The sequence below is a fragment of the Dipteris shenzhenensis genome, chromosome 2 (genome assembly GCF_047967505.1).
Source record: "Dipteris shenzhenensis isolate YYH24624 ecotype China chromosome 2, Dip_SZ_1.0, whole genome shotgun sequence".
Lineage (NCBI taxonomy): Eukaryota > Viridiplantae > Streptophyta > Polypodiopsida > Gleicheniales > Dipteridaceae > Dipteris > Dipteris shenzhenensis.
Window position 1 is genome coordinate 22648316 of NC_141597.1, and position 144179 is coordinate 22792494.

The window sequence follows — 144179 nt, forward strand, 5'->3', positions numbered from 1 at the left end:
CAAGGAATCTTGCCACCTCATCCTACTTTCCCCATTATTTAACTTGCATTCTTGGACCTTCTATACCTCCCCTACATGGGCCTATCCTACATGGAGGGAATAATCCAATATAATATCCATCTCCACCTATTTTATGTAACTTCTCCCATAGACTCTGGGCCATATCTCACTAAATGCAATCTAGGTGGAGGGGTGGCACATGGAGGAGCCATGCCACCTTACATTTTATAATATTACTACCATGATTATGTACATCACACCTTATGGGTCCTCTTATGTGGAAGGGTGGCACTTGGTCATGCCCTGCCACCTTAACCCTGGGCCCTATCACACCATATTTTATTATACTATTGCCACACATACAAACACACACTCATATTTATGCCTTTTTCGTTAGACAAATTTATCCATAACACCACCTAGCTAGTACTTTGATTTCCCCTTCCCTTCCTTTTAAATAAAGCATGGCCCTCTTCCCTTGATGTTTCCATCTTTACATTCCTCCTCCCATCATGTACATGCTTCTCTTTCTCCTCTCCCTTTCCCCTTGTGCCATAGTCTCCCTCTTCATTCCCTCCCCTTCTAATCCCTTTTCCCCACCCATGACAACATCTTGTACTGATCCGTGCAGTATCACAAGCTCCCTGTGCACTAGTTGCATTGAAATGCTCCACAACTTTGTTCATTGACTCAGATGTTATCTCTGATTTTAGACTTTTGAATTTTGGATGTTGTATAATAGAGTCCAACATTTTTTTTGTAAACACTTCACCCATAGCACCATAGTGTTCATCATGGATAGACATGAGTTCTGAAACACTCCTACCAGTGACCACTTTTCTTGGATATTTCATCCATTGGATGCAATTTCCTCTTATGTAGTCTTGGACCCATTGGAGTATCCTTCATGAATGATAATTTTTTCTCTAAACTTCTTAATCTCATCCTTCAGAGCTGCCTTTTGCATCTGTAAGTGAATTGCATTTATAGTGCTCTCTCCCAATTGAGTATCTAATGTTTGAACCTTTACCTGTAATTCTTGATTTTTCTTCTCTATGCCATCATATGCAGACATTTGAACACTTGTAGCTTGCATAGATGATACCAAATGTTGATTCCAAGCCTCCAACATTGCGATCTTTTTGTCTCTTTCATTAAGCAAATATTGATATTGGCTGTGAAGGCTACTTGCTCCATTACCAATCAACCTTCGACAATATCCTAACAAACCATTCTCACCCTTACATAGAAACTTTATTAAGCTGGTCAATCCATGGAATTGAGGAGTCTGACAAGTTTGTGGATCTACTGGATATATTCCCCCTTCTAACCACAAATACATATGTTCTTTTCTTGATTTCAAAGAACTACTAAATCATTTCACTTGCTAAGGAGGATTCATTTCTCTTTAAAAATGGTGCATTCTCTGCATCTATTTGAAAATGGACATCCACCTTTTTTTAATTCCGAGTGGCTTGCATGATTTCATGCACTTTCCACCTAATATAATATAACATTGACATTAATAAATAATATACAAACATGATATGTTTCAGGAAAGTATCAAACCAAGCAAAAATGAAAACCCTAATTGCATGCAAAATCTAACAATTGAAATCTATAAATTCAAAAAAAACATTTACTTATCATCAAACACTATTAAACTATGTGAATGAACAATACCTCACAGGAATCTTTGAAGAAAACACGTGATCAAACTTGTCCTCCTCAATGGTCCCTCTAATCCAGGATGTTCAAATTGATGGATTTTTCTCCAATACTAATTATATCCTTCCAAACAACACCAAATCTATTTCTAACCATCTTCTGTAAAAAAACTCAATAGTAAGAGTGTATCTTTTAAAACAAAAAAATATTTCTTCCTCTTTAAATCATGTATTAAAAGAAAATAACAAAATTACCAAAACAAACTACAAATTAACTGCTTCTTCAAAGTTGCATCATAAAATCTTATTATTTTCATTGTCTTGCATTGTTCTAAAGGTTTTCTCACTTGAATCTCCATGCAAGTTGCTCTGATAGACCCTGATTTGAGTTGAAAACCAAAAACGTTCTAAAACTACATGAATGAACAGTACCTGATTCTTGGAGCAAGATTCTTTAAAAGAAAAATGTGATCAAACTTGTCCCTCCCAGTGGTCCCAAATGTGTTCCAGAATTGATGAGGTTGATGGTTCTTTCTTCAAAACAAATTATATACTCCCAAACATCTCAAAATCTATTTCAAGCAATATTCTGTAGAAAACCATTGATAGTAAGAGTGAAAAAGACTCATTTCTCATGGAATTTCTTACTAAAAAAATAAATTTTTCAATGTTTTCAAACCATGAAATAAAACAAAACAACACAACTACACAAAATGAACTACGAACTAACTATCTCTTCAAAGTTACACCATTAACAAACAAATCTCATCATAATCACTGTGTTGCATTGTTCCAAAGATTATCTCACCTAAACCTCCATACAAGGTGTCTGGATGGACCCCAAACCTTCACAAATGGTTCAAAATCATGCACCCTTAGAGATTGCAGCAGGGAGAGTAACTAGTATTGAGAGATGGGCAAAAGAAAGATTGATTCTCATGCATCAGCAACTGCAATGCTTGAAAGTCAATCTTCTTTGATCCTTTCTCTAAGAATATCATCCAGTAGGTCCTTCTAAGCTCCAAACACCTTGCATCATTCATGGCTCACTCAGAACATTGATTACCTTGTCTTCCTGAATGAAATGATTTCAAATCATGGGAGAATCTCATATGAGAGAGGAAGTGGCAAGATTTGAAGGAGAGGTGCCCAAAATAGAGAAAGAAGAAGGTAGGTTGAATCTCATTCAAAAATCTTGAATGTTTTGAAAGAATGAGAGTGAAATGGGAGGGAAATACATGTAGAGAAGAGAAGTGATGAGATTTTGGCATGAGAGTCCATCCCATGAGAGGGAGAATAGAGAAAGAAGCTTCCCGCTCAAGAGCCAGCAGAAAATTTGAAAGAATGAGAGTGAAATGGGAGGGAAATGCAAGTAGAGAAGAGAAGTGACAAGATTTTAGCATGAGAGTCCATCCCATGAGAGGGAGAACAGAAGAAGAAGCTTCCCGCTCAAGAGCTAGTAGGAAATTTGAAAAGAGGGCTGGAGCAAAGAAAAATTCAAAATGGTGCTCAGAAATGAGGGGGAAGCAAGAGGAATGAGAGAGAATAAAAGGAGTGTGGTAGTTGGATGGGAGGATTTGGTTTCAGGTCAAATCATTCAAGTTTGGTTGAGAAACTAGGTTTCTCAATTTGGCTATAGTTAAAAAACGTGATGGGAGAGTTGAGGCAGCAAGTGGGTGCTCCACGTCATTGTTTGGGCGATTGAATAAAGAAATAGTGAAGTCAGGCCACTTCCAATTTTTCTATCACCCTCCACCAGCCAATATCCTATTGGGTTTTATTCACCTTATCCTTCCATGTCACCAGCCCAAGGGCTCCCTTATAGGGCCCTTTTTTAGTCCAAATTTTTTGTAATGACACAAGCATGTGCATATGTGTATGTGTGTATATCTATGTGCATGTAGAGGTTTTTTAATCTACATATGCATACACATGTGAGCGTGTGACTACACATGTATCTCGAGTCTCTAGGCAAGTATGAGTGTGTCTCTATGCTTTGGAGGGCCTAAAAATCTCCCTTATTCTTCTTCCTTGCTTAGTTTTTGCTGGAAAGCAATAGGAGGAGTAGCCATTGAAGCTCAACCATCGTTGGCTCCACCTCACTTTCATTAAGCATATCAAATCTTTGTAGGCCTCCCTTACATCATCCCTTTGACTTTCTCCCCTCAAACTCCTTCTTATGATCTCTTGCTTGCCTTGTCGACATTGTAGAGTGCATGTATAGCCCTTTTCCTATTTTCCTACATAAGGATCTTGAAATGCATGGCAAAAGGCAAGGCATGCCATGCACAAGGGCATAAATTGGGATGGCTACCCAAATGATTTTGTTGTCAAGTCCTACTATGATACAAAGACAAGGTATTGATCACAAGAAGCTATCTCCAATTCTATGACATGGAGTGGAATCCAAAAGAAAAATTATTACAATACATCAACAAGGATTGTAGTTGCTTCCATCACATCTGTATCATAATATATGGAAGATTTTAAGGTCAATGGAATGCACAAAGAGTATACTCTTGGAAATAAAAGCAAGACATTGCAAATCTTCGTATCATCCAAAAAACAACTCTCCTCTTAGGAGCCTATTCCCAATTAGAATGAATCGCATTCAAAATTAATGTGTCAGGGTGATGCTTTCGAGGAGGACCTACATGCAACACTTAAAACTTCGGAGTAGGATTATCATACATATTGGATAAGATCCTTTAAAAATATGAAATTTCTAGACAATAAGCATTGAAAGGGACTTAGACATCATGTTGAAAGGTATTTAGAAATCACCTAGAACTAGACGACTACAAGGTATGAGAGTGCCTCAATCTCTAATCTACCATCTCAAATCAGTAATACCAATTGAAACTTCAAAGAAATGGTTAATGATTCAAAAATTTGCGCATGCAAGCTTGAATGAACCTACTAATTATTTCAAGTCACTTTGAATCAAGAATGATCCCAATTCCTATCTACCTTTAAGAAGCTTCATGGTCGTTGGGTTCTTTTGCCATTTTTGCTTCCATGCCTTTCTCTGTACTCATTCCAAAATATTAGATGTAAAAATTTTGAAATAGGTGCCTTTGATATGATTGAACTTTGAGAATACATATAAATGTAAATTTTTAAATAAGTGTTCTAATATGTTTCATAATTCTTGCACCTAAGCCCATGAGTTTTTGTGTGATCATTGCATTCTATCTCATAGTATCTCTATATCGATTTGAAGTACTATGATAGTTTTATTTTTTTTCATAGCTTGACAGTGCTAAAAGGAGATATCAAGCACTTTCTATCAAGGATTTGTCCCTATTTCATTGTTAAAAGGAGATATCAAGCACTTTTTGTCGAGGTCTTGTCCCTATTCCATTGTTGAAAGTATATAAAGGATATGTTTGTAAAGATTGAAATGTGAATGAAGTCATGAATAAAGAGGTTAATTTATATCTACCTTATCTTCTATTTTATTTCTTAAGGAAGAGAATAGAGTTGCCATGTGGCAGGAGGAGTTGGAGTGGAGGGGGAATTGGGAGATGTACCAATTTGACACTAGGTAGGAGAGCAAGTAGAAGTGGAGAGGGGGCTAGGTGAGTTGCACATTAAATTTTTGTAGGTGTCACAAAGTGAAATAGTGCCTCAATTTTTGTATCATGTCTGGCAGTAATTATTTCCATCTTTCCCTTTGCTATGTGAAATGTAAGTTTGCAAATCTTGCAAAAATTTGAAATTGATGATACAAGAGATAATAAGAAAAAGCTCAATGAAGGGTATGATGTCTTTGCTATGATTGGATGCCTAGTTTGGTGGTGGCTACTATTTCTCTACATATTGCCTCCAAAATTTTGCAAGTGGGTTGCAGAATGTGTTGCTTTATATTCACAAGTTAAAGTGGAATTTTCTACCTTTGAATTAGGCGATTATGTTTATCTCAATGTAGTTTTCCAAGAATTGTGGCTTGAGTTGATGTTATGCTAGAGATGCATAAACTATGGTTGACATGCTTGAGATGATGCTAGAGGGTTCAGAAAGAAAACACCTCAAACTCTCTATAACCAATCTACTGATGTATAAATTAACTAAAAAGCATAAAAATGTCGAGAATAGTAAATATAGCCAATTGTGCCCTCTCTCTCTCTCTCTCTCTCTCTCTCTCTCTCTCTCTCTCTCTCTCTCTCTCTATATATATATATATATATATATATATATATTACACACACACACACACACACATGCACGCATGCACATAGACAGATGGAGAGAGTTGTGTATGCAATGATAATGAATAACCAAGATCCAACTTGAAATTTTCATTGAAATATTGAGAGTTCATAAATAAAACTTGAGAACTTTAGTTCTTGAAACTGAACACATTCTAAGATGACACCTTCAGACTCTGAGAAGTGGGTCTCTAACTTGTCATGGATGAGTCATGCTACTCGTACGCTATAAACAAATTTGGCACCTTAATCCATGGGGTTCTCCATTATTTCAATCAATAAGGTATATTCTAACCCCATGGCTGCTTAGGGTGATTACCCTTATATGTTAAGGTCATCATATTGATTTTGCTTCATTTTCTAACAACCTTGCTTATGGCCAAAGCAAGGGAAGAATGTGTGTGTGTGTGTGTGTGTGTGTGTGTGTGTGTGTGTGTGTGTGTGTGTGTGTGTGTGTGTGTGTGTGTGTGCACACGCATGCACGCTCATGTTTCTAGTAAAGCTCGTTTGTACTAAAACGTAACCAATAGTCATAAGAGGTAGCACTACCATATGACTAAGCAATCTGCATGTACGATACTAAGGACCATGACATGTGATCTTCATGGAGGAGCACACATGGTATGGAGTCGTAACCACTACCGCCTTACTACACTCCATCTTTGGTGCTCGTTGTTGTCAGGTTTCCTACTCCATGCAATAGAACAGTGGCGGGTAGATATGTAAGAAGACTCAAAGAAAAGCCTCGAGCTTTGAGAGTATGCAGTGCAATAGTCTACTCATTTTATAACTTCAAAGTTATGGTATGGGCTATTGACCTCTGTAGCATCACTTGTTGTATAAGCTGAAGGCTACAACGCTTATTTCATTAATTTTGGACCTGTCAATGTACAAATTCATGTTAGATACTTTTGGACTAGTTTTTGGATAAAATTTAAGAAAAACCCCACTCTTCAAAACAAAGATGAAAACATAAAAACATGTAATTTTTTAGAGATTTTAAAGGAAACCAAATCAAAATTATAAAATTTAATGTGACATAGATAAGTTACACCAAAAGATAAGAAGCAGTTGTAAACTCTCATAATATTTATAATGGTGTTAACAAACACATTTAAAAGTTACAATAAGCAAACTCTCATAATATATATAATGGTGTTAACAAACACCTTCAGAGTAGTTACAACAAGTCTCTCACTGGAGGGCGAATATTAGCTACAATAAGAAAACTCTCATAATATATATAATGATGTTAACAAACACCTTCAAAGTAGTTACAAGAAGCCTCTCACTAGAAGGCATTAATAATTGCCATTTCTATCCGAGATTCAACCCATTCCTCTGCTGAGACCATCTCATCACATGATCAATGTAGTTAAAACTACAGAAGAGAAATAAGGAATTATAAAATTTTCCTGGATAGCACTATCTCGATTCCGTATAGCTTGCACTTCATTCGGTGGAAATCTCCCATAACGAGTGCTACGAGAAGTAATCTCACTTAGAAAGTCTGTTAGCTCTCTCCTACACTCCTCCTACATGAAAGTAATCTATTTATTTTGCTAGTAGACCTAGCTTTTTTTTCTCTCTCCTCCTTCTCTAGGCACTTCTGAAGATCAAACTGCTCCTTTTCCTCTTGGGTTAATGGAGCTTGTTGTCTCTTTCTTTATTCTCTGTTCGCCTCGTTCTTGGTGATCTAATCCATGAGAGAGGACTCTGTGTGTGTGTGTGTGTGTGTGTGTACACAATGTGTACAAAAGAAAGCGATGAGGAGGGTTGGGAATTTCCCAACCCTCCACATCGCTTTCTTTTGTACACTCCCTCTCCCTCTCCCTCCACATCTAACTCTCTCTTTCCTTCATGATTGTCTTATATTGAATGAAACATGTCCTACATTGAACAAAACCTTTTTTATATTGAACGAAACCTATACGCAAGAACATGAGAGAGAGAGAGAGAGCAGCATCACACACACACACACAAAAACACACAGAGAGTTAGAGGAAGAGAGAGTAGCATGACACATACACTGTGAGAGAGAGAGAGAGACCTTTCTCTTCCATTGTCGCTTGGAAACTCAACAGTGGCAAGGCATGGAAACTCGACAGCAGCAGTGTGGAAACTCGACAACAGTGGGGCATGGAAACTCGAGCAGCAGTGGCATGAGTCTCTCCAAGAAAGCAAACCAAGGAAGATAGGATTAAAGCAAACTCATGACCGTTGGGGGAGATATGGTGACTTTTGGCACTACTTTCAAGGCGATACATTTCACATGTGCGATTGTTAAATACAATTTAATATTCGCAAAAAATGAGGTGCACATACTATTTATATCCAACAACTCGCCATGAAGGTTGTTGTCTACGCTTCACACCTTGTAGAATAAGCATCACAATATGTATTTAAAATGTAAAAATGTATATATTTTTCTTTTTAAAATCATCTATTTTAAAAAAAAGAGATTAAAGTAGTTTTTATGTTATTTTTCAAATTAGTGCTATTTTTATTTAAATAAAAAAATGTTTAAATTTTATTTTTAAAAATCATCTTTAAAAAAAAAAGAAAATAAGAGTTTAAGGTAGCTTTTATGTTATTTAAGTTAGTGAAGTTTTTATTTAAATGTCAAAAAGTATATATTTTCCCAATTTTATAATATGTTCAAACCTCTAGGAGGACAAGTGGAGGGTTGGCACAAGGAATCTTGCCACCTCACTCTATCAACTAACCATATGAAATATCCAGTTTCTTACCTATCAAATCCTTCTAAAGAGAGTAATTTTCTTGAATTCCCCCAAGCGGTAAATCCCCTGTTTGAAAATGTCTTCATGGTATTGACTTCTTTTTGCTTGAAGCAGACTCCCCTTCCTTCTATTTTCCCTTCTTTGCCTCACCATGTCCATTCTTAGGCTCTCTTTCCCTGGTCCTTTTTAGTGGCATCACTTCTAGCTCTTCTAAATATAGTGGTGACACTGTAGGCTGCTTTTCATCCATCTTCTGCTTCCCTTTCCTCTAGCATAGCACAACATCCCCCTCAGCAAAGTGTCTTTCCCATCCCTTGCGAGTCTTAGCATCCAAGCGGGCCTTTTGTCGATTCTTTTGGACCTCTGTTTGGTGTAGTGCAAGGCGTCGGGTTTCATCTAACTTCTCAAGTTGTACCAATCTAGCCTCTACATGTTCATCTTCTGTCATCCTCTATTCTTGTGCCAATCTCAAAGCTGGAATCTCTATCTCTAGTGGTAAAACAGCCTCAGTACCATACACCAACTCAAAAGGAGTGTGCCCCACAAGGGACCTTACCATTCTAGCCCTCTCATGGGCTCCCCTTTGCACCTCTTTATTAATGCCTAGGCCTAGTAATAAACCTATACCCAAGCCCTCAAAGCCTCACTAATTGCAAGTGATGTCAAGCCCTCTTGGTTTCCCTCCTTATACCGTGTTCATGGTATTATAGTTGACGTAACATTCTCTTCCCCTTAAGAAATGTTTACGTCCTCAAAAACAAAATTGAGAAACCTGCTCTGGGGACTGCTTACCCTTTCCCATGTTGAACTCTCTTCAGATCTATCTTTCCACTTAACCAACCATTCTTGCCATATAGTATGTCGTGTTCTTTTTTCTTGTTTATCTAGAATTCTTTCTGGTTCATGTGGTAAAGATGCAGGTTCAATGAGTTCCATTAGGATTTCATTTCCAATGAGATTATCATCATCTCCCAATTTTCGTTTAGCCTACTAAAATGAAAAACTGGATGTACTCTACATCACTCAGGTAAGGCTAATTTGTAAGTGAGTTCTCCAATCCTCTTAAGTATTGTGAATGGTCCACAATATCTAGGAGACAACTTTGGACATTTTCCTATCTTTAGAGATTCTGAAGATTTAGGTATCTTGAGATAGACTTTCTCATTTAATTCAAACTCCAACTTTTTGTGGTGGGGGTTTGCATAACTTCGTGCTCTATTCTTTGAAAAAAAAGAAAAACTTCATGCTCTATCCTGAGCTCTTCTTATGCTATCTTTAGCTAGCTTAAGTATTTGATTCGTATCTTCAAGAAAGTCCTTGGCTACTTGAACCTTCTCTTTTTCGAGTCCTGCTATCATTAGGGCTCTTGGTTGAAATCCATACATCATCATGAATGGACTAAAACCTGTAACTGAATTTTTGGCACTGTTATATGCAAATTCTAATATGGGAAAATATCGATCCCGATTAGTTTGCCGTTTACTTACATATGCTCGAAGCATATTTTCAATGATCTGATTCTCTTTCAGTTTGACCATCACTCTGTGGATGATCCATAGTGCTCATATTCAATGAAGTTTCTAACCTCTTAAACACAACCCTCTAAAAATGGCTATTAAATTTGCTATCCCAATCACTAACAATACTGGCGGCTGGTAGCCCATATAGTCTATAGATATGCTCCACAAATAGCCTAGCTAATTCTGGAGTTTTAACATCTTCATTGATAGGAATAAAATGAGCCATCTTAGTCAACCAATCCACAATTACCCACATTGAGTTGTGCCCCCTCTATGTCCTAGGCAATCTTGAAATGAAATCCATGGAGATGCTTTCCCATTTGCCAGATGGAATCTCCAATAGGTGTAGGAGACCTTCCTACCTTAAGGCATTCAACCTTATTGACTTGGCATTTTTGGCACTTCAATACATAATCTTGGACGTCCTTACCTATTCTAGGCCAAAAGAATTGTCTTTTCAGAAGCACATATGTCTTCTGAATTCCCGGGTGTCTAGCACTCGGACTATCATGACATTCAAAAAGAATTTAGCACCTAACATCATTATTATCCGAGACACATACTCTACCCTTGTAGAGTAGGTAGCCATCTTTAATAGTATATTTTTTCCACTTGAGTCCTTTATCACCAACTTGTGGTGTGTCACCATTTCCATGAGACTCCTTAGTGAAAGCCTCTCAATTAGTTGGATCCCTATTTCTAATTTCTTTCCATATTTCAAAGAAGTGAGGATCAAAGTCACATTTCCCCTTTAAGGACTCTAGGAAATCATTTTGAAATTGAGTAAAACTCAATTCATTAACAATTGGAATTCCACTAAGAGAGTCTGCTACCACATTGAACTTCCCTTTTCTATATGTCAATTGTATATCAAACTCTTGCATTAACTCAGCCCATCTAGCTTTTCTACCTTTAAGCTCTGGCTGATTACAAATCCACTTAATGCTCTCCTGATCAAAGATGATCTCAAATTTTGCATGATAAAAGTAGTGCCTCCACTTTTTTAAAGCATAGACTATAGCATATAGTTCCTTCTCATATGCTGAGTAATTTTGTTGGGCAGGATCTAACTTTTTGCTTTCAAAATCCATGCCCCAACAGCAAAATCACTGGCATTTGTCTCAACCATGAATCGTTCATTGGGATCTACTACTTTTAAGACAGGAGTTGCTACTATAGCTACTTTTAATTTTTCAAAACTTCTCTTTTGAGATTCACCCCATATGAAGGTGCTTCCCTTTCCCTTAAATTGGTCCGTTATTAGAACAACAATCTTAGCGTAATCCTGGATGAATCTCCTATAGAATCCTGACAAACCTAAGAATATCTATAATTCTTCTAGATTTGTAGGATGTGGCCATTCCAATATGGCCCTTACTTTGTTAGGGTCAATACAAACCCCTTCTTGGGATATTATATGTCCCAAGTATTTCACTTCTTTTGCAAAGAATTCACATTTGGATTCTTTAGCAAAGAGTGAATTATCTCTAAGTAGCTAGAACACTTTTTGTAAATGTTCCAAATGCTTTTTCCTGGTTTTACTATAAATAAGGATATCATCTAAAATACTATAGCAAATTTTCCTAGATATGGCCTTAATACAATATTCATAAGAGTCATGAAAGTTTCTAGAGCATTTGTTAATCCAAATGGCATTACTTTAAACTAATAATGCCCATACCTAGTACGAAATGATGTCTTAGGCACATCCTCTTCCCTAATTCGTACTTGGTGATATCATGATCTTAAATCAATTTTAGTAAAGTATTTTGCCCCTTGCAATTGATCAAAGATCTCATCTATGTGAGGCATAGGATACTTATTTTTTATGGTGATTTTATTTAGTGCTCGGTAATCTATCCATAAATGCATAATACCTTCTTTTTTCTTTACCAATAAAACTGGTGCAGACCAAGGTGAGCTACATGGTTGGATTTGGCCCTTCCTAAGATATTCCATTAATTGTCTTTCGACCTCACGTTCCTCTGTTTGACTAAGCCTATATGGGGGTTTTGCAAACAGGAGTAGATCCAAGAATTAAATCTATTTTATGATCTACTTCTCTCTCAGGAGGTAAACCATCAGGTAAATCAGACAGAAAAACATCTTTAAATTCAAACATTAAATCATTGAAAGAAGATTTACACTTTTTAACATTATCAAAAATAATATTACTTTTTTCCGATGCAGAGAGATAAAATCACCAATAAAAGTAAGTTCACAGAGATATACCTCGCATTCTTCTTGGTGTAGTAGAAGTTCTAATTCCATCAAACAAATAAGAGGAGAGTTAGGCACATCATGTTCTCCTTGAATCTGGAAGACTCTACCCCCTTTTTTAAACATATTGGAGTTATTAAGATAACTTCGTTGTAAGCTATGCCCAAGACTATACAGCCATTCTTGACCAAGCACTACAACTATTCAGTTGAGATGCATGATTTGGAAATCCAAGGCATCCTAATAACCTTGAATATCCACCTCTACACCATGTATCATGGTGTCCCAAACTTTTTTATCACTGCCCTTTGCTAAAGAGACCACATATTTATGGGCACTGGGACTCTTAGGCAATTTTAATTTCTTAACTAACGACTAGTTCAAGAAATTATGTGTTGCACTATCATCAACTATCACTCTTACTCTTTGCCCCTTCATTTTTCCATGCATCCTCATTAAATCATGAGGACAAAAGGTGGGTTGCCACATTGTCGATGATAGACAGCACATGTGGGTGCTATCCTCATGATAGACCTCTATCATAGTGTACTTTTTAGTACCATTAAGTGGCAACACTTGCGCCGCATGTACTTGTTTTTGTGGAGGTCTATTTGGGGCTTTAGCTCCTGCTTGTTTTATTTTTAGGATAGTTCCAAGCAGCATGGTCTTTGCCCAAACATTTGAAGCAAAGATTTTCTTGCCTAGCCCTTTCATAATCCTCTTTCTTCAAGAGAGGATAATTTTGTGTTTGAGGTTTCTTAGGTGGTACCTGGGAAACCTCCTTAAAGTGCTCCTTCCTTTTCAAATTGGGAAATTTGTTGAACTTTGGGACAAAACTTGTTTGTTCTGAAGTTCTAACTTTAAATTTCCCCGTCGTATCATCATATATTTGGGCATACTTAATGGTTTCCTCAAACGTTTTAGGAGAATTTCTTTTGACCTAAACCTTATAAGTGTCTTTGAGACCTCTCACGAAACCCCTTATCTTTTGGAATTCATCAATTCCCTTCAGCTTAAGGACTGCCTCCCTATAGTTCGCTATGTACTGGACTAGAGTGTTTTTACCCATAGTGCAATTGTCCCAAGCCTCCCACACTCTTTCTAATTCATTTTTCAGTAAAAACTCTTTTCGGAAGGCTTGTTCAAACTCAGTCCAATACCTAGGAATTCTAGCAGTTTCCTTGAGGCTCATCCACCATTTATAGGCTAAATTTCCAAGGGAAAGACGCTTCCACGACTTGACTTTTAGGAGGATTAGTCCTGAGTCAATGGAAGTCTTGCCACTTTTGCGAGAACGTATTAATCGCATCTTTATTACGCTCCTTTTCTTTCCCATTGAAAATTGGCGGTTTCAAGTCCTTAAGGATGTTAGAGGTGGACTTCTCAACTTGATTAGGAGGAATTGGTGATTTTTCAGTAATAGTTACAGATTGAGAATCGACTAACTTAGTTATAGCTTCAGCTAGGGTTTTTAATGTATCTATATTTTGTGTTCGATTTTCACGTTTAGTGAATTCCGTATATGGAATTCCATAATCACCGTAGTCTATGTCCTCCATTTCCACATTATCCTTTGAGTTTCAATTTGTACCTCCTCATGTGTTTCTTCTCCAACTTTCACTTTTCCTTTTCTAGCCCTTTCCTCGGCCTTCCTAATCATTTTGTCTCTTTCTGGAGTTGTCATTTTAAAAAAATACGTACTTTCCAAAAATTATAAAGAAAAGAGCTTTATTTTAGAGAGAAAAATGTGATGCCCACTTCCCTGGTATTTGTTTGAGGTGTTGGATTCGTCTTAGAAGTCGTCTCGCTTTCTTTGATTCACAGACTCGCCTTTCAATCCAGCTCTTTCACTTCCTTTGATCTCGAACTCCTCAACATGTTCTTTATTTCTCTTGTTTGAGTTTGGTGAGGCTTAAAATATTAGAAGAGCTATGAGTCTTTTTGAAGTCCTTGGTGGTGAGAAAAAGGGACTTAAGAGAGTAAGAAGGGTGATAAAAGAGTAATGACGTGGCTTTTTTTGAAAAAGTTAAAACTTTGTGGCTACGTGGCCTTTCATAACCAATGTTTTCAAATACATACAAGTCACCTTGCCTCAGAACTTCATCTCCTCTTTATACCAACAAGTCATTCTGATCACGGATGATGTTTTGAATTGGTTCATAAAGATAAGCCAAGAGTAGATGATGTTGAGAAAGAATCTAAGATTGTGCTAAACCTAGTGCACACAAGATCAGCAGAAGAACTAAGGAGGCTCAAAGCACACTAAATAAAACATGAGAGGGAGATAGCAAATCTATATCTCTTGCAATGTGTGTACTCAACAATACATGATAGGCTTCTTATATAGAGAGAGATTTTAGAATAGTCAAACCATGTGGGATCCTCTCATCCACATCTCTCCTTGTGGATATCCACAATCCACATCTCCACATCATGTAGTCCACATCCTAGGGTGGCTACTTTAATTCTTTCCTATACCATACCTTAGCCCTTTAATCTATGTGCTCATGGCACCATAACTCTCAACATCTCCCCTTGGTGCCATGATCCTTTGGCTACTACAAGGTGGTCAGATGTGAGCTACAAATCCATCACTTTCCCTTAGTGCATGCATTGCTACTTAAGGTGGTCCAGTGTGGTTTATATGTCGATACCTCCCCTGGGTGCTTTCATAGCTACTCTCAGGTGGTCAGGTTTGATTTACAAAATATAGGCAAGATTGGCAAGGTTTTTTTTTTTCTCAATACATGTTGTTCCTATCATTCTGCTCATGGCTTGATGACGATGGCGTTTGCTTCTTTGCTTGGTGTAGCTTCATGCATGATGCTTTGTTCTTCCATGTGCCTTGATGCTTTATGTGTGGATGCCATGCTTCATGCTATGGTCATCTCATGCACTTGTGCTTTTGGCATGCTTATGACAATGATGTGTGCATTCATGCTTTGATTTGTCGCAAAGGTCCTACCAATTGATTTCTTTCAATATTGGCAGTGTCTAATTGCTAACAATGATTCTAACTTGACAAGTGCATAGAGCTAGAAAAGACAATCACTTTTCCTTTTTGGAGCGTGTGCAAATTCTTCTTGGATTAGAAGTTATGGCTTGTCAGTTTCTGTGAAGAAGAGGGGCAATCGCTGATGTGGCAGAGGCAGTTCACATGCAACTTGCACGAATGTGCTTGGGTGGCACTATGTGCTAGCTTACCACGTGTCACTTTGTAGACTAACCCAAGTGTAGTTGACTAATCCAACCTTATGTGAGTTAACTGAACCATACTCTTAACTAAGATTTAAGATAATCAACTATGGTAAATCTCAATCCTTCCACGTGTCAACTTGCAGACCACTCCTCGGGTAGTGGTGACCCTAGAGGATAAGGTAAGTTTAGTGGAGCGCCACATGTAGTCTCCTAAGGGTGTGAACCTTGGAGATGCAGAGAAGAAATGAAGATGGCACGTTTCGTGGATGCGCGTATGGACAGGCTGGAGGGGATGAGCTTGCTATCGACCGTGAGGATCTTTGGAGCTGTGGAGGCTTTTCAAGACTGCACGCATGTCTTCGATCATTTGAGCCGCATTGCTGGAGTTTTGGGCACTGCTATGCATGCAAAATGGGTAAGCTATCCAACTGGAGTTTCAGCTACCGGGGTGATGGTTCCACCAGCAATTTCGTTGAGGGAGGTGCAATAGAGGCTTCAGGGCATTGAGTTGGTTACAAGAGTTACAGCCCGTGGATGTAGCAGTAGGAGAAGGTCAGGCTGCAGATGGCTTTGGAAGCTTGTTGGAGAGGTGCAAGCACGGAGCACCCAATCTTTGTCTGTTAAAGCGCTGTGAGCATCTGCAAGCAATCGTTGCCCAGGAGGAGCCTTGGCTCGTAAACGTAGTGTGAGGTTTGGCCCGTTTGTGCTTCTAGTTGGCTATCGTTGTAGGTGCCACCACACAGAGATGGAGCATGGTGTTGCAGGAGCGTTGATTTCGTCGATGGAGCTTTGTGAGGCTGCGCACTGTAGACTTGGAGTTGTTTGGAGCAAAGGCTTGTTGCAAAGCCTTTGTGAGTCGGCATTCGGAGGTGCCAATCATTGGAGGACCATCGTGAAGCGTCGAAGTGGCTACGGATAATAGATGGGAAACTCTTTGGAATTGCACATCTCGTAGTCATGTGCTGCACATCTCTCTATAGCCTCGACCTATCTGGAAATAGATTGACCGAGGGGTTTCCTTCAGAGCTTGGTAAGCTCAATAAATTGCAAAAGCTTTACTGGGTCGATGGAGAGCATAGCCAGGTTGCATGGCTCGTAGTGCACTGGCAATGGAGAGAAGAAGTGCAATGAATGGAATTCCCTCAAGAAGATGGATTTCTCTCACTCTCTCTCAATGAATTCTATCTCACAAGAACTCTCGAGATCTAAAACTAATCTTACATTCTGAAACTAATCTAAGAATGGAAGCAATCCTAGTGAACTACTAATGAGCTAAACTAGGAGAGCTAAACCTACGCTCTAATACCATGAGAAAGAATGTAAGATCGTGCTAAGCCTAGTGCACACAAGATCAGCAGAATAACTAAGGAGGCTCAAAGCACACTAAATAAGACATGAGAGGGAGATAGCAAATCTATATCTCTTGCAATGTGTGTACTCAACAATACATGATAGGCTTCTTATATAGAGAGAACCTTTAGAATAGTCAAACCATGTGGGATCCTCTCATCCACATCTCTCCTTGTGGATATCCTCAATCCACATCTCCACATCATGTAGTCCACATCCTAGGGTGGCTACTTTAATTCTTTCCTATACCATACCTTAGCCCTTTAATCTATGTGCTCATGGCACCACAACTCTCAACAGATGTTACTCCAGAAGCAACGGTCTGGGTAAAGAAGCCGAAAGACAATACTTTGATGTGATGCCGATTGCGATACCAATTACATGTGAATGTCTATCTTCATGTCGCGATTCCGTGAAAAGGGTCTAGCTAGTCACCAAAAGCTACCTTAACTTTGCAATTAGCCTTAGAATCCCTCTGCTCATGTCCAAACCTCAGAATGGAATCCCAAATAAAACTATCGCTATGTAGACCCGCGTCGTGAAATTTTCATCAAACCTTCATAAGCGTATGGGATTTCATCATCAATCTCTGCTAGCCCCTTGCAGACAACTGACACTTATATTAGCGTTACGGGTCTCCAAATCCTTTCTGTTAGCTACTCAGGCACCCGTCACCATTTGCAATTCCATACACCTCTACACGCATTTATTACGGTAGAACTGACAGAAGAATTTCCTCAGCCCCTGCTCCTTCTATGCTCTTTGCATTCTAGTTGCCAAAATAGTGTATCAACGATGGTAGAGCAAGGATTCTTGTCAGATCGTCACTGTTAATGAAAACAACGAGACAAGGCTCTGATACCAGTGTTACACAAGCTGAATAAGAGGGCTCTATTCTCTTTACCATCCAGTCTTGGATTCGTACATGAGCTCCTTTCTCTCACTGTCTTCTATGAGATCTTAACCTCCTTCCTTTTCTGAGCTCCCTCTAGAATCCTCCCCTGAACCCAACACTTGACAAATGGCTTCTTCCATTAGTGCCATGTGTCCCACAAGGGACCTTACCATTCTAGCCCTCTCATGGGCTCCCCTTTGCACCTCTTCGTTGATGCCTAGGCCTAGTAATAAACCTAGACTCAAGCCCTTGAAGCCTTACTAATTGCAAGTGTTGTCAAGCCCTCTTGGTTTCCCGCCTTATACGGTAGTCACAGTATTATAGTTGACGTAACATAAGGGCAACTAATACAATGCATATGTCCAAGGGAACGCACCTCTAGATCTAAAAATTACTCCACTGATCTCTCAATCAAGCCCATGAATCTCTCAATCACACCTAATAGAACCTTCAACCACCTAACTGGTCACACTAACCACCATGTGGTGACACACAACCTCACACAAACCTTGTACCCCTTGGTACACCCCATTACATCAATTTGTCCATCATACCCCCCACAAATCGATGACCTCACCCCAACAGTAGTACACGGGAAGCTTCATGGCTTGTTCACACCTAGTAACAACACTCATGACCCCAATCTGTGACTAACTCTAGTTATGGCTCTTGGTTTACAACTAGGAGAATGGACAATGACTATGCATGGAAAATTCCCATGGGTCTAACAAGGTAATAACTCAAACATAAGACTAACAATCATTTGAGGGAGACATCCCAGGGCAGAGAACCCTTATTGATCACACACACAAAACAATTTAGAAGATATATGGGTCATCACCCTTATCAAGATTGACTTGGGTGGTGAAAGCAGTGAGAGCTTTAACATCCTTTGGTACTTCTTCTTCTTTTTTTGAAATTAGCTGAAAATTTCTTCTTTGCATAGCACTCTTTTTTAAAGTGTCCAGACTATCCACAAAAGTTGCACTTCATCTTGCTCTTGCTAGTAGATCCCTTGAAGTTTCCTTTGACCAAATATGCTCCATTTTCTTTGTGGTCATTCCTCTGTTTAATATTCCTTTCCTCTTCCAAGAGGGATGCCTCTATTTCCATCAAATTGATCTCTGGTAGATTAGTGAAGGTAGTTACGATTGTGCCATATTCATTAGGTAGACTTTTAAGCAAGGTAGCGATTACAATCTCATCATCAAGATTAAACTTGATGCTAGCTAGCTGAATCAATATGCTTTTCATGGAGTTTAAATGAGAAGAGATTGATTCTCCTCTATCCAACTTTAGATCAAAGAACTTAATGAGCAAACTACACTTGGAACACTGTGCTCCAAAGACAATCTCAAGAAAACTCCATGCAGCATGTGCAGTGTCATAACCATCAATGTGATGAATATAGAAACCACTCAATCCAATTGTAATTATAGCTAATGCCTTTTCATCCGTAGGTACCCATAAAGCCTCTCCTTTCCTAGTAGTTGGCTTCTTCTCTTTCCCCTTAGCAATATTCCAGATCCTCTTCTTCATGAGACTAAACTTGAGTTTGGTTTGCCATGTGTAAAATCCCTCTGTCTCAAACTTATCTTTGTTTTAGAGGCCACAGGGAAAGTCTTACCAATACTGGCAGTGCCAAATCCCTTTAAAATTCTTCAAAATGAACCATCACCATATAGATGCATATTGTAAGCAACAAAATCTGAAAAGCCAAGGTCCTTTGCATAATGATAATAGTGAGGGACTTGTTTTTTGTCTTGAAGCCTAGTTACTTTCCTATTGACATATTTTGGAGCTCTCTTCTTCTTGATTTTCCTAACACATGGAGTATTGCTAGAACCACAAGAAGGGATTTTTAACATCCACCTTCCATGAATTCAAATGCCAAATCTCAATCTCAGTCAAAATACTGAAAATTTTCCAGTCAAGTCAAAAGCCATATGCCTTTGTTGACTTAGTCAAACACGAAGACCAAGAAACTCTCAAAACTGATTTTAGAAACAAGCAGAGAGTGGAGGGCAAAATTCGAATTGATCAAAGAAGCTCCAAAAGGGCTTTCATAGTGAAATGAAAGGTCTTTTACCAATGAAGATCCAGTAGGAAGCCTGGGCGAAATGCTACGTCACACCACCCAGGGTAGCAATAGCAAGTTGCGCTATTTTCTCCTCAGGAAAACTAGTTTTTCACTCAGTTCTCCCTACCTAGTAAACCAAATGAGCTGAGACTTCAATAGCAGACTCCTCATAGGGTCGCCCAACTCCAGCTAAGAGCAATTAGAGAAATTTGATGCGTTGAGGAAGAACTCGCAGAAACTTCGTCGAGCGAACATCTTGTCGGCACGGATAGAAGACGCGACCATTTCAAAAATTTTATGTCACCTCCATTTCTTTAATTCTATGACATGGCTCCCTTCTAATCAAACCTAAATTCTGTTCATAAATTTACAGCCATGCCCCAGCCAAGGCTTCATAGCACATAAAGGAAATGATTGTAACAGCAGGGCACACAAGGATCAAAGCATGAGAGATGATAATTCCACTTGAAATGTCAATAATGGGAAAGCGCTACGAAACAGTTAGGCCTCATCAGAAGCAACGAATGCAGCTTAAATAATGTCTAGTGCAGCTTCAAATATCTACAATTACGTTCAAAACTTGCAAAGAGGTTAGCTTTACAAATCAGCTGCACTCGCAGAATACAGGGAAACTCAGGAATTAACATCCAAATGCTGTCCAAAACAGCCATGACTATGTCCAGACTGCGCATGAATATGTCTGGTATACTCAAAACATTTCTTGATGAAAGTACGACTTGGCCTTATCATAAGCTCTTCCAGTAGCATGTTTTAGAAACATACTTTGTAGCTGCAAACAACAGAACTGAATGTTTACCTTTTTTTTTTAATGCATGGCATAGCTAGATGATTAGGTGCAGATACAATAGTATGCAAATTACAGAGGCTTCCCAATCCTCCTCACAAGAATAATGTTAAACAATCTTTGATTTCAAAGTGACAAAACAAGATAGTTAGGAGCATCCTCAGAACTCTGATAGTGCCAACTATCCTAGCAACATTGACAAATTCAGCTAACGTTGAGTTGCAAGCTTGCAAAACAGCTATCAATGGGGACTGGAAGCATTCTGTTAAAATCCGTGTGAGCAATTTTACCGTAGAGTAACATAACAATGCAGATCTCCCTTAATTCTTCTTAGGAATGCGAAAAAATCACAGGAAATAAATGCAATCAGCAGTTGAACAAAGATACAAATGGCTAACAAACACTCACCATCGTGAGGTTCTGCTCAATACCAAGGCCAACTCATGAGTTCGCTTGATATGCTCACCCTGTTCATGTAAGGTGAGCAACGTTTTTGTGGCATCCACTCTGATGTTTTTGGCAACGTTGATACAGTTTTGCACGCTCTGACAGATGCTCACCATCGTGAGGTTCAGAGTGTTTTCGGCAACGTTGACACAATTGTGCACGCTCTTGGTGGTCTCCTCAGTTCTTGAACACTCTTGTATTTCAAGTCTTGTTTTTGAAATTGACTATCATCGTATTGAATACCAGGAGCAGTCCCATAGGAGCCCTTGCATTGTGTCTCTCCTTCACCCCTTAGAAGCTGATTCCAGGCATGAGAGTTGGGCTTGACGCTTCCCTTCCCCTCACTCGATTTGAATGTGTTTTTCTTGAGCCTTTGAGCCTGGTTGTGGCTTCCCTGGGGTCTGGTGGGCCAGCCACGTCCCCAGATGCACCAGCCCGCTCTCTAAACTGAGACATGCTGAATCCCTCCTGCGATGAAGAACCTGTGGCTTCGATTCATCATCAAACAAGTTGGCCCGAATCTAGCTTCGGTTTCATAGGAGGAGCCAAGGGACAATCATCATCAAAAAGATTTCAAGCAGTGACTCCTGGTTGCTTCACAAGACTTTCATCATCAAAAGGATTTGAAGCATCAAAGGCTGGCTGTGTCAGGGGAGCAGAAGAATATATCTGAGGCTTTGACGGGAGCGGTGCATCCAGGGGGTACATTCTTGGAATGTGAGGGGAGGGGATGAGAGTCATCGTGGAAAGGATTGAAGGAGGAGCCATCGTAGTCGGAATAGATAGGGAGGGGGGGAGGGAGGGTGAGGATATGGAGGGTGAACAAAAGAGAGAGGAAGTCGTTTCCATATGAAGAAACAATGATGATGGAAACGAAAGGGCGCTGGAAATGGTTTGACATTCGAAGGACTTTCTTGGCATTAAAAGAATTAGAATTCATATTTTAAATTATGACACTTGGCTCAACGAGAGGCCAGATTTTCATGTCATCCCACAATGCAACCTGCCTAAAAATTTGCCTATGCAGGGGAATTTTGAGACTGAACAAACTGACAGGCTAGTTGACTCAGAAGCAACCTTTCACATGATCAGTCATCAAGAATGGAATGGTTTTCACAGATTCATAGACACTTTTGAATTCCAAAGATATATATTGCAGATAGTCCATGGTAATTGTAATCATGAGGTCTTCTGGGAGAAGCCCCACTGATCATAAGATTACTGAAGTTGTTAAACGGATTGCCTCTTGCATTTCTTCAAGTGTTCCAGAACCTTTTTGCAAATTCTTATTTTTCCTGTTAATCTGCTGTTGAAATTGCTGGCCTTTGCCTAAATTTGAAGCTTGAAGAGATTCTCTTCCAAAAGAAATCTTCCCTTTGGAAGTTGTATTGCTCTCTCCCTCAAGCCTTGAGAACAGTTAAGCTGAACTCTGACTAGGTCAAGACGGTAAATTATGCACGCAATGATAATTGTCTCAAGGCTTTGCTGCCTTTTGAAAAGCTCATAGAGCTATTTTTTAAGGCTACTGCCCTTGCATTGTCTGCCTTGTGAGTTCTGTTGTAGCAACATCGTTGTTGCATTTAGGTTGCCACACTCTGCTCCAAGATCTCCACCATGTTTGCAACCAGTAAGCTCTGCAACTATGGCAGCAGCTGGAAACCAACAGCACACAACTATGGCCACAAACATTGCAAAAGGCGTAAAACTGTGGGGGATGGAAAGGAAGAGATGAAGCAGCTTCCATAGCAGGATCACTATGCAATATGCCCTTTCCCTTGAACAAAATGAAGCTCTGAGGAACCCTATTGCACAGTCTACCCCCGGCCTTTACATTAGGGATATGCCCATTTTTTCCTGTTCATATACATCCTGCTCTATGTGCACACATGTGCAATTTACCTCCCTAACAGTACCACCACTCCATGCTTATAATCTCCAGCTGGCCTTTGGATTGTCACTATCTTACCGTCATCATGCAACCATCAAGCGTCTTTGATACTCAGCTCTGCTGAACGTTAATGTGATTTTATCAGTGCCCAAAAACTAATACCCCTTGCCCTCATCTAGCAGTCCCTGTAGTACTGAGTCCCAATATGGGCACATATCCTTCGCGCTCCACTTGCAAATCTAATCTTTTTATCTTTGAAGAGACTTTTTGTCTCCTACAACAAAACCTTGGACCTTGTTTGTAACCTAAACAATAGCCTCCTCACGTCTTAGACATGCTTGCATGCTTTCTCATCTATTCTCAAAATTGGGCACAATCCTGTTGGGATTATGCAGCCAATGAAAACATCAAAGGTTCTATACTGAATTTGAGGTGATTTTCTCAGGGTCCAAATAAGTAATACCCCTTGCCCTGTTCTGGCTGTGCCTGTAGCACTAAGTCCAAGTATGGCACATACCCTTCCTTCTTCACTTGCAAATCTAATCTTTTTATCTTTGCATGGATATCATTGCTTTGTGCAAGGCTTCTGTCTCCTACAACAAAATCTTGCACCTTGTTCTTAACCTCAACAACAGCCTTCCCTGGCTTCTTAGACACAGCAGCACGCTTTTTCATTTCTTGTACCTTGTTTACGTCTTCCCACATGCCAGCATCAGCATAAAGGTTGGCCATGAGTACATAACCAGAAGCATCTCTTGGGTCCAACATGACAATATTGTCAAAGCATCGCTTTGCTAGACCCACATTGCAATGTATTCTGCATTGACTTAGCAGAGACATCCAAGCCACAACATTAGGCTCACCTAACATACCCTGCAGCAAGTCTACTGCCTCTTTCAAGCATCCTGTACGGCCAAGTAGATCAATTATACAGTTATAATGCTCACGATTTGGTATAACACCAAAGTCTTTTTCCATAGAATAAAAGTGATGGCAGCCTTCATTCACAAGCCCCAAGTGACAACAAGCAGAAAGAAGACAGAGAAATGTAACATCGTTGGGTTTAAAGCCTTCATGTTGCATGTCCTTGAAACACTGCAGCACCAGCTCGTAATTATTGTGCTGAGCATATCCTGCAAGCATTGCACTCCATGTCACCACACTTCGCTTTTCCATTTTCTCGAACACCCTGTGAGCATCCTGCAGGCTCCCACATTTGGCATACATGTCAACGAGGGTGTTCCCAACAGATAATATCGATTCGAATCCACTTTCTATAATGTGAGCATGAATCAGCTTGGCCTGATAAAGGGAACCCATGTTGGAACATGCTTTCATAGCGCAAAAACAGGTGACCTCATTTGGGCTCATGCCAACCTTTTGCATTTGCTGGAAAAGTTGCAGAGCATCCTGGCCATGCCCATGTTGTGCATATCCCGCAATCATTGCACTCCATGTTACCACATTTCGCTTAGGCAATTTGTCAAACCACTGACGTGCATCATGAAGGCTCCCACATTTGCCGTACATGTCAATAAGACTGTTTCCAACACAGAGATCGAGCTCAAAGCCACTTTCAATAATGTGGGCATGAATCAATCTTCCACGATCTAAGCTCGAGCATGCCTTCAGGATGCAGACAAATGTAACACAGTCAGGCTGCAAGCCCTCTTGTTGCATTCGCTTAAACAGTTGATGAGCCTTATCACAATGCCCATGCTCAGCATATCCTCCTATCATTGCACTCCATGTTGCAAGACTTCGATTTGGCAGTTTGTCAAATAGGCTCTGTGCATCACCCAAGCTCCAACACTTGGCACATTTTTCATTCACTCCAAAAACATTGTCTACTATCTGAGAAATCCCCAGCCCACCTTCATCTGAGTCTGCTATGCTAGAGCATACTTTCAGTATACCAAGGAAAGTAACTTCATCTGGCTGCAGGCCATCTTCTTGCATTCTTTTGAGAAGTTCCACAGCCCTTTCACCTTGCCCATGCTGAGAATATCCTGCAATCATAGCATTCCATGTAACTACATCTCTCCGTGACAATCTGTCGAATACTGCACGTGCATTTTCAAGGCTCCTACATTTGGCGTACATGTCGATGAGGATATTTCCAACATGAATAACCAAATCCAAACTGCTTTCAATGATATGGGCATGAATCAGCTTGCCTTCATCTACAGCTGCCATGCTGGCACAGGCCTTCAGGGCTGCAACAAAAGTGTGTGCATCTGGTTTTACCATTGATTGTTGTTGCATTAAGTGATACAATTTAATAGCCCGCTCACTTTGGCCGAGCTTATCATGTGCCGAGATGATTGCACTCCATGTAAACACATCTGGTTTACGCAGTTTGCTAAAGACGTTATTTGCATCCAACAAACTCCCACATAAAGCAAACATGCGGATGAGGTGGCTCCCCAAAAAAGCATTTGATTCTAATCCACATCTCATGATCATGCAATGCACTTCCCTGCCTACTTGCAGGTCCTTCTTGATGATGCACACCTGTAGAAGAGGATAGAAGATATTGGTCGAGAGGGGGAGTCCTTGCCGTTCCATAAGATAAACAGCCTGAAGGGCCTCAATGAGCTGGCCCTTCCCACACCATTGTTTGAACTCCATGAAAATGTCACAAGAGGCATCATTCTCCACCACCCTGCATGCTTCACGAAAAAAAACGTTTTACAGCAATGAGCTAAAGGCCCATTATCAGCTGAATAGCAAGTTTTGAACAGGCACTGCAACACCATCTGGCCCCTCGTTTGTTGCAGATTCAATTAAAATAGGCTGTTTTGCAGAAATTATGTGCTGGTTCAGCTTCACTAAAAGGCCTAAAACGGGTAGAGAAAGCAGGGCCAATTTCTTTTCGGGGTTCTAGGCAAAACCATACCTTCCGCAGTTGCGCTAATCGTGGCAAGCTGCGTTGTGTGTTGGCTCCGGTCAGAGATTTCACAACGCTTGAAATTTGCGAAGCCCAGAGACCGAATACCTTTGTTACAGACAGTTCTCGTGGTGCAAAAAGATACAGTCGGCATTTGATTGCGGGGCGCAACGAAAAGGTTCTGTGGGAGCTGGAAAGTCCGCTTTTGACAAGCAATGATGAAAAAACTCTCCACGTTTGATGTAAGGTAACCTGCACTAAAATCGTTCGTTGGCCAGGTGGTACGGTAAGGGTATACATCTTCCGCGGCTTGAAGGAAGCGAGCTTCTTCCAAATGACGAAGCTTCGTTAGCCAAAAAGCCAGGAATCCATTAGATGTGCAAATCAAAGCTTGAGCAATGCACAATTACTCATGATAACTCTGAGTCTGAGCCATGAATCACGAACTGCGAGCTTTGTGAGATGATTAAATAAACATCAAATGGATGAAACTTCAAATGGATGACATCAAAAATGGTTCACGAAGAATTTTTACTCAAAAATGAAAAATTGTTTACTCAAGAATGACGCTGCTACCATCGATGACATCAAAAATGGTTCAAAAAGAATTTTTACTCAAAAATGAAAATTTGTTCATAAAATTTTTTACTCAAGAATGACGCTCCTACCATCGATGACATCAAAAATGGTTCACAAAGAATTTTTACTCAAAAATGAAAATTTGTTCATAAAATTTTTTACTCAAGAATGACGCTCCTACCATCCATGTGATGTTTGTGAACAAATCTTTAACGATGAACAAAGAAAAAAAGAAGCAATGGCACGTGGCAGCTTGGAGGCCAAGAGAATGCCACGTGTCCAAATTTTGAGCATGTTCTTGCAAATGTTTCAGTGGCAAGCCCGCAATATTTATATGGAGACCAATCTTCTAATAAAAACTTACTCTTGGTACATAAGGCTTCTCCATCCACCAACAATTTGACTTTGACTTCTTAGGGAACATTTTGGGGACAGCATGAGACTCTAGCCGTGATGCCGATTCCTAATCTCTTTGATCCTATTGCAGACTTTGATAACATTTGGGATCAAACGATTGTTATGTCCTAGAATAAATATTATGCCAAATGCAAAAACTCCAAACATACTTTTTAATATATAATCGTCCATACCTACTCACAACAATTGATAATCACGAGTCACAATCGTTGCTCTATGGTCAGTGGCATAGGTGAAGATTCACCTCATATTTGCTCCACCCACTCCCAAATGAGTAGGTTCAGCACATCCTCTTCATATCCATTCCATTTATTCCCAAATGGATAGGTTCACATGATATCACCCACAAATCCGCTATCCTCCATATGGACCCTCAAAATTAGTAATTGGAGGGGAAACTAGCTTAGATCGCTTCACATATAGGGTCTTCATTGAAGCCCCAAAAGAGGATATTGAGGTTGGAAGTATTTCAATGAAGACCATCAAAGTTTCCTTGTCTAATTATTGGAGGGGAAACCAACTTTGATTGCTTCACATATAGGGTCTTCATTGAAGCCCCAAAAGAGGATATTGAGGTTGGAAGTATTTCAATGAAGACCATCAAAGTTTCTTTATCTAATTATAGATCATCGTGGTTTCCCATGAAAGACTCATGCATCCAAAGCACAATCTCCACTAAGATTACTGTTAGATATCAATGCTCCACTCTCGTGTAACTACGCGGGAACCAGCTAACTCTACTTGTAAGCCCCCCATATGAGGAGAAGCATTTGAGTAGCTCGGTTATCCGGTAGGTCCTAGTTTGGACACCAGATGGGGGCCATGTGTGGCCTGATGGCTGGACGGCTTCAGATAGAGTTGGCACACCGCCAACTAGGCTACATGCAAGTGTGGGAAGGAATCCCTTGATTGACCACACTGAGGGTAGACGGAGCATTTCCTGGGGCAGCCCACTCTCGGGTTGCGGGGCCCATTTGGAGCCTCAAATGATCCCGGATGGCTTTGGGCCGAACAGATATCCTAGGTCAGTTGCTCTATTTTGCACACCGGTTCTATCGTATGGTCGGTGGCCTATTTTGGGACCGACCCCCAGTCGATCGTTTTGGGCGGACTGGGTCAGTCACCCAATTGAGCCTAACTGACTATGACTGGTGGCTATATAAGAGCAAGCCCGTGAAGCCCATTTCATCACTGGCTACAGCAACCCTGATTGCTTAGCATTCAGCCTCCGCCTTCTACTGTTTCCAGGACGCCATCGAAGCTTCTTTCATAGGAGCGCACGGTTGGGAGGCAGTGCCATCTATTGTATCAGTTCTACAGTACTCAAATTTTTGATTCTCCATACTATCTTGTTTTCTCTCTTGCGTACGAGATCGTGTTATCTGTTGAGCACAGACGTTGTATTATTTTCTTACATGGTATCAGAGCCTGGACTCTAGCAAGAAGATTTGGTAGTGTGTTTCTGTTTGCGAGCAGATTGTGAGAGATGGCCCAACCCGCAAGACTCCGAATCCCACCGTTCGGCGAAAGTGAAAAGTTGGACGGCTCTAACTATCCACTCTGGAAGTTCAAGATGAAGACCATCCTAAGCACATACGAGCTTTGGGACACTGCTACTGGGGTGGACGTGAGGCCGGTTGCGAGACCGGATCCAGCCAATGCAGGGCAACAGATAGTACCAACTACGGATGAGATTCTAGTGTGGACAAGAAGAAATGCAAATGCACTGTGTTCTATTGTCTGCAGTGTTAGTGATTCCGTCATGGCGTTAATTCAACATGTCACCACAGCGGAGGAGGCATGGACGGTCTTGAAAAATCAGTACGAGACCACGAATCACACGCGGATTCAGAATCTAGAGACTCAACTCGCGAATGAGAAGTTATATGAGAAGTTCATCACCAGGGTAAAGAATCTGCGCGATCAGATGACTGCGATTGGCATCACCATCACCAGCGAGAATCTAGCACGAAGGTGCATACGGATTCTCCCACCAAAGTACGACGGTCTTGTTACGGCGCTGAATATGCAGAACAGAAATCCGCCCCTCAACTTTGAGGATTTTAGCGCGATGCTTCTGGAGGAGGAGATGCATCAAAAGACGAGGACTAGAGAAGATTCGGCTTTCTAGACCGGATCAAAGAAAGGTAAGGGTAAAGACTCTGGTAACCCATCTTCTTCTAATGATAAAAAGAGAAAGAAGAAGATCAAGTGCTTCTATTGCAACAAGGCATGGCACAAGCAGAATGAGTGCTGAAAGAAGATTGCAAATGAGAAGAACGGAGTAAAGAAAGAGTCCAGCAACAGCACATAGGCAGCACCTATAGAGCTGTTCGTAGCAATTGAGGAGATTTGCACGAAGGTAGTTCATGTACCTGCGGATGAACCTTGGATCATTAACAGTGGTGCATCGCGCCACATGACCAGTCAGAAGGATTGGTATACCTCTCTACAGCCAGTAGGGAATGACATCCTGGTAGCGTCGGCAATGATGCAAAATGTCCAGCCAAAGGAAAAGGTACGATTGCTCTCAAGTTAGATGGAGTTGTAAAACAGTTGTCCGATGTTCTTTATGTGCCAGATATCAAGAGGAACTTGTTGTTCGTTTCTACGATCACGGATCGGGACCTCAAAGTTCAATTCGATAAGAATGGTGCACAGATCCTGGATCTTCAAGAAAAGGTCATTGGTAAAGGTACACGGCGCAACAACATTTACGAACTCTCAGCTTTTAGTGCTCGAGCGGATGTGAAGAACACTAAGCTATGGCATGAGAGGTTTGGTCATCTAAAGCTTAGTTCTTTGAAGGAGATGCATAAAAGTGGAATGATTGCAGACCTACCAGAAATTTCAAATCTGCCCAATGTATGTGAAGCTTGCATGATGGGCAAGCAGCATGGGCAAGCAGCATCGGCAGCCCTTTCCTAAAGAGGCCAGCAGGGCAAAGGCTCCTCTAGAGCTCGTTCACACGGACCTCTGCGGAAAGATGGAGACGAAAGCTTTGGGTGGTTCCTACTACTTCATGACACTGATCAACGACTACAGTAGAAGGATATGGATATACTTCCTGAAGACGAAAGACGAGGCTTTTAGTAGGTTCAAGGAATGGCATGTAATGGTCGAGAAAGAATCGGGGAGGAAGGTGAAGAAGTTGAGATCAGACAGAGGTGGAGAGTTCACATCGATTGAATTCGAAAGTTATTGCAAAAGTCACGGGATCAAGAGGCAGAAACCCCCACCACATACATCACAGCAAAATGGAGTAGCAGAACGCAAGATGCGCATCATCTGCGAAATGGGCCGGAGTATGATGAAAGGAAAAGATTTGCCAAAGACTTTCTGGGCTGAAGCATGTAACACTGCAGTTTACATCCTCAATCATAGCTACATGAAGGCTGTGAACGGGATGACTCCACTGCAAGCCTTTTCTGGTAAGAAACCTTCAGCTGCACATTTCACAGTTTTTGGATGTGACTGTTTTGTGCATCTCCCTGATGCTACCAGGACCAAATGGGAACCGAAGAGCCGGAAGTGTATTTTCTTGGGCTACAGTGAAGAGGCAAAGGGTTACCATCTCTATAACCCTGTTACCAAGAAGGTAATTGTAAGTCGCGATGTGGTCTTCTCAGAACAGCTGCATCAATTGGAGGAGGATGCTTCCTTCCCAGACAACCAGGACCAGGATATTCATCCAGTACCGCCACCAACAGCAGACCGAACTCCCCCAACGGTGCTTGGGAGGATTCAAGACAAAGAAGATGAAGAAGAGCCTGCAGAACCACAACGGCAACGGCCATTCCCGAAGTGGGTAAAGCAGCTTTTGGATGGCAGAGAACCTCCAGCCATTAAGGAGGAACCATCCCGCCGGTCCAAGAGATTAGAGGAGCAAAGAAGGGTGCGGGAACACTTGGTCAACTATGCTTTGATGACAGAAGTGATCTGTGCTGATGAACCCAAGTGTCTTGAAGAGGCACAGGGCGATGATAGGTGGATGGAGGCTATGCAGTCGGAGTATGGCTCCATAATGAAGAACACCACTTGGGACCTTGTGGATCTCGACCACCAAAACGCAAGGTAATCGGAACCAAGTGGGTGTACAAGACCAAGTACAAGTCCGACGGCACGTTGGATAAGTACAAGGCTCGGCTCATGGCAAAAGGATTTGCACAGGTACATGGTTTTGATTATCAAGATACTTTTGCTCCCACAACTTGACTAACCACAATTCGCAGTGTTTTGGCTTTAGCTACCCAGGGAAGTTGGCCCGTGTTTCAGATGGATGTGAAATCCACCTTTCTAAATGGAGATCTCAAGGAGGAGGTATACGTGGAACAACCACCAGGTTTTGAGATCCCCGGTTCAGAAGGTAAAGTCTGCAAACTGAAGAAGGCACTTTACGGGCTAAAACAGGCCCCACGAGCGTGGTACCAGTGAATTGATGCCTACTTTCTACAAAACGGGTTCAGGAGGAGCCCATCTAATGCAAATTTGTATATCTTCAAAGAAGGAGGCAGGTGTATGATCGTGGTCCTTTATGTGGACGACCTTGTCATAACAAGGAACCATGAAGAGAAGATCTCGCAGACGAAGCATTTGCTAGGAAGAGAGTTTGAAATGATAGACCTCAGACTGATGCATTTTTGTTGGGGATTGAAGTTTGGCAGGAGCCGAAACAGATCTTCATTTCACAACTGAAGTATGCTGGAGAGATAACTGTAGGCATTTGGCATGGCTGAGTGCAAGACAATTGGTACCCCTATGGAGGTTGACGCGAAGCTCTCAAATGAGGATTCATCACCACTGGTGGATGAAGCGAAGTACAGAAGGCTTGTGAGCAGCTTGATTTACCTGCGCAACACACGACCGGACATCAGTTTTGCGGCTGGTGTACTAAGCAGGTTTTCCAATAAGCCCTGGGAGAACCATTGGAGGGCAAGGATGCGGGTGCTGAAATACATCAAAGGCATACTTGATTATGGCATCACCTATACCAAGGGCAACATCTTGATTGGATTCTGTGACTCAAATTGGGGAGGAGACGTGGACAGCAGGAGATTAGTGACAGGGTACTGTTTCTCACTTGGATCTGGAGTTGTGTCATGGGTCAGCAAGAAGCAACCCACAGTTGCTCTTTCTTCTACCAAGGCCGAGTACAAATTTGCATGCTTTGCTTCTTGTGAGGCAGTGTGGTTGAGGAGGATTTTGGGGGACATGGGTGTAGTGCAGAACAAGCCTACGCAGTTATCATGTGACAATCAGAGTTGCATGGCGATTGCAAAGAACCCGGTGTTCCACGCTCGCATAAAACACATTGAGATTCAATATCACTTTGTACTGTCTGACTACAGAGAATGCTGCGGACATCTTCACGAAGGCTCTTGGAAGAGACTTGCTGGAGAGGCATCTTCATCGACTTGGCATTGGGCCAAAAAAGTAAGTTCACTTGCGGGTGGACATTGAGGGGGCGTGTTAGATATCAATGCTCCACTCTCGTGTAACTACGCAGGAACCAGCTAACTCTACTTGTAACTCCCCCATATGAGGAGAAGGCATTTGAGTAGCTCGATTATCCGGTAGGTCCTGGTTTGGACACCAAATGGGAGCCATGTGTGGCCTGATGGTTGGACGGCTTTAGATAGAGTTGGCACACCGCCAACTAGGCTACATACAAGTGCGGGAAGGCATCCCTTGACTGACTGCACTGAGGGTAGACGGAGCATTTCCTAGGGCAGCCCACTCTCAGGTTGCGGGGCCCATGTGGAGCCTCAGATGATCCCGGATGGCTCTGGGTCGAACAAATACCGTAGGTTAGTTGCTCTGTTTTGCGCACCGGTTCTATCGTATGGTCGGTGGCCTATTTCGACCCCCAGTCGACCGTTTTGGGTGGACTAGGTCGGTCACCCAATTGAGCCTAACCGACTACGACTAGTGGCTATATAAGAGCAAGCCCGTGAAGCCCATTTCTTCACTGGCTACAGCAACCTTGATTCCTTAGCATTCAACCTCCATCTTCTACTGTTTCCAGCATGCCATCGAAGCTTCTTTCACAGGAGTGCACGGTTGGGAGGCAGCACCATCTATTGTATCAGTTCTACAGTACTCAAATTTTTGATTCTCCATACTATCTTGTTTTCTCTCTTGTGTACGAGATCCTGTTATCTGTTGAGCACAGACGTATTATTTTCTTACAATTACCTCAAGCACCACCTCCTAGTGTAATCTTAGTGAAAGACTCATGAATCCAAAGCACAATCTCCACTAAGATTACCTCAAGCATTAAGGGGAATTGTTTACGTCATCCCATTATCAAGTTTCCCATAAGAATGCCTATGTGGTAATTGGATCAAACGGTCCAAGGTTTCCCAAGCAGCACCTAAGTACTACAAACAACCTTTTGTGATTTGAAGCAAGTGGATGTCACAAATGGTGACTACTCCCATTAAACATCCCTTTAGAGATGAAACTCTAATTATTCACCAATCATAGAATTTGGAAGGCCTGGCCTAATATTTTTAGACCCAACTTCTCATAAATTTTATAATTCATGATGTTTATAGCTACATCAACACTACTACATTCATTATAGTTTGTCCCTCTTTTTTTTAATATATATTTGAGGGAAATTTTGTTATGTTGTCCTCAAAGGAATCATTGTTACTCTAAATGACATGGAGGTCTAAATGGTGTGCTTAGCCCCAACATATGTCCACAAATAGCATCATGGCTTGCAACATGGACAATTTTTAGCCAAATCTTTAGCAACATCATATGGTTAGAAATTGGGTAAGGTTTTCTAACATAGACAAATATCTTAAACTTTCTCCTCATCAGTGGTTCTCTTAGTTCTCTTACCCTTTTCCCCCCTCACTAGTTCTCTTGGGTTTCCCCTATGAGCCATTGGTCTAGTGTTCTTGTTTGTTAATGGTGGATTTTCATTTCATTCAAGCTCTTCCTTAGCTACTTCATTTATGACTACATTTGGTCTATTGGTATCTCTTTAGGCTTCTCCTTGAACAAAGCTAGGTTGGTGAAAGATGCATCAATTGAAATTTTCATATCTAGCTTCACCAATGGTAGAATACATTGCCAAAATATATATCCTGCATCGTCATTGCTCACAAATGTCTTAAGGCCTCCTAAAAGGATGGATGCACACTCCAAGTTTCCACACTTTATAACAAGGAATTGCTTGCAATTAGACAAAGTAAAGGAGCTAGTATATGTGCTTCTAAATGGTAGCGTGTTGGATGATCTTAGAGGAGAGCCTACTAATGGTGATCGTGTAGATTGGGAATCATATAACCTTCTAGGGTCCCTTACATGATAATATTGTGCTTAAACACGTAGAAACATGTTGTAGCAATGTGGGTGAGGATTTGCCAATTTGAAATTCTAAATGACTCATAATTTGGTCACAAGTGTGTATATTGTTAAGGATGGTGTAAATTGCACCATCCACATAGGGCATAGGGGCAAACCCTAACCCTAACCCTAAGGGGTTCACATGTATATCTTCATGTTGAATACACAGTGTGTACAGGTAGCTATATCATGTGCACTCCTCTCTCTCTCTCCCTCTCTCACTTCCGCTATCATGGTATCAGAGCCGATGGTGCTTCACTCCCTTCATGAGTGTCAAACCCTCCTTCCGCGAGGCATCTTCCATTGCGAGAGTTTTTCGTCGAGAGAGTGTAAGCCCTTGTTTTGTCAAGGCAACAAGCCCTCTCTATCGAGGGATCTTCATTTGCGCTCTACTTCTCGTGTAGAGCTTCTTCTCCTCTTCGATCTGCTTCAAAAAGCTCATCATTCCGAGCTATGGAGAGCGAGATATGTTTGTTTTAGTGTGCTGTTCATTTCTCAGTTCTTGTTTGAGATTTCAGGTTGTGAGAAATAGAGTCTGATTGTTGATAGGAATAGGGAGTGCTATCTTCTTTCCAAAGAGACACCTCAGTATCAGTTTTTGAGAGTTTCTCCTTGTTCAAGTTCTAATGTTTGAGAGGAGTTTCAAGGCTTTATGCCTAACTAAGTTCTAAGGCTACAACTCGACGAGACTACTCACACAAGACTACAAGCATCCCCATCTCCAATCGGCTTCCACACAAGCTCCATGAGCTCCAGCTGCACCAACAAACACACTATACAGCCACTCCTCCAACATGGCTCCAACGCATCTGCTACCAGCCCCCACACCCCAGCGATGACTAGACGACATGCAGACCAGTAGCTACCATGACTTTTAACGAGAGTTAGCAACTCCAGGGCAGCTCACAATAGCAACCGAAGGTCCTTCATCAACATCAACGGTCCATCGATGGACCATGCAGTCTACAACCTTCAGCGCCTACACATGTACGACCAAAACTCTACAACGACTAGCAAGCAACCCTTCCTCGACTACGTCCATCTCTATAGCTCGCACTCTCTACAGTCCTAGGGACTTCACCAAGCACCTGTGCCACGGCTCCTATCTGCGAGCAAGCGGCTCTCATCTCAACAAGACTCCTCTCACTGCAAGCAAATGCGGGCACCTATGTGCCTCCATTGCCTCACGTAAGCCGCTAGCGCCACAGTAAGCAACTCATGTGCATAGTTGCAGTGCCTCACTACAATCGAACGGTGACTCCAAAGTGATCCTCCAACTACAACGACGAGTTGCAATGCTACTCCTCCAACAAACTCCTCCAGAACTCGGTCACCTTCACGAGCCTTACAGCACTCGGCCATCTCCTGATGACAGTCTCCACTACAGTACTATTCAGCGTGGCTCATTCAATAAAAAATGGCCAACATTTGCTTGACACCCTCACTCCAGGCAAGCACTTCTCTGCTCCAACCACGGGTTCTGAATGCTTGAAAGACCGACGCCCTACAGTGAACAAACGAGTCCACAAGCGCCTCTGCAACGCCAACGTCTTCACATCCCATGCACATCTAGCCGAACAAGATGATGGAATTCAAGTTTGTTGATGGAATCTACAGATTCCATCGAGATCTCTCAAAGATTCTCGTCCACTTCCTAGCGCCACACGTGGCAGATAGAGTTGGACCCTGGTTGGTTGGTTGACCGTTGGTTAAGCTAGAGAGAGCATAGTGTCATGTGGTACTTCTTATCTACCACGTCAGCTACAGTCTATCCTATCACATCACCCGAGTTTGGTTAACGATGGGTTGGCCACGTCATTTGACCATGGGTTAGCCACGTCATCTGACCTTGGGTTGTTCCATGTCATCATCATCGAGCGTCACATGTGCCATGTCATCAATGCCCAATCAATAGCCTTAGCTAGGCACTATTCCCTCTTCACTGGCACACAGTGCCACAACATGTGACACCAACTGCCACCTAACCACAGGCCACATCATCATTTTTGGCCTTCTTGGGATCAAAGTTTGGACTATCCTTCCGGGGGCCGTATCTTTTGATGCAAATGGAATTTCGTAGAGTTGCATACAGGAAAAATGATCGCCAGATTGTGCTCTATGCATTGAGCACCTCAAATCTCACATATGAGATTCCCAAAGGTCAAGATCTTCAAATCCTCATCATCGAAACCACCTCTTGATTCACTGCAACATACCTAGCACTTAAAATGAATCAAGATAAAATTCATTTGCTGAATTTTGTGATTCGACGTGTAGTCTAGCTGTAGACTAGCACCGCCATAGAGAAGATCCAACTACACCAAGCCAAGTCAGCCATTGCCACATTACCCGATTAGTTTCCATTAGCATCAGTCCATGCGGTTCTATCATCGGTGTACTCATTCACACACTGACACCAGTTCAATTCTCTTGGCATTTGGCACTTCAGCACCTTAGTGTGACACTTGGTAGAGTTATCCCTCTCTCGGATTCAGGATGGTTGCATTCTTCTTGCACACACATATGCCACCCATGTACAATCACATTTGTTGACTATTTTTGGCATTGCTTCCTACACGCATACACATCAGCCTTGTACAACCTTCTTGGTGCTTCTTATCAATTTAAATCACCACATGGATTCTACTTTGTTGCAATGTTTAAATCCCTGGCTATCCTAACACACAGTTGTCATCATTCGATTACAAGCTTGATCCTTGGCACATAGTTGTTCCCATTTGACTTGGTTCTAACAATTTAGCATAAGCCCCCCAGTGGCAGCTCCCACACAGTGTTCTCATGGGTAGACACTCTCGCCGGTACACGGGTAAGCCTCTTGCACAGAGCACCTAACCGCCTCCAACATGGAGTTACTCACCGCATCAACAAGATGATACACCAGTCATGACTCCGGATGAGATCCGTGAGTTGAAAGAGAACCTACTTCAACCATTTATTGCCACAAGGTATGTACCAGTGTATGATGCCGACTCGAGCCTCATCGGCCTTGATAGATTAGATGTTAGCATGGATCAACCAAAAGTTTCTGATCATACACACTTGTCGGTAAGCCCTCAGCACGAGGCACACTCCTTGGTAAGCCCTCAGCACGAGGCACATTCGATAGTAAGCCCTCAGCACGAGGCATATTTGACGGTAAGTCCTCAGCATGAGGCAGCTCAGTCCCATCTACATCCACACACTCTGATTCTAGTGATGTACAGCCATCACATTCATGCATGGATCTGACTCCATCTAGTGTCATATCAGGTGCAGATACTCAGCAAGAGTTCACCAGTGATCATGCAGTTCTTCAGTAGGTAAGTCCTCAGTACGAGGCACTCACATCTCCAGCCGAATGTGAAGATTTATGCCATAGTGCATCTAGCTCTTCAGGAGATTCCATTCCAGCATCCATCACTGATGCTTTCACCTTTCACACGAAGCATATCTTGGGCTCAGTTCCCTTCAGCAGTTCAAATCGACACATCAGTCTATAGAACATTCCAGCATCGGCTCAGATATAGTGGCTTTTTGCTATGGCATTTCAAGCTTCCATTAGGGCATTATTATTTGATTATTTATTAAGTGTATGTGAGTGTCCCCCCCAATCTTTACAATGCACATTAAGGGTCTTTAGAGTTCAATTAGAAGTTGGAGTCCAATCTCCCTCGCATGCATTGACATCTATAGCAATTGGATAGCTCTAGACATTAACTTATAGAGCAAAAAAAGTTGAGAAGGGATCATATGATACATGCAGCATATCAAATCTCACAACTCACCGCACACCTATGCATAAATACACAACATTAGGCAAATACATAGCTTAACAAAGTAAGTAGCAATAATATGCATGCTCACACACATCTAGTTGCAAAAGGACTATGATTAAGAATCAAGAAATCACACAGCCATAATCATGTAGCTTACAGACAAGCAAAGTAAAACTTGCCCTAGATGCAAGCACATAGAAGCCAATATTGATGAAAAGCAACCCATAAATACAAAGGAAACAAGTCACACAAGAAGCATTAAAAATCAACAAACGTGCAGCTCACTGGTGAGGATGGATGATAAACTAGGGAGAAGAAAGATGAACTTAAAAGTTCGCAGACCAAATTGCCAAACATGTGGCAAATCCCTACCTTCCTTAATCCTTTGATGAGTGCTAGATAGATTTGGGTTATATTTATCATAGGTTAGTCTTAAATTGACTTAAAACCTAACCAATCCTAGATTAACCCTATACTTGCAAAAATTAGAGTCTAGTTGCCTAAAGACTAAAGAGCATTTTATACTAAGCTGAAAGTCCAAGTGACCATGGAACTTTATAAAGTGGCTTTACTAGTAATGGTGCATCTACATCTATTTGCCTCTTTCGTGTATATAAAAATTTAGTGTATATCTCTCTCTTTCTTCGAGGGGGGAAGGGGGAAGGGGGGGGTGTATACTACATGGTTGGGGCTCCTAGTCCAAAATTTTGAGTAACAGCTGCCTAACAAGGCTCATCTCAACATTTGGACTTTGGATTGAACGATGTTTGAGCCTAAATTTTACCCACTATAAATGCAAGTTTTTGGGATTTTTTGAAATCTTTTGATTGCCTACCCAAAGCACTAGTTGTAGCCACTATCATGGGCATATTTCATCATAATTTGGTCCAACTAGTCAAAATTCAATGTTCTTCATCTTTGCCTTTTGCACATCAAAGTCATTCTAAGGATTTTTTTTGGCAAAATTGAAAATATTTAACTCAAGTATGTACATTTTTATCAATATTTTCATAGTGTGATCTGGAAGTGATTCAAATTGAAGCAAATTGATATCCCACATAGCTAATATACTTGGAGCCTTCAACAAACATTGACAGCAACAACTATGATAGATGAGGTACAAAATGAAATAATTACCAATTTTAGGTACACATTAGGATGCTTCACAAGTTAATTGATCGAGTCCAACCTTTTGTAATACTAGTCCCCCCCCCCCCCCAAAAAGTCACCCTTTTAATAAGCGTCACAAACAAAAGTCCTCTTCCTTTCATACGTTGCAGACTCTGTACATCCCCACCCTTACAAAGGCCAGATCGCCAAAAAGCGCAATAACATATCCTTATAGTTTCTATTGCTTGTAAAAAGAAAAACCAATCCAGAAGCCTTTACCATCGTAAGGCCTACTTTTGATTTCATTGTGCCTGTAGTGTGCTTCTGCTGACTCGTTATACAATTGGTTTCAGCGGCGGAGGTAGAAGGTTCTCTTCAGTGTCATCAGTAGTCTTTCTTTGTCTGAGCACGATTTGCTGATGATGGTATGGATAAGCTGCGAGTAACAAGGCTGGGAGGCGGAGGGGGAAGGGGGGATGCCGGGCCTGAAACAAAGGGAACCCCCTGAATTTTCTTTCCTATAGGTCCTGAGTGTGCAATGGGACTTGCTGATTTGGGTGGGGTCGCCAGCCCTGCAGGCAGTGGGGGAAGCTTATGTAGCTCACTAATTCGTGGAGGAGACAACATTGGAGGGGAAATAGTTTGAGAAATAAGGGGCTTTATATTTACAGGCATTGGAGACCTGCTTATGGGACCTGACTTGAACAAGGGAGAAATGTGTGTATCAAATGGCAAGGAGCTGTCATTGTCTACAATCGTGTACTTGCTGTTTCCCAAAGGCTTGGCTGTTAATGGCCCTGAGTGGCAGTACCTCTTGCCAGCATTCGTCGGAGTTTTCAAACAACCATTGTTTGTAAGTTCAGTGAACATAACAAACCTTCCTTCGATAGAATCTCTTCTCTGATGGTTTGTGCTTTGCTGCATTTGCACATTATGTTCTAATGAAGAAAGTGGAGGTTCAATTTTGGAGAACTCATCTCTGTGTTCTCCCACAAACAGTGGTCGCTTCACAATATGAGAAGCCTGTGAATTATGTGCACCGCCTAGATCTGACTTGTAGCTCTCTGTCTTCTCTGCCTCCTCCCATGGATGGACATCATTCTTGGCTGACCGCAACTTCGAGCCAAAACCTGTCGCAGAAGTCTGTACCTGTGAAGAAACTAAATCTGTTGTGTGGGCAATCCACCTTCCATCTGTATCTGAGGGAGAAGGAAGCGCGTATTTGGAGACTCTTTTCTCAGTGAGCCTTTCAAGTGAGAGTTCTTGGATATTTTCATGGCCCCCATTTTGATAATACATGGAAGCAGAAATAGGAGCTGACTTACTGCTCCCATCTAACTTCACAAGCGCTTCTTCTTTTTCAGGTGTTTCTGCAGTGTTCAGCTGAATTTCCTGCAGCATTGAAGCATCTCATGAGTGCATCATCTCTTCACAAAAACATTAAGGTATGCAATGAAACAGAAACAAAGCACATTAAAATGCATGATGTGAATATGGGGGCCTGAAAAAGTCGTTTACACTTACGCCCTTCTGGGCTACCAGACTAAGTAGTTGTATCACACTAAGTTTGGCACTACACTCTCAGTAATGAATTCCTCACTTCAGAGTTTCGAGTATGCAGTCAAAAAAGTCTAAGCATGCAATCAAAATTGCAATTGTCTTCACTGCTGTACCAGGAACTGCTTTGGAGAACTCACCAAACTTCCACTGTCTGCAGTGTTTTCCAACATATCCCCGTCCACCTCATATGCATTTATGTGGCCATGAATACCTTCTTCTTCCTCAGCCAATGTCCTATCAATATTTCTCTCCAGAGCTAACTGCTTCATAACAGGTTCCACTGCATTGATGGATGCAAGGCCTTTGCTGAATAAATGCATCTGTTGCACAAAGGAAGAGAAAATACAGTGTCAAGTGTAAAGCGCTACAATACTCTGAAATATTATGCATTACTTCATTGTGAGAAAATTCCACACCATTTCTTGCAAATTACCAGAACCCTGGTGATTGCAGACCTGTGCATTGTGGTATCTAGCAGCCTGAGTGACAAGACTGAGTGACCGTCCTTGTTTCAAAGATTGCAAGCGAAAATCCAGGACATTAGCCTGCTCTTCAAAGTCTTCTTTAACCAGTGCACAGTTCTGATCAAAACGGTCCCCCTTTTTGTGCTTAGCTTTTCCCTTTGGTTTCTCTTTCTGTACAAGATTGTATAATTGCCTGCACAGATTACACAATAAGTGGGATGCTTGCCCACTGCAACCATCTGCTCACTCCAAAGTAGCCCCCTTTTCCAATGTACATTCTCACAATAACTCATTGTCATCAGTATCATTTACCTTGCCTATAATCAGCATTTAGGACTCTCAACTAATGGTTGTCCTCATTGAGTACTCAAAACCAAAATCATACAAATCTCAATAAAACATGTAAGAAAGGCAATACCCTGATGACAAGCAGATGCTGACAGTTCCACAACATTACAAATGCTTAGTCTTATTTCTCAAAATTGCTGTGTACATAAATATAGTACACCTGATTTTAAATCCAGGAGACTTGTGCGACAACCCCCACATAAGAGTGTTTCATCCCACAGAGATATTGAGGTAACTTTCTTTTAAAAAAAGGCACCTTTAAGCATATAGTTGTGAAAATTCGAAATATTAAGAAGCAGCGATCATTTATAACACACTCACATTATATGCTTTCTAAACAAAAAGCTGATAATTATGGCAACTTGTCCCACTAGAAAGTACGCCCTTATAAAGCAAATTCCAGAAGCAAACGGAACTCAATCCACAATGCATACAATGAGATCTCAGACGAACAGAAATTTCATGCAATATTGAGCTGCTAAAGTAAAACATGAATCAATTGTCAATCAAGAACAAAGAATGTAATATGCATCTCAAGACAGTTTTTAATGAAACTATCTTCCATCTGTTGGCAATTCTTCAACAGTACCTGTTGAAACTTCAAATTGACTTTTTAAACATTGCTGGTTAGGAACTAAAAACTTGGGCCATTTCTTGACTTCAAATCAAAGAAGTAGTGCTGCTGATTGTACACAACATCCTTGGAAAGACGTGGATCACAAATAATGAACAAAGTTCAGCTGTCTCAAAGGCCCGAGCGCAGGCCAATCTGCATCTCAGGAACCCAGCTCACTGCCTAGCGCATCTTCGAGACAGGGGCTAGCAACAGGGGGGAGGGACTATACAACCAGCGAATCACTCGCGGCGTGAGGATGTAGAACACACCTGCAGGCCATGCCTTACAGAAACGCTCCTGCCTTTCGGCGGTCACTATGGAGTCTGATGCCCAGTGCTCCTAGAGTGGCAACCGGTGGAACACGATGACCTCCCATCACTAGGCTACAGCACGCAACCCAGATGTTCAACGCCGTGATGCTGGCTACTGTCTCCCACACACCATCCTCAGGAGCCAAGGGAGGATGGCATCAGGCTGGAGGGGTCACCTCATGAAGCTCGATCCAATAGATGCTCTATCTGTGTATCCTGTAGGCTGGAGAGACCTCATCAATGTGGAAGGCATGCACATCCTCCATCAACTAGGACGCCATGCCCCAGGTAAAGTCCCAATGGATATCTTGTATATGGGCCACAATCTGTAGGGAACCTAGCCAAATCCTCTAGGAGCTCAGGCAACTCCAAAGGTAGTGCGGGATCATCTCCAAGACACCCTCCGTCCAGCTATGATAGCGCCCATCCACCCTCATGTGCTCTAACCAAGGGCCTATGGGCAAACCCCCCCGTGAGCAATCTGCCGAGAGAAGTAAGAGATCTTCCAGGGTCAAAGGCTGGACCATAGCCGCATCCAGAACAAGATCCAACCTCCTAAGATACCTGCTACTCACCCAAATGTCTCTCTCTCAAAGGAGTCCAGGTCAATGACTCCTCTCTACACCTAGGTGGGGCCTGTATGAGTACTCCTGCCAGTCTCTGCCAGACCTTGAAGAGACTCCGCACCAGTGGAGATCCCCTCCTTGCGATGGCTGGGGTAACAAAGGAGCAAGGGGGTTCTTCTCCAGATTCTTCACAGCTAGTAAAACTAGCTCCCTCATGTAGTAAAATGTGAGAGAAGCCTTGCAGAATATAACCATATCACTAGCCTTCATACATCAAGAAATCAAAACAATTAGTAACTTCATTTTCTTGTGTTAAGTGTGCTAAAGTGCATCAATAAATGGCAATACATCATACATGCCTTCATGAATAAAAGGAAGGAGTTGAAGGTAGCTTTTAATGGCCTGTTTGGAAAGAATGTCGGTAATTTGTGCAGCATATACCAAATCCCATGGTCATACCATAATGGCTGTGCTCTGCAATCCATCTTTTCCTCCAAACATCTACACTTGATATAAGGACTCCCAACATTGAAGATATCATTCAAGTACTTAGGAGTCCTCCTTTCTTGTGTGGGGAGAGGAATGCCATCAGGCAGGAGCTTCAAGGTGGCTCTGATACCACATGAAGGAACCAAGGAGAAAGGGGAAAGAGCCACTGATGGGACTGCTGCCACTGATCACCTATGCGTGGAGTATTCCTAAGAAGCCCCCTCTGTAGAAGAAGCTTCCAGGGCTCTACACCTAGAGTAAGGCCGCGAGCCACCAGCTTGCCCAAAAGGGCTCTATTCTGCATCTCCGAATCGATGATGCCCAAGCCACTCCAAGCCTACGATGACTATCTACCAAGCAACGCTGGCCCTAGTGTTCCTCGTGCCATCCGAACTGGCCCAAAGGAAATTGCACACCAGGCGCCTAATTTGTCCCCATGCAGCCCCTATGAAAACACCAACAAGAAGCAATGTACCAAACTGTGGCTAAGAGAACTTGGTTGACCACAAGAGCCCGTCCTCCTAGAGAGAGTTTGGCCGAGCTCCAATATAGGAGCTTCTGCCGTACACTCTCTAGAACCCGGGCAATCTATTGCTCTACTGAAATGTCGATCCCTACCTATCAACCCTAATATCTCGTTGTCCGCCTCCGCAGGATCCACTAAAAACCAAAGGCATCACCCCAATCTCGAACCTCCTAGGCCACCTCCGTCCCGGTGAAGAAGACGAACGATTTGGTCCAATTGATCCGAGCCCTTGAGGCATCGCAATATATGGCCAAAGCTCCTCTGACTGCCTCTAGGATCGATGCTGACCGCTCCACATACAGCGCCATGTCATCTGTGAACTCTGAGTCTAAGATCTCCTACCGGATTGCAAGTCTCATCCCTGTCAATCCCACGGCTTGGGAGCGTAGGAAATAGCCAAGCACCTCGGCTACAAAGAGGAAGAGGAAGGGGGCAAGGGGGCAGCCCTGTCGTACGGAGTGGGAAAGAGAGAAGGCCTCGCCAATGTGGTTTCCAATGAGCATCCAGCTAGAGCTCCCTGCGTATAGGGCTGAAACCCCAGATCCACCAGTTTGAGAAACCCAATCGGCACATATTGTCCTCTAGAAAGGACCATTCCACCCTATCATAAGCCTTCTCAAAATCTAGGGGCTGTGACTCCCCCCTCGCCCAGTCATGGCCTCCTAGAAAGTGAAAATATTGTCTAGGATGTTGCATTCCTGAACAAACCCATCTTCGTGTCGTGGATGATGTCAGAGAAATGGGGATGCAACCGCAAGCTCAAGACCTTGGCTAAGATCTTGTATGCGGTGTCAAGAAGGATGATTGGCCTCCACTGGCGCATACCAGGCCCATCTCCTTCCTTCGGGATCAAGCAAATCCAACCCTGGCTCAATGAGTGAGGGAGTGAGAGTGAGCCGGAGTCGAAGATCTCCTGACAAGCTTGCCTCAATGGCGTGACAATAAGCTCCTAGAAACTCCGAAAGAAGATGGGAGTTAGACTATCCTCCCCCCGACACTTTTGGGGAAGGAGGGCCTTCAGGGCCTCCCACAGCTCCTCATCCATGAACGGTGTCTCTAGCTGTCTGCTCATGCTGAACGGGACCACTGATGAAACTTGGTCCCAAACTGTCTCCCTAGCTAAGAGGACCAAGGGGGTCTCCACCTCTGACTAGAACAACTATCAGTAAAAATCTGTGGTCATCTCTCATGGCGGTCCTACTGAACCCACCTGATGCAAGAGGAATGGTACAAGAACTCTGCTCTTTGAACCTCTGTGGCTTAGAGCACTAGCCTCACGCTCTCATAGCAATCGCTAAGCCACTGAGAGCTTGGATCCTGCTCTTTGAGTCTCTCAATGGAAGCTACGTCCCGTCATCACAGGGCTCTCTCCCACTCCTTAAGAGTGTGTCGCCGTCTAAGAGCCTATGACTGAAGCTCTATGCTGATCCTCTGAATCAGCCTCGACCACCCAAGTGGCCCAACCCTCACTAGGCCCTCCTTTCGAACTGCTACCAGATCTCTGCAACACCTTTGGGAGAGGCCTCTGCGCGGCTGATCTAAGTGTAGCACCGCAGGGGAGTGGTCCGATAACATAGTGCCTGCCAGAATCCCTATAGAGCCTCCTCTGTGCAACGCCCAATCCCCACATAAAACCGGTACAGGCACTTCAGTAGCCCATCATGTCTCCTCTGTCCAAAGGAAAAGAGGAGGCTGCCTGGGATCCTAGAGAGCTCTGCCTCCCTCCACGGATCTCTACCACTGACGGCGAAAATGAAATGCTCCCAAGTGCTCCTCTCTGATGCACGCGTCTCTGCGTAAGAAGCACCTCCTTGTTTGTCATCAATGAACTCTAGATTGTTGAAGTCACACCCCATAATCCAAGAGATACGTTCGGGAGGCACTCCATCAGACGTCTCCAAATGGCCGGGCAGTGCTGTCGGCAGAATGGTGCGTAGACGTTCAAGATGCCAATCCTGGACTCACCCATGCGTAGGCCCATTCAAACTACTCGACCCCTAATAAGCTCCCCCTGCTCATACACCTCAGGAGCAACTGCCTAGGACGCTGAAATGTAGACACCTCCGCTGCGGCCTACTGTAGGAAAGTCTCTCCTCGGAAGCAGGTAATGGCAATGGCTGATATCTACTGCAGAAAACAAATGCTCCTAACCGAAAGGAAATCCACTGCTCGTCCTACCACAACCCTCTGCAACTCATGCTGGAGCAACAGATACTGCGGTTGGCTCCTTGCATGGTCTTGGAGACCGTGCACATTCTAGCTGACCATGGTCAAGCTCATGGGCAGGATAACATGGTAAACAAGGCTCGTCTATGTGTGGGAGCCTGCACCACAATCTCGAATTTTTGGGATTTTGGAAGGGGCTTGGAAGGGCAGTGGTCCGTATCTATGTGCGGCATGACCAGAAAGACGAGGTCCACTGCTCCTCTCCGGTGGAGGCGAAGTGGAGTCCCCAGAAAGGACGGGTATGGGAGCCAACCACGTCGATAGAGCCCCCCTTGAGGGACTCTAAAATCAGCACAGTCATCTCCAAAGACAGAGGGTACACGTCAAGGACTTCAAGATTATTCCACAGTCACCAACCTCCAAAATTCCCTCGGCGGTGGCTGCCCAAGGCGCGGTCTCGACCCAGTGGCTGAAAGAAACGACCACCCGTTCCAGACGTGGTCGAAGAGGCTCTCTTGGGTTGATCTACTTTGTCCTACTGCGGGTGGGGAGTCTCAGCCTGAGGGGGGGCAGGGTGGGGAGAGAGGCTCCGGCTTCCCCCCCGCCCGCAGGCTAAGGAGCCACCTCCAATATGGATGAGAAGCTGGGGGCAGAGGAGGCAAAGGAGGGGGAAGGGGGCTGTTGTAGCAGAAGGGGGAGTGGGAGGGGGTGGGGCAAGGGAGAGGAAAGGGTGGGTGGTGATGGATGCTATAGCGGAAGGTGGGGGCGGAGGGGAGAAAGGATGCAAGGGAGGGAGAGGGGGGTCTGGAGGGGGGAGGACAGGTGGGGGAGGACGGCTAGCCGAAAAGGAGGCTGTCGCTTAACCTACTACAACTCCATTGCCCCTCTGCTGCACCAATATTTGTGGTCCCGAGATCTCTACCTCAGGCGACGGGGGGGCTGGTAGATGGGGTAGTTGACAACGGAACCTCAGAGGATCCCACAGCTTGCTACTAAAGCATGTGCATGTGTGCCCTACGCCCCAGTCACCTGTGGGTACTCTCGTTTGAGGGCGTGCGGAGGGAGTGCTACTTCGTATTGGAGTTGCAAGAAGGATTGAGCAAGTGAAGCAAAAGAGACACTTCTATTCAAGAGAGATAGGCCCAATATATAGGCTCCAATTACATCCAGCAGTGACATCACATGTGAGCTCAGTAGAGCATCTAGATCCACAAATCTCTCAATCAGTTCCATGATTCTCTCAATATCACACCACACACCTAGATTCACTCAATCACACCTACTGACACCTATCCAGGCACACAATGTGTTCACACACTCACAACGTTAGACCTTAGGACTCTAGATCCCATTACATCAATTTGTCCTTCATTCCCCCCCACAAATTGATGACCTCAACCCTAGCAATAGTCCATGGGAAACTTCGTGGCTTGCCCACATCTAGAGGCAACACACATGATCCACAACTTGGTACTCACTCTAGTTGCATCAGCAGTAGACTCATTTGGGCATCCTCATCCCAACATGATCTCACTCTGACTTTGGTTTGTTGGTTTACAATTGGGAGACACAATGACTATGCATGGGAATACCCTTAGATCCAACAAGGTAACACATAAAACTAACAATCATTTGAGAGGGACATCCCAAGGCAGAGAACCCTTATTGAACACACACACAAAAATTCTAAATTGAAGACGTAGCAGCACGGGCTGTAGACGCCTTATTTCTTCAATTCCTCCCAGCTGAAAGTGCGCCCTAACTAGGGGAAACTACAGCTGAAAGGGCAGGTGCACACATCCTGCGCCTGGGAAGCGGCCTCAATCTCTACCCACCACTTCTCCTTCACCTTTGCCTTTCTTCTGCGGTGCCATTCGCCCTACTTTCTACGCTTTTCTTACTTTTTCCAGCTTTGGTCCACTTCCCTTCAGATGGCTCCACCCAAGGCATCTGAGACTCATGCTGCTGGTGTTGCTAAATGCTGATGCTACTATCTATTTGCATGTTGTCGCTCTACATGTGGTGCACTACTGTCCCAGGTGCACTTACGGGGGAGCGAAAGGGTCTCGTCTCTAACCTCTAGTGCAATCCCGTGCCACGTGTCCCATCAAACGATATCAAAGGCACCAGGCCAATAACCCTGAGATCTCCACTCACTAATGAAGCTTGCCCCTGCCTAGTGTCTCGAGGTAGATCTCCAACTCCAAGCACTCCACCACTAGTCGGGTCTAGAAACCATGTCATCCACTACAACTGACACGGTTGCATCTGGTGGGGACTCGAGCACCGTGCCAAAAGTTCGACCCATGGATAGAAGGATGGCTCGGTACTCTCTCGAGTCACCAAAAAGCGAGGGGACACGACGTGTCATATCCATGTCCTCCACCATGAATCCATGGTACCACGGGAAAAGATACAAATGTGCGGGCTGAGGAAGAACGGGCTATGCTCAACAAGGGCCAAGGTAGTCTCTGGTGAGTGCAGTTGTAGGAGAAAGACTCCCCTACATAGATGGTGACATCCTAATGTGGTCACCTTCCAATGCTAAGCTTGCCTGGATCCATTCTTAGACATGTCGCCTCATAGGAGCAAAGATGCACAAATTTTTTCCATGCAAGAAACGTGTGGTTTTAAAATGTTTCTAAAACGCCATTTGAATAAATAGGAAACGGCAGGGTAGGCTCAGTAACGTACATTTCTAATCACATACATGAGCTAGCAATCAAACAAAACATGCACCGATATAAGATAGATGTGTGTGCAAGACGAGTGTGCATGCGGGGTCAGATGACAATCTATTAGAAAAGCAATTACTAAAGAGCACCAACCAATCAACGTCAAGCAATTGGATCCGTGGAGGGCATGGAATAGATCATCCTTGAAGATGTGATTCGTATAGTGCAATGACGAATCAATTGTCACCCATGCAGATCGTCCACTCAAAGTCTTGTGTCACTTCTAAAGCTGTCGCTATGCACCCACCACGATACGTGTCACCATTGTAGAGCGAAGCTTCATTGCTACAAGAGCCTGCCATCATCTCTTGTAATAACCGCCCTTGTTGCCTTCTCTTCTAGCACACTTGTAGATTAGGCGTTTCCAAAACGTTTTTGTGTTTTGAAAACGCTCCAATTTTGGAAACATTAGGAAACGGGGTTTCCTAAGTTTTTTGGGCGTTTCCTACAACTACATGTAGGACCACTACTTTACCTTGGAGTGATTGATCTGCTTTTTGAACCTGCTGCTTATCTTTTGGTGAGAGGAGAACCTTAATGGCCATGGGATGTGATGGTACTGCCATAAGAGCCCCTCTAGCCAAAATAGGGTCGCCGCCAAGAAAAACTCTCCAAGATGAGCAAAGAACCACCGCTGTGGAAACGGAAGGGAGTCGGAAGGAGAGGTCAAAAGGGGGGGAAAAAGGACAGCCGCCTCCACCGACTAAGGCATGTGCTACCAAAAAAGAAAGGGATGGAGTCGAAACGAAAAAGCGGGGGCTGCAAAATACCTTGGCGAAGGAGGTTTCCACAGCTAGTCAGCACCGAACGCTGCCTAGAGGTAGGTTGTGAGGGGCTGAGGCACCTCGAGAAGGCGCAGCCAATCCTAAGGCTAGCACACAACCCCACACAAGGGGCGACCACCACCAAGCCCAAGCTTGGCCCAAGGGCTCCCATAGCCAGCGCAGGCTGGCGAGGAGACCCTAAGTGCCACGAAGGTGCACCCTAGGTGCCCTGGGCGCCTAGCCTTTGCCGCGGAGCAGATCCACGCCAGATGGTCCTGTACGGCACTCCACCAAAGCAGGGGGTGCACTGAGTTCGCGCAGAAGCCGCGGGGGGGGGGGGGGGGAAGAGGACTAGAGGGTAAGGAGAGGCAAGAAGGAAGCAGAGGCGGAGGGAGAAGGGGAGGGGCAGCTGGGGTTGCAAGAGCTCAAGCAACTGCCCGCTACAACTCATTGGAGAGGCATTATGTTCCTGATGTGCTAGCTCTATCTTTATGGCTGGATCTGCAATGATTACCCCGATGAATGGCATGCTTTAGGGACAAGTTTCATGTCATTTCAAGAATTTTATATCAAGAACATTTCAGCCTAACTTTGCAATGCAATGGTTATTATCATTTCAAAAGAACTGCCTTCTACTAACATGACAACGGCGCACGTACGAGACAACAAAGTCTGTCATCTTGGCATTATTCTGATGATTCAAGAACAAGAGGCATGCATCGTAAACCCTAAGTTTGACTATGTCCAACTCAAACAATGAGCTGAATGATGATATGCCATCTGTGTTGCCTCAAGCAGCCCATCAAAAGACACATCATTATATTCCATACATGTATTTCTTCACTCTACCTCGGAATATTGTTTGAAGAGTGAATGCAATATATTGAAAAGAGAGAATTTCACAGCATAAGCGCCAAGTATCGAATTCGCCTATAAGAAACAAATTAGACTACCAACATTAGCGAACATTTTGGGTGAAAAGTGGCATGCAACACCATGTTCAAAATTAGCATTTTTGCAAGTTTTTCTCTAATCGCCTCTCTTTTTCGCAAAGTTTTTCCTCGGTCGCCTCTCTTAGAGAGTCACCTACAATATTCCAAGCGTGATTTTTTATCTTAGCCGCATAGAAATTTCCTATAATCTTCCAAGCCACTCTTAGAGAGTCACCTGTGATCTTCCAAGCCTAATTTTTTATCTCAGCCACATAAAAATTGTAGTTAATAATGATTAGGTGCAAGCATCATTATCAGAAACTCAACCTCCCCTTCATGATGAGGCTGGTGAATTTGTTGAGCCAGAACATGAAGCTATTGAGGAAACTAAAATAGATTCAACTATTGTACAAGAAGGAGAGATTGCTACCACTGTTGACAAGACAGGCATATATTGTGTTGATGTTTAGTTACACATTTGGTTTTTCATATAAATTTTGACATATGGACATATTTTAAGATATTTAAATGATTTGGTTTTCTATTTGTCATATGGATTTCCCATTTGGGACATATTTCACATGTACTTCATTTGGTTTCTTGGTTATAATATAAATAATAATATCTTCCATGCTCATTTGGTTTGAATTACATTTCTATACCATCATTGATGATGATGAGATCTTAGGGTGACTTTGTGGATGTAAAATATTTCTTGTAACCTTTAAAATAAATTTCATAATCTAGCATGTTTTTTGAAGATGATATTCATGTGTAGTCAAGTTTGAAAGCTTAAGTATATGTATCTAGTTCATCTTAGAAAGTTGTGTTGCATAAATTTGTGCCCTTTTGTAGAATCGATTGTTTTGGAGATGGACCTATAAGAAAATAAAATACTTTTTAAAAAGTGGCCAATAATCCTAGGATTCTGAACGGAATCATTTTGAAAGTCGCCATGCAATGTTCTCACTTCATCTGCAATAGTGTTTGGTGTATAGATACACCATTTGATTGCATAATATATTGTGTAAGCACATGTATTCTACGTGGATGCCCTTACCCCAGTGGAGACTACCGAGGCTGGCTCTGGAGTCATCCAGACGACTGGCTGAGAGCGGGGCGGATGTTAGAATTATAGATATAATTCAGCAGTGACCAATGTAATTTAATAAGCTAGTTAGGGGCACTTTTCCCTCTTTAAGAGGTTTTTCCCCCTAACCGCAGTTAGTTCACTAACTATGGTTAGTGACTACTAAGGTTTTGTCACTAGGACAAAACCTTATCTCTCACTCTTTCACTTGTACTCTTTTACACTCTTCTATTGCAACTCAGCTCTCAAGCTTTCAGCTCTCAAGCTCACTCTCTCTTGCTCTCTCTCTCCCCAATCTCTCACATTTGGTATCAGAGCAGGTTCATCCTGCTCCCTGCTCCTTCCTTCTTGTCCTCCAGCCTGCTGCCCACGCTCCTGCTGCTACATCCCGTCCATACCTGCTCGAAGCAGTCAAACGACTATCCGTACAGTCCGTACGACTGTACGAAATCCGTACCCTGCGCCACTCATCTGTACCTGCCCCGTACCCACCGTACCTACGCATTCCGTACTAGTCATACCTTCTGCATCGTCGTCCGTACGTCGCCGTACCGTTTTGCGTTAGAGTCGTACCTGCAATCTCATCGTACTTCGCGACCGTACAATGTACAGCTTGTCGCCGTACAGCGCCGTACGTACCTGATGTACAGCGTGTTTTGCAACACTTTTGGCAGATTCTGGAGAGTTTTTGATGCTTGGACAAATTTCTGACAGTGCAAGTGCAGAAATCTGAGTTGCATTTACAGCCAGTGCTTGGCTGTGTTTTTTGGGAGTTGTGCATTTCATTCCCAGTAAGGGAATTCAGTTTTGTATCTGCTTAAATCTCTTTCTCAGATATGGCCCAGCAAAATCAAAATGACTTCCAGTTCGGTGGTCTTTCATAGGAAGACAAGTTGGATGGTACCAACTACTCCCTCTGGAGTTTTATGGTACGCAATATTCTGATTTCTCGCAATTTATGGGATTATGTGAATGGGGGTGAGATCCGACCAGCAAGTATGGCACCTAATACCCCTCCTCAGCAAGGAGGTGGAAGAGGTCGTGAACAGGGTGCAGCTGCAGAACAAGTTGTTGGTGCAGCTATAGCCTCTACTCCAGAGCAGAAGAGATGGGATTCACGGGATGCCTTAGCTTTGTCATGCATCTCTCTTTCAGTGAAAAGATTTATCATTCCGCATATCCGGTCGTGTAAGACCTCGAAGGCAGCGTGGGATATTTTAGAAAGCATGTATGCAGCCCGGAATGATGCAAGGGTATCTTTCTTGAAAAGAGAGTTAAGTAATACATATATGGAAGAGGGTGACTCCATGTCAGTCCACCTCACAAAGCTACAGGATCTCAGAGAGCAATTATTGAACATAGATGAGATTATTCTTGATTCAGAGATGATTACTACCACTCTGAATTCTCTTCCTGAGTCTTATCTCAGCTTTCATACCTCGCTGAACTTATCATTGAGGGGGGGTGCAAATCCTCTCACTTTTCATGAGTTGATAGGACTTCTGCTTCAAGAAGAGCAGACTAGGAAAAACTTGGCTTCACGTGCAGGTGAACAAGCTATGCTCTCAAAGTTTAAGTCAAAAACAAAGGGACAGGCAAAGACATCAGTAAATCAGCCTTCCAGTGGGTCAGGACAGCCTTCACAAAAGGCTAAAAATGATGCAAGTAAGCCCAAGAAGAAGGGTTTTTGTCATTACTGCAAAAAGCCAGGTCATCACATTGCAGGATGCAGGAAAAGGCTTGCAAAAGAGAAGAAAAACAGCTCCGGTATGGCTGTTTCAGATTCAGCTCCTCATGCATCTGACAGTGGGGATGCTGCAGCCAACTTTGTTGGACAGAATTATGCCTTTTTATCTTGCATTTTAGATTCTAGGCTGGCTGCTCCAGATGCTCGGGATAGTACAGCCACTTGTAATGATGATACATATGCATTTTTGACTTGCAGTTATGACTCTTCTACGGATGCATCTGCTTTCAGTGTCGATGAAACACTGAACACTTGGTATTTTGACGACGGTGCATCCAAGCATATCACTTCTAAGAAGTGTCTTTTTACTTCCTTGCATCCACCTCCCGTTGGTAAGAAAGTCACTTGTGCCAATAACTCATCATATTCAGTACGTGGCACAGGAGAAGTTGAGCTTACTGCCATTGATGGCTCAGTTTTCAGACTTTCAGATGTCTTATATGTGCCTGGTATCACCAAAAATCTTCTTTCAGTGTCCACTCTTAACAAAGCTGGATTTCAGGTCATCTTTGAGGATGACAAATGTGCTGTCCGAGACAGGGAAAATGATTATGCCTTAAGATTATCTGGTACTTTGCTGCGTGGGCTTTTTCAGCTTGATCTTTTTGAGAAAAGAGCAGCCCATGCTCTTGCAGTTTCTACCCCTACTGCTGCCATGCAGAATGCAGAATTATGGCATGCCCGATATGGTCACATGCATTACAACAGCTTGATGACACTTCAGAAGCACTCTATGGTTGATGCATTGCCACCTCTTGAGATACCTCCTTCACATGCCTGTGAAGGGTGCATTTTAGGCAAGATGCATACATTCCCCTTCAAAAAGGATGGTTCAGTTAAAGCTGTCCGCAAATTACAGCTTATACACAGTGATGTCTGTGGTCCCATGAGGACTCCATCATTGGGTGGTCATCTCTACTTTGTTACCTTTATTGATGATTACTCCAATTTCACTTGGGTCTTTGGGCTGAAGCGCAAATCAGAAGTGTTCATGGTGTTTAAACACTTTTCAGCCATGGTTGAAAATGAAACCGGACTCAAGATACAGACATTGCGCACAAATAGAGGTAGGGAATACTTGTCTACAGATTTTAATGTTTTTCTGAAAGGCAAGGGTATTGTGCATCAGCTCACAGTGAGGCTGACCCCTCAGCAAAATGGCAAAGCTGAGAGGAAAAATCGAACTCTTATGGAGATGGACAGATGTATGCTGAAAAGCAAACACATGCCTCACAAATTCTGGCTTGAAGGTCTGATGTGTGCCAACTACATTTTAAATCAGGCTCCCACTAAGGCTTTGAAAACAAAAACTCCCTATGAGGTCTGGAATGGGAGAAAGCCTTCAGTGGATCATTTCCGAGTCTTTCGATGCCTTGCTTATGCTCACGTGCCAGTTGAATTTAGGCACAAGTTGTCAGATAAGGCAATTAAGTGCATATTTGTTGGGTACAGTGCACAAAGCAAGGGGTACCGTCTCTACAATCTTGCTATACGCAAGATCATTGTCAGTAGAGATATGTTATTTGCAGAAAATTCAGCTCACACTCAGGCTGAATTTCATATGCCTTCTTCTTCAGAGGATGTCTTTGAGGGGTTGCTACCCATTGCCCTGGGTTCCCCTGCTGATATTTCTGATGCAAATCAAAATTTACAGCCACCTCCCGATGCTTCAGTTCAGCCACAGGATGTCTTGCCACCTCCACAGGCAATGGAACAAGTGGTGCAGCAAAAACAGTCCCAAACTGGCTGTTACAGACTCTCAGGGAGAGTAAAATTGATGCTCCATTACCTGGCAGGACTCGCAGTGCAGCAAGGCATGTGGAAGGTGCTAATTCAGTGGAATCAGCATATGCAGGTACTCTTCTTGATGAGGAGGAGCCTGCAACATTCGAAGAAGCAAAGGACAATGTGCATTGGATGAATGCCATGCACGATGAGTTGCAGTCCATTGAAAAAAATCAGACTTGGGATGTTGTAGACTTGCCACCAGGTAAACATGCCATTGGCACACGATGGGTTTTCAAGGTCAAACGGAAGCCAGATGGCTCCATTGACAGATACAAGGCAAGGCTGGTTGCTAAAGGCTATGCTCAGAAAAAGGGCATAGATTATGAGGAGACATTTGCTCCTACATCCCAAATGACCACCATCCGATCTGTTATTGCAATGGCTGCACATTTTGAGTGGAATGTTCATCAGTTGGACATAAAAACAGCCTTCTTAAATGGAGGCTTGCTGGAAGAGGTGTATGTCAAACAACCTCCAGGCTTTGAAATTACAGCAAATGCACTTTAGGTATGCAAGCTAAACAAAGCTTTGTATGGGCTGAAACAGGCCCCTCGTGCATGGTATGCCAAAATTCATGCCTTTTTGACCAGCAAGGGGCTGCACAATAGTCCTACTGAGAGCACCCTCTACATCAAGTTGGATGGGGGGGAAATTTTAGTCATCCTTCTTTATGTTGATGACTTACTGCTTACAGGGTCCAATGAAGATAAAATTGCAGATTTCAAAGCTGATTTGCAGACCACCTTTGACATGTCAGATTTGGGGCTGCTTCACTTTTATTTGGGGATCCAGTTCTCTCAAGAGAGACGTGGCACTGTTATGTCTCAGTCCAAGTATGTGCAGAAACTCTTGGACAGATTTAACATGCATGATTGTAAGCCCATAGCCACTCCCATGGAGCCGGGGCTGAAACTCACAATGCATGATGCAGGAGAATCAGTTGATGCCACATCTTACAGTCAGGCTGTTGGATGCCTCATATATCTCTGCAACACTAGACCTGATATTCAGTTTGCAGTATCTCAAGTGAGCAGGTACATGCACAGCCCAAAAACTATGCATTGGCAGGCAGTTAAGCGCATCTTCCGTTATTTGCAGGGCACGAAGTCTTTTGGCTTGTTATTTCCCAGGGGGGGTGACTTGCAGATGCATGCCTACAATGATTCAGATTGGGCTGGTGATTATAACACTAGGCAGTCCACTAGTGGCAATTGTTTCTTTTTGGGTAAATCTTGCATTTCCTGGCTGAGCAAGAAACAATCTACAGTGGCTACCTCATCATGTGAAGCTGAGTACAGGGCAGCTTTCACAGCAACAGTTGAATGTGTCTGGCTGCGACGTCTATTTGCTGATCTTCATCTGTCTTTGGAGGGTCCTTCTCCAATTCTCACTGATAGTCAGAGTGCCATTGCAGTGGCAAAGAATCCAGTGTTTCATGCTCGCACGAAGCACATTCAGGTTCACTATCACTACATCAGAGAGAAGTTGCATGCAGGAGAGATCAGTATGATCTTTGTGTCCACACATGACAACGTTGCAGATATTTTCACCAAAGCACTACCACGTGAAAAGTTTGAGGCATTTCGCAGTGCCCTGAACTTATATCCGTTTGGTGATTGATCAGCCTTGTACATGACATTGGCACTGCAGGGGGGTGTTAGAATTATAGATATAATTCAGCAGTGACCAATGTAATTTAATAAGCTAGTTAGGGGCACTTTTCCCTCTTTAAGAGGCTTTTCCCCCTAACCGCAGTTAGTTCACTAACTATGGTTAGTGACTACTAAGGTTTTGTCACTAGGACAAAACCTTATCTCTCACTCTTTCACTTGTACTCTTTTACACTCTTCTATTGCAACTCAGCTCTCAAGCTTTCAGCTCTCAAGCTCACTCTCTCTTGCTCTCTCTCTCCCCAATCTCTCATAGCGGACACATGGTATGCACGTATATCCACATGGTTTGCCAGACACGGGTTTCACATGGACAAGCTCCCTCCCTTTCAGTACAGTATGGATGCACCACTTGAGTCGATTCCACGAGATGAGAGTCATCGTATCATACGATTAGACCTCCTCCAGTTCCATACATCTCGGGCTTGGGGGGGGGAGATCAAAAGCTCCCCACCAAGACCCAGTTCTACCGCGACTATTTCCTAAGAGTCTCGAAGGAGGGCTTCATCATCAGACCCCAGTATCTCAAGGACAGGGGGATCTCACACGCACTGAGGATCGCCATTGGGCAGATGCAGGTTTCATCCCATCAATTGAGGATTGAGACACGGAGAGCAACACGTATACCCAAAGAGCAGCAGATCTACATGTTATGCACACTAGGAGAGATTGAGACAGAGGAGCATTTTCTCTGCACTTGCCCAGCCGACTATGAGATCCGCGGGCGATACCACTATCTTTATCAGGATGGGAGTGGGTTCGGCCCACTATCGCGATTGATCCACTTCCATGACCAGGTTTGCATTGGGCTCTATCTACTTGAGATGCGCCACCATTGGGAGACCTTGCTACGACAGATCAGGGAGCAGCAGGAGGGGACCAAACCACTAGATATAGAAGCTAACCAGACAACGTCACGTCACAGATTTCTATGCTTTTGAGTCACCTACAGGACACAGTGGGGTGAAGAAGGAGGAGCTAGCTGATATGCAGACGGTATGATTGCTGAGAGAGGATTGCAGAGGTTACCCGTGACACGGAGAGCGACCAGAGCACACTTAATTGAGGTCGACCTATCACAACTTTCCTCAGAGGAGATCACCAAAGACGAGGGGTCACTCTAAAGATAGCTCAACGGGTTCAGAGATCAGGAGCCCATACCCTCCTCTACCACCACAGCGTGAGACGGCCAGACAGACGCAAATCCAAGATAGCTTCACCGCTCGTAGACGAGCCACCACATTGCCGGGGTTCGGATTATGAGTTCTAGTTCCAACTCGAGCTCTCTTCTTCCCACTTATGATATGACATGACATGACATGATATGATACGACATGTTTTGTTTTCGATTTTGCTTGAGCTATTGAGCTCTTTTATTTCAGCATAGTATAGTACTCAGCAAGGGCCTTAGCGTGCCCTTTGCTCCAGCCCTTTGTGGCTTGTATGAGTTTTTTCCCTTTTTGGTGTTTCTCGCACTTTGTCCGATAGGCCCATGAGACCTGCCTCTCTCTCTCTCCCGTCGGCCGTACAACTCCCTCCCGTCACCCGTACAGCACCCTCCCGTCGGCTATACAGCTCGTAGCTCTCTCTCACACGAGGTCGCCGTACAGTAGGCTGCCGTACAGCAGGTCACCGTACCTCACCCGTACAACAGGTCATGTACCGCCTCCATACATTCTAACAGGAACAACACCCCCGGCTGAGCTGAGCCCTTGGCTCAGCACGGGGGGTTAGCGTCAGTGAAGGGCTTGGAGAATCTGCAAGGCCACCATGGATTTCCCGAAGATGAAGATTTTCACCACGACCCCCGTCAGCAAGCCCTCTTACTCCGACATTGCAGCAACACCTAGCCCCTATGCTTTGACCTACAAGAAAAGGATTGGATCAGACCCTCAAGAGCACATTTACCACTTGGAGCATAAAATCAGAGAGCTCAGGCTGCTAGTTGCAGCTCTTAACAGGAAGGTGAACGAGATGGAGAACAAAGGCAAGCAAGAAATTACTGCAAAAGCTATGGAGAAGTTCAACACATTTCCACTAGAACCAACTCTTGTCTCCAAGGTCAAGGAAATGATCAACACTCAGGTGAGTCCAGCCAAGGAAGAGATGGCCATTGTTGCGAACAGCAAACTTAACAAAGCAGATCTATACACAGAAGTAAAAGAGCAGCAGGCTATAGCACATAATAAGAAGATACTACGCATTGGAGGGCTGCCCAAGGATTGCCTTAGCCTTTTCAATGAAGAAGAGGATTACACAGCAGACGAGAGGATTGCATGTCTCCAGAAGGAAATACCACTAGTGTGGGATCATAATGATATTAGCTGTGTCTCCCAAATAGGAATGCAAGTACAAGAGTTTTTCAAGGAGAGAGCGGGGAGAATTAAGATTCTTCGACATACAAACAAGTTGAAGGGCACAAGGATTTGGATCTCCGAGGAACTCACCTTAACTCAGCTCAAGTAGAGGAGTGCTGAGCTCACCAAAATGAAGGATGCACGTAAAGCTGGAAAATGGGCTGTATATCGAGATGGAACAACATTAATTGGAGATTTCAAATCTAAACCTAAAGACTCTCAGTCTTAAACTGATGTTATGAAGGCCACTTCTATTAGTTTTATAGTCCTAGTATGTATCGGTGTGATATAATAATCGAGCTAAGATGCCATGTGCACTCCTCGACTCTCTGGCTTATCCAGAGGTTGTAAGTCTTTTTGACATTTTGTACTTTGTCCCATAGACCCATGAGGTCTCCTGCGGACGTTAATATGGCAAAAGAGGCCCAGAAAAGGGCCACTGGACAAGCAGGCTTTCGCAAGGAGCACACGACAGCCGACCACCTTATTACCTTGAGAGTCCTCATGGATGAGTGCAGATTGAGAGGACGTACTTTATTTTGTTGCTTTGTGGATTTCAAGAAAGCATTGGACATAGTTCCAAGAGGACTATGGAAGAGAATGCAAGCAATAGGAGTCCCATTGGCCTTAAGAGTAGGCATCTCTCGTATCTATGAAAAGGTATTATGCCGACTCAAACAAGCACAGGGTACGTCAGATGTGTTTGAGAGTAATATGGGAGTGAAGCAAGGCTGCCCTCTATCACCTACCTTGTTTGGAATATGCATTGATCAACTGGAGGAACTCATCAATGAATTTGCAACAAAGGGCTGCAAGGACCGCAATTGGAACTATGGACAGTGCTATTGTTGCTATACGCAGATGATGTAGTTCTTTTTGCATACGATCTGGACTCTATACCCAAACTTTTACAAGTGCTCAAGACTTTCTATAGGGAAAGTGGGCTGCAAGTGAATGTCGGAAAAACAAAGATGATGGCAATCTGTACCAATCAGCCAGAACATCCCCCCTAAGATCACCTTTGATGGACAGATTATTAAGTATGTCAACACCTTCAAATACTTAGGGGTTGATATCCCGGCAAATCACAGATGGTGGCAATGTATACACAGAAGGATGGACATTGGCTGGGGGAAGTACTACCAATTTGAGAATGACTGCAGGCACACTAACACTAGGAACTGGAAAATTCGAAATGTATTGTTTGATGCATATGTAGTACAGACAGTATTATATGGAGTGGAAGTATGGGGAGGCAGTATTTCAGCCTCTACATGGAATGATATTGAGAAAATGCAAAAGGCTTTCTTACGGCAACACCTTGGTGTCAAACCCACTACTCCATACTCAATACTTCTATTGGAAACGGGAAGGAGGCCGATTGAATTTCATGCACTGATTAGAGTTATGCAATACCTAATAGAGGTGCAGCAAATGCAACCTGATAGTTTGCCTCATAAAGCATGGAATGCCAGCACAAAGCTTCAAAAGAACCACAAAAGTAAGATCATATGTACAGGATGGGCAACCGACATAAGAAAATGGTTCAGCAAATGGAAAGTGGAAGCATATTTGACCACGCCGCCTGAAAAGGTCACCATGCAAGAGTTTCAACTGTCTTTACTGAGCACTTTGCAAACTCACTGGCTGACAAGTGAAAAGAGAGTAAAGCTGGAATATTACATGTTGGTCTACACACGTCCATAGAGACTCATGCTCAGCCTTATATTAGTACACCTATCCCCCTTCTATATCGCAGAAACATAGCCAGGTTTCGCACCAGATCTCATACATTTGCAATTGAGAAGGGAGCTTGGATGCATCAGCCCAGACATGCTAGAGTCTGTACCCTTTGTGACATGCAGACAGTTGAGACGGAGGCACATGTGGCTCTACAGTGCCCCCGATATGCACATATCAGGGAGGACTACCAGCAGATACTAGAGGACTCTGCTCAGTTGACATCAGTTCTCTCTACTGCCTCTCCGGCAGCATTGGGATCTTTTGTCAATCGTCTTTTTACCTGGCGTCAGGAACTCATAGACTCCTGACCCCTCTCCTTGAGGAGACTCTATTTTACATTCTATTGAGACGGGTCCCATGGGTCATTTTTGGCCCCCCGAGGACGTTAATAGACTCTACTTCTACTTCTCTCCCCCCCCCCCCCCCCCCGAATTGTACCGATCCACAAAGGGGGGGACAGCAAAATGGAAAAAAACTACTGCACAATCATGGTGATCAACCTAATGGCCAAGTTGTATGGCACTCTTCTTGAGTAGAAAATCAGTAAACAGGCAGAGACACAGGGGGTCCGGTCACCATCTCAGGCACACGGAAATGAGAAAGTCTCTTTATACTATGCTCGTACAAACAATGATACTTTATGGGTGTCCGACACGGGCTTCCGGGCTCTCTAGGACCGCTAGAAAAGAATAGAAACTTTACATAGAAGATTCCTCATAGGGGAAATGGGGGTTAAGGCTCGAGCCCTACCCCATCCTACTGGCTGAGATGGGCATGATACCTCTTGAAAGGGAAGCATTATGGCAATTCATGGCCTATCTCAACAAAGTTGAGAAGATGGATGCCAACAAGATACCTCACAAGGCATTGGAAGCTACACAAACCACTGGATGGCACCAAGAAGGGAAGAAATGGATGGAATTATGGGGTGTAACAGCTGCTGATATACCAAAGGATGCATGTGAGATCAGGAAGCTAGTGACACAGAAGATGCTACAGAAACTATGGCAAGACCCAGGGGCAAAACCGTAGTTCTATAAATATGACTAAGTCAGTCAACCAACCAGCACGTCGGTCAATGCCTGGACAGGTCAGTCAAAACCGCTTGCCAGGTCGTCCTGTTTGCAGCCCTATATAAGGAGCTATTTTCCTCTCAGTTTAGCATTCAGTCAGCCAACCTCCATTGGTGGCAGCATCTACACCCCAGGGTGTGGACAGCATGTGGTTTGAGGTTGGTCAGTCTGTTTCAGCAGCATAGCTCAAGCTTCCGCAGTGACAGTTAAAGGGAGTTTCTCAGCTCAATTTTGTATGCCCATTTGGCACTCATGTATAGATAGTAGTTAGGGCATTTATGCCATCATGATAAATAAGCATGTACAATAGTTAGGAAGATCTCTTTTATCTTTCATGCTTGAGTTTCCTTTTATTTTCATATATTTCCGCACAGCAAATCCCCGCATGTTACAGTTAGCCTATACAAGGCAACTTTCTTGGCAATTTAGTTATTGGAGATGCATCATGGAAACACACACCTTTGTGTTTGCTTCTCCATCTCTTGTACTCCACATTTTCGGCCCATTGAAATTATGTAGGATATAGTCTGAACGGCTGTTTAATTGATGATACATAAATCTAGATGTCATCTGATGCATTAGAAATTCAATTTGATGAGAAAGGATGACATTGGCTTTTTAACTTGGTTCCTGTGATAGGGATCCATCCCATGGATGTTCAATATGATAACGTTTAATAAGTCGTATAGTAAGATGCCAGGATAATGCTACTGTTCTGAATAAAGGATACTGCAACACATAAGACTTAAATGATCTTTAGATGGAGATCAGATTTTGTCCATGTCAAGAGATATAAACATAAACATAGAGTACCAAATAATTGTGAGATCCGCAGAGTATAGTTCATGCTATATAATACAATTCTGCGGGCAAAAATCCAAAATAGAATTAGGATGACTCACCGTTTTTTATCATACTGTTCCTTCAGGACCTACAAAAACAGGTGTATTGTTCAAAATGTAGTCCTCTTTGTCAGCAAACAACATCACAAGCAAGCTCTAAGCAGAGAGAGACCCACCTCAACCTGCTGGAGTTCACTAATCATCATTTCAGTGGGTGCTCTGATTGTTTGAGAAATGTGGGCAGCCTGCAAAGAACACTAGCTAAGGTAAGATCCATTTCAGCCTGCATACTGAAGACTTATCAAACTTGGATATCATGAAACTTAAAGGTAAATGGAGACAAAAATACGCCATTCTTTCTTTCTTTGTTTTTTAACGTCATCCTTTGCTTACATAAAGATCAAGCAATTTGGAGATCTCGAACTGAACTTTTCCTAGCATGCCATAAATGCTTCCTGCATGCACAGAAAGCACTAGTGAGTTATTAACTCTTATGAGAAACTCAGTCAGCCAGAACAATCTCAATTTACATAAGTGAGCATCTCACACTTGTAAGAAACAGAATTAAAATGCTCAAGTCTGCAATAAACGATTGGTCTGCTGCTCACTTGCACTTACCAATTTCCCCATCACGAATCTGTCCAAATGTTTCCACCATATACAATGCCATGTCCTGAAGGGATCTAGAGAAATCTGTTGACAAATGAATGTAACAGCCATTAGAAGAACATGATAACAGGTGGCACAACCATAATTAATCATCATCAAGATTCAATCATAGGACCACATGTTAAAGTTCTCTGCCACAATAGGCTTCTTTTCCATCTATATCTAGACGGATCCAGGAACATCCCCAAATTCACCCTCTGGAAACACAACACAGTGCAGTTTCAAACTTATGACAGTCAGAAGGTTGAAAACCATAAACTCTATCACTCATAGCAGGGACTAGCTACTATGACATCCCCACCGACATCCTCAGCACCCAACGGTGGGTTTTTCTTGATTCATACAACTTGACACAAACTGGCTTTTACTAGGTACTGCTTGTGAAGAGAAATTGAGGGTTGGAGCTCAAATCAAGAGGGAAAAAACCCATACGAAAGGATTATATGGATCCATATAAGAAAAATACAATGCTCTTAACTCTGGGTTCTTTGGTCAGTCATCGGTGCTCAATCATAAGGCCCCCACATGAGGAGAAGCCAATGAGCATGCCAGGACAGGAGCTGAGGGGTCCATTGCCAAGCTCTGGAACAAATAGACAAGCATCCACAAACTGCACTTGGAAGAGCTGCCTAGTGATCAGTTATGGCTGGACCTTTGGCTTACCTGCTATAAGAACCAAGCTTATTCACCAGTGAAGATTAGGTGTAGGTGACCTTCAACCGTGGTAAAGACAAGCCAAGACTCCAAGCAACTGCTCCAAGCCCACACATGCTCTCGGGAGGTCACATCTGGTAGCTTGTGTGTCCTTGCAAGCATTTGACACTTGCTGTCCAAGGACAGCAATTCCACATTTGATGTTTTGAATGAAAAAAAGGACTCCTTTCATGTAGAAAAGCTGCGAAATAGATTTGCAGCTAACAAAGGAGCTTGCTACAATGAGATAGATATTCTATGGTTTGCTTCTTTTGGACAGAAGTGATTTCTTCTTATTTAAAGCAAGTTCAGGATGGTGAAAATGGCCACTTCCAAGTATCTTCCCATTACCCACTAAAATGGATGGGTCCAGCCACCCATTGTAAAAAATCAGGGTCGAGAGTCTCACACTTCATGGAGGCTATGGAAGGTCATGCATGATACACATCCAACGCCAAGTACTACCAGTCGGCACAACAGTGACACAGCCATATGTATCATTATTGAAGGATGGGGGGAGAAGGATGCCATTTGATGCCTTAGCCAAATGGCAAAGAACGGTGTCGTACAGTTGATTCAATCAGCCTCAAAAGCACTTATGATGCATGGATGATTTCAAGGATCTGTATAAGACATTCGGCATGAAACTTGATTCTCCAAATCCACGTATTCTTTGTCAAGATGTCTGGGGCACATGAACTGGACAGAGTTTCTAACAAAGATCGTGGTCAAATCAGTTCGCATCCATATGCCAAGACTTTTGCCAAGTTGAACTCAACAAGCTTTCCCACAGTTACCAAGGATCTATGATGGCACTGACTATCGATCAGACAGCAGGCAATCACATTTGAGGAGCTTGGGGCCATGATTTGGAAGAAGAATTGCAGATGGCATATGGAAGCAAAATCAACAAGCGAAAAGGAAATCCAAAATGTTACTAGAATATATGGTCAGAAAGGTGAATCTTTAAATGTTCCAACAAGAAGAAGCAGTCACGTGCTTCTACTCCAAAAAGATGGAGCAATATGCTGAAGAGAGCCAATACAGGGGACCAACAAGAAAGATGGCAAGGAGAACCCCAAAGAGGAAGTCCAAAATAAATAGCAACGTCATCATCCACAAATTATGAATCACCATCAAGGGGATAAATGCATTGCCCCCTGTGGCAGTTGAGCATGGCATGTGTATAATGGTGCCTCACGTGACTTATGAGAGGGAGTAGTACAGCTGTCTTGACCTGCTATGGATCCCTGATCATATGCCATAGTAGGAGACAACTCCAAGGACCCCTGATCATATGCCATAGTACGAGACAACTCGTACTGTGTGAAAGTGAAAGCTAAGATTCTTTCTTGGCTCACACAAGAGAGGCTACTCTTCATTGCTAAAATTTGCTAAAATTTTTTGAAAGGTTCATGCTATTGCAAAGAAAGTCATTAAAGTTGATTTTGACAAGGAGTATGTGTGCATCCTAGGACCTAGACAAAGGCTAGTGGGTTCGTATGAAGGGTGTGCTTTAAACAAAGCCGACCCTAGCAAGTTGTGGCATGACCAATATGTGCATCTCAAATGGATACACTATACAAGATTCAGAAGACTTGACTAACAGAATCTTTACGTGCCATCGATAGGATTCCGAGTATATGTGATTCTTGCATAATAGGCAAGCAATCATGAAAGGCATTGCCACAGAGTTCTAAGTTTCAAGACACATGGTGTCCTCCGATTGGTCCACTTAGGCATTTATCATTTTACTTACTTCCAATGATGACTTGAGTAGGAAGTTTGTCTATTTTTCAAAGAGTAAGGCATTCGACCTGTTGACACTATGGTTGGCAAAGTTGGAAATGACAATGGGAAGAAATTGAAGACATTCTGAATTGACAAGGGGTGAGTTCACACCCACACAATTCAACAAGTATTGCAGCTCACGAGGTATCAAACGGCAATATATGAAAACCTATACTCCAGCAAGGAATAGTTGGAAAAACCTAGACCTTGGCTAGTCAGTGGAAATAGAAGTGTGCAACACAATAATCTTGAGAGAAGACGGGAATGCGCAACTTTCTGTGTCACAAGAGAAACTCACAAGCACCAAATATTTGGGAGAGAGACAATAGTCAAACACTCCAAAAGTATCTTAGAGCCAAATACTCCGTACAGAAAGCTTAACCAAAGATACAAAACATGCAGTAATCTGGTGCCCTGGGTGCTCTATGATGAGCATGAGTGCTGCTCCTACTTTGTCCTTGCACTCCCGAGGCTGCGCGCTCCTCAGTGAGCTTTAGTGACCATCTGTTGTGTGAGAGACAGCATCCTCCTGCACACGTGCTCTCCTACTGGCAGTACATATGCACCAATTGATGCTCCTCAATGAATGAGGACTGCCTCCAACCTTAACTACTTGTTGTGCCCACAAATGGACCTGTCTATAGGACCTTAGGCCCTTTGGACTGGCTGACCCAGTCAGTAAAAGAATCCAACCAGCCAGAGAGTGGGCCAAGCAGTCTGTGCTGATCCAACCAGGTCAGGCCTACATAAGGCTCCCCTTTCTGCTGACCTGACAGTTCTCGGACTGCCAGACTGCCGACCTGCTGGCAGTACTCCCTGGCCCATGTCTGTGCAGCCTACTGGCTCCTGCTCCAGCCCTGGTGCACCTGATCTGCACATCTGCCGACCTGTATGCTCTCTTCCAGGCCCTGCAGAAGTTTTGTATTGACCGATGTACTTGCTCTGACAGCCCACAGTACCAGCCCATGGATTGTGCAGCATGCTGGCCTCTGTACACACGGCTGTACCATCCGTGTACAGATATCTGTACCTGTTCTGGCCTCTGCACCTGCTGGTACACCTTCCTTGTGCTGTATCATCCGTACAGGTATGCCCTTTTCTAGAGCTCCGGTGTCAGCCCTAAATGTGTAGCAGCCCACTTGGCAGCCTACAGTGCTGCCCAAATGACTGTCCTGTGGATGTTTCCCCCACCTAGATCTGCCCTTGTGGCATCCTGCAAACACAGCAGACTCTCATGCCCCACATTTATACATTGGTACCATGTCCCTGTGCTCCTGTGCTCTCCTCAAATGGGGGCTTACAGGTGGGACAATGGACCCTATTTTCCAATACCCACACTGTGGGCCCACAATGACCCAAAGACATATATACACTCCATCTTCTCCCTTTCAGAAGCTCTCAGGCACAAATTGAGAAATGTGTTGAAATCAAGTCCCAATACCAGCATACCATTGTCCAGCTCCGCTTCATCCTTGTAAATCAAGAACCATGCCGGTATATAGGTACCACCACAGTACCACCCTTCAATGGCACTGTCAAATGTCATCAGGAACCTGCCTGGCGCACCATACAACTCAGGTACAATCTTTCGGTACATCCAATCATACCCTCTGAGCTTCAAACCCTGGAAAGTACCAAGTTTCCTGGGTCTGTTTCACACCGTTCTGCAACTTGCATGATCCATAACATACATCCAGAAACCCTGGAACTACTCCATGCTGTTTCTAGACATAAGCTCAAAATGAGCTCCTCTCACATTTTAATGCTGAGCCCACCAATACTCCTATATGTAAATGCCTCTAATCCTCCATGAAAAGTCTTCATCATCAGTATCACCTGTAGAGCTATCAAACCAGATCCACCAACCAACACAAAGCTCCAAGTGCCTCTGTTAAGCAAGCCCTTGCCTGGTAGAGTTTCACCCTCCATCTTAACAAACATTGAGTACCACACATACTACAATGATCATCATATAAATACCACAGGATTACATACCCTTGGTCTTCAGTTTGTAGTTTGCTGTCAAAACAAGACAAGTAGGGAAGAAGAAGAAAGGAAGAAGGTGACTAAGAAAAAATAAACAAACAAAGCAACAAACAGAAAAACAGAAATAAAATCTCTCTCTCTCTCTCTCTCTCTCTCTCATGTATTAATGAAAGAAAATAATGGCAGAATGAATGCATTATTTAAAACATGAAAAACTAAAGGAATCACTTACACTTATGTACTGTTTCCGACAATGATGCAAAAAATACTTAGAATACAATTTAACTCTTTTTTGAACCTAAAAGGGAAATGGGCTGTTCAGCTCTCCGCTTCTTGTTTTCAGCTTATGTTCAATCATTCTCATTGTGCCTAAGGCTGATACACCGTAGATAAAAGACTTCATATCTAAGATTGTGTGTACTTTTTTCATTATTTTTATTGGATTATACCTCTTGTGTTTCTCATTGTGCCTAAGGCTGATACACCGTAGATAAAAGACTTCAGATCTAAGATTGTGTGTACTTTTTTCATTATTTTTATTGGATTATACCTCTTGTGTATTAGCAAAGTGATCAAATTACTACATTGATTCCTTAGTAGTACAAAGGCGGGAAAATCCATGGAATTGGAAAGAAATGACCCCATATCCTGCCATGTCAGAAATGTTTGAGTCAATGTGAGGCATTTTTATATGGTGTAAACCACTATATTCACATCATTGACGTTTATAATATATATCAACCTCTAATCCGATGGTAGACTGAGAAAGTCTAAGATCTAAGAAAACACAAGAATCCCCCCACTTGAAGTACAGTTAAGTTCACAAGAGTCAAGAGGAGAGATTCCTTCTAATCCGATGGTAGACTGAGAAAGTCTAAGATCTAAGAAAACACAAGAATCCCCCCACTTGAAGTACGGTTAAGTTCACAGGAGTCAAGAGGAGAGATTCCTTCTCTAAAAACACAAGCATCTTTGTACATAAAGTCTTGAAAGTCAGTAACATCTGGAACAATGAATCATCTATAAAACGCCTAACTTCACTAAGCTCATGTAAAATGATAGTGCAGGTATTGATAGAAATAAGACGTTGCATAAACTCACTTTCGTAAGTGAAGAGAGAAAAGTTTGCTAAAAAGATAGCACAATTAGTACCCATAGGGATTCCTATAATTTGTTGAAACAAAGAATCACCTACTGTGATATAAATATTATCCAAAAGAAAGTCAAACATCTTCAATACTTACGACTTTGTGTGTCTTTTCTTTTTAGAATCAATGTAACGACGTTTACTCTGAAGGAAAGTTGCTCTCAAACTAGAAGTTGCTCAATCCACACACCCACACATACTTCAGTATCCATTTTACAATTCCTATAGGCAATACTTACTATGCAATGTGTGTCCATGGCCCAAGCCCTTCTTGGCATAGTGTGATTTTCTTTAGCCCTTGGATTTTCCTTAATTCCTAGCCCTAGCCCCTTTCACCCTTGGCAATTAGGCTCATCCACTTGGGTGTCCCCTTACACTACAAAGAGCTAGTACTACCTTCTTTAGCTGGTCAGTTTGTAAGCCTATATCACAAATTGGAGAATCCTTTAGAGATGAAAGAAAGAAAGGAAAAAGGAAGTGGAGATAGAGAAGAGGGGGGAGGGGGCGAGGGGGAGGGGGGGTATCTCTTTAAAAAACAAAACTAAAAGTATAAAAGAGGACGATAAGCTCATAAATACCCAGCATAAGCTCCCCTCCCTTCCTCATTTGTTGGCATCATCATGATACTGGATCCTAAAGACTCAATACTAAATGCAGCCAACTCACATAGCCAAGTCCCAACAGTTCCGTTTAGAAAGACAAAGAGCACACAAAGGCACACCCACAATACGACATAAACAGAAGCCAAAACTGCCGAATTTGTGAGGTTTACCATAAGCTGCACCAGAGATCATCTCGGAATACAGTATAAGCCCTTCATATTGTGCTCGCATATTCTGTACATCCTGCAAACACTTGTACCCATTAAGTTGCTTCAAATAATGGACATTATTGTTACTAAAAAATTCAACAAGATGACGATTGTTCAACCACCATCCTTAAGCTTGCATGTACTAAGCCTATCAGGGATCTAGAAAAAAGGTACCATGAGTAGCTATATTAATGCCTAACTTTCTTCTTCTGTTTTATCAGACTAGTTTTTCATTCTCAAGCTGTATTTGTGCTCCAAAACAAAATGAGGGGAAGAAAACAACCTTTGAGAGATCGTATGAACACTGTCCTAAGATTGAACAGATGTAACTTGGCCATTCCCACACAGGTGGTAGGAACTTGCATAGTTGCACAGAAACGTGTTTCCTAATGTTTGAAACCGTTTGGCTTTTCAAAACGCACTTTTTGCTTTATGCAGTAGGCAGTTTGTGCAAAAGGGGAAAAATATATCTAGGATAGTATCACTATCCTGTCCATGTTGCTTTCAAGTTTATCATCGATACAAAGTTCAATGCTGTAACTGCCAGATATCATTGGAATTGGACCCACTCTTGAGACCATCATAAATTACGATGCTTTTTTCAATGTTCCTAAGTATTTCTAGGTGCCACTAGTGCAGATCCTAGGAGGTATTATTTGATTTGAGAGGGTTCAACATGAGGCTTAAGTAAATCCTTTGCTGAGCTCCTAAAACTTTCGCTTCTACTAATATGCACACAGTCCAACCAAACTTTTAAAAACTTGATATTTGTTCAGCCTCACAACAAGTTATGAAGGACGCACAGAACAGTCATCAAGGGTTTAGAGCTCTAATACTTAGGACATGCCTTTCTCTTAGGACTCAAATACTAGCAACTTTGACACATCATGGCTGCAAAACTTTTGTGGCTAACTCCCAAACTTAACCCCAACTCTCTTAACATTCAATTCATGTCTTTGATATTTGCAAACTAACTGGGCCCATGTTTCCCACCCTCTGATCTACGCTAATAGGTACGCAAAACAATATTTCATCCGCCTTTGAATTGAACTCAACCCATATTCACACCCTTGAAGCTATATACGTATAAAAAATACAAAATTCCATCAATCCTTCAGTTCCTCAACTATTTGATGATTTACTATAGTTCTCAGTTATACTGGCACACTCAAAGGCCCCTCCTTATCCAGGTTCCTTTGGACAGTGGGGTTTTCCGCTCCCCTACACAGAGAATTCACAGGCTACTTTTTTAAAGTGTACAAAGATACCACAAATCCCAATTCCTTTGAGCTCACACATGTAGAGATAAGTGTTTCAGTACCAAGTATTGATCCTGCATTGTTTGTGAGCCGCTTACTACTTCACAATGTGAATAGGATGACGATATACATAAGCTCATAACTCTCACCTAAACGCAAGACAACTAGAAATGTGAAGTGAATTCTAGAGACTAAACAATTGACATTTGTCCGAAATATTCGATAAAACCTAGAACCAAGTGACAATCTAGGCATTAGCTTCTGACATCCAAGATACAATGTGGCCATTTCAGAAACGAAAGTAAATAGAGGAGAATAATGCGTAGGAGTTACCTGCATGCCTTTTGTAACATCCTGAGACTCCTCAGCGTACGCACCGGGGCTAAGGAACGTCTTCTCTTTCAATCCCTGCTTGCTTAGCGCAAAATCCCGCAACTTCTTGAAGGGAGACTTCATTCTCTAAACGGCGAATCACACCATAAAAGCCAACATCAGGAACGATCCAGCTCTCTGCTACCGGAAGGCAAGGGAAAGCTCCCTAAACTGATGATGCGGAGCGGAAAGGATCAGAAGATACTAAAAGCTGTGTGATATGAATGCGAATGGGCAATAAATGTGTTGCAAATGTAAGGAATTCGAGGAGAAGAATCGCTGCAATTGAGGGAGCAAACTGGGTAGACGCTGGGAGCAGGCGTGTGGATGATTTGACGGGGGCGATCAACAGAAAGAGCTGGGATGATGAGGGAGGGGAAGAAAAATGGAAGGGAAGGTTGGAAATGGAGAGCAATGGCGATGAAAGAAAAGGCGTGGGCTTGACCATCAGCGCGAGAGAGGCGACCGGTCAAAAAGGTCAACATACGGCGAAATTCCGACCAATCACAAGGTCCCCAAAAATGTTCCCAGTCAAAGTACTCCCTCCCACGTCATTAGAAAACCCCCCCCCAGCCACCCACACAAGTGTTTCTCTCATCTTTTTGGTCCCCCCCTTCAAACTTTCCCCATTCACCTCACCTAACCTCTTCCCACTCTTCACACCAGCTCGCTTGCGTTTACACCCGCCCATCGAGAAGGAAATAGAATTGGAGGATGGCCACTCAGTGTGGTCGTTCGCACCACCAGACAGCCTTCAGGCTGCTCATTTATGTCGCGACCTTGTGATTACTGACCAATCATGTAGCCACTGGAGGAGTTGCCAAACTTCATGGGCCGGACACACATGTTTTGTGTCAGTGTCCCTCCGATTGGCCCAACTAGGACAGCAGCCACCTTTTGGTGGCGGGTGGGTGGTGCCTTAACACGTACAAAAACCTTTACTTTATGTTAACATTTTTAAAGGTTACAGTTTTTTATTGAAATTTTGCAGGGTTAAGCAAAAATATGTGCCCAAAAATTTGCACACTTTTTAAACCTTATCTTTTAAATTTGAAGGTTACTTTCATTCAGGGGACATTAAACCTCGATTTTTTGTGAACACTGCCTCTCCCTACCTTGGTCGCACAATCTATGATCATGTTTCATGATCTCCCATCTCTCTCTCGCTCATTGTAACCTCAGTGCCATCTCATTAATTCCAAGTCATTCTATTTCGACTGCATGGACGCGCTGATGCTTTTTCTCTTTCACTATGTGATATGCACCCCCTTGCACTCTCGTTAGACTATGCCGTTGACAACACATGTCTTCTTGCTTTACCCCTGTCAAGCATACCACACTGCTTGCTTCTCGTAACTCTTGAATACACTCGGGTCATTGTTTGCTTAGGTGTAGCCATTTTTGGTGAGGTTCAAGGAATTTTATGTATATAGGTATCTTGCATGACCCATAACTTATACATTGCTCAACGAAATTTGAAAACTTTGTCTTCAAGTTGTAGTACAGATTCCAAACTTGAACATGAGACCAAAAAATTATGGATTAAGGATTTGGAACGAGACTGGACCGTTAAAGCATTACAAGTGCTATTTTGCATGTGAAGCATGCATCCTGAAGACTATAGGATATAGCAATTTATTTAAAAACATCAAAATTTTGTTATGCACATACATGCAACCAAGTAATCATTCAAAAGTACACTATGTGAGCTTCTCCTCAACCCAAGGACACACCTAAATAAGGACATTAGGCATGGGTTAATGGGCCTCCAATGTTGTGCTAAAGTGATGCACACCCATTTGAGAGCACGCTCTATAACTTTTTTTTTAATTTGTTGAAAACCAAAACGGATTGAAAATGTGGAATCCAAAGTAGTGGGACTAATGCATGGTGGCAACTGACCCCTGCAGGCACAGTTACCTCTTCACAGGCCCTTCATGTGAACACTCCTACCACCTCGGCACAGGACTCCACAGGCACACCTCTTGCTAGGCATAATGCCACATCATCACTACATGTGACCCACAGTGACACATCATCATTGAGCACATTTGCACTCCTTTTGCCCCTCCACCTAGAGCAAGTCATATCTTTTGATCCAGGAAGAATTTGAGGGCGCTCCAAAAAGGAAAGTCGCTCTATTTTTCATGCTCTACATGCTTATCACATCATGTGCACATTTCGATGCAAGTTACACTCACTTTTGCGCTTCACCGACAAATCCACTTCCTACATGCACATTAGCCTCTACATCGATGCATCTAACCCAACACTTAAAAAGAACAAAAGAAAAGAAATTATTTGCTATTCTTTCATCGATTGACAGTTGGTATAGATCTAGATCAGAGTAGACTAGATCTCCATAGAGGGGACGCTTTGAATCTTCCCAAGTTGCCAATCTAAGCCATGCTCAAAATTCCTGACTAGTACCTACTCGTTGTTAGTCCATATGCTGACATACGGTTTCACATCATCACATTACCTGAAACCTGACATTCATCAGTTTAGTGAGCAGACTTCACAGTTTTCAGAGGCATTGCCGATTGTTCAGTGGACAGATAGCACAAGATTTGATTTCACACACACATGCCATCATTGTAAAGCCTACTCGGCTATTTCACGGCATTGTGCACATCATTTCAGCCTTGTAAAGCCTCTTGGCTATTCCCTGCATCATTTGCCACAAGCCTTGTAATACATATTGGATTTTATATATTGCAGTTATATCTTCACCGACAATTCAGATTTCACTTGCTATAGTCAGTGTTTTGCAGTTGATTCATACAGTGATTTTCAACACTTTGAGTACATTTTTTGCACCATGTCTACGACCAACAACCTCAACTTGGAGGCATCTTCTAAGTTAGACAACTCCAATTATAGCACATGGAAATACCGAATGGAGACCATTCTTGTACTTCAAGACAAATGGGAGTATGTCAATGGATCTACACCTAGACCATTGGACGATCCAGCCACCAGTAGCTCTACTCCACTTGTTGTCACATCACTAGCAATGGGATCTACAGCTACACAAACAGTTTTGGCACCTATAGTAGATCCTGCCATTGCTCGAGCTCAGGCAGAATGGGATAAGAAATACAAGTACGCATATCATCTGATCAAGCAGAATGTGCAAGATGTCATGCTAGAACAGCTCAACACAGTCGATGCTTCTATCTCTTGTGTGTTTGAGGTTTTCCATTCTGATTCCTCATCAAGGATTACATCTCTGGAGATAATGACCTTGCGATTGATGGGATCATACAATTTGTATGCTTTGCTTTCTTCACTGTAACCAACCATGATGCATTTGTGTGACTTCGCATCCAATTTCCTACGAGATGATCATCATGTATGTGGGTATATGCTATGCAACCAAATATGTGGAGATGCCCAATGTGTGGCTTGTGTCCAGTGAATGCTTCATAAGGAGTCATACCATGTATCAGTTCGATAGAAAGCCGATTAAGCAAATAGTTTGCAGTGGCTATTGCTTCTTCCTAATACTAATTTGGAAGATGCTTTTCACTAAGCATTGCTTTAGCACTGTCTACTAAAGTCTCATTCTTCCATTCAGCTCTTGCATTCTGTTGAGGAGTATTTGCACAAGTGAACTATCTTCAAATGCCGTGACTTCTGCAAAAGTTCATGAATGTTGAAGACATGTATTCACCTCCTCTATCTAATCTCATGACTTTGATCTTTCTACCTGTCTGGTTTTCTACCATGGCTTTGAATTCTTGAAATCTAGAAAACACTTCAGATTTCTCTTTCAAAAAGTAGATCCAACAATATCTGCTATAGTCGTCGATGAAAGTCAAGTAGTAAAGTGAACCATTGATGCTGCGGGTCTGGGCATAACCGCATACATTTGTATGAATCAAATCAAGAATACCTCATGCACAAGAGGTACTTCTGCCAAAGTTGGTTCGCTTTTGTTTGCTGAAGCAGCATGCTTCGCAAACTTTTCCAAGAAACTGTAGCTTAGGAATCCCAATTGCCATATTCTGATTCCTGAGATCTAATAAGTACTTGAAATTGACATGACCATATCTCATGCCATTTTGCAGATAGTGGCATCTGTTTCGGTTGAGCTGACATGGCATGCTTTTCTGGTACTGTAGCTAGCATTCTGTACAATCGTCCTTCCTTGACACCTTTTGCTACTAGCTGACATCTTCTGGATTTATCTGTTATAGTGCATTCATCTCCGTCGAAGATGACTCTGTAGTTGTGTTCGGTCATTTGACCTACTGACAAGAGGTTCTTGCTGAGCTTTGGAACATAGAGCACGTCTTTCACCAATCCTTTTGTACTGGTGAAATTGTTATAGGGATAACACCTATCCCTTGAACTGGATTTGGTGTATTATATCTGTTATGTAGATGACATTTTTTTGACCTTCTAATGGCTTCATTTCTGATGATTTGTCATGTGAGATGATGAACCGTTGTCGATGCACCAAGGATCTTGTTCCGCTTGGTTGACTTGATAGCTGAAATCCCCTTTGGGATTGTACTCAGTGTCTAGGTACACTGTATCATTTTGCTACATTTTCTCATTTGCAAGAAACATATTCTCATGTTCATTTGCAAAATGACTGTGACTAGAATGTCCACCACGATGATTTCCTTTATCGCGGAAATACCCTCGATTACTACTGGATTGACCACCTTGGTCGTACTGCTTTTTGCAGCAATCTCTTTCGTAGTGTCCAAATCTATGATAGTAGTTGCACTGGATGTTTGACACGTTGGTGGATGCATTCCCTCGTCCTTGCAATCTTCCTCAGTTGGAATGATTTCCTCTTTGTTGATTCTGATGTTGCTAAGGATGATGTTGATGCTGACTTTGTTGATTACTTTGTTGTTGATGATGACCACTTTTTTGGAATGATCTACCTCTACCTCTGCCTCTGCCTCTACTTCTGTTTGAAGCTGTGAATGCCTCATCATTAGAATGACCTTTGCGTGCTTGAATTGCTTGTGTCCTGAGTTCTTCACCAAGTAGGACTAACTGAAGCTCTTCCTGTGTCGAAATTTGCTGTTGGATGGCAATACTCTGGACTAGATTCTCGTATCCCTCTCCTAGTCCATTTAAGATTACTTGAACCATTTTTGTGGGGTTCATAGTCTCTCCTGCTGCTGCGAGTTGATTGTTGTAGTCTTTTATCCGAAGTACATAAGCATGACCGGTTTCGCTGCTACTATTGCGGGAACTCTGGTTAATTTGGTTTCTCAGTGTGAGAATCGTAAAAGTGTTCTTTGACTCGTAGAGAGTTGCGAACACATCCCATGCTTCTTTTGATATTGCTAGCAACACCCCAAGCAGAGCCACAGCAGCTCAAACGGTCTACTAGGGAAAGCAGACATCTAGCTAGATTGGCATATGCTTAGAAATGCAAAGCAATTCAAGTTGAAACCATCAACTATGCTCTTATGACTACCATCATGGCTACAAGAGAGCCAGTGTACTTTGATGATGCAATAGATAAGCCAGATGGCAGTATTCAAAGATACAAAGCCAAACTAGTTTGCAAAAGGATTTGCACAGCAATATGGTCAGGATTATGATGAAACTTATGCTCCAGTAGCAAAGATGGATTCCATACCGTTCTTGATATCAATGTTGGGGTAAAGGCACTGGCCACCCTTGTAACAGTATTAATCTAGTACTACTAAGTACACTAAGTACACATTGTACTTAGGTACTTAGTGGCCCTAGTCTTATCCATAGATATATATACTAGTGTGTGTACTTGGGGAGGTACCACTCATTCCTTTATCCCCACCCACTAGTGTGTGACTACTATGAGTGTGTCTCTCTACTCCCTACTCTATCTCCCTCACACTCTATCAACTGGTATCAGAGCCAACGGGCTCTCTCCCTCCGCTTCCACTCCCATCTCTCCCCAGCCTACCCCTACCGTACGGACAAGTCCGTACGGCCGTACGTCGTCCGTACAGCCGTCGTACGGACGGATCGCGATAGCGAGGCTGCAAGGGCGATGGCGCGGGCGTGCAACTGCAAGAGCGTAGGCAACGCGCAAGGCGCGCCTGCAAGGCGCGGCTGTAAGGGCGCGGCTATAAGGCGCAGGCCACGGCTGTATCGGCGTGGCCAGGACTGTAGGTCGCAGGCCACGGCTGCATCGGCGTGGCCAGGACACGCAAAGGCGTGGCTGCAGCGGCGGCTGCAAGAGCGTGAACGGCACGGCTGCATCGGTGCGGCTGCCAGGGCGCAGGGCGTGGCTACACGTCGCTTGTTTCACGTCTCACAGGCCTTGTGAGTTCAAGCCAAAGGAGCCTTCCAAGTCGTGCATCCATCTCGTCAACGGATCCTTCACCCTGCTCTTTAATAGACGACCTGTTGCCCGCTCACCGTTCTGTTCACTGAAGCAATACGCTGGAGCTTGCCACCTACCTTGGCCAACAAGAGGTCGGTGGATTCACTTGTAACGTGTGGACCAAGGCGGACTTCATCGTCTATTGGGAGGACACCGAAAACAAGCAGGCCTGTGAAGTGGGTTTTCTCCTCCGGGATGACTGCTCATGTGATGACTTTTGAAGTGGGAGCTGTTCTTGAAGACAGTCAGTGACAAGTACACCGTACAAGTACAGCCAGCAGGCAGGGTACCGTGCAAAGGTATGCAAGGTGTTCTATTTGGGGCAGGGCTTTCACTCGCACTGAGGCTTAGCTTATGCCGCAAACAGTGTCGAGACAGGTCTATCACTTAGCCAGTGATTGTATGTCAGTGGTGGCACTGATTGTATGCATTGGACAGATCTGTACTTGATACTTGTAGTGTATGCCTTGTTGGATGCACCTCAATGGATTTGCAGTCAGACGCCTTGTGAGCAGTAGCAGTTGATGCCATTTACTGTGTTAATGCATGGAATGTGCTGTCAATTCAAGGGGCTTTTGATGCTATTATGCTTGGGACAAATGCTTTAGCTTGTTGCTAAAAGTACAATCACTTTTGGTACAGATTTGGTCGATTTTGACCAAGTTTGACTTTAGTCAAATTTGGGGCTTTTGTAGCCTGACCGGCAATCTGTCAAGTGGAAGCACTCTACATGCATCAAACTATCTCGTGGAGCACTACTATGCTTTGAAAGTGCAAATTTGACTTACAATTTTTTTGGTCAAAGGTCAATCTTTTAATTGGAGGTCAAATCTCTGATTTTCTTCATGCATTCAAAGGGCTTTTGAGCAATCTCACTTCCAAACTGTGAATTCAGTTGGGGGGGGAATTTCTAAAGCATATGGAGGCCTAAAATCAGAGATTCACTGTTTTTTGACAGTCCGGGACTGTCACACAGCAAGTTTGACCAGATTTGACTGTCAAAAAGAGTCAAAAAGTACTGCTATCTTTTAAGAAAACAGTTCTGGGATTTTTCTGGAGCACTTTGAAGCAGCTGTACCGCACTTTCGCCAGCAGACCAGACAACAACAGCTTGCTGTACTGTTTCTGCAGCAAGTGGGAGAAAGACTTTCAGTTGGTTTTATGCCACTGAAACAGTACCAAGTTCATTTTCTGATCGTACTTCCGCTGCGGGGGAATTTTCTTGGAGTAACTAGTGCTTAATTGCACGACTACAGGGAGTCAAACTCTATTTTCTTTACCATGAGTTCCAACAGCGACGTGTCGTCCTTGTTTCAGATAAAGAAGCTCGAAGGAGCTAAAAATTACGACATATGGAGGACACAATGCTACAATGTGTTGATGCAGAAGGACCAGTACAAACCTATAAAGGAGAAGGGTGTTAAGCCCTCCAACATTACTGATGAGCAGTGGGAGAAGATGGACGGCTTGGCCAGGTCGACCATTATGCTTACAGTTGTTGATTCACTGGTTGTAGGCATCAGGGATGAACCTATTGCGTGGGAGATGTGGCAACGTCTTGAGGATACTTATGCCAAGAAAAGTGCCACGGGAAAAGCTTACTGGCTAAAAAAGCTTGTTGGTCTTCAAATGAAGGAGGGGACAGCTATGTCCACTCATATTATTGAGTTTAACAGCATATTCAGCCAGGTGATCAACCAGGGGTTGAAGCTCGATGATGAGCTGAAAGCTACACTCATCCTATGTTCTCTACCTGAGTCATGGGACACATTCAGGACTTCTACCAGCAACTCAAAAACCATTCTGGTATTTGCAGATGTGGAGAGTGCTCTTCTACAGGAAGAGATGAACAGAAAGAACAATGCTATTGGGAAGTCAAATGCTTTGAATGCACGCAGCAGGTCCAAAACACGTGGAAAAGACAAAGAAAGAGAGAGGAGCAAGTCCCGCTCTAAGAGTGATCTTGTATGCAACTATTGTGGCAAGAAGGGACATATTGAGAAAAATTGTTTTCAAAAGAAGAATGACCAGAGAGCCAAAGAAGGCAAGGCTCAAGGCAAGTCTAAGGGCAAAGAAAAAGAGGAGCTGAATGTTACTTATGTTAGTGACAGTGACAGTGGACATGAGATATGTTTCACCTCTTCACTGGAGGCTCATACACTTCATGCTGGTGATAGATCAGATATGTTTTCCTGGATTATAGATTCAGGTGCTTCCTTTCATGTGACATCCTACAGAAATCTGTTTGTCAGATATGCAGGAGGGCAAAAGGGAGTGGTCTTTCTTGGTGATAACCATGCATGTTCTATCATTGGCATAGGTGATGTCAGGCTTGTGCTTGAAAATGGCCAGCAGTTAATGCTCAAAGGGGTCAGGCATGTTCCTGAGGTGAAGAAGAACTTGATTTCCACAGGGTTGTTGGATGATGATGGTTATCATACCACCTTTGGTAATCAGAAATGGAAAATCAGCAAAGGGGCAATGGCTATTGCCAGGGGTCCTAAGGTTGATACTTTGTACTCACTTCATGCTGGACATTGTCCGCATTCTGATGTAAATGCCACCGAGCTGCCAAAGATTTCATTGTGGCATAGCCGGCTTGGCCATATGAGTATTAAGGGAATGGAGCAATTGGCTCACTTTGGTTACTTGCCGAGTCTAAAATATTCAGACTTGCAGAAATGTGAATTTTGTCTCTACGGTCGTCAAGTACAAATACCTCATAAGAGAAGGTCAAATCAGAAATTACAGCTCTTGGAGCTAGTACATACTGATGTGTGTGAGATGCCTACACTCTCTTTAGGAGGTTCAAAGTACATACTGTCATTCATAGATGATGCCACCCGCAAAGTGTGGGTTTACACTCTCAGAAAGAAGAGTGATACGTTCAAGGCTTTCACTAAGTTTGTTGCACTAGTTGAAAATGAGACAGGCAAAAAACTGAAAGCCTTACGATCTGACAATGGTGGAGAGTACTTGTCCAAAGAATTTCAAGAATTTTGTGAGGCAAAGGGTATCCAAAGGGTGTTGTCTACACCATATGATCCTCCACAGAATGGTACAGCTGAAAAAATGTTCAGGACCATTCAAGAGAAAGTCAGATCCATGTTGTCACATGCTGCATTGCCCCACACATTTTGGGCTGAAGCTGTAAAGACAGCTGTGCACCTTATTAACAGGTCACCAAACAAGAGACTATGTGGTGGTGTGCCTGAACAGGCATGGACGGGCAAGCCTCCGTCTTACAAACACCTACGGGTCTTTGGTTGTGTCGCGTATGTGCATGTACGCAGGGAGGACAGAACTAAACTGGATCCAAAGTCTCTTAAATGCATATTCCTAGGTTACGGTGACAAAGGTGAGATGGGCTACAGGATTTGGGATCCCAAGAACAAAAAACTTATACGCAGCAATGATGTCGTGTTTGATGAAACCATCATGTTCAAGGAACCTGTTGTACAGCAGGAACCTTTAAAAGTAACTATTGATGATGACAGGCATCATGGGCAACACAGACAGGCTGTAAATCAGCCACAACAGCAGCATAATCAGCCATTAAATGATGCTGCAGCAGATCCTAATGGACAGCCAGTTATGGCAGAAAACATCCCAATGGATGAGGCACAGTTAGGTGATCTTCCTGACATGCAAATGCAGCCAGGAATCATGGAACAGCCACCTTATCTGGGTGATGAACAGGCTGGACAGCCAGCTCAAGATGATGGTCTTTGGGTTAGAAGGTCAACCAGACAGACGCGGCAGCCAGAAAGATTTGTTCCAGGCATTGATTATTTGATGCTCACTGATTGTGGAGAGCCTTCATGCTACAGAGAGGCTAAGCAGAGGGCAGACAAGGTTCAATGGGATCTTGCTATGAAGTCTGAAATGGACAGTCTTCACAAGAATGGCACTTGGGAATTGGTACCCTTGCCTACTGGTAAGAAGGTACTGCCATGCAAATGGGTTTATAGACTTAAAGTCACACCTGGTGAAAAGCCAAGGCATAAAGCCAGACTGGTTGCCAAAGGGTTCAAGCAGGAATATGGTGTTGACTTTGAGGAGATATTCTCTCCCGTTGTCAAGATGACAACACTCAGAACTGTATTAGCATTGGTTGCACATGCAGATATGGATTTGGTCCAAATGGATGTCAAAACAGCATTTCTTCATGGTGATTTACATGAAGAAATTTTTATGCAGCAGCCAGAGGGTTTTACAGTGAAGGGCAAAGAGAAGCTTGTATGCAGACTGAAGAAAAGTCTTTATGGTCTAAAACAGGCACCCAGGGAATGGTATCATAAGTTTGATACATTCATGCGAACCCAGGGTTACAGGAGAAGTGACATTGATCACTGCTTATATACCAAGAAAGCTTCAGATGGCAGTTTACTTATCCTCATTTTGTATGTGGATGACATGTTAATTGCTGGAAAATCTCATAAGGAAATGAATGCCTTGAAAAAGAGATTGCACCAGACCTTTGATATGAAGGATCTTGGTGATGCCAACCATATATTGGGTATGCGCATACTTCGGGATAGGGAAAAGCAGTTGCTATACTTGTCTCAGAAGGAATACATTGGCAAGGTCTTGCAGAGATTTCACATGGAGGAGGGGAAGAGTATTGGTACTCCATTACCTCCTTATGTGAAAATCAGTGCTTTGGACAGCCCTCAGACAGATGCTGAGAGAGCTGAGATGTCAAAGATTCCGTATGCATCAGCGTGTGGCAGTCTCATGTATGCTATGGTTGCAACCAGGCCCGATATTGCGTTTGCAGTGGGAGTGGTTAGCAGATACATGGCTAAACCTGGCAAGAAGCATTGGAATGCAGTGAAAGGTGTCATGAGATACCTGAAGGGTACACAGGACTTGTGTATATGTTTCGGCAGTCAAGATGCAAAAGTGCAAGGTTATACAGACTCTGATTATGCCGGTCACCCTGATACCCGGAAGTCTACTACCGGATACGTTTTCACTTTCACTGGAGGTGCAGTGTCGTGGGTATCTAGAATGCAGCAATGCGTTGCATTGTCTACTACAGAAGCTGAATATATTGCAGCCACTGAGGCATGCAAGGAGGCTATATGGCTATCTCGGTTAGTGGCAGATTTGGGTTATCCATTGCAGATTCCATTGTTGCATTGTGACAGTCAGAGTGCCATACAGTTGGCACGTAATCCTGTCTTTCATGCAAAGACGAAGCACATCGACGTGAAGTATCATTTTATCAGGGAGGTGCTTGAGAACAAGCAACTTCAGCTTGTGAAAGTTCACACTGATGACAATTCAGCAGATCTGTTGACAAAAGGATTGGCTGCTGAGCGGTTTGCACACTGCAGACGGCTTATGGGTATAGGATAAGCAGACCAACTGGTCCTGTACATGATGATGTATATTGCTGTTTTTCTTTTACTCTCTCTTATGGGCACACTGCCTTTAAGTGGGAGGTTGTTGGGGTAAAGGCACTGGCCACCCTTGTAACAGTATTAATCTAGTACTACTAAGTACACTAAGTACACATTGTACTTAGGTACTTAGTGGCCCTAGTCTTATCCATAGATATATATACTAGTGTGTGTACTTGGGGAGGTACCACTCATTCCTTTATCCCCACCCACTGGTGTGTGACTACTGTGAGTGTGTCTCTCTACTCCCTACTCTATCTCCCTCACACTCTATCAATCAATAGCAACACTCAGCAGATGGAATGTGTATCAGCTCGATGTCAAGAATTCATTTCTCAATGGTTATCTAGACAAGGAAGTCTACATGCAACAACCATCAGGTTATGTTGAACCAGGAAAAGAGAATAAGGTTTGCCATCTTAAGAAAAGTCTCTACGGCTTAAAGCAAGCACCCAGAAGTTGGTACAGCAGAATCGACAAGTATTTTGCTGATCTAGGATATATGAAGTCCAATGCAGATCATACACTCTACTACAAATTCAAGGGGAAGACATTACTATTGCACTTTTGTACGTAGATGATCTGATTGTGACAGGAACTAAGGATAGCTTCATCAGAAAACTAAAACAAGACTTATCTGCAAAGTTTGACATGAAAGATCTTGGACTTATGCACTATTGTCTTGGAATTGAGTTCAGGAGAGATTCAGATAACACATTCATGAGTCAGCTCAAGTATGTTGACAATCTCTTGAAGAAGTTTCATATGGCAGATTGCAAGATTGCAGCCACTCCCATGGGGCAGAGTTTGAAACTTATTAAAGATTCAGAAAAGCCTACAGTCAATGACAGGTAGTATAGGCAGCTCATCGGATCTCTTATATATCTGACTATCACACGGCTAGATATTTATTATACAGTAAGCTCACTAGCACAGTTTATGGCAAATCCAAAACAGTCTCACTAGAATGCAGCCAAAAGAGTCTTGAGATACATTAGAAGTACAAGACAGTTTGGAATAGAATACAGAGGAAGTCATCCACGATTGCATGGATACTGTGACAATGACTATGCCGAAGATCATGAGACTAGGAGATCAACACAGGGATATGCATTTTTCCTTGGTCAAGGTGCTATATCATGGTTGTCAAGCAAGCAGCCAACTGTTTCTTTGTATTCGACTGAAGCAGAATATAGGGCACTCACTACGCGTGCATGTGAGGCTATATGGCTCAGAAGACTATTGTCAAAAATAGATTACTTTGATGAGTCAAAGCCAACAACAATATACTGTGATAATCAATCGGCTCAAGCATTGGCCAAGATTCCAATATATCACTCCAGGACAAAGCACATTGATGTTAGAGAGCACTTCATCAGAGAAAGAGTGTTACTTGGTGACATCACACTGCAGCATTGTGATAGCAAAGAGAATGTTGCAGATATCTTTACCAAACCACTCAGTAAAGAGCTTTTCGAGAAACACCGACTAGCTCTTGGTTTGACCTAGAGGAAAGACATTCCCATTAAAGGGGTGTCATGGAATGTAATGCTCAGTCCTTCGATGATTCCCCAGAATCATCATCTTGAGGGAAGGCCTACTTCATGATGTTGATCTTGAGGGAAGGTGTTGAGAGTTCACGCTCAACATCATGTGATCATGTGTGCATAGCACCATCATGTGAACATATGTGCATAGCACTAACCCAATAGAGTGCTATACAGGAAAGGGTTAGATGCCCTAACCCTAACCCTAAATGGGTTTGTATATATTCTACATTTTCAACTAAATCTAGTGTACAGTTAGTCATTTGGGGTGTGCTCTCTAGCTGTGCCCTCTCTCCTCATCTCCACTCTTCTCCTCTCCCCTCTTCATATCTTGTCAAAGCATGCCAAAGGTCATTCTATTTCATAATACATGGCATCACACCCAATAGCATGCCCTTTGGCCTATTTGTGTTTTGAAGCATTTTAGGCTACATTGCACTTGTTTGGGATATCCAATTCTGTTGACGTGTATCATCGGAGGGGGGAAACCTGGTGGCTGAAAATTTCGCTACTCCCACGAATTTTGAATTTTCACACCTCCCACCCATCGAATCTTGGAATATTAAGTACTTGCAACTTGCCCATGCCTTGCTACACACACGCACCTCGACGTCACCTTGTGTAGACTTTGGTTTGGCATTGTTTTCTTTCAAGTAAGTTGTCTTCTATTCTTTGCTTGCCTTATAAGCTAGCTTCTCTGTGTCTATTCTGGACTGATTGTGACCGTGGCGTCAATGGCAACATGCAGCTCGCCATGGCTTGCAAGAGAAGCAAATAGAGGTTGTGAGATAGGAGAGCTGAAAAGCCTAGTCAAGGCACAAGGAATATATTACAAGTTGAGGAAAGCAATGGCACGGTATCAAAACGGCAATGCAAGACACTTTTGCAACATTTGCGAAGGGAGAAACAACAAGAAGAAAGAAGACTCCTTGTAGAGCAGTAGTAGGAAGCAGTTGCAGATGCACGCATTTGATCATTGCCATCGAAGCGAAGAACACGAGTTGTGGTATCACGATTGGTGGGAGCATTTGAGGTGACAACATCAGGCCATTCAGGTGAATGCCAGAGTCTCGAGTCTTCACAAGCTTTAGCTTGCACCCTAAAGTTCGTAAAGTAACAACCCTACCAACACCTCAGGAGATGCACGCCCAAGAGGCAATGCTCTTGAACCTAAGAAATCGCCTACAAAAAGTGAAAGGGGTGCACAGCTTAGATCAACTAGCTACAAAGAGGGCGACATTAGCTATGTTGGTGTCCCATGAAACAAAGGAGAAATGGCTTGGGCCCACAATGTCGAAGATGTTGTCAATCAGAAGGACCAACGTGGCTCGAGTGATTGAATGTAGAGCATAAGTAATGCACAATCGTCCCAATCTGAGAAGTCTATGGGCTTCAACAGAATAAAAGAAAAGGAGAGACAGCCTAAGTGTGGAAGTCATTGCTAGAGTGATAATGTTTTGGCGCAAAAATACGAGAGTTTCTCCAAATAGAAAGGACATATGTAAAAAGTGGATGGGACGCAAGGTGTTTGAGGAGCACATTATACACATGCTTGATACAATGCAGGTCAGTGGTGCCTAAACCAACCTGATGGTTGTTTGTGATTGAGCTTTGGGATAGTTTACTTGTTTCATTTCTTAAACTAGGCTTGACTAAATGTGATTGTCCTAAACTAGCCCAGTGGTTGGAATATCATGCAGCCATAGGCTGGTTCAGCTCAATCGCCAGTTATGTGATTGTCCTGAACGAGCATGGTTGAAGAAACATTAGTTGTTGACCAGCCCAATGGCGTGATTGAGCAAAAATTAACAGCAATATATTTTGCAACTAAAAAGCAATATATTGTTATTTTACTAAACCAACCCGGTGGTTGGAACATCATGCAACCGTGGCTGCTTTAGCTCAATCACCAGTTATTTGAGTGTCCTGAACCAACGTGGTTGAATAGACATTACTTAAATCGTGGCTACTTCAGCTCAATTACTAGTTATTTGATTGCCCTGAACCAGCAGCTTCAGCTCAATCACCAGTTATGTGATTGTCCTGAACGAGCATGGTTGAATAAACATTAGTTGTTGACCAGCCCGGTGGCGTGGTTGAGTAAAAACTAATAGCAATATATTTCACAAAAGAAAAGCAATATATTTATATTTTACTAAACCAGACTGGTGGTTGGAACATCATGCAACCATGGCTCCTTCAGCTCAATCACCAGCTATGTGATTGTCTTGAACGAGTGTGGTTGAAGAAACATTAGTTGTTGATGGTCCCGGTGGTTGAAATTACTTTGTTTCTAAGTACTTAAATTAGTTAAATTTAATTTCCTACTATTTACCACTTAATTTCTAGACTGGGATGGCTTGGACCTAATGTGATTGTCCTAAACTAGCCCGGTGCTCGTTCAAGACAAACATCAGTTTACTGATTGAAATTGCGATTGAAATTATGAAATTCAAAAATGAAAAGCAATATATTGTTATTTTCTAACTGTGAATTTCAAAAATGCAAAGCAATATACTTGCTATTGTCTAATATGTGAAGTTGAGATCATCAGGCTAAACCAGTCTGGTGGTTGAAATTGTGACTGTCCTAAACCAGCCTTGTAGTTGAAATTGTGACTATCCTAAATGTGTCCAAACCAGCCCGGTGGTTGATTGTCCTAAACGTGTCCTAAACCAGCTACCCACCGTTGTGGTTGCATGGAGATACATCTAGAATTAGACTTTTAGAAAATGCAATTGACGATATGGCCCTTGAGGGGTTCCCTGTAGGGGCAAGGGCCATATCGACATGCATCTTGCCCCTAGAGGGACCCCCTCAAGGGCCATATCATCAATTGCATTTTCCTTGGCACACAAATATAAGAACCAGCACAGCGGTTATCATAGATCTCCTTCTGTTTGCTAGTGCGGTGGTCGTCATAGATCTCCTCTTGTAATACGTAAAAATAGGTAAGGCGAAGCCATAACTCCAAGAACCAATGCAGTGGTTGCTCCAAGCCAACCTTGAATTTCGGGTGATGACAAGTGGTCTGCGCAACACGGCGATGTTCAGAATGATAGATTGCATCTCATTACTATGCCAAGAAGCAGCGCGGTGGTCTCTCCAAGCCAACCTTGAATTTTCATGATCTGTAGGGGCGCGTTGCCCAGTGACAGGTGGCAAAGCTGTGGCAAAAGGCTACGCGGTAATAGGTGGCCAGGCTAGTTTAGAGATGCACGATGTAGTGCAAAGTTGCCATGTGTTGAGCTCTGCCATGTTCATAATAAATAGATTGCATCTCATTATTACACGAGTGCGGCATCATGACATCGGGAAAATTTTTTTCAAGAGCGCAGGTCCGTGCACAATTTAATATCTCACCCAGGAGCATGTCGCATCCCCCACCACAATGCAATCTCTTGCGTTAGTTCTCCTAATTCTTAAATGCACTCTAAGGTCATGATTACCCAACCATAGCACACATTCTTGCCTTTATAACGTACACCTATCATGGATTATCATTCTGGCATTGCTACCATTGGTTGGAAAAATGTGATGGGGTTTCTGCTTGCCTTCCTCAATGTCAAATGTGGATCACCACATGATTACAATCCACATTATGTGAAATCAATAGCATTGACTATTGTGGGTTGGTGACATTGTCTAATCTTACTAGGTAGGCCATATTGTCTTTATTTATGGAAGGAAGATGTTGAGAAAATTGGCTTTACTCAGTGAGAACCTAGATCTATGTGTCAATAAAGGTTAGTGTAGTGAGTCATGGCACACCTATCTATTAAGCAACATGTAAGGTATGGGTGAACATAGTATTTTTTGCTTCTTACCAATTTATTTTAGGGACTTTCTTGGTGAATGCGTTTTAACCATCCATGAAGGCATGCTGAGGCTCCACATAGGTGAAAAGTGGAGCAATGAGAGGCATTGTGAGTGAGAAGCAACCTACACATGAACCTATGATGGCAAATGTAGATCCATGGAGCAATCCATCGAGGGTATCAAATGTCAACAAGAAGGGAGTGAGTCTATAATAGCCTCAATCAAATCCTAGTGCACTACTACTTTAGGGCATGCTACCAAGTGAAGAAGTGCAACCTGTATGTCATGCAAAGGAAGAAAGGGAGGTGGTGGATGGAAAAAGAAAGATTGTGAGTGATACAAGTGGGGTAATAGACAAAAAAACCAAAGCAAAAGCCACATGCATAGAACAAAGACAATACGTGGGAAAGATGAGACAAAGGTCACTAGGAGAAGCAAGAACAACAAGAACGAATTATGCACTATTGGAGGTGGTTGAAACGTCCTCTTCAAGCAAAAGAGATGCATTCGTGCGCTAGAATCTCAACCAGCTCCATGAATTTGATAAAAGACTATCCATTAGACCTTCTACTTGTAAGATAGTGGAGGGAGATATGGTTTGTATTTCAATACCTAAAGTCTTTATGGATAGAATAGTGAAAAGTGAAAACATTGGTTTCCCATAGCGAAGGTTGACGGGAATTGGGCTTCAATAAAGGAGATCAAAGCATAGGCAAATTCTCAAGCCTTTAGCTCGCATCTACAAGTTCATTTTCTCATTATGGTTGCAAGAAGTAAAGTATGTTACAAGTTGATTTTCTCATTATGGTTGCAAGTAAAGTATGTTACAGATGTCCAAAAATATCATTTGCTTAGTATTTTTGCTCCTTGGGAGGGAACAGTTGTGATGGTATGGGAGATTGCCAAGTGATGTGGGTGGCATTCTCACACTACTATGGATGGTGTGAAAGTGACACTTGATCATGACCTAGCAAGAAAAAATAGCATGTAGCGATGTTTTGTGGTGTAAAAGTTTAAAATTTAAGTAGAATCATTCTGCAATGCATATATGCATTGATTGCAGCTGCATTATATTGTCATAAACGATGCTAGTACCATCATGGAGGAGGTCCATGTTAGCCCCAACCGAAGAACTTGGCTGATAATCAAGACTCCCCGTTCCCCGTGGAGCTCCTTAGTGTCCTTCCAAAATTCTCTCCTTACAAGAAAGCATAATCAATCGCTTGAAGAGTCATCCAATCATGATGAGTTTACTTCAGAAGACGATAGCACAAGCAATGACTAGTAAGCATGCACTTTTAGCGAGTAGATGGGCCTACTAAGAGACATCGATGCAGCTCCTAGGATTATGCTTTTGAGGCTCAATGACTAGACCACCAAGAGGCTACTCTAATTATGTATTCAAGAGCTACAATGTTCAAGTAATACCTACATTAGAGGAGAGAGATGCTGAAATTGCTCAAGAGGTATGCTCTTGAGACACAAAAGGCTTGTGCAATGATGAGCATACAAGCTCGGCTCTAGCAAAGAAGGAATCCAATTGCAATACTCTCACGTAGACAAAAGGAAGACCTAGTTTCAGGAGGAGGAAGTCTTAGGGGCCAAGGTAGCAAAGCGATAACAAGATTCTCCAACAACAACAACTATGTACCCTTCAGCCATAGCTAGCAGAATTGCAAAAGGGGAACTTTGGCACAATAGAGAAGCTACAACAAGACCTTTTTCGAACCCAAGTAAAGCTACATGTGTTTGAGTCATGGAGCAAAGATGCAGAGCTCATCACAACTTACTTGCACTTCAAGAGAGAGTGCCAAGCATCCATGGCTAAGTTGGCTTTCAAAAAATAGTGAGAACCCACCTTGGTCAAGGAGTTGCAATAGAAAGAGGAGGTACAATGACCATCACAAGTGCAACTCAACTTGATTCATTCTAAAGGCACAAATTGAGTAGTAACATCGACATGCTAAAGCAAATCGTGTAGGGAGTTTAACTTGACATCATGTCAAGAACTGTAAATAGGACATTAAAATGTGATATGAAATGATGTAATTGAAACATCACCAAGTGTGGCAATTGAGTTACAATAGCCTATGTGCATGTGAGAAAAAATATGATGATATACCTACAAATAGAGAAGTACATTGTTTGTGGAGGAGTTCGTAGAGGAGCTCGACTCTATAAGATAATGTGAGAGAAAGAGTGTTGATAGGGAGACTCAAATGCCCTCTCATTTCCTCCTGGTAATCTTGACAAGGGCAATATCCACTTATTGAAAAGGAATTGCACAAAGGGCTATTTAAATTATCTTAACTTTCAATATTTTTCTTTTTGTGATTTCTTGTGTGCATTTGAAATTGGTGAAGTGAACTTCTGTGGTTGCTCATGTTCTAGTCTTTTTCATTTCTTTGATGTTGGGGTTTCAAATTACGCACTTAAGAGAGGAAAGTAGGACTTTAATGCTAACAACTTGAGGTCATTTCACTAATGGAAAGTCTTATAAGGCATGATAATCCATTGAGACAAGTCGATTAAGATACAATCATGATGGTGCATATGTGAGGAGCCAAACATCTCGAGCTGGCAATCTTGTTTATGTCTCTATTCCTCCTTCATCTGAAGAACTAAGAAACTCTGTCGGTGGTGTGGATTTTTTCTCCCAATTTATTCTAAAAGGAGATCATTATCTAGAGATTTAGATCTGTGTATTCTCTTCATAGCAATTCACCTAGGCTCATGAATCCTAAGAATGATTTGGTTTTGTAGATCATTTTAAGTCACGATGATATTGCGTTCAAAACTTTGAACTTAGAGGCACTCAATCACCCCTTTTTGATCCACATAGAGAGTTAGCAAAAGCGATAAGTGATAGGAAGCACAATACTCCAAAGGAAGAAGAGCTTAGTGCTACAAAGCCAAGCCTCAACTCAACCTCAACCTCCATAAGTAACACCTACTATTCTCACAATAGTCGGCGTAGGTGTAGCATGCAGAGGGGTAGGAATAACTCCTTCACCACCTACTGTTCCACCAATGATGGATGTATCACATGTCCCAATCTTTATTTGGGATTGTACATCTTTCCCTCCCCAAGTGCAAGCGCCTAGGCTTACATGGGTTCACACCCTTGTTTTTTTTTTTGGGGGGGGGGGGGGGGAGAAAGAGAGAGAGGAAGAGAGAGAGAGAGAGAGTGTGTGTGTGTGTGTGTGCGTGTGAGTGAGTGAGAGAGAGAGAGAGAGAGAGAGAGAGATGTATTAATGTCCACGGAATGCCTCACAGGCCTTCGGGAGAAAGTACAACAAATGAAAATGAAAACTCATCCAAGCCATAAAGGGCTTGGTAAGTGTTAAAACGAGTCTCAAAAGACAAAACTGAGTAAGTGAAGCCGGACACTATGGTAGCTCGTCGGTGGGCTATGAAGATATCTTGGATCTGAGTGTGTCAGGTTGTCTCCCACTCATTAGGATAAAAGGGAGCTCATTTTGGGGCTATGTAAGAAATTCACTATTTTCTCTTTTATCTCTCTTTTAAAATGTGGAAAAAGCAATAAAATACGGATATCTGTCAGTTCAGGACCATAGGTGTTCAGTCCAAGAAGTCCTTTCAAATAATTGAGAAGATGCTGCATATAAATTCCGCATCTCTTTCGACGGCATCCTCTCATAAAGAACCCATCACGCCATCACTAATCCATTTTTTTTCAAATTTTTGAATGGTTACTACCGCGAAAGATTAGATGCGTTTTATAAAAAGAAGACAAGATGAAGAACCAACCCTCACGAAATGGCTGCGTGCAACCATGTTGTTGAAGAAGAACCTCAAATGAAGTAACTACACCATTTGCACATTGATTTAGAAGAAAAATATGCACCGCTATAAAAAAGAGGAAAGGTTCCGCTTGTAAATGCCGGAGCAAAAGGAAAACATGAGAAGAGCCGGCTCCCAACATATCGACTTATGGTGTGATGGACAAATTTACCCAAAATGTCCATTGAGAAATTCGAGCCCTCCATTTTCTAATCCGACAACACTATTGAGGTTTGTGGGTGACAAGAACAATGGAATGTATGGATACATTTCGACTCAACATCAAATTGCAAAAATGTACAAGACATTGTATGTCCAAGAAAGAATGGAGAAGGCTCAAGAAATGTCGATAAATTCAGACTTTAAAGAGTAGCTGCTGCAAAGGGAAATTGAAGAGCATTCAAAGACAAAGAATGAGCTACAGAGAGCAGGAATGAAGAGAACGGCGGTCCTTGGAGAGAGACAATAAAACAAGAGAATTCGAAGCATTGCGGAGTTGAAAGCTGGCATTGGAGGATGTAAGCATAGAGTACAGAAAGCAAGGTAAGAGTACATCTTGTTTAGCCATTGTATTTATATATGTGTGTTTGTCTTGCAAGAAAATCTGTAATATTGGTTTAGTCTCCACTGTTGTTGCAAAGAACATGATGGAGGGAAAGAAGTTTAAGAAGGTAAAATGTGAAGTTCTTGAAAACTTTGTATCGGAAAGTAAAGCTGATGTCATGAAAATTCAAGAGGCTCTTGATGTGAGCAGAGTGAGCAGAAAGGGATATGCTTCAATATTTAGAGTTGTGTCATCAACATTAAAAGATCAATGGATAAAACATGTGTTGTTACCAACACCAGCACAAGTGCGGAAGGAACGAGGTCATCTCAACCAAGAAATTGATAAGTTTATTGGATAGTACTTTCATATCAAAAGTGTATATGAAAGTGAAAAGGGAAGCACTACATATAATGCTTGGAATAATATTTTTATAGATCTTGAACAATTGTAGAGACTTATGGTTGAGTTCTACAGTATCATATTTGAAGAATGTAAAGGAGTTTTGAAGTTTGTTTTGTGAAGCTTGATGAGTGTGAAATCATCAAGGAAAAAAAGATAGAGAGAGTTTCTATGACTTTGATGAATCGAGCACTTGATCAATCGATCACAAAGTCCAACTCAAAGTACTTCAGTGTCCAATCGAAAAGGCATGTATGGTGGTTGGGCGCATTTGAGGTATGTAAACTATCGCCTTCCAAATTAGTCTTTGCTCGAAATGTAATAAATTTTATATCATATATCTTGCAAACCTGTGGTTTTAAATTATAGGTGAAGACTGAGGACCATGCAGTACTTTATTGTTGGGTATTTCATCAAACAGATATACCATCAATTATCAAGAGTCAAGTCCAAGGACGCCATCTTCATGTTTCAGGGAAGGGTGATTTTCAAATTGAATGGCATATGGCAGGTGACCTAAAGACACTGAAGTGTATGTTCAATATAAGCAAAGGGGGTAACTCAAAATCTCCTTGCTTGTACTACAACGAACCAGTGCATGTCCTAGATTCTAAATGGTGGAAAAGAGCACCCAACAGAGATAAAGTAGATAAAAATTGCAAAGTAGTTCTTGAGATCCCATTATGCAATGTTCACAATTGTACATTGCATGCATTATGTAGGATCATTGAGAAAGTAGTTTTCATATATATTGGATTTGCATGGAAACTTCGCCTTGAGAGTAGAAGAAAAGAGGCACTACAATCATTAGAAGCAGTGCTATCAGAAATTGGTCTCCATGGAGGTGATGTACATATTACAAAGGATCTTTAAAAATCTACAAATGGAAAAGATGTTCCCATCAAGCCATCTATTGGTCATTCTTCTAATCAAGCCTCCACTACCTAAATTATGTTAAGGTGTACACTTCTTAAAAAGGATTGCTAACTCCTCCCTATACAGGACCTGCATAAGGAATAGTATCTATTGCTTTCTCAAAACATCATATAAGAAAAAGTACATATTCTCAAGATAACCTGATGATTGTCAAGTTGGAAATAATAAACTTGTAGAGAGGTTACTATCACCACATCCACTTCTTGTCAGATAAATGACAGGATATGAATTGTTGGGTCTAATCCTCTTCCACTTCGAGGTTTGCATGCCCATAACAAGAAAGAATACCTCAACTTGTGGAGTATGATTTCCATCTAAAAAGTCATCATCCATAGCCTCCCATGAAAGGTTTTTCAATTCTCGGTATGTAAAAGACACGTGAAAAGACACGCATAAATTATTCCTTCCAATCAAGTACCTACTCCCATGCAAATCTATTAAATTAAATATGTCACATCATAAATCATTATGTTATCTGCAAATACTTAATTAATTGGAACAAAATCCTCACCAAAAATTTCATATGAAGATCTACTCGACATTGTATCAATTCTTTTACATAAGATATTCTTGTTATCCACCCTGTATCAGCAGACAACTCACCAAACCAAAATTTCATATAAAGATCTACTCAACATTGTATCAGTTCTTTTACATTAGATATTCTTGTTATCCACCGTGTATCAGCAAACAACTCACCAAACCAATCCTCATCTATCCCCTTGCAAGGGAACGCAATTCGTGTTCTTCTTAATTGATGTTGGGAAAAATGTCTATAAAGCATGGGAATGGTAGGTACCAACTCAACCAAATGTTTCTCACACAATGCTCAGTTCATGGTACTTTCTCATATAATTAGACATTGGCTTCTATAAACTTTTCTCATCTCTGTACTAGAAACTGGCTATGCAGGACCATCAAAGGTAGGCAAGGGAATGTTTTGCAGTGTTCCATAATCTCCTTCGTTATCAAGAAGGATGAACATCAAGTCATTAAAAAACGTTTCATGTTTCTTCCAATTTGATTGAGTACGATGTTCATACTAAAGCCTCTCTAGCTTAGCATGAAGTGTATGCAACAACCTAGCTAGGTATGTTGAAGCTTTCACTCCAAAAAAATTGAAGGATAGAGATCTATAACACACTATTCATTGTTAGCAATTAAAAAAGAAAAAAGGAGATACACTCGATCGGTTGAGTCTCCGATATGGAACGCCTTCATTAAGGATATAGATCTATAACACACTATTCATTGTTAGCAATTTAAAAAAAAAAAAGGAGATACACTCGATCGGTTGAGTCTCCGATATGGAACGCCTTCATTAGGATGAACATAAATATCCTTGTGCATGAAGACATGTTAAGCCATCTCTTGTCTTCCAAGCTACCATCTTCATCCGTTCTATATTCATCACTCTCCCTTAAACATTAGCATTGCAAAACCTCTCTATCTTGCTAGATGTAAGAAAAGTGTCCATTAACGGAGGTTTACACTTTTTTGTAAAAAGAGAACACTTAGTTAATGATTCTAAGGAGGTATAGCCATTTTTTGGTCTATGCATTGGTTTCACTATTTAACTTCTTTGTCTATCCTATGGAATAAGGTATTTTTCATCTTTAACTTCTTTGTCTATATTCTTTATCTTTAACTTTGTTGTCTATTCTATAGAATAAAGTATTGTGCATGGAAACCATAACTAAAACATGCTTTAGATAATGGAACTAAAATCCATAGATTAATGCATATATTTTATTGTTTGGACTCGTTTAAATGGTTTTAGTTTGAAATGATGTTTGATTATAAGCTATGAGGTAGCATTTTATTTCAATTTAAGCATAGTATTTCTTTGATCATAGTTTCGAAGTTAGATAACAAGATTTGTGTCTTTTAATTCATCTGGTTGTTATTCTTGGTTTTGGAACGATTGTTGTGTAGAAATAGGTGAGCTTTGTTGAATATATTGATCTCATGTAATCTCTCTCTCAATTAAGAATTGAAGGTTAAGTCAAATTCAATTGTTTTTATTTTGTTCTTTGTCTTGTAAGTGGTGAATCTTTAATTTTACCTTTTTGGTTTTCTTGCTTTGGTTATTTTGTTTCTATCGGCATTTTGTAGAATATGTAAAGAAGCAATAGTTTTGCTAAGGTAAAGTTATTATTTTCTTTGACTATTTTAAAGCCTTTGATTGTTTTTAAATTGTACAATTCTAGCATCAATTACTATATCCAATGTTTCATTGTTTCTTTTTTTAATTTTTTCAAGGGACTCAAGATGGAATTAAAAAATGAGTGATATCAAGGCGGCTTACAATTTATGATTTTGAATGATATAAACAATGATGATGATAAATGAATCCCCCAAGTGTATAAAAAAATATTCATGGGTGAAAGTCGCGAACCCGCTAATTGGGACTGCTAAAATTAAGAAGAAGGATTGAGAGAACCCCTATAAACGTTGGAAGAGAAGAATTATGGACTGTGAGATGAATTTTGGGAAAAACAGTAAACATGATCTATCGTAGCGCATGGACATAGACTTTTGTCCAACAGCTCAGCCATCATAGCTTTGGTTTGTTGGTTGTCCTTTCGTGCAAGTGATCTATCATGTCATCGTTTTTTAATTTTTAATGTGTTTAGCATGTTGCAACCAAGTTTGTAAAGGGCCTCCTTTTTGCTCTTCAAGACTCAAAATGGGTGGGCATGGACTCAACCTTTTCATTCTCTGCATCAATTCCACCAGCAATGTGACATGCACATAGAAATTTTATCATAAAGAGATCCCATTCCTTCCATGCATGTTATAAACAATAAGCCTCCAAACTTTCTCCAAGGATGGTCAGCATGTTCTCAATAATGCTTTCATCGATGGAGACAATGTATCCCTCCTTCATGTTCACTAGGAAGAGGACATGTGAATTAGGTGAAGCTCTTGACTTGACTTTGCATATCAAGGACCACCTTAAGAAATTGAGGAGGCACGTGGAGGCAAAAGAACTGCCAAGCAAGCAACCAAGCAAACCAACTGACCTCCTGGAGGAATTATTCACTGATGAGCCATCCCCAAAGGCACAAGATAAAGCAAAGCCCTAAGGGAGCAAACCATCACCACCACCACAAACCGACAAGGCCAAACAATGACCCAAAAAGCCACCCACCAAGGAGATAACTGAGCCTCCTGCCAAATGACCAACGGCCACCAACAAGGGGAGGGGACTTGTGGAATTTTGTCCCATAAAGGAGAACAAAGTGGCACACCCCCCAGGAAATTCATCCAACTAGATATGTGGGTGCCTTAACATTAAGGGAGAGTCTTAACATTGAGAAGAAATCTCAACCACATGTTTTATCTATAAACTGTATGACAATAATACAGTGATGCTGCATGGAAACAAAACATTGTCCCATATAACCAATGCAGATATAGGAAAAAAACTTGAATAAAAACCATGTAAGCTTTACTCCCCCTCCAAACTTAATCCTTTATGTTTATCAAATAATACAGCACAACAAAATTGCAAAAGTTCTTTAAAAATAGCACTAACAGAGATGCCGAGCAAGAACAAATTTGGCATTCGACCTTTAAAACTTTTACAATGCATATACCAAGATGCACATACAGTTAAGAAAGAAGCGGTTGTATTCCCCCTCCATTTAAGCTATGGCCACTAGTCTCTCAACACATCAGGGAATCTATAAGCAATCGCAATTGTAACTAAGCTACATGAATTCATTTTTACAGCTTCTGCGATATTGCATACTGCTACAAACAACAGGCACAAAGATGTAACCTGTGAAAGCCAATTTCTGCATGTAAGACTGCTGAGCTCTACAGCCTACATTGTAACTCATACCTTTGCCTCCTCACTGTCAGATTGTGCATCAACGCCCCTTCTGTAACTCTGCAATACGTTCTGTTGTGAAAGGGAAAGCGTCTGCTCCATGCGAGTTTATCAAGCCACGACCATCAGTTGTAACAGTCTTACCATCTGGGCCTATTATCACCAACTGTGGTATCCCTTGCACGTCAAAATATTGGGAAAGAATTTTGGCTGACTCGTCATTATATGGTAGAGCAAGCCAGGGCATAGTCCCATAATAATCCTTCCAAGCCCTCTCATCTCTATCACTTGATATAAAAATAATCTCAAATTCCTCACCCCTCTTCTTGAGCTCCTCATATTCAGTCGTCAACTTAGGAGTAAATTTCTGACAGGGGGGGCACCAATGCCCTGAGAAATAAAGGCCCACTGTCTTTCCCTTGAGAGAAGAAACTTTCACCTACAGAAGCACAAAGGATGTGTTCAACAAGGAAACCAGATTTCAAGATGACTTTCGATGATAAGAGTCTGGTAGGGAAAAACTCTTACAAAAAATCTTCTCAACTTCAGCCTTACCTCTTGCTCCTTCTTAGATTTAACGAAGTCCCGATCCTTAGTCACAAGGAGTGTTTCAAGAGTCTGAGAAGCACGCTTGGCCTCTTCCTGTTGCTTTAATACTGCTAGTGTATCAGCAGTAAATGGATATGCTTCAATTCCATACTTATATAGAATTTCCATTCCCTGGGTTTGTAATGTCTTTCCTCGTTTGTCCAAAATGATGAGGGTGGGTATACCTTCCACCTCGAACCAGTTATTCAGCAACTTTCTTGTCTTGAGATCTGAGTAAGGGACAGCAAGCCAGGGCATCCCGTTAAAATAATTGTCAAACGAGGTTTGATCTTCGTCGGAGGAGACAAATACAACCTCGAAATCCTCGTTCTTTTCTTTCAGCTGCTTGTAGATGTCAGCAAGCAGGGGCGTCGATTTCTGACAGGGCGGGCACCAATGCGCGGAAAAGTAAAGAGCAACAGTTTTCCCTTCAAGGACCTTGACTTCGACCTGGCAAAAAAGCGAGCTTAAGCGTGTCGCTTGGAAGAAAAGGAGAGCCTTTGAAGAGGAAGCACTGGGAATTCACACAGATTTCGGCAACAAATAGAGCAAAGCCTGGGGATCTGGTAACACAGAGGAGCTCGTCACATTGCTTCTCGTACCTGTTCTCCATCGTTCGCTGAGATGAGATAATCTCGCTCCTCGTGAACTAAGAGGATTGCCAAGTTTTGATTTGCCACTCGCTCCTCGGCTGCTCTCTGTAAATCCCCGATCCTCTCATCATCAAAAGGGTACGCCTCTGGCCCCCATTTCTCCAATGTGCGAAACCCATCCTTTGTATGTAGTCGATCATCAGCTCCCACAAAAGCCAGGCTGAAGATTCCAGCTCTGTAGAGCCGAACAAGCTTGTCGCGAACCTCAGAGTCCTCAAGGGGCACCGCCAGGCAACCTTGCGGCAATTTTTTGAGGACATCACTGAAGCATTCGGCATCAAGCCGTTCATCGATCTGACTGGTTTGCCCATAGCGTCTCAAAGTGTCGATAAGGTTCTGGTCACGATCTGCGGCAACGAAGACGAAGCCAATATCCTTGTTCTCAGAAAGGAGGGTCTCGAAGGGCTGGGAGATGGCAGAGATGGCATGCTCGAGGGGAACAGGGAGCCAATGCGGACCGATGATGATGCCGACGACTTTATCATCGAGGGAATCGACGGAGACGAGCTGCTCGGACGAGTCGAGAAGGGAAACGAGGAGGTGGCGGAGCAGAGGGGGAGAGTCGGGAGGGAGCACCCCGTTGGACTGAGCCATGGGGAAGATGATCAACAGAACAGATGGATTGGATGCAAGGGCAATTCAATTGTGAAGCTCCCGAGGGTAATTGTAACACCAGCACGAGAGAGCGTGTAAAAGTGTATCCCGAACAACACAGAGTCTACACTCTGTGTGTTTGTGTGTTTTCTTCACACAACAAAAAGTACGTCTGTGTGTGATTTTCACTAAATAAACAAGTGAGTACAAGTACTCGTCACCACTTCCTTCCAATTGGTTCTGTCAAAGAAAAACACTTGTCCAGTTGATTGGATGATTAATTTGCAGCACCTCTCATGGACGCCCTTGCATAGGAAAGTTCCGGCACACTGTGTCTGTGAGAGAGAGAGAGAGAGAGACATATTAAACCAAAATGGAAGAGGGACACTTGGCAAGAAAGTGTGTGGGACACTTTTTTACAAAAGTGTAACTATAGTGTTGCCTGGAAGGCAGTGCTAAAAAGTAAGTGTGTGTGTGTGTGAGAGAGAGAGAGAGAGAGAGAAGAGAGAGAGTGTGTGTGTGTGTGTGAGAGAGAGAGAGAGAAAGAGAGAGATAGAATGTGTGTGTGTTCGTGAGAGAGAGAGATGTGTGTGTGCAAGCGGCCGTATTGGACCATCTGGCATCCTTTCAGTACCTATGCCTTCTTCGCACATTCTTTGCATACGTCCCTATATGATGCTTATCATATAGGTGACATCTTTTGAAAGGTTCTTCCCACTGCTTTTAGCTACGACACTTGGTGGAAAAGATTGTAAATTGCGTTAATTAATTTGAATCAGCGATCCCCCCCCCAAAAAAAAAGAGGTATGTGTGTGTGTGTGAGAGAGAGAGAGAGAGAGAGAAAGAGAGAGACCCAAAAAAAAGAAAATGTGTGTGTGTGTGTGTGTGTGTGTGTGTGTGTGTGTGTGTGTGAGAGAGAGAGAGAGAGAGAGAGAGACTCCTCAAGCTATTTACACACTGAGAGGCACCCATCGCTCAGCAGTCAATTGAACCAATAGGAGGTGGCAAGGGACGGGCATCTCGTTGCGCGTGCACACACACACACACACACCACCCATGACTAAACCTTCCAGTCCTACCTGGACTCCACATCTTGCCCTTCAAAAGCTATTCTGTGGGCAACCAAGCTTGGCTACCCAATGCTGGGCACCCTTCAAATCTACCAGTCACTTTGGTGTTCAAGGTCCCACAAATTACAAACCATTATTGGGTAGCCTTTAAGCGGGTGTAAAGGGGGTGCCCATGGGTGGGCACTCAATTTTTTTAAACCCAAAATGGGAAGCTAGTGTGTAATGGGGTATGCCCATTGAAGACCATCCACGACTCTTTTTGAGAGAGAAAGAGAGAGAGACAAAGAGAGACAGAGAGAGACAGAGATAGAGACAGAGATAGAGACAGAGACAGAGATAGAGACAAAGAGAGAGCGTGCGCGCGTGTGTGAGGCATGAAAAGTAAATGCGTGTTTTTTTAAAAAAAGTGCATAATGTATAGTAAGGGTGTGTCCAATAAGAGCCCTCTTCATATGCCCCCTAGACCAACTTTTGATACAAGGGTGGAATTCAATGGGACTGTTACCAGATTGAAACACCACATGGCCTCTTCACCTATTACACCCACTTCACATACACCCTCTCCATACGCTCCCTAGAGTAGCTTCCAATTCAAGGGTGGCCCATAACAAAAACCACATAGCCTCTTCACCTATTACACCCACTTCACAAAGATGGTTTGGGGCTTCCAGGGGTTCCATCAAGGTTTGGAGGGGTGAGGTGTCAGTCTCTCAATCAGCTTGTGGCAATGCTACCATCACATCTGGTCATCTCCACCACAGTGCCCCTGCCATCATGCCGTCAACTGCACATGTGAACCAATTTTCAAGTTTTGTAAGGGAGTAGGGGCTAGCAACAAGGGTCTGTCTAACAAGATGCTACACATGAGCAGGTGCATCCTCACAAGTGGGGTTTGGTGGTGGCCTCTAAGCATCTTCATGTATGCATGAGAGAGAGAGAGAGAGAGAGAGAGAGAGAGAGAGAGAGAGAGAGAGATGCAAGTGACAAGACACACAATTATATCTTTGAAAGCATTTCAAGGATGCTTTTGGGAACATGACACAAGTACGAACAAACACGCTTCCCACTAGCAGGTGTCTCTTGTAGGGTGCCCCACTACCTTGTATGCTAGACACGACTTTATGAAGAGTGCATATAATTTTTTATTGAGAACCATTAGAAAGAGAAATCTTCTCAATGATTGGTAGAGTTGGCTTTGACACATGTTACAAAACTTTCAATGACATTATTCAACCACTTATAAGGCTTCTTGCTTCCATGGGATTACCTTTCTTTATTGAGTAGGCTTATGATCCTCTTACATCTAAGATCGCTTTACAACTACCCTCTTACATTTAAGATCTCGTTGCCTTTTTGTCTTGCTACAAAGAGAACATAAGTGAAAGGTTCAGTGAAAAGTGACTTTAGGTTTAACTTTAATTTTCTTGAATTCTCTTGGAGCCAACTAACCACATGCTCCATCATGCACACTTTGATGTCTTAAGCCCAATATCTTATATGAAGACTTCAAGCCAAGAAACCACTAACTCCTTCTATACCCCCTTGTAGACTTAGTGAAATCCTATTGGCACAATGTTGCAAAGCCGTGTGTACACACAAGCCAATAAGAAGGTGCATATGGCATTATTGTCCAATTTAGTGTGGGTGTCGATGCTTTGCCAATTAAAGGCAAGTCTTATGTGTTGCCCTAGTCTAGTACCTCATAGACCACTAATAAGTCTTTGAGTCTTTGATCATGTTCTTAAGTCTTTGAGTCTTTGATCACCTACCTATGTTGCCTAAAGAACTCTGGATTATTTCAACATTTTCTAGAACTACAATATTCCTATTGTGGAATTCTAATGTCTTAAAAGCTTAATGGAGGGTCTCTCTCTCTCTCTCTCTCTCTCTCTCTCTCTCTCTCTCTCTCTCACACACACACACACACACACACGTACGTTTTTTGGGTGAGCCACTTTTATTAATACAATTTACAATCGCTACCACCAAGTGTGGCAGCTAGAAGTAGTGGGAAAACACTTTCAAAAGATGTAAGAAATATTACCCATATGATAAGCATCATATAGTGATGTATGCAAAGAATGCTTGAAGAATGCAATATGTATCAAAATGGGCATGAGCTCTCTCTCTCTCTCTCTCTCTCTCTCTCTCTCTCTTTGCAAGGCACAAAATGAATTTTTCTTTATTGATAATGTGTTCTTGAGATACTACAAGATTGTAGGACATCACTGCGAACCCGCAAAAGGTTCTCTCTCTTACCGGTATTTTTCTTAATTTTGCTTAGTGGAATGTGGTGACTACAGCTCAAGGTTTCGTAATTGCATTTTCCAACATGCTTCTTAATATAATTGATGGATCAATACTTATCTCTGTGTCCTTCACGGGAGCCAGCAGCTTGTCTTAATCATTTCCTCATCATGAGCAACAAGCTCTGCCTCTAACCTATTTTACCTATTAGTGTTGCTTACTCCTAAGCTATCCATTCCCTTAGACTGCAATGCCTCATTGTTATTTGAAACTGTATATGTATCCTCATTGTTATTTGAAACTATAAATGTATCCGCTTCATATTAAGATGTTGCTAAACAATAAAGTTGTTGCTCTCTCTTTCTCTCCCTCATCATGAGCAGCAAGCTCTACCTCTAACTTATTTTCCCTACTAGTGTTGCTCACTCCTAAGCTATCCATGCCCTCCTACTACACTGGCTCATTGTTATTTGAAACTATATATGTATCCTCTTCACATTAAGATGTTGCTAAACAATAAAGTTGTTGCGCGAAGCTTTCAATGTTTTCCATCACTATTGATCATCTACATACAAAAGAGCAATGGTAATGTCTTCCTCGTGAACTCTGTAGTAGAGTGTATGATCTGCACTTGATTGATGTATCCCAAATTCGCAAAATACTTGTCAATCCTATTGTATCAACTTTTGGGGTGCTTGCTTTAAGTCGTAAAGACTTTTCTTGAGATGGCAAACTTGGTTCTCTTTTCCCTATTGAACATAACCTTGATGGGTTGTTCCATGTAGACTTCTCATCTAGGTATCCATTGACAAAAGTGGTTTTGATAAACATCTAGATCGTACACATTTCCTATGGAATACATCGTTGCTACAATGAAGCTTAAGTCTCATCATAATCCTAATCATATTGCCATGCAAAAGCTTTTTCCACAGCCTGGCTTTGTACATGACTTTGTAAACCTACTTGTTTGCAACCATCTTCTTTCTTGGTGGAAAGTCACATAACTCCCGTGTCGTTTTTGTACAAAGTGTCCATCTCTTAATTCATAGTAGTTTGCCATTTTGCTTGTCAATTTCATCCTCAAAGTACACTGCCTCTTTTGTGGCAGTCATAAGAGTGGGTAATTGGTGTTGTCAACTTGAATTGCCTTGTCTTTTTGAGCATATGTCAACCTGGATGGTGGTTTGCTTTCTCTTGAAGAATGTATGAGTTGCTACTCTTTTCAGGGATCCTTTCGCAATCCTTGCTAATATTCATCAACCTTCTATGTATGTGACTGAGTAGTTGGTATGATGTTTTCCATTCTTATTCTTCATCAAACACTACATCTCCAAAGGTTATGATCTTTTACTTGATAGGATATGCCCAAAGTGTGGCTTCTATCCAGTGAATGCCTCATCAGATGTTAAACCTTGAATCGGTTTAGTCAAAATCTGATGAAGTGAGTAGTTTGTAGTCTGGATTGGTTTTTCCCAATACTAAGATGCTTCTCTGTGAGCATTGCTCAAGCACTCTTTGCAAAAGTCCTATTCTTCCTTCAACTACTACATTTTGTGTAGGAGTATCTGCACATGTGAATTGCATTCAAATGCCACTACTTTTGCAAAAGCTCATTAATGTTGAAAACATGTTTTAACGTCCTCTATTTGATCCAAGGACTTTTTTATACTGTTGGGTTCTCTACCATGGATTTGAACTGTGAAATCTCGAGAAGTCTTCAGATTTATCCTTCAAAAAGTAGACCCAATAATATTTGTTTTAGTCGTCAATGAAAGTCAAGCAGTATACTAAATCACTAATGCTCAATGCAACAAGTCTATGCATAACCCCATACATATATAAGTCAAGTAGTATACTAAACCACTAATGCTTAATGCTGCAAATCTATGCATAACCCCATACATCTATGTATTAAACCAAGAGTACCTATTGCTTGAGAGTTGATTCTTCCAAAGGTTACTCTTACCAAAGCAACTACTGAAGTTTATGAATGCCAACAACTAGTATATTTTGATTTCTTAAGTGCATTAGACTTGTGAAGTTGACGTGACCATATCTCTTGTTCCATATTGCAAAAATTGGTACTTGTTTCTACTTAGGACACAATTTGGGTCCAAGTCCCTCCAGCGGTCTCTCTGAGTATAGGCAAGCAGGTGGAGGAGCCTTTCACCAATGAGGAGCTTTGGGAGGCTCTTAAGCCCCTCCTACCACATAAGTATTCTAGAGAGAATGGACTACCACCGTCCTTCTTCAGTGCTTCTAGGGAACATCCACACTTTCCTTCGTCGAGCCTTTCAGGATCAAGTTCTCTTCCAAAGTCTCTGAGTCATGGTTGGAGTTTTTTTAATTCTGAAGGGGGTATATCGGTTTGATCGTTTGTTAGTGGAGACTGATTAGCCTAAAGATCTTGGCCAAGGTCTTGAGTTTGCAACTGATGTGGACCCATCTAGTCAATACCCTTCATGACATATAGATAAGGTTTGTTCAATAATGTAGTATCTTAGACTACATCTTCACTTTTGGGAGGAGCTAGATTGAGCTAGGGAGGAGTCTTAGCCTCTTACAATCCTTCCCTTGCATTTTTGGAAGGCTTATGATAAGGGGGAGTGGTCTTTTTTGGAGGGCACCATCTTCTCAAATAGATGGATCAAAGGACTCTAAGCCTTGTACATAGGATTCTCTAGTTTGAAGCTTATTAGCAACCACAAGGGTGAGGCCTTTCCTCTCACTTGATCGGTGTCTTGCTCGGTCTGGCAAGGATACCCTCTAGCCCCCTTTCTATTCCTTTTCATATCTATGGCACTGTGCTACTTTTTATGCTCCCAAACTATAGGCCTCACCGAGATGAGGCTTCTTGTTCGAAAGGAGGAGGTGTTGGATTTAGAGTTCATAGATGATACGGCCCTTTATGTGGAGGGTGGGTCTAGGAGCAACTGGACCAAACTAGTCAACCTTCCTATAGTGAAAGAGAAGTGCCAAAAGATTCATAGGAGGCTACCCTTGGTTTTAGGTGGATTCTGCATGGGCAGTCAGTGAGATACCTTGGTTGCCAAGTGGGCATGGACATTTCAAGAGAGCAGTAAATTGCCCTAGTACTATAGAGTGTGTGGCAAAAGATTCTCTATTGGATCTTATCCAAACTCTCATTAGCAAGTAGGGCCTTGGTTTCCAACCAAGTCACATTGGCACATAGGCTTTTGTTGGTGCTTTCACAGAGGAAGCATGGGTTAGCTCAGGCACTTGGTGCACAACTTCTTGTGGGTAGGATTGGATGGCATGAGGAACACCAAAGCCAAAGTTGCATGGCAGACAGTGAAATGAAACCATAAAGGAAGTAAAGTGGTAAGAGACAAACTTAATAAGCTCAAGCACCAAGTAAGTATTAGCAGCACAGGGCCAAAGCTGCCACGATGGAGAGAAAAAATTGGGCTGAAAATCCACATCAAAATATTAGAAGCTCAAGAACAGTCAGTCCTCTAGGATAGGGTACCCTTGAAAATTATGTTTAGACGTAATGACCAAGCCAGTTTCATCAGAGTTGGGTTAGGAGGGCTCCTTCAACCATATATGAGGGAGACCCATCGATGTGGACAGGAGCCTAGATTTGCTCCATTGGGTTGATTGGGCAAAGAGTGGTCCATTAACCCTTCACACATTTGGGTGCCTTTGGCTTTAAGAGGGCCATCTTGGAGAGTGGCTTTGGCTGTCTAGAGTATGCCACTCAAAGTGCATGGAGGAAATGGTATTTTTTCTGTTACACGACACCTATAGGATGGTGTCTCCAACTAGAAGCAATAGCATGGACTCCTTCAAGGGAGAGACACTGAGAAGAGTAGTCAGATCTAGATTCAGGGTGATCTTATAATGTGGAAGGCCTCTTATTTTTGTTTGTTTGCCCATGGAGCTCTACCATAGGCCCATGGCTGGAGCAAATGCATGTGGATGGACAGTGTCACGACTGCCCGGATAGATTCCTTGAGGCAATCCGTCATTGCTTATGGAGCTATCTTAGATCCTCAAAGGATTTATTGGAACATGTTCGGATTGTTGCTCAGGTGCAAAGGATCTAGATTAGACCATGGTAGCTTGGTTGATAGAGGGGGTTCATGCTATCCCACTCGACTAGGTCTCCCAAGCTTACAAGATACATGGACACAATATTTGTAGGATTGAGCTACATGAGGCAAACCCACCTACCCAATGTCACCCCCTCCCCTCTCTGGAGGAGAGTGTGTGAGAGACATTGGGCAGCATCATGGCAGGGAGCATCTAGTTTGCATGATGTAGCCTGGTGATGGGCGAGCACTTAGTTCCACCTATGGCCACTTTGGTTGCCATCTTGTAGGATATCACCCTATGCCCCACATGGGAGTATGGGAAATTGGGATCTAGAGTGACTATCAAAAGGAGGAAGTGTTTCTATAAGGCTTGGCTTGCAAGTATATTCTATATTTTCATGCTCCACTCATTAATTGTACACTCATCCTCCTTGGTTGTTAGCCCCTATTTTAGAGATTCCCTAGGTAGTGATTTGGGTTCTCTAGAAACAAGCTGGTTCCTTTTTAGCCAGCTTTCCTTACTATGTTTTCCACAATCAGTGCCCTAGGGAATGCTGATTTGTATGGTTGTTTTTTCAAGTATTAATAGAAAGTTTTTTTCTCTGGAAAGAAAAATCTTATAGGCTACCAAGTCCAAGTCCTATCGAAGATCCACATCCTCCAATCATTTGCATCTTGCATTGGATATGGATGGTGTTAATCCATTCGAGCGACATCCCACATCTTGGTCCAGATGGCTAGTGGTAGTCACAATCTACAATATTCCTCCATGGTGACCATAAAGAAGGGGCATTGATGTTGGTGCTGACATGGGGGTTTATGACATTTCAAGGCCTTTGGGCCAATGCCATTTTCAAGTCAACTGTATTTTGATGTATGTGGACAATGCATAATTATCTCAGCTTGTGCAATTGCTTAGGTGTAGAAATCCTCTTCTTGTCAATTCACAAAAATCAATTTATTATTGATTGCATTCTTCTTTCAATTCTCAAGACTTTGTTAGTGTGAGTTATTACTTTAATAGGTCTCCAAGTGTTTGAATACCATGCATCTCCATCGTGTGGAGATAGTTTGTATAGTTGCCATTCCTTAAATATTTCAAAGATTGTATATGAGAAGCACATGAGGTTTCTTCCTATGAGCCATCTAGTGGATCCATCCTTTAATGTTGCAAAACTAGATCCTCTAGTCATTAGATCAAAGATCCAGAGTGGCCTTTGATTTGATTTTGGCACCCTAATCCCTCCACTTGGCATGCCGTATTTCCATATTCTACTGAAAGTCACATATCTATTGGACCCAATGAATATATTCAAAATATCACAAAAAGTATATGGAACTATATGATTGAGGATAGATATAGCATGACAGCACAATATGACTTGAAAGGGATGGGAACCAAAAGAGACTTAAAAGTGATAGGAACCAAAAGGGACTTAAAAGTGATGGGAACCAAAAGGGCCTTCTAGTGGAAAATTTTCAATATCACAAGGTGATTGTACTAAAGGCATCATGGGTGTAGAAAAAAGAAGAAGAGAGCTATGTGAAAAGTGTTGTCAAGGATTTGAAAACCCCAACTAGGTGTATCCATAACTTAAAGGGTGCATTTAGTGCCGTGGTCTCAAGTCACGTGGTTGGCACACAATGATATATATAGGTAACATTATTTCCACTTTTTGAACTCTTTTCCAATTTGCTAACACATTAATGTTATCATAGTATGCACTTCCACTTTCTTTGTGGGGATGTAGTATTGCAGATGTTAGGAACTGGACATCAATGAGAGCAAAGAACCACTTGCAAGAATCTCAGGGTACTTCGGGGTCTTGGTAGAGGGAGAGTTTGAATCATGAATGCGCTTATTTTCTAAGCATATGTGAACTTTGCTAGTGGCCTGGTCTCTCTTGTAAATTGTGTGAGTTGTTGCTCTTATGGGGAATCCTTTAGCAATTCTTGGTCTTCTTCATCAACCTCCTTAGTTGGTGACTGAGTAATCGATGTGACCACCTCCTACGTATTTGATGTTTTCCATTCTAATACTTTGTCAAACACTACATCCCTAGAGATTATAATCTTTTGGTTGATGGGGTTATACAACTCATATGCTTTGCTCTTTTTACTGTAGCCAACCATGATGCATTTACATCACTTGACATCCAACCTTTTGCGATGATCATCATATATGTGGGCATATGCTATGCAACCAAATATACAAAGATGCCCAACGCATGGCTTATATCTAGTGAATGCCTCATAAGCATCATACCTTGAATTGTTTTGGACAGAAGTCAACCAACAAGTGCAAATTATTGTGCCTATCTTTCCTTTGCATGATAGGTAAAGGTGTAGAGTGATGCCCATATTTGGACCTTCTTTTGACAAGCTTAACTTGGTGCCCACATACTCTAGATTGTACATGTCCTTTGCTCACCTAATAACCCTAAACAAAATGAGTGCAGACTATTGAACCCTATTTTCCCATTTAATGATATGATTGTTGCAAGTATCTTTTGGAAGCAAGTGGGTTAGGTAGAAACAAAGTCTATACCAAGATCAACCTTTACAATGAGGCAAACAGAAAAGGAAAAAGTGATCTAATCTATAGGAACAAGAGTTGAAGTCCATTATTCTCAATGTACACAAGTAAATTTACTTAACAACAATAATTTCTATTGAGTTAGAGATGATGTTGTAGTGGTACAAACGTGGATATGCTTGATAATACATCATCTTCACATGGTTAGGTGAATATAGAGTTGCCTTAGTCATCTTAACATGAGGCCAAAGAAGGCTAGCAACCTTGAAGGCAATACTATTGGTGAAAACCCCACACCTAGGGCTTGTAAGGAGTTGTAATCTACACTTTAGTTGGCCTACATAGGACTGCCTATGTAGTTAGACTACGTATGTTGTTAAGCTTCACCATTTTGTCACCATGTGAGATCTTCATAATAAAAATATTTTCTTGGTTAACCAAAATGTCCATGTAACCTATGATTTCCATTTTCTAAACTACTGTAAGTGCAATTTTGGTCACAATGGGAAAAACTAAATATTTGCCATTGTTGTATGATTTATGACAATTCCTCATAGACTATGTATTTACATTGATAGAGATATAGCTTTGTAACTACATAATGAATACATAGGTGAATGCCATGTACAAAAAACATTTTATTGGAAAAAGAAAATCATTTGTGACCATAACAATCAAAGAGCTTTTCGAGTCATTAAATGCTATGTAAAAAGATGGCTTATAAAGTACATCCATTCTTGAACTTAATTGTAAAAAAGGTGGCTTATAAGGAACATCAATTATAGAGCTTGATTGTCAGAAAATGGTGTGAGTGTGTGTGTGAATTACCATTTAGAAAAAAAGCGTGTGTGTGTGGAAGATTTGACAACACCCCTTTGCATAGTGAAAAGACAAAAGAGCGAAGCAAGACAATGGAATAAGACTAATAGCAATAATGGAAAAGTTTGTACAAGTCAGTGAATCCTTGTTTATAAAGGAAACCAGCAATGACTTTGTGGAAACTGTATAGAAGTTGAGCTTTAATAAGTCCTGGCAAGCATCACTTTTATTGAAGAGGGGAGTCTGCCTACCTGCCAAAGGTATGAAGAAAGGGCATGTTGCCACATGGCATGGAGGTGTTATTCCACATGTGAGCAAGCATATGCAAGTATTTATCCACTCCTATAAAAGGGAGGTCCATTTTAAGTACTATCATCATGCAAGCTCTCAAGTCTCTTTATGAGTACAAGCCTAAATATTGTAACCTAATTGAACTTAAGTCTATGCGTATATAGTTTAGTGCTTCGTCATGTTTTCACTTAGGTTGCATCCGCCTTAGATAGTGTTGTAGTACCACTACCTAACAATCACTACAATGGTAGCAAGTACTACTAACTAGCAATCACTATAGTGCTAGGTACTAGTCATTGTATTGCTAGTTGTGCTAGGTAGTAGCCCTTGTCATGCTACTTTAGTTAAGTAGTAATAATTGTAGTGCTACCAATGCGAACTTGCAACACTATTAAGTGCTAGCAAAAAATCAATGTAGTGTAGTGCTACTAGTGTTACCTAGTAGCCGCTATAGCACTAGTATTGCTAGCTACTAATCAATGTGGTGATAGTAATGCCAGCTAACAGTCTTTATAATGATAATAGTGTAGCCAATGATAGTTCTGTCAACTAGTAGTCACCATAGACAATTAGTGTCAGGTTATCATCATCGTATTATAAGTATTGCTATCTAACACATGATGCGAACTAGTGTTGATGTTTTGAGGCTGGATTTAGATAGTGTTAGCTAGTAATTTGTATGAGTACTGATTGTGCTTTATACGGGCAGACATACATGGCCATCCTCAACCACTCCCTATCTCAAGGTGGATATTGCCTCAGCTAGCCAGTAGAAGGCATTTGCTTCAAGGAGTCATGCTCTGATCAGTTTCTTATGTGAATGGTCTCATAACTGGTTGTGGCTTAAGAGTAATGCAAGAGATTGCAAGAGATCCACTTTGTGCATTTGAAGAGGTCCATCATCTCAACATTAGGCGGAGCACATCAAGCATTTTTTGTGGAAAAGCACGCATATGAACACTCCCTTCAGCTCCTTCTATAAATGCGACTCTATTCTTCTAGATATTATTCTAGTAGTTTAGTGGAAAAGTTTCCAATAATTTGGCAATGGTGGTTTATAAATTAAATGCCGCAAGGTAGGCCTCATTCTCCCCTAGATCTTGAATGATTTCGTGCTAGCTTCTTTCGTCAACGCTAGAGTTAGGAATCCAATTTGCTTCCTTGTTTAGATCTAATGGAGTTCTCGTTACTACTTTGCTACAATCATGGAAATGGATCAATCAAAAATTAATTCAAAAATGGCCAAGGCCGAAACAAATGCACATTTTAAACACTCGACACTCCTTTGGGCACATGCATTGATCAGCTTCCTCTTCAAGATTTCATTTCATCGTGATGCATGTTGGCTTTTGAAATTCTGGCTAAGCCTTAACCCAAGGCTATGAGACCTTCCATCTCCTCCCTTCATTGCCTTGACTTTCCAGATCCTACTTCCTCCCAAAGTTGCCTCTTGTCTTTCCACCTCCTCCCCACTCAAAGCTTGCCTCTTGTCTTTTCATCTCCTCGCAACTCTCAAAGCCTCCATCTAGGAGCTCCTTCTCTGTGACACGTGGCAAGCTCTTGTTCTCTAAGCTGCCATGTGTCCCTTTTCGCCCCCCTCTTGTTCATGGTTAATAGGTTAAAGATTACAACAAGTGAAGTTAGCTGCTTTCTTGTCTTATTATAGATGATGAGTGGGTTGGGATGTAGAAGAATCAATAGGAGGAGAGGTAGAGGATAAAGAGAAGGAGAAGTAGGTCATGAAGCAATAAGAAGAGAAGAAAGCAATAGAACCAAGAATAGGAGCAAGAACTAGTAGGAAGCAATGTGAGGAGTAGGGGCATGAATAATAGGGGTGAGTGAGAAGGAAGAGAGGAAGATTATGTAAGGTTAGCTTGAGCATAATGTGCACAAGGAGGAGGAGGAGTAATGGGAGTGAGTATTCGAGCCCAAAACATGCTAAGGAGCACATTTATGTCATGGTGTGGTAACCTCCTCCCAAATTTGTAACCACCTCTTGGAGCATTTAACTAGAATAGGCCCAGACATGTATGGGGTATATTGTTCAAGACTCGCAACAGTAAATATGGTCAGTATTATAGCAAGCACAGTGGTTGTGGGAAGGTTAGGCCTATGGAAAACTTCAAGGTCTCTTTGTGGAGTTTTGGAAGATATTGTCTCAAGATGATTGCATCATGGCTCCTTTGGTGTTAGCAAAGTGGGGTTTTAAATTTATTTTGAGAGAGAGTTGGGCAGAAGCGAGCCTTAAATAACCCTGCATATGAGGGTTTCTTTGGACTTCCTTAAATAACCCGCATATGAAGTTATCTATTTGAGAGGAGAATTTAGCAAAATAATGCAAAATGGAAATGGTGAATGGCATAACTCATATGTGTGTCTTTGGTAACTCACTAGGAGGACACTATCCAGGGCAAAGCATAAAATCTATGAGAGAGGGGATGGTGCATATTACAAAGAAACACTCGCTTAGAATTAGGGAGGAATTCTGCAAACCTTATCCTTGGAGGAGACAAGGAGAAGAGAGAGTGCGGATGCCCAAATGCCCTTCTCTCGCCTTGCCATTCAATGAGAGTGTTGCTGATTCGTTTTGTCTTTAAGGAGCTTTAGCTATGACTATGGCTATGGCGTCTTCCTTCCCCTGTGCTGTCCCTGCCTCTTCCTCCTCCTGGTACGTGCCCAAGTCACCTCTTGCTTCTCTGCACTGCTCCTGTTTCCCTTCCCTTCCCTTCCGTCGTTGTCCAGCTGGAGGGTGATTTTTTGATTTTGCTTGCGAGAGCTCAGATGGGTTTTCAGGAAGAAGCAGTAGAAGGCGATTTGTCGTTGATTTGTTTAGGACGCGAGCGAGGCTTTTCTGTGTCAGCAACGACGCGTACAGTCCTGGTTTGCGTGTGCACTTCTTAGTGTGCTTCGCGTTTTTTTAGCGTTGTTTTGGGCTACCGGCATTTTGTTTTTCTACCCCTTGTTGAAGCTTTCATGCATACTGAAAATCGCAACTGTTTGGTTACCGAGGAGGAGTTCTTATAACGACGCCTGTGGGTCTTTCCTTGCTTTTTACAGTGGACTGAAAAGCAGCTTCAATGGCGACGGTTTTAACACGAATGTTCCTGAATTTAGCACAAGAATTCAGAACGGAGGAACGTTGAGAATAGAATGCAAGGAGTCTAGGATTGGGAAGCGGCCTGTAGTAGTCCCAAAAGGTGTGACAGTAACGTTGGACGGACAGAGCGCTTTCGTGAAAGGTCCTCTTGGGGAGCTTTCTCAAAGTTATCCCCGAGAAATAAAGGTCAGCTGTGATCCTTCAGGCGTCATTACTGTAGCAAGGGCTTTGGACACCAGGCGGGCGCGTCAAATGCACGGCCTTTTCAGGTATCTTTAAGCTTTTTGTAAAATTTTGACGTGCTCTTTTAGTAGAGAGGGCTGTATATGAAAAATATTGTATTAGTACCATGTCAGACCATGCAGCGGTAAATTGAATTAAATTGCCCAGGAGGAAATATAGATCCTACTCGGAGATGTGCACATGTACATGTAAATGTCAACCCTGCTCAGATCTGGAATAGACAGCAGGATATGGCAACCAAAAACGTTCAAGGGACTCAAAATGTATCACAAAATAGTGCACTTACAAACCATGCTACATGAACAGCAGGGTGCTGCCCACTAGTGTTGGATCTGAAGCGACAACAATGTTGCCCTAATCTGCTGCTCCCTCCTTCTGTTGTGCACCTCTGTTGAGGATTTCAGTGGCTATAGGAGGAGCTTGAAACCCTCAGTCTATCCGCACCCTATCGCCTTATGTGATCTGCTCATTAGTGGAGCTCTCCACAATGGCTAAGGGCTGCTGAATCTTTGCTGCACCCTGCTGACGCATCCGTCTGCACATTCTGTGGTGCTCTGCTGCATGTATGAGGGCTGGAACAGGAACTGGATTCCCTGCCTTGCAAAGCTAATGCCTTGCACTGCCACCTCTAGTGCCTCCAGTGCACTGTTGGAGAGCTGTTCTGCAGTCTGCAGAGGGCTGCTCTTGAATGAATGTGTGCCTCCCCAATGGGGGCTTTATATTGGGCAGCAAGCCCCTTAACCTGCTGACCCACTCTCTAGATCTGACCAACTGAGCCTGCCAGCTGGCCGATCCAGTCTGTGGACTGGGCGACCAGACCGGCATTTAGGGTAGGGGCCTATAAAACCCCCTGTTGGCTGGGTGTTTGCTCAGTCCTGCAGCACACACATAGGGCTGTTTGTCTCACTTTCTGTGCTCTCCCTCCAGGCCCATGAGTGACCCCAAAAGAAATTCAGGACGGCATTCCCACTTTGCATCCAGACATTGCCTCAAATGGGCTCATTCCAACAGAGATATGCTTAGTGCTGTTGTGGCAAAGTTCAGCAAGTGCTAGCCACTTATCCCGTGACCTTTGGGTGTCATGACAAAAATGCCTTATTTATTCTTCTACCCATTTGTTCACCTTTTCGAATTAACCATCAGTCTCAGGTTGGCATGTTGTGCTAGGGGTGAGTAGCATACCATTGCTGTAAATAATTCCTGCCAGAAATGACCTATAAAATTTGCATCTCTTATCACCGAGGGAATCCATGACGCTTACAATGAACTGCCAATTGACCTGCGATGCTCAATATCTGGTCTTAGTGGGTATGAAATGGGCTTGTTTTGTTAGCCTATCCACCACGACATAGATGCTGTTCCATCCTCTATTTGTAGAAGCCAATCCCGTGATGAAACACATCACTTTGTGAAGAACTTCAGTTTGAAAGACATGCTTTTTTAAATAGTACACCCACATGCACGCATGCATGTGGACACTTGTCCAACTAAGAACTCATGTGGCAGTCCACCTTTAGTTTGCAGTCTTTTACGCACGCATGCACACATAGTGCTTGCATGGCACACACATAAAGTGAAAAGTAGAGACTTCTAGTAGTTACCACAAGCTACTTTCGAAGGCATGCAAGCCTAGATTCTAGAAAGTAATTGCATGTCACACATGCACCCATACTTTTCCAAAAAAGTAGGAATGCATGTCCAAAGCTATAATTCCACTTTTCAGAAAGCAAGCATGCATGCAACCTCTAGAGGTCCACACTCAATCCTGAAGCACCTAGGCCCTAGGGCAAGCAGCCCTATAGCCTGTCACATGCACCCCTGCACTTGGGTGCAAAGTGACACGTTGGCTACATCAACAAGTGCGCAATAGTTCCCTAGTAGGAGATTTTGTCGTATGCTGTGACCCCTTGTCCAGGGACAGTCAGGCACAAGCGAAGTAAGTCAGTCTCTCAGCCTTAGGTCAAGTCGGAAGATCAGTCCTTGTTCACTAGTACCCACTGTAGAACCATAGGGTAGTGTTTCTATCTTAGGTTTAGGGATAGGTTTAGGTCCAGCCCTCCTTAGGCTGCCATTTATGGGGCCTGGGGACCAGCCAACCAGCCCCAAAAGCCCTAAGCCCTATTGGAAGGTGTTCCCGCAGTGCATCAGACGGGGAGTCGGGACATCGAATGGAGTAAGGTTTGGGGTCTGTTTCAGCAGCTCTTTTCAGTTCTCTCTTACAGTTTTACACAGCTCATTCTCAGCTCTTTATTTCAGTCATCTCTCAGCTCTCTTATAGGATCTATCACTCCTAGCTCACTCACGCAGTAACCCTGCATTCCGGTGGACAGCACAAGCCTCTCCCTCGCCTTGCAGAAGCGTCCTACATCGTGAGTGTGGACAGCATCAAGGTCTCGGTATTGGTCGGCATTGCCTCTCAGGTCTTTGGGTCTTCTCTACGTGTGCACGTTCCGTGCTCTCTCGAAGAGTATTCTTTGTATTTCTCAGTTCTCCAAGTATAAAGCAAATTCTCCCCTGATTGGGGGAGGGGGCCCTCAGTGGGTATAGGGACCCAATCGGTTCTTGACTCTACTCTCTCTCTACCCTCATCTCCTTTCTTTCTCTATGGTGTACAAACGCTAATTCCTCGCTAAAGGTTTAAAGAGGGTCTTGCTGTGAGTTGCTGTACACGATCAGATTGCTGTTGCATGTTAAAGTCCTGAAGCACCTAGGCCCAGGGCAAGCAGCCCTATAGCCTGTTTTTTCAAATTTTCAGCAGCCCTTCTCTTCCAGCCTGCAAATCACAGTCCTTGAACAATGTAACAATTGTTCCAGTCTACAACAGGCCTCCAAGATCAGACGAAATAGCCTGCCCTTGAATTGCCAGCGCTGGAGAAGCAGTGTGCCTGTTCCAAGTTGGCCTTGTTAGGTGTTATTCTTGCCCAAAACTTGCAGCAAACTGTTTCAAAGAGATTTTTTTACCTTCAAACAAATTGATTTCTCAACAAACACTCTCTATTTGCTGCAAATTTCACTCCTGGCTCTTTTCTCGACCTTTGTTTGCGCTTGCGATGTGTTCTAACTTGCAAAACAGAGGCATGAAAGGCAAAAACGAAATTCTGAAAACAGCTCATACAGAAACAGAATTCATCACACAGCTCGTTTTCTCTTTAACGGCCATGCTCTTGAAGTTTCAAGCACCACGATTTTTCTAATCAATCCTCTAACACGCAATCAGACACAAGCAATTGCAATATGCAAGCATGACCTTCGAAGCTCTAGAATCAAGAAGATGTTTTTGCTCTGATACCAAATGAAACAACCCCGAAGCTAGGGATCGAGAATCTCCTCTATCTCTGTTCTAACTTGCAAGTATAGACCAATGTCAGAATCTCCTCTATCCCTACTATGCATGATGGAGTTTATGGTTTTCAACCTTGTGAGTGACTATCATGAGATTGAAACTGCACTACGTTGTGTTTTTAGAGGATGAGTTTGGGAATGTTCCTGGATTCATCTAGGTATATGCTTCTGCCGTATTAGCGGACATGCAAATTTCACCTTGTGAAGTTTTCGTCCAAGTTGCGGCCTGTTGGTATTGTGATAATTCTTTCTATCTTAAATGGTGCGTTGCCCTATCAGCTAGATTTAGATTTAGATGCTCATTGGGGAGAGACTAAAATGAAAATGTTTAGACTTCACAAGCAGTTGTAGCTTGAATGAAGAGATTTTGGACTACCTTTTGATTAGCCTTCTCCTTTAGTGCTAGCCTTCATCATGGCTGAGTCTGCCCTTCACCTCCGGAGTGCCGACAGAAACTCAGTACGAAGACTTTGTATAAATGGATGCTCAAGTATGTGTGGGTGTGTGGATTTGTATGTGTGAGAGCATATTTTTATACTATGGTCTACACCCAGTGTTGGGCGCTGATGACGTCAGTGTGAGGGAAAGAGTGAGGGAGTGGAACAATGGAGACAGAGAGAGGGAGACACAAGAAGTGTGGGTGTGTAAAAAAAAGTGTTAAGCCACACCACAAACTCATAGGTTTTATTAGGATTAGGGATTCACCCTATGACTGTCTTAAGACAATCATAGGTGTCATAACATTTTGAAGGGTGGCAATGTGCCTTTACCCCAACAACCTCCCACCTAAAGGCCAATGTGCCTATAGGGGAGAAAAGAATGAACAATTACAGCAATATACAGTTACTGTATACAAGACCATAAAATAAGAATGGTCTCATCCCAATCCCATGATGTGGCGACAATGTGCAAACCGCTCTGTAGGCAAGCTCTTAGTGAGCAAATCTGCAGGATTATCATCAGTATGCACTTCACAAGCTCAAGCCGCTTGTCTTCCAGTACTTCCCTGATGAAATGGTATTTCACATCTATGTGCTTGGTCTTCTGATGAAAGACCGGATTCTTTGCCAACATGATAGCACTCTGACTATCACAATGCAAAACTGGCATATCTCCTGTAATGCCCAAATCTCCCACCAGCCGAGTAAGCCATATTGCTTCCTTGCAAGCCTCAGTGGCTGCAACATATTCAGCTTCAGTGGTTGACAGTGCAATGCATTTCTGCAACCGAGACACCCATGATATAGCACCTCCTGCAAATGTGAAAATATAACCGGTAGTAGACTTCCGGTTATTTGCATTCCCTGCATAGTCTGAATCTGTAAAACCATGCACCAATGCATCCTGCCTACCATAGCATATGCACAAGTCTTTGGTACCCTTGAGATACCTCAAGACGCCTTTCACTGCTTCCCAGTGCCGCTTGCCTGGATTTGCCATATACCTGCTGATGACTCCCACCGCAAAAGCAATATCCGGACGAGTGGCAACCATGGCATACATCAAAGAACCAACTGCAGATGCATACGGAACCTTGGCCATCTCAGCCTTATCATCATCTGATCTGGGGCTGTCCTTACTGCTGAGTTTTAAATGTGGAGGCAACGGGGTACTAATAGACTTCCCCCCCTCCATTTTAAACCTCTGCAGTACTTTGTCAATGTACTCCTTCTGTGACAGAAACAAAAGTCCCTTGGACCTGTCACGAATAATTCGCATACTAAGAATATGGTTTGCATCACCCAAGTCTTTCATGTCAAAAGATTTATGCAGTTGCTTCTTCAAAGCACTAATCTCCTGCTGAGATTTGCTGGCAATCAGCATGTCATCTACATGTAGAATGAGTAGCATCAAACTGCTATCCTTTGCCCGTTTGGTGTACAAGCAGTGATCGGTCTCACACCTATGATACCCTTGGGACTGCATGAAGGCATCAAACTTCTTGTACCATTCTCTTGGCGCCTGCTTGAGTCCATACAAGCTCCTCTTGAGCTTACACACAAGCTGCTCTTTCCCTTTATCAGCATATCCCTCTGGCTAACTCATGTAGATCTCATCATGGAGATCTCCGTGAAGAAAAGCAGTCTTCACATCCATCTGACATAAATCCATGTCCTCATGAGCAACAAGAGCTAACACTGCTCTCAAAGTAGTCATCTTGACTACAGGGGAAAAGATCTCATCAAAGTCAATGCCCTTCTCCTGCTGAAATCCCTTGGCAACCAATCTGGCCTTATACCTCGGTAAAGCATTTGAATCCACTTTGACTTTGTAAACCCACTTGCATGGCAAAACCTTTCTGCCTGCAGGTAGCTGCACCAAGTCCCATGTATCATTTTGAAGTAGGGAGTCCATTTCTGACTGCATGGCTTTCTCCCACTTCCTTTTCTCAGTTCTTCCCATAGCTTCCTTGAAGTTGGAAGGCTCACCATAATCTGTCAGCATGATAAAATCAGCCACATTATTGGCTCCTGGAACAAACCTGTCAGGAGGCCGTTGTACACGAGTGCTCCTCCTAACAAAATGTTCCATATTAGGCTGCTGTCTAGCCTGTTCGTCATGCATGACGGGTGGCTGTACCACCATATTTGGCTGTTCTACAGCGCCATTTGCTGGCATATCCAGTGGTGCATCATTGGCAAAATTGTCTGGCTGATTTTCAGCCTGTATAGCCTCTTGAACAGGGTTATTTACAGCAGCCTGCTGCTGCATATTAATGGGCATTCTTTGCTGTCCGACATCATCATAAACAACCCTCCTGTATTCCACAGGTTGCACGAGTTCTTTGTGTACACAATCCTCTTTAAAGATGACGTCATTGCTGCGTATAATCTTCCGTTTGACAGGATCCCATAACCTGTACCCCATTTCACCTTCGTCACCGTAACCCATGAAGATGCATCTGAAAGACTTTGGCTCCAGTTTGGTGCGCAGTTCTTTGCGTATATGAGCAAAGCACTCGCAGCCAAACACACGTAAGTGCTTATATGAAGGTGGCTTGCCAGACCACACCTCCTCTGGCACTTTCAACTCCAAAGCCTTGTTCGGCGACCTGTTAATTAGGTGAACTGCTGTTTGCACGGCTTCTGCCCAGAAGCCATGGGGCAATGCAGCATAAGACAACATACATCGAACTTTCTCCTGAATAGTTCGATTCATCCGCTCACTCACACCATTTTGAGATGCATTATGAGGGGCTGTGAGTTCCTGTTTAATGCCCTTAGCTTCGCAAAACTATACAAAAGCATGTGACACAGACTCACCCCCATTATCGGATCTAAGGCATTTCAGCCTGCGTCCTGTCCGATTCTCAACCTGAGTGACAAACTTCTTGAAAGCATCTAAGGCATCGCTCTTATGCTTCAAGAAATAGACCCACACTTTGCGTGTGGCATCATCAATAAAAGTAATGAAATACTTTGCACCCCCTAGTGATAGCTGTGGCATCTCACACAAATCAGTGTGCACTAGATCAAGCGGTGCTCTATTTTGGGGAGTTCTCCTCTAATGAGGAGTCATAGAATGCTTGCCAAATATGCAATCATCACAAGTAGGCAAATCTGAAAATGAAAGAGACGGCAGATAACCCAAACGTGACAGTTCTTGCATTCCTTTAACGGACATGTGTCCCAACCGGCTATGCCACAATGAAACCTTTGGCAGCTCGGTTATGGCAACAACATGATTACCTACACTGGAAACATAAAGAGGGTACAAGGTATCACTCTTATAACCCCCAGCCACTACAACCTGGCCATCAGTAATCACCCATTTGGAATCCCCAAATGTGGTGTGGTAACCACTGTCATCCAACAAGCCAGTGCTAATCAGATTTTTCTTGATTTGCGGCACATGGCGAACACCATCAAGCATAAATATGCTTCCATCAGGGAATACTATCTGTATACTGCCAATCCCTGCAATCTGACATGTATAGTTGTTCCCAAGGTGAACAACTCCATGAGTACCTGTGTTGAATCCAAGAGCCAGGTGTGCATGTCATGGCCATCAATAACCAATGTATGTGCAATTACAGCAGAAGAGCATAAAACATCATGTCTGTCACTGTCACTGTCCTCTGCTGCAACATTCACTGCATCCAAGTCATCTGCCTTGGCCTTGCCTTTGCCTTTGCTTCCACTGCCTGCATCCTTTGTCTCAGCCTTCTTGGCTTTCTGAGCCCTTATAAACTTGAAGCACTTAGACTTCACATGTCCCTTCTTGCCACAGTAAAAGCATTCAATATCCTTTTTGCCACGGGACTGACTGCGGGATTTGGACTTACCAGCAGATCTCCCCTTCTGCTGAGTCCTACCTCTTTCCTGTACCTGCAAAGCATTGGAAGACTTGCTGCCCGCATTATTCTTCCTGCTCATCTCCTCCATAAGGAGAGAGCTCTCCACATCAGCATACATAAGGGTGACATTTGAATTAGACAGGGTGGTCTTGAAAGTGTCCCAACTCTCAGGGAGGGTACACAACAAGAAAGTAGCCTTGAACTCCTCATCAAGGTTCAATCCCTGTGCAATAAGCTGTGTAAAGATGGCATTGAACTCACTCAAGTGTGAGGTCATAGCTGTACCTTCCTTCATGCGAAGGTCAACAAGCTTCTTCAACCAATAAACCTTACTGGCTGAACTCTTTTGGGCATACAACTCTTCTAGCCTCTTCCATAGGCCATAAGAGGTCTTTTCAGCCTGAACATTGAACACAAGAGAATCAGTGAGAGTAAGCATAATAGCAGCTCTTGCGGACAAATCAAGCTCCTCCCACTCATCATCTGCCATCCCAGATGGCTTGACACCCTTCACCCTTATGGGCTTAGAAATCTTCTTTAGCAGAAGTACATTCAAACACTGTTCTGCCCATAATGCATAATTGTGTGCCCCTTCCAATTTCTTTATGTTCAGTATTGAAGATTCACTTCCCCCTGATGCCATATCAGATAAGGAAAGTGCCTTACTCCCTGTAAGTCAAAAAATGACTAAATAAAATTCTGATTTCTCAGAAAACCTGCTCTATCAAGAGCCGGGAGCACTCACAATAGTGCTGTTTTTTACTGTCAAAAAATCTGCAGCAAAACAGAAAATTTTCCCTCCAGTCATTGTACCTTCTGACACACTGTCCCGTGCTCAAATAGGCATAAAACAGTAACTTCAGAATGCTGCAGCTGTTCCACAAGTGCTTTATCAGTGCATCATTATCTGACGAGGCACAAAACACTGCTGTCCTGGACCTTCTCCCACCTCAGATGAGGTATTGCACTGATTTTATATGCATAAACCACTTGTCATACACTGTTTTGTCCACTGAAAAAGGCTCCAAACACCTCAGCCTGTCACAAACCTGCAACAAAGTATGGGACAAATCCCAAACAATCACCCTTCTGCCAAGGGGATAAAAGGCATCTGAAGTTCTCAAACAGTAACTCAAGTGCTCACAAGCAAAATCTGGGCAAAAGCCCCTTGATTTGACACCTGTATCAAGTGAAAAACACCTCAACACTGAGGTAGCATACAAAATACAGCGCTCTCCTGGCACTTTCACCTGACAATGTAATGCATAAACGGCCCTGTGTACACAGTAACAACACAGATCCCAACGTACAAACACTGAAGAGAAAATCTTTTGAGCACTGTCAACGATGGACAGTTAGGGACTGAGTAAACTTGATGCGCCCTGGCCAAGCGTGGCTCACCTGAGATTTTCAAAGTGTCGTACACAGAATGTGACCTGCAAGAAATGTCACTGAGTACACTACGGAAACAAGACCAATGTGGGCACCGTGGCTCCACACTGCCTCAAGGCATACACTTCCAGGCAAAAGCCCTTTGAAATTGTCACCTGAAAACTGAGATTTGCACTCAGCAAAAGCATAAAAGCCCTCTGCAAATTAAGGCATCTGACCTTCCCGAAACAAAATAACTGTGCAACCACCACACACTGTGGCACTAGTCACCTCAAGCACGAGGGACACGAGTGTACTTGCTGTACCTCAAACACCGCAGTTTTAGAACTGAACAAAAAATTCCGGGAATGCAGAGTAGAGTGCGCTCTCTTTTCCTTCTTCCCCCCAAAAAAAATCTGTGCCTGCTGTACTTTCTGTACCTACGCAGGGTACCTGTTGTACCCTGTACCTGTGAGGGCACGGATCCCCAAAAAAAAATTTCGACCTGTATCTGCTTGTCGCGGCGTCCGTACAGCCACGTCCGTACGGCACGGCTGCCTGTACGACGTCCGTACAGCCGGTACGGATGACCGTACCTGTCGCGGCTGTTGCCTTGCAGCCGGTCGACGGGCTGCACGCAGCCGGTGCTGCGCGCGGCCGGTGCTGTGCGGTGGAGGCGCTGGTTGCGCCCGCCTGGTAGCGGGTAGCAGCTAGCAGCAGCTAGCTGCTGTTGCAGCTGTCGCTGCCCGCGCGCGACCTGCTCCTGCGCACTGCGTGCGCGCTGCTCGCTGCCCTACTCGCTGCTGCCGCTGCTGAGGGCACGAGGCCCGAGGGGAGAGGGAGGGGTAGAGAGAGGGGTAGACCGGAGTTGAGAGGGAGAGGTAGAGGCTCTGATACCACTTGTGAGGGAAAGAGTGAGGGAGTGGAACAATGGAGACAGAGAGAGGGAGACACAAGAAGTGTGAAGCCACACCACAAACTCATAGGTTTTATTAGGATTAGGGATTCACCCTATGACTGTCATAAGACAGTCATAGGTGTCATAACATTTTAAAGGGTGGCAATGTGCCTTTACCCCAACAGTCAGTGGGGATGTCATAGTAGCTAGTCCCTACTATGCATGATGGAGTTTATGGTTTTCAACCTTGTGAGTGACTATCATGAGATTGAAACTGCACTACGTTGTGTTTTTAGAGGATGAGTTTGGGAATGTTCCTGGATTCATCTAGGTATAGACCAATGTCAGAATACAAACACAGGGACACAGGTAGTATCAGCTAGTGCGTCACCACCCAATCATACATCCCTCAGGATCTCCCTAAAGCTAGAGGTTAGGCAAACTCCGACTGTAGAGGTTAGGCTGGTATTGTGATAATTCTTTCTATCTTAAATGGTGCGTTGCCCTATCAGCTAGATTTAGATTTAGATGCTCGTTGGGGAGAGACTAAAATGAAAATGTTTAGACTTCACAAGCAGTTGTAGCTTGAATGAAGAGATTTTGGACTACCTTTTGATTAGCCTTCTCCTTTAGTGCTAGCCTTCATCATGGCTGAGTCTGCCCTTCACCTCCGGAGTGCCCACAGAAACTCAGTACGAAGACTTTGTATAAATGGATGCTCAAGTATGTGTGGGTGTGTGGATTTGTATGTGTGAGAGCATATTTTTATACTATGGTCTACACCCACTGTTGGGCGCTGATGACGTCAGTGGGGATGTCATAGTAGCTAGTCCCTGCTATGCATGATGGAGTTTATGGTTTTCAACCTTGTGACTCTCATGAGATTGAAACTGCACTATGTTGTGTTTTTAGAGGATGAGTTTGGGAATGTTCCTGGATTCATCTAGGTATATGCTTCTGCCGTATTAGCGGACATGCAAATTTCACCTTGTGAAGTTTTCGTCCAAGTTGCGGCCTGCTGGTATTGTGATAATTCTTTCTATCTTAAATGGTGCGTTGCCCTATCAGCTAGATTTAGATTTAGATGCTCGTTGGGGAGAGACTAAAATGAAAATGTTTAGACTTCACAAGCAGTTGTAGCTTGAATGAAGAGATTTTGGACTACCTTTTGATTAGCCTTCTCCTTTAGTGCTAGCCTTCATCATGGCTGAGTTTGCCCTTCACCTTCGGAGTGCCGACAGAAACTCAGTACGAAGACTTTGTATAAATGGATGCTCAAGTATGTGTGGGTGTGTGGATTTGTATGTGTGAGAGCATATTTTTATACTATGGTCTACACCCACTGTTGGGCGCTGATGACGTCAGTGGGGATGTCATAGTAGCTAGTCCCCGCTATGCATGATGGAGTTTATGGTTTTCAACCTTGTGACTCTCATGAGATTGAAACTGCACTATGTTGTGTTTTTAGAGGATGAGTTTGGGAATGTTCCTGGATTCATCTAGGTATATGCTTCTGCCGTATTAGCGGACATGCAAATTTCACCTTGTGAAGTTTTCGTCCAAGTTGCGGCCTGCTGGTATTGTGATAATTCTTTCTATCTTAAATGGTGCGTTGCCCTATCAGCTAGATTTAGATTTAGATGCTCGTTGGGGAGAGACTAAAATGAAAATGTTTAGACTTCACAAGCAGTTGTAGCTTGAATGAAGAGATTTTGGACTACCTTTTGATTAGCCTTCTCCTTTAGTGCTAGCCTTCATCATGGCTGAGTCTGCCCTTCACCTCCGGAGTGCCGACAGAAACTCAGTACGAAGACTTTGTATAAATGGATGCTCAAGTATGTGTGGGTGTGTGGATTTGTATGTGTGAGAGCATATTTTTATACTATGGTCTACACCCACTGTTGGGCGCTGATGACGTCAGTGGGGATGTCATAGTAGCAAGTCCCTGCCATGCATGATGGAGTTTATGGTTTTCAACCTTGTGACTCTCATGAGATTGAAACTGCACTATGTTGTGTTTTTAGAGGATGAGTTTGGGAATGTTCCTGGATTCATCTAGGTATATGCTTCTGCCGTATTAGCGGACATGCAAATTTCACCTTGTGAAGTTTTCGTCCAAGTTGCGGCCTGCTGGTATTGTGATAATTCTTTCTATCTTAAATGGTGCGTTGCCCTATCAGCTAGATTTAGATTTAGATGCTCGTTGGGGAGAGACTAAAATGAAAATGTTTAGACTTCACAAGCAGTTGTAGCTTGAATGACGAGGTTTTGGACTTACCTTTTGATTAGCCTTCTCCTTTAGTGCTAGCCTTCATCATGGCTGAGTCTGCCCTTCAACTCCGGAGTGCCGACAGAAACTCAGTACGAAGACTTTGTATAAATGGATGCTCAAGTATGTGTGGGTGTGTGGATTTGTATGTGTGAGAGCATATTTTTATACTATGGTCTACACCCACTGTTGGGCGCTGATGACGTCAGTGGGGATGTCATAGTAGCTAGTCCCTGCTATGCATGATGGAGTTTATGGTTTTCAACCTTGTGACTCTCATGAGATTGAAACTGCACTATGTTGTGTTTTTAGAGGATGAGTTTGGGAATGTTCCTGGATTCATCTAGGTATATATAAACTCCGACTGTAGTTCATCCTTGGTAAGGCTATGCGTCCCCCACACAGCCCCATTTGTGCACAGATGTCGTTAGGGAGACACAGGCTTGGACATGCTCTCAAGCTAGCTGGGTATTCTCAGGAGGCCCCACTCTCAAGAATGCCCCAAGTAAGCAATGTTTCTCACTTATATAGATGTAGGTTATCCTAGTCGTCTCAAGCCTAAGACTCCTCTTAGTGTACCAAGGGTACCACATGTCCTAATTGTCCCGAGGTTAGGACACGACCATAGGTTAACCAGACCTCCATAATGCTAGCCTAGCTATGTCGATATGTGGACATAACATCATTTACTATCTTGGGGATGCTTGGGGCAACCGCTCTCTTGTTACCACATTTGTTGTTGGTTTCTCCTATTCAAACTGGTTCTCCTTCCTCTTTTTGCTGATCAGCCTTCAATATGCAATCCTCGGCAATGTCCAGGCTTATCACAATATAAGCATTGTCTTTGTTTCTTTTTCTTGCCTCCATTTTTCGAAGAGTCTCTTGCCACCTTTGAGTCATTGTTAGCCTTGGGGCTTACATTGTCCAGGATTACCGTTGTTGTTTGCCTTTTCCTTTGCTTCATGCAAGGAGGTCCTTGTCTTGCATTGTGTGATCCTTGTACTTCTTCTCCCCTTCTTCCTCTTGCATGAGCATCGGGTCCAACTCCTTGAAATTGCGTGGCTTTGATCACTCTCCAATGTTTAGTGTCATTACTAAATTTCTAAAGCTCTTGGGAAGCGTATTAAGCATGAACTATGCAAGTTGATGTGTGTTGACCATCTGACCTACAGTCGCCAACTGCCTTGGGCTTATGCATTTTTGTTTGGGAATTGAGATTTGGCAAGAGCCAAATCAAATCTCCATCTTGCAGCAAAAGTATGCCGGAGAGATTCTAAAGCCATTCGGAATGTTTGAATGCAAAGCATTTCGCACCCTTATGGAGGTTGATGTGAAGCTTTCATGGGAAGAGTCTTCTCCATTGGTGGATGAGTCTATGTACAGAAGGCTCGCTCATTTATTGATGCAACGCATGACCGAGTATCAGCCATGCAGCTGGTGTGTTGTGCAGGTTTTCCTTTAAGTCTAGGAGAACTATCTGGCCTTTGCATAAAGTCTTTCAATATACTGAAGTATCCACCAATTGAATGTGTGATATTACTGCATCTGACGTTGTGGCGATGATCAGAGATAATGCCTTTGTGTCACATGCACCAGGGTCAAGCCCAGGTCGCAGTGACAATTGGCTGCCTAGCCTGCCTGAAATGGCCCAAAAGGGCCTGGTTTCATGGGCAAGGGCCAGCAGCCTGGTTGGCCAAAACCGACCAGCCAGTTGGTTGCGCTGGCCCAAGGTTGGCTGGTTCCCGGCCCTATATAAGGGGTCTTTTCACTCACTCAGCTTCCTCATGAAGGGGAGAGTGTAGAGGAAGAGAGCAAGAGAGTGAGAGTGAGAGAGAGTGACACTCTAGTGCGGGTGTGAAGAATGATGAGCCACACCACAAACTCACTTGTGTTTTATTAGGATTAGGTTTACCCTATGACTGTCTTAAGACAGTCATAGGTGTCCTATCTTTTAATGAAGGGTTGGCAATGTGCCTTTACCCCAACAACCTCCCACCTAAAGGCCAATGTGCCTAAAGGGGAGAAAAGAATAAAAAATTACAGCAATATACAGTTACTGTATACAAGACCATAAAGTAAGAATGGTCTCATCCTAATCCCATGATGTGGCGGCAATGTGCAAACCGCTCTGTAGGCAAACTCTTAGTGAGCAAATCTGCAGGATTATCATCAGTATGCACTTTCACAAGCTCAAGTCGCTTGTCTTCCAGTACCTCCCCGATGAAATGATATTTCACTTCTATGTGCTTGGTCTTCTGATGAAAGACCGGATTCTTTGCCAACATGATAGCACTCTGACTATCACAATGCAAAACTGGCATATCTCCTGTAATGCCCAAATCTCCCACCAGCCGAGTAAGCCATATTGCTTCCTTGCAGGCCTCAGTGGCTGCAACATATTCAGCTTCTGTGGTTGACAGTGCAACGCATTTCTGCAACCGAGACACCCATGATATAGCACCTCCTGCAAATGTGAAAATATAACCGGTAGTAGACTTCCGGTTATCTGCATTCCCTGCATAGTCTGAATCTGTAAAACCATGCACCGATGCATCCTGCCTACCATAGCATATGCACAAGTCTTTGGTACCTTTGAGATACCTCAAGACACCTTTCACTGCTTCCCAATGCCGCTTGCCTGGATTTGCCATATACCTGCTGATGACTCCCACCGCAAAAGCAATATCCGGATGAGTGGCAACTATGGCATACATCAAAGATCCAACTGCAGATGCATACGGAACCTTGGCCATTTCAGCCTTATCATCATCTGATCTGGGGCTGTCCTTACTGCTGAGTTTTAAATGTGGAGGCAACGGGGTACTAATGGACTTCCCCCCCTCCATTTTAAACCTCTGCAGTACTTTGTCAATATACTGTTTCTGTGACAGAAACAAAAGTCCCTTGGACCTGTCACGAGTAATACGCATGCCAAGAATATGATTTGCATCACCCAAGTCTTTCATGTCAAAAGACTTATGCAGTTGTTTCTTCAAAGCACTAATCTCATGCTGAGATTTACTGGCAATAAGCATGTCATCCACATATAGAATGAGTAGCATCAAACTGCCATCCTTTGCCCCTTTGGTGTACAAGCAATGATCGGTCTCACACTGATGATACCCTTGGGACTGCATGAAGGCATCAAACTTCTTGTACCATTCCCTTGGCGCCTGCTTGAGTCCATACAAGCTCCTCTTGAGCTTACACACAAGCTGTTCTTTCCCTTTAACAGCATATCCCTCTGGCTGACTCATATAGATCTCATCATGAAGATCTCAGTGAAGAAAAGCTGTCTTCACATCCATCTGACATAAATCCATGTCGTCATGAGCAACAAGAGCTAACACTGCTCTCAAAGTAGTCAACTTGACTACAGGGGAAAAGATCTCATCAAAGTCAATGCCCTTTTCCTGCTTAAATCCCTTGGCAACCAATCTGGCCTTATACCGAGGTAAAGCATTTGAATCCACTTTGACTTTGTAAACCCACTTGCATGGCAAAACCTTTCTGCCTGCAGGTAACTGCACCAAGTCCCATGTATCATTCTGAAGTAGGGAGTCCATTTCTGACTGCATGGCTTTCTCTCTCCCACTTCTTTTTCTCTGTTCTTCCCATAGCTTCCTTGAAGCTGGAAGGCTCACCACAATCTGTCAGCATGATAAAATCAGCCACATTATTGGCTCCTGGAACAAACCTGGCAGGAGGCCGTTGTGCACGGGTGCTCCTCCTAACAAAATGTTCCGGATTAGGCTGCTGTCCAGCCTGTTCTTCATGCATGACGGGTGGCTGTACCACCATATCTGGCTGTACTACAGCCCCATCTGTTGGCACATCCAGTGGTGCATCATTGGCAAAATTATCTGGCTGATTTTCAGCCTGTATACCCTCTTGAACAGGGTGATCTGCAGCAGCCTGCTGCTGCATATAAATGGGCATTCTTTGCTGTCCAACATCATCATAAATAACCCTCCTGTATTCCATAGGTTGCACGGGTTCCTTGTGTACACTATCTTCTTTAAAGATGACATCATTGCTGCGTATAATCTTCCGTTTAACGGGATCCCATAACCTGTACCCCATTTCACCTTCGTCACCATAACCCATAAAGATGCATCTGATAGACTTTGGATCCAGTTTGGTGCGTAGATCTTTCCGTACATGAGCAAAGCACTCGCAGCCAAATACACGTAAGTGCTTATATGAGGGTGGCTTGCCAGACCACACCTCCTCTGGCACTTTCAACTCCAAAGCCTTATTTGGTGACCTGTTAATAATGTGAACTGCTGTTTGCACAGCTTCTGCCCAAAAGCCATGGGGTAATGCAGCATAAGACAACATACATCGAACCTTCTCCTGAATAGTTCGATTCATCCGCTCACTTGCACCATTTTGAGATGCATTATGAGGGGCTGTGAGTTCCTGTTTGATGCCCTTAGCTTGGCAAAACTGCACAAAAGCATGTGACACATACTCACCCCCATTATCGGATATGAGGCATTTCAGCCTACGACCTGTCCGATTCTCAACTTGAGCGACAAACTTCTTGAAAGCATCTAAGGCATCTCCCTTATGCTTCAAGAAATAGACCCACACCTTACGTGTGGCATCATCAATGAAAGTAATAAAATATTTTGCACCCCCTAGTGATAGCTGTGGCATCTCACACAAATCAGTGTGCACTAGATCAAGTGGTGCTCTATTCTGGGGAGTTCTCCTCTTATGAGGAGTGACAGAGTGCTTGCCAAAAATACAATGATCACAAGTAGGCAAATCTGAAAAAGAGAGAGGCGGCAGATAACCCAAACGTGACAGTTCTTGCATTCCTTTAACAGACATGTGTCCCAAGCGGCTATGCCACAATGAAACCTTTGGCAGCTCGGTTATGGCAACAACATGATTACCCACACTGGAAACATAAAGAGGGTACAAGGTATCACTCTTAAAACCCTCAGCCACTACAGTCTGGCCATTAGTAATCACCCATTTGGAATCCCCAAATGTGGTGTGGTAACCACTGTCATCCAATAAGCCAGTGCTAATCAGATTTTTCTTGATTTGCGGCACATGGCGAACACCATCAAGCATAAATGATTGTCCATCAGGAAATACTATCTGTATACTGCCAATCCCTGCAATCTGACATGCATAGTTGTTCCCAAGATGAACAACTCCATGAGTACCTGTGTAGGAAGTAAACCACTCCCTATGAGGAGTAACATGAAAAGAGGCACCTGAATCCAAGAGCCAGGTGTGCATGTCATGGCCATCAATAACCAAAGCATGTGCTATTACAGCAGAAGAGCATAAAACATCATGTATGTCACTGTCACTGTCCTCTGCTGCAACATCCACTGCATCCAAGTCATCTGCCTTGGCCTTGCCTTTGCCTTTGCTTGCATTTCCTGCATCCTTTGTTTCAGCCTTCTTGGCTTTCTGATCCCGTATGAACTTGAAGCACTTCGACTTCACATGTCCCTTCTTGCCACAATAAAAGCATTCAATGTCCTTTTTGCGATGGGACTGACTGCGGGATTTGGACTTACTAGCAGATCTCCCCTTCTGCTGAGTCCTGCCTCTGTCCTGTACCTGCAAAGCATTTGAAGACTTGCTGCCCGCATTATTCTTCCTGCTCATCTCCTCCATAAGGAGAGAGCTCTCTACATCAGCATAAATAAGAGTGGCATTCGAGTTTGACAGGGTGGTCTTGAAAGTGTCCCAACTCTCGGGGAGGGTACACAGCAAGAAAGTAGCCTTGAACTCCTCATCAAGGTTCAACCCCTGTTCAATCAGCTGTGTAAAGATAGCATTGAACTCACTCAAGTGTGAGGTCATAGCTGTACCTTCCGTCATGCGAAGATCGACCAGCTTCTTCAGCCAATAAACCTTACTGGCTGAGCTCTTTTGGGCATACAATTCTTCTAGTCTTTGCCATAGACCATAAGAGGTCTTTTCAGCCTGTACATTGAACACAAGAGTGTCTGAAATAGTGAGCATGATAGCTGCCCTTGCGGACAAATCAAGCTCTTCCCAGTCATCAGCTGCCATGTCAGATGGCTTGACACCTTTCACCCTTATGGGCTTAGCAATCTTCTTTAACAGAAGTACATTCAAGCACTGTTCTGCCCATAATGCATAGTTGTGTGCTCCTTCCAGTTTCTTTATGTTCAGAATTGAAGAATCACCTCCCCCTGATGCCATATCAGATGAGGAAAGTGCTTGACTCCCTGGAAGTAAAAAGACTGAATAAAAATTCTGATTTCTCAGAAAAAACCTGCTCTATTCAAGAGCCAGAAGCACTCTCAATGGTGCTGTTTTTACTGTCAGTAAAATCTGCAGCAAAACAGTAAATGACCCTGCAAATACTGTACCTTCTGACACACTGTACTGTGCTCAAAGAGGCATAAATACAGTAATTTCAGACTGCTGCAGCTGCTCAACAGGTGCTTAACAGTGCACAGTCATCTGACAAAACCACCAACACTGCTGTAAACACTGCTGTACTGACTGTACTGATCATCATCACAATCATGACATAAAATTTGAGAGACATCCATAACAGGAATGTATCTCAATGTTGTAAGGGCTTTCATACCTGCAGTAGACATATGTCCAAGTCTGGCATACCATAAACTAGCTGATGGCTGCTTACTAATCATAAGCATCTTATCCTGGACACCTGATACATGCAATGCATAAGAGAATCCAACCCGTGATCCCCTAGCCATAACCAGATTGCCTCTAGCAATCTTCCATGCACGATCACCCAAAGAGACATGATAACCTGCCTCAACCAACTGTCCAGTACTGATCTTGCTTATAGCAAGTCTTGGTATATGTCTAACCCTCTGTAGAACAAGAATAGAGCTACTAGGCATAACAAGGTGGATATCCCCATAACCATAGACATCCATAGAATGATCAATGCCCATCAAACCACTCTCCACAATGCATTCCTGATATGCACTGAACCATGACCTATGAGGGGTCATATGACATGAAGCACATGGATCTAACATCCAATCACCAAGAATGGGTACATCAGTGGCCAAGAAGGAGGTGTCAGACATAGACAAAAGAATGCCTTCATCACTGCTACTATCAGTGGAAACCCTGGCATCCACGCCTTGAAGCTCAACATGCTTCTTCTCCTTCTTCCTGTCATTCTTAACCTTGCTCTTCTTCTTGTATTTTCTCAGCCATTTCCAGCAATACTTTTTCATGTGGCCATACTTTCCACAATAGAAACATCTAACACAAGTCCGAGAGCTAGACTTGCTCTTGGAATTCCCCCTTGAACATGACCTGTTTCTACCAATTGATCGACTTTTGGAGTGCATATCAAGGCTGTATTTCAGCCCATCAGGACATTTCAGCCCATCATGCTGTAACATAACACTATCATGGTCATACATCTGGCATATACGAGTATAAAACTCATATGCATGGTAGTCTACACCCTGTACACCATCCTGTACCTGCAAGTAGACTGACTTCGAGAGTGATGCCTGAATGATAGAGCATGCTTGCTCATCCATGTCATCCCAATCACTCTGTTTAATGCTATTAGGCTTGACACCTCTGCATTGAATGGGCTTATGCTGCCTCTTCTGCACTAACACATCATAAATCTGCTCTTTCCAATACTGAAAGTTTGATCCATCCAACCTCTCAATATGAAAGAGGGCACTACCAGCTGTAGATGCCATATCTGTGGCACAATAGGTCACAACCAAAGAGCAGTATAGTGCAATAGGCAACCCAAATGACCAAAAAATATAGTGTTGTCCAGACCAATCAGGTCTCCAAATAAATTGGCTGATCCAATGCTCAAAAGCACTCAGCCATAAAGAGGCATAAACAAGAATATATGCAGCCAAGTAACCTGCCAATGCTTGGCAATTGAAGTCAGAAATGCACTGAACCAAATGAGCAATGCCTACTCAACCAATGGCAATAGGAGCCCAGCTCAACTATCCATAAACATCAGTGCGGCATCCACCAATGCAAATCCATAATGCATCGAAATGGCATTTACTGCAGAGGTTTAAAATGGAGGGGGGGAAGTCCATTAGTACCCTCTGATACCAGTTGAAGGGGAGAGTGTAGAGGAAGAGAGCAAGAGAGTGAGAGAGAGAGAGTGACACTCTAGTGCGGGTGTGAAGAATGATGAGCCACACCACAAACTCACTTGTGTTTTATTAGGATTAGGTTTACCCTATGACTGTCTTAAGACAGTCATAGGTGTCCTATCTTTTAATGAAGGGTTGGCAATGTGTCTTTACCCCAACACCTTAGAGTTCAAGACTCAGCTCCCAGCCTCCAGCAGGGCTTCCAGCCAGCATAGGCGGTTTGGGTGTTCTATGTCCACAACATAGTTCCATCTCCCACATGTTGTAGTTAGGGGAGTGGTCTCAGCATAGTTTTGTATGCCAATTTGGCAACCATGTATAAATAAAGGAGTGTACTAAAGTTAGGTAAATCTCATGTGTGTCTCATGCTTGAGTTTTTTTTTTTTTGGGGGCAAAGAAAGGAACCTTCTATTAATGCTTGAAAAACTTCATACAAAACAGCAGCCCCGAAGGTGCTGAGTATGGAAAACCGGATCAAGGCTGAAAGAAGAAAACCAGCCTGTTTCAAAGAAACCCAGCTCATTGCCTAGGGAGTCTTTGGTATAGTGGCTAACAGCCAGGTGGGGGGGCTATACAGCCAGCGAATCCCTCGCGGAGTAAAATTGTAGAAAACTCTTGCAAGCCAAGCCTCGCGAAAACGTGCACGCCTCGCGACAGTCGCCCTTGAGCCTGGGGTCCCATGCTCCCAGGTGGAGTGCAGGGTGTAGATGATATCTTGCTAGATGGTGACCAAGGTAGGTGAGGGTGGAACCTGATGCTCGCCCATCACTAGATTATAGCGAGCAACCCAAATGTTCCATGCCGTGATACTGGCTACTACCTCCCACATGCTATCCTCCAAAGGGGGATGAGGATCCGGGCTATCAGGATGGACCGCCTTATGGAGCTCTATCCTCTGAATGCTGTGACCTTGTATCCGGTAAGCTGGAGAGACCTCATCAATCTAGAGCACGTGACCTCCCTCAGTCAACCAAGCCACCATCCCCAAGGTGTAGTCCCTCTGAAGGCTCTACATGCGGGTCATAATTCTGAGGGCTCCCATCCAAATCCTCACTGTGCTACGCCAGCTTCAAAGGCAGTGAGGGATCGTCTCTAGAAATCCAGTGTAGCAAACAGTGACACTGCCCCTCCACCCGCATCAGTTCTAGCCATAGGCCAATGGCCAAGCCTTCGTGGACGGCCAGTTAGAAGAAGTAGGAGATCTTCCTCAGCCGCAAATTGGACCATGGATGCGTCCAAAACCTGGAACGGACCTCTTGGGGCACTCTTTGGGCAGCCCAATGCCTCTCCCTCGAAGGGGTCCAAATCGAAGAGTCCATCTGAAGCCTCCTGCCAATCCGTGTGCTGTAGGAAAAGAAGGGCACCTTATCCACTTGCTCGGCAAGGCCGACCATGGAGGGCCAAAACCACTCTCCCGGATCCCATTGGACCTCCCTCAAGGGCCTACCTTCCCAAAGCCAGAGGCGCCATTTGAGGGCATCCTGCTCTGGGATGCTGGGAGGATCAATGTGCCACTCCTTCCCCAATTGGCCCACCACTCTGATCATTTGCCAATGAATCCCATCCAGACTCCCATTCATGCTTGAGTTAGCCTTCTATACTGATCTATTTTCTGCACAGCAAGTCTCGGTGTGTTACATTGGTATTAGAGCAGTATGGTTCCTTTTGATTTGAGCTAGGTTGGAGGGAGTCCTAGCAGCAAAGCTGAAGTTATGGGGACTCAGTTAGAAGAGGAGCGAGATTGTGTGGGATATTATCTAATTTTGTATTTTGGTCCTACCTCGGACTAGTGGTAGCACCATACTCTATTTGCCTCACCCTCCCAACCTTCATGGCGCATTGGGGCTGCCAAGTTCTATCTTCACCATATGCGTTTACACCTTGTGGGGCAAGGTTAGGGGGGTTTTTTTTTCCCCCTCTGGCAGTCATTATTGCAGCAGTTGATGGGTCTTCCAGCCTTCCATCATGAACTAGAGCAGCTCTCAGGCAAGCGTTCAGGGAGTAGGATCATCTCCTGGACCCCCTACTGGCTGGGTGTTTTCCCAGTTCTGCAGCCCACACATAGGGCTGTTTGCTGAGCCTTGTCTCCACAAATGTTCTCTCCCTCTAGGCCATGTAGCTATAGTTCGTAGCTACAGGTATCCTACGTCCGATGCCTGTATGCCCACTTGCAATAGGATTTATGTCTATATGTCTTTTCTAGTCAATTATATTGTACAGTTTTTTTTTCCCCAAAGAAAGGAACCTTCTATTAATGCTTGAAAGATTTCATACAAGTCAACAGCCCCGAAGGTGCTGAGCATGAAAAACTAGGAAAAGGCTGAAAGAAGAACCGGCTTGTTCCAAAGAAGCCTAGCTCACTGCCTAGGGGATCTCTGGAACTGGGGCTAACAGCCAAGTGGGGGGACTATACAGCCAATGAATCCCTCGCGGAGTGAAGATATAGAAAACACCTGCAAGCCAAGCCTTGCAGAAACGAGCACGCCTCTCAATAGTCGCCTTGGAGCCTGGAGTCCCATGCTCCCAGGTGGACCGTAGAGCTCTCCCATCACAAGACTGCAGCGAGCCACCCAAATGTTCCAAGCCGTGATGCTGGCTACCACCTCCCAAACACTGTCTTCCCTAGGAGGAGGAGCTAGGGCATCAGGGGGGGCTGCCTCGCGGAGTGCAATCCTTTGAATGCTCTGACCCTGTATCGGTAGGCTGGGGAGATCTCATCAATCTGAAACGTGTGTCCTCCCTCTGTCAACCAAGCCACCATCCCCCAGGTGTAGTCTCTGTGAAGACTCTGCATATGTGTCATGATCCTGAGGGCTCTCATCTAGACCTCGCTGCTCTACGACAGCTCCATAGGCAGTGTGGGATAGTCTCCAGGACACCATCTGAGCAGCAATGGCACTGCCCCTTCACTCGCATCTGCTCCAACCACGGGCCGATGGGCAAGCCTCCATGGGCTGCCAGCCAGAAGAAGTATGAAATCTTCCTCGGTCGCAAGCTGGACCACAATCGCGTCCAAAACCTGGACCGAACATCCCGGGGCACTCTCTGGGTCACCTAGTAGTGTCTCTCCCTCAAGGGAGTCCATCTCGACGAGTCCATTTGAAGTCTCATGCCAGTTCATGTGGTGTAGGAAAAGAAAGGCATCTCATCTATTGTCTCAGCTAGGCCATCCTTGGAGGGCTAGAACCACTTCCCCGGGTCCCATTGGACCTCCCTCAGGGGTCGACCCTCCCATAGCCAGAGGCGCCATCTAGAGGCGTCGTGCTCTGAGACACTGGGAGGATCAATGTGCCACTCCTTCCCCAAGTGTCCTACCACTCTGATCATCTGCCAGTGTATCCCATCAAGACTCCCATCCATCTTAGGGTCACTCCCAGTTAGGGGCTGAAGTAGGCCTCCAAGTCCTACATAGAAGAAGCCGGGGTGCGTGCTGTCGCGTTGCATCAAAATCCCTAAGCGAACACCAGTACGAGAAAACTACCCCAACCATTTGCTGTCTCTCCAAATGTGAAGTCCTTCCTACCAGGACTCAAGAATGGCTAAGTCGATCTCGCCCATCCGCTGCCCTGCCCCTCTCAGATGTGCTAGGGCGTCAAGCCTCGCCTATGCCTCCATAGGTAGTCTGCTTTAGCAACCAAAAGACCTTGCTGGACCGCTGTCCCATTGTGCCCAACCAATGTGAGTCCGCTGCCCAAGCATACGTCCCTCTTGATCTTTGACCTCTAGGTGCCACATGAGGGGCTGACGCTCGAACTTCTCTCTGCATCTAGGTGGATGCCTTGCCCCTCTTAGGTGTACTAGGGTGTCAAGCCTCGCCTCTGTCTCCATAGGTAGTCTGCTCCAGCAACCAAAAGACCTTGCTGGACCACTGTCCCATTGTGCCCAACCAATGTGAGTCCGCTGCCCAAGCATACGTCCCTCCTGATCTTTGACCTCTAGGTGCCACATAAGCGACTGACGCTCAAACTTCTCTCTGCATCTAGGTGGAGCACGGATGAGACTCCCTGCGAGTCTCTGCCAAACCTTGTGAGGACTCCTCATCAGGGGGGAGCCCTTCCTCGTAAGGGGGGCCTCTGAGAAGATCCATCTATGTGAAGGCTGCCACTGTCCCCTTGTGCGTGGGGTGTTCCTCTAAAGCCCTCTCTGTAAGAGGAGCTTCAAGGCTCGGCATCTGGGGTGAGGCCACGAACCACCAACTTGCCCAGAAGGGCCCTGCTTTGCATCTCCGGATCAATGATACCCAAGCCTCCCAGTGCCTGCGGCATGATCACCGTCTGCCAAGCTACTCGGGCCCTAGTGTTCCTCGTGCCGTCTGAACCTGCCGAGAGGAAGTTACGTATCAACCGTTGGAGCTGCCCAATGCATCCTCTGTGAAAGCACCAACAGGAGGCAATATACCAGGCAGTGGCAAGAAGGACCAAGTTTGCTACTAAGGCGCGACCTGCGAGGGAGAGTTTGGCCGAGCTCCAATAGAGAAGCTTGCGTCAAACACTCTCAAGGACCGGGGCAATCTGCTGCTCTGCTGTAATGTCAATAACCACTTGGCATCCGAGGTATCTCGCTGTTTGGCCCCGCGGTATTTATCTGAAACCAAAGTCACTCCCCCACTCACGGATCGCCTGTGTCTCCTCAAAGCCCCCGGTAAATAAGCCTATGGATTTCGTCCAGTTGATCCGTGTCCTCGAGGCCCCACAATGGATAGCCAAGGCGCCTCTGACTCTCTCTAGACTCGCTGTGGTGCCCTCAACATACAAGGCTGTGTCATCTGCAAACTCCGAATCAAGGAGCTCCTCCTCCTGCCTGATTGGGAGCCTCAACCCTGTGAGACCTGCCACCTGTAGGCTGTGATCTCAAATAGTAGCCTAGAGCCTCCGCTACAAACAAGAAGAGGAAGGGAGCTAGTGGGCAGCCTTGGCGAACCGAGCGAGAGAGAGGAAAGGCCTTGCTTGCGTGCTCTCCGATAATCATCTGACTAGAGCTCCCTGCGTATAGCGTTAAAACTCCTCTGACCCATCTGTTTGAGAAGCCCAATCTCCTCATAGTGCCCTCCAGGAAAGACCACTCCACCCTGTCGTAGGCCTTCTCAAAGTCCAAGAGAAGGATGGCCAGTGGCTGTGACTCCTTCTTGGACCAATCCACTGCCTCCCATAACGTGAAGATGTTGTCCAGGATGCTGCGCTCCTGGACAAACCCAATCTGTGTGTCAAAAATGATGTCGGTAAGATGAGGCCGTAACCGCAAACTCAAGACCTTGGCGAGGATCTTGTATGCGGCCTCCACTGTCGGATATCTGACCTATCTTCCCCTTTCGGGATCAAACAGATCCACCCCTTGCACAAGGACTGAGGGAGAAGGCTTGTGTCAAAAATCTCCTGGCAAGCTAAATGGAAAGGGGTGGAGACAATCTCCCCATAGTTACTAGGGAATGCGCACGCCAACGGAACGCCAACCCTCTAGGGATCGAGAACGCCAAAATCCTAGGGGACGGGAACGGGAAGGGAACGCCACATCACCATACTCAATAAAACACACACTATTTGTACAACGGCTTTTGGATGAAATTTGGAGTCAGGATGTCAAGACATAAACAAAATCTTGATGATAGATGAATCGGGATTCCAAATTTGGAGTGAGGAACTTAGGACATAAACAAGATCCTAATGATAGACAAGACCTAGGTTGGGGAACGGCATAGGGAACGTTCCCTAGACGTTCTCCAGTGTTCCGTAGCCGTTACAGAAGTTTGACGTTCCATAGGCGTTCCATAACCATTTCTGAAAGGAAACGCCGTTTTAGCGTTCCACAGCTACGGAACGGGGTTCCTTGGTAACTATGAATCTCCTAGAAGTTCCGGAAGAAGGCCGGAGTCAAGCCATCCTCCCCTGGGCACTTTTGGTTCGGGAGAGCCTTGAGGGCTTCCCAGAGCTCCTCATCTGTGAAAGGCTCCTCAAGTCTGCTGCATAAGTCCTGCGAGACTACTGTTGGAACATGATCCCAAACTAGCTCTTGGGCCACAAGACTAGTTGGGGTCATCCTCTCTGTCTGAAAGAGCTGGCTGTAAAATCCGATGGTCATGTCAAGAATCTCGTGCAGGCCAGTGTGCATGATGCCCTACGAGTCCCGAAGACACTATAGCTGTGTGCCGGTCGATCGGGGCCTAGTGGTCTAAAAGAACTGCTTCGTCATCCTGTCCCCCTACTGTACCCATCGGGCCCGGGAGGAATGGTAGGGGAACTTAGCCCGCCGCAGCTTCGTGTCGTGAAGCTCGAGACGAGCGCTCTCCAATCTGTCACTAAGCCACTGAGAAACTGAGTCTTGTTCCCTGAGCCTCTCGATGGAGGCGAGGTCTCTCCTCAAAGCCCGCTCGCGCTCCTGAAGGGTCCTTCTTTGCCTAAGGGCGTGAGCCTGCAACTCCACATTGCTCCTTTGAATCGCATTTGCCACCCACGCAGCCTAGCCCTCACTCGGTGCCATCTCTGAGTGCTCCCAGATCTCTGACATAACTTGCTGAATCTCCTCGTCCTGCAAGAGGTCCTCTGGAATGCGGACCCCCTTCTGGGGGAGACCTCGGCGGGGCTGATCCAAGTGAAGTACCGGTGGAGAGTGGTCGGACATTGTGTTACTTGCCAGAATCCCGGTAGAACCGCCTTTGTGTAATGCCCAGTCCCCAACATAGAAGCGGTCTAATCTCTCGAGCAATCCATTGTGTCTCCTCTGTCCAAAGGAAAAGAGAAGGCTGGCAGGATTCCTGCTGAACTCTGGCTCTCTCCGCGAGTCTCTGCCACTGATCATGAAAATGAACTGCTCCCAGGTACTACGCTCTGCTGCTGGCATCTTTGAGAACGAGGTGCTGCCCTGCTTGTCTTCCCTAAACTCCAGGTTGTTGAAGTCCCCTCTAACAATCCAGGAGTCAACATCCAAAAGACCCTCTAACAGCCTCCTCCAAAAGGCCGGGCGGTGCTGTCTACATGCTAGGGCATACATGTTCAGGATTCCAACCCTGGACTCTCCCGTCCGAACTCCCATCCAAACTGCCCGTCTTGGAATGAGCTCGCCCTGATTGTAGACTTCTGAAGCCAAAGTCTGTAAGACTGAGATGTAGACCCCTCGGCTTTGTCCTACCGTGGGAGACCACTCCTCTGGGCCTCTCCATGGGAGAAGGTGATGGCGTCGTCTGATGTCTGCTGCTGAAAACATGTGCTCCTGAATCATAAGGATGTCCACTGCCCGCCCTACCACTACCCTCTGCAACTCCTGATGGAGCATCAGGTACTGCGGCTGACTACGAACACGGTCGTGGAGCTCGTGTACGTTCTAGCTCACTATGGTCCAGCTTATGAGGATAGCGTAGTCGGGAACAAGGCTCTCCTATGAGTGGGTGCCTGTCCTAGAAAATTTGCCTTGTGTGATTTTGTCGGGGGTTTGGAGGGCGAGTAGTTAGTGTCTGTGCGGCGTCGTACTAGGGTGGATACCAGCTCAATACCGATCTTCCTTGCCCATTTCATCATGAAGGAGGCTTCCACCCCGAACAACTCCGCGCACGTCTGGAGGGACCAGAAGTGTGCCTGCTGCACCTTTGCCTTCATCGGCAATCTGACAACTCTTGTCACCAAACCACACACCGGCTCCTCGCGCGTGAAGCTCAGCTGAAAGTTCACCTCTGCACCATGGGTGTACCAAAGATCTAGTCCCTGTGGTCCCATCCACTTGTCCATCATGAGCATAATCTGATTACCCAAAATAGCATCAAACACCTTCGGGGACCACTTCTCCAAACCTGTGGAGGCAAATGGAAATCTCCAAACGGGGTGTGTCTAAGATTCCACTGCACTGATCAAACCCCCCTTTTGGGATTGAAGGACCATGAGTGTGACCTCCAATGGTAGAGGGTATGAGTCCGGGATCTCCAAATAGTTCCAGGGTCCTAACCTCTAGAAGTCCTGCGGTAAGTGACGCCCAGGCTGGAAGTTGGGAGCTGCTGGTCGGGAAGACGAGCCTCGTCCCTCAGGATCCCTCTTTGAGCGGACCTGCTACTGCGGAAGTAGAAGGTGGTGTTGTCGTTTTCTTGCCTGATGGCAGGGGTGTCGAAGCGGAAGAAGTTGCTACTGAAGCGGAGAGGGGGGCGGCGGGAGAGTGAGGTGTAGGGACGCGGGGGACGGAGAGCGGGGGGTGGGTTGTTAAGCCAGGCAATCTCCAAACGCAGAAGCCAGGGCCAAACCAGTGGCCAGAAAGGCCAAAAATGGCCAACCATTACTGGCCGACCAGAATTGGCCGCCGACTAGAACTGGCCGACCTGGAACTGGCAGACCTCCTGGGTCAGGCCTATAAAAGGCAGTAGCTCCCTGGCTACCACATCACTTTTGGAACAGGCTGCTGCACACCTGCGCTCCCATCTCAGCTTCCTCTGCCTCTGCTCATGCATCCTTTCCAGCATCTCTGCCTCCTCTGCCTCTGCTCCTGCATCCTCTCCAGCATCCTCTCCAACTTCTCTGCCTCCTCTGCTTCCGCTCCATCATCCTCTCCTGCAGCTGCTCCAGATCAGCATCAACTTACTCCTCTATTGTTGCTGTCCTTCTTTGCAGATCTGCAGCAAACCTTTGCTCTTCTGGCAATAGGTTGCTGACCCAGATCTGGTTCAGTTCCAACTTGTGGAGCTAGTGCAGAGCCCACTTCAGTTGACTGCTCTGGAGGACTGCTGTTCGCTCCCTCCACAGTTTCTTTCGCAGATATCTCTTCTCTTGTATTGAGTTCCTTTGGTGATATATATTTCCTCTTCAGCTATCTTTCGTCTTCAGTGTTGTCTTATTTATCTCCAAGAACTTTCTTTATATGGTATCAGAGCAAGGTGTGCTTGCTGACACCTGAGCCTTGACCTGGAAAGCTTGGAAGATAGATCATCAACTGAAGATGTCTTCTCCTTCTTCCCCGAAGCGATCTCAGCCCGAATTGACCTCTATTCAACCACCACCCTCGTCATATGTCGAGAGAGAGTCTGCAAGGATCGAAGGTGATGAATACCTCTCCAAACTCTTTAAAGAATTTGCTGAATTTCAGAAATGGAAGGAACTTGAAGCAGGTACCGGCACACCCCAAGCTTCTTCTTCTCCACGGCTTTCTCCGATGCGTCAACAAGGACCTCTATTCAACTCGGAAGAAGCGGAAAAACATTTCAAGTTCGGTGCCAACGAAGAACAAGTATACCCTGACGAAAGAGGATAGGCCGGCATGAGGACAATGGGTTATTCGACAATGCCTATCCCACAAGAATCAGTGCAAGGTATGTTGCCCTATCCCTTTGGTAAAAATCCGTGTGTTATGCAAGGCATAGGAACAAGTAATCACGAGGACAGAGATCCATA

At 43.4% G+C, this 144179-nt stretch overlaps 4 protein-coding genes across 5 annotated transcripts in view; 1 reads left to right on the forward strand and 3 right to left on the reverse strand.

Moving 5' to 3' along the window:
- Positions 1 to 22292: 22292 nt before the first annotated feature.
- LOC147904490 (pentatricopeptide repeat-containing protein At1g11290, chloroplastic-like) lies at positions 22293 to 25793 on the reverse strand. Its single transcript, XM_087386801.1, has one exon. The coding sequence runs from the start codon at positions 25651 to 25653 to the stop codon at positions 23464 to 23466; it is 2190 nt and encodes a 729-aa protein (XP_087242927.1). The 5' UTR covers positions 25654 to 25793; the 3' UTR covers positions 22293 to 23463.
- Positions 25794 to 39271: 13478 nt separating this feature from the next.
- LOC147904491 (uncharacterized protein At2g33490-like) lies at positions 39272 to 72175 on the reverse strand. Of its 2 annotated transcripts, none has more exons than XM_087386815.1 (9): positions 71633 to 72175; positions 70002 to 70074; positions 63562 to 63636; positions 63337 to 63398; positions 63120 to 63188; positions 63004 to 63032; positions 41172 to 41373; positions 40854 to 41036; positions 39272 to 40548 (listed from the first exon to the last, which is right to left on the reverse strand). In XM_087386815.1, exons 1-9 carry the CDS (start codon positions 71753 to 71755, stop codon positions 39541 to 39543), a joined length of 1824 nt encoding a protein of 607 aa, XP_087242941.1. In that variant the 5' UTR covers positions 71756 to 72175; the 3' UTR covers positions 39272 to 39540. The 2 variants fall into 2 exon arrangements, with proteins under 2 accessions (XP_087242941.1, XP_087242935.1); XM_087386809.1 differs by having other exon boundaries at positions 40830 to 41036; positions 71633 to 72173.
- Positions 72176 to 98048: 25873 nt separating this feature from the next.
- LOC147904492 (putative nucleoredoxin 2) lies at positions 98049 to 100224 on the reverse strand. Its single transcript, XM_087386821.1, has 3 exons — positions 99506 to 100224; positions 98871 to 99353; positions 98049 to 98754 (listed from the first exon to the last, which is right to left on the reverse strand). Exons 1-3 carry the CDS (start codon positions 100148 to 100150, stop codon positions 98356 to 98358), a joined length of 1527 nt encoding a protein of 508 aa, XP_087242947.1. The 5' UTR covers positions 100151 to 100224; the 3' UTR covers positions 98049 to 98355.
- A 13396-nt stretch (positions 100225 to 113620) lies between these two features.
- LOC147904493 (large ribosomal subunit protein uL6c-like) overlaps positions 113621 to 144179 on the forward strand; it is a 40486-nt gene continuing 9927 nt past the window's right edge. Inside the window, exons 1-2 of the mRNA XM_087386827.1 lie at positions 113621 to 113839; positions 114229 to 114537. Coding sequence (XP_087242953.1) covers positions 113781 to 113839; positions 114229 to 114537 — 368 coding nt within the window. The 5' untranslated portion in view covers positions 113621 to 113780. The remainder of the gene's footprint in view (positions 113840 to 114228; positions 114538 to 144179) is intronic.

Bases quoted from the DNA above. Each gene is read 5' to 3' on its own strand.
- LOC147904490 (XM_087386801.1), bottom strand. From the start codon at position 25,653: ATGGAGTTCAAACAATGGTGTGGGAAGGGCCAGCTCATTGAGGCCCTT.
- LOC147904491 (XM_087386809.1), bottom strand. From the start codon at position 71,755: ATGAAGTCTCCCTTCAAGAAGTTGCGGGATTTTGCGCTAAGCAAGCAG. The intron at 63,033-63,119 runs GTGGGTCTCTCT...CTGTTTTTGTAG, and splicing joins GTGAACTCCAGCAGGTTGAG to GTCCTGAAGGAACAGTATGA. The intron at 41,037-41,171 runs GTCTGCAATCAC...TTTGTGCAACAG, and splicing joins CTAGATACCACAATGCACAG to ATGCATTTATTCAGCAAAGG.
- LOC147904492 (XM_087386821.1), bottom strand. From the start codon at position 100,150: ATGGCTCAGTCCAACGGGGTGCTCCCTCCCGACTCTCCCCCTCTGCTC. The intron at 99,354-99,505 runs GTACGAGAAGCA...CTTTTTTGCCAG, and splicing joins CAGCGAACGATGGAGAACAG to GTCGAAGTCAAGGTCCTTGA. The intron at 98,755-98,870 runs GTAAGGCTGAAG...GTGCTTCTGTAG, and splicing joins AATCTAAGAAGGAGCAAGAG to GTGAAAGTTTCTTCTCTCAA.